General features: G+C 40.7%; 14 protein-coding genes, 1 long non-coding RNA gene, 1 other non-coding gene and 1 pseudogene across 19 annotated transcripts; 8 read left to right on the plus strand and 9 right to left on the minus strand.

Moving 5' to 3' along the window:
- Positions 1-1,164: 1,164 nt before the first annotated feature.
- LOC121772329 (cullin-1-like) lies at positions 1,165-8,688 on the minus strand. 3 transcript variants are annotated; one of them, XM_042169382.1, is made up of 21 exons: positions 8,598-8,666; positions 8,071-8,140; positions 7,535-7,760; positions 7,346-7,445; positions 5,913-6,098; positions 5,680-5,727; positions 5,396-5,599; positions 5,151-5,228; positions 4,902-4,991; positions 4,738-4,818; positions 4,575-4,637; positions 3,943-3,978; positions 3,786-3,872; positions 3,547-3,696; positions 3,403-3,458; positions 3,203-3,323; positions 2,540-2,701; positions 2,291-2,434; positions 1,990-2,208; positions 1,719-1,886; positions 1,165-1,627 (listed from the first exon to the last, which is right to left on the minus strand). In XM_042169382.1, the coding sequence occupies exons 3-21, from the start codon at positions 7,672-7,674 to the stop codon at positions 1,526-1,528; spliced, it is 2,235 nt and encodes a 744-aa protein (XP_042025316.1). In that variant the 5' UTR covers positions 7,675-7,760; positions 8,071-8,140; positions 8,598-8,666; the 3' UTR covers positions 1,165-1,525. The 3 variants fall into 3 exon arrangements, with proteins under 3 accessions (XP_042025316.1, XP_042025317.1, XP_042025319.1); XM_042169383.1 differs by lacking the exon at positions 8,071-8,140 and having other exon boundaries at positions 8,598-8,688; XM_042169385.1 differs by lacking the exons at positions 8,071-8,140; positions 8,598-8,666 and having other exon boundaries at positions 6,536-7,445; positions 7,535-7,583.
- Positions 8,689-18,051: 9,363 nt separating this feature from the next.
- Positions 18,052-22,843, plus strand: LOC121769956. The gene is made up of 4 exons (XM_042166736.1): positions 18,052-18,180; positions 19,148-19,296; positions 19,622-20,414; positions 20,724-22,843. The coding sequence occupies exons 3-4, from the start codon at positions 19,629-19,631 to the stop codon at positions 22,461-22,463; spliced, it is 2,526 nt and encodes an 841-aa protein (XP_042022670.1). The 5' UTR covers positions 18,052-18,180; positions 19,148-19,296; positions 19,622-19,628; the 3' UTR covers positions 22,464-22,843.
- Positions 22,844-23,397: 554 nt separating this feature from the next.
- On the plus strand, positions 23,398-26,245 carry LOC121769937. Its single transcript, XM_042166721.1, has 3 exons — positions 23,398-23,727; positions 24,970-25,094; positions 25,707-26,245. The coding sequence occupies exons 1-3, from the start codon at positions 23,574-23,576 to the stop codon at positions 25,992-25,994; spliced, it is 567 nt and encodes a 188-aa protein (XP_042022655.1). The 5' UTR covers positions 23,398-23,573; the 3' UTR covers positions 25,995-26,245.
- A 4,749-nt stretch (positions 26,246-30,994) lies between these two features.
- On the plus strand, positions 30,995-32,727 carry LOC121772453 (protein SRC2-like). Its single transcript, XM_042169571.1, has one exon. The coding sequence runs from the start codon at positions 31,854-31,856 to the stop codon at positions 32,616-32,618; it is 765 nt and encodes a 254-aa protein (XP_042025505.1). The 5' UTR covers positions 30,995-31,853; the 3' UTR covers positions 32,619-32,727.
- Positions 32,728-34,163: 1,436 nt separating this feature from the next.
- Positions 34,164-36,736, minus strand: LOC121770108 (annotated as a pseudogene).
- Positions 36,737-40,631: 3,895 nt separating this feature from the next.
- Positions 40,632-43,046, plus strand: LOC121770109. Its single transcript, XM_042166905.1, has one exon. The coding sequence runs from the start codon at positions 40,632-40,634 to the stop codon at positions 43,044-43,046; it is 2,415 nt and encodes an 804-aa protein (XP_042022839.1).
- On the minus strand, positions 41,193-41,299 carry LOC121773109. The gene has a single exon (XR_006044682.1). It is a non-coding gene; the product is annotated as a small nucleolar RNA R71 (small nucleolar RNA).
- Positions 43,047-53,715: 10,669 nt separating the features above from the next.
- LOC121769897 (heat shock factor-binding protein-like) lies at positions 53,716-55,913 on the minus strand. Its single transcript, XM_042166675.1, has 6 exons — positions 55,764-55,913; positions 55,308-55,363; positions 54,808-54,861; positions 54,552-54,575; positions 54,428-54,470; positions 53,716-54,166 (listed from the first exon to the last, which is right to left on the minus strand). Exons 1-6 carry the CDS (start codon positions 55,891-55,893, stop codon positions 54,027-54,029), a joined length of 447 nt encoding a protein of 148 aa, XP_042022609.1. The 5' UTR covers positions 55,894-55,913; the 3' UTR covers positions 53,716-54,026.
- Positions 55,914-56,887: 974 nt separating this feature from the next.
- On the plus strand, positions 56,888-60,085 carry LOC121770995 (xyloglucan 6-xylosyltransferase 2-like). The gene is made up of 2 exons (XM_042167791.1): positions 56,888-58,552; positions 58,894-60,085. Exons 1-2 carry the CDS (start codon positions 57,176-57,178, stop codon positions 58,903-58,905), a joined length of 1,389 nt encoding a protein of 462 aa, XP_042023725.1. The 5' UTR covers positions 56,888-57,175; the 3' UTR covers positions 58,906-60,085.
- A 3,118-nt stretch (positions 60,086-63,203) lies between these two features.
- LOC121770110 lies at positions 63,204-63,569 on the minus strand. Its single transcript, XM_042166906.1, has one exon. It carries the CDS (start codon positions 63,567-63,569, stop codon positions 63,204-63,206), a length of 366 nt encoding a protein of 121 aa, XP_042022840.1.
- A 403-nt stretch (positions 63,570-63,972) lies between these two features.
- On the plus strand, positions 63,973-65,410 carry LOC121771185. Its single transcript, XR_006043955.1, has 3 exons — positions 63,973-64,226; positions 64,338-64,418; positions 65,042-65,410. It is a non-coding gene; the product is annotated as an uncharacterized LOC121771185 (long non-coding RNA).
- A 5,256-nt stretch (positions 65,411-70,666) lies between these two features.
- On the minus strand, positions 70,667-71,641 carry LOC121770111. Its single transcript, XM_042166908.1, has one exon. The coding sequence runs from the start codon at positions 71,639-71,641 to the stop codon at positions 70,667-70,669; it is 975 nt and encodes a 324-aa protein (XP_042022842.1).
- Positions 71,642-82,006: 10,365 nt separating this feature from the next.
- On the minus strand, positions 82,007-87,937 carry LOC121771471 (glyoxysomal fatty acid beta-oxidation multifunctional protein MFP-a-like). Its single transcript, XM_042168256.1, has 18 exons — positions 87,715-87,937; positions 85,889-85,960; positions 85,736-85,801; positions 85,601-85,657; positions 85,423-85,490; positions 85,255-85,336; positions 85,019-85,074; positions 84,590-84,892; positions 84,408-84,494; positions 84,094-84,268; positions 83,885-84,006; positions 83,625-83,788; positions 83,281-83,535; positions 83,058-83,179; positions 82,852-82,973; positions 82,614-82,762; positions 82,398-82,536; positions 82,007-82,274 (listed from the first exon to the last, which is right to left on the minus strand). The coding sequence occupies exons 1-18, from the start codon at positions 87,812-87,814 to the stop codon at positions 82,239-82,241; spliced, it is 2,175 nt and encodes a 724-aa protein (XP_042024190.1). The 5' UTR covers positions 87,815-87,937; the 3' UTR covers positions 82,007-82,238.
- Positions 87,938-88,473: 536 nt separating this feature from the next.
- LOC121771473 (dihydroorotate dehydrogenase (quinone), mitochondrial-like) lies at positions 88,474-92,861 on the minus strand. Of its 2 annotated transcripts, XM_042168258.1 has the most exons (12): positions 92,795-92,861; positions 92,450-92,601; positions 91,778-91,860; positions 90,875-91,198; positions 90,523-90,775; positions 90,010-90,090; positions 89,798-89,905; positions 89,694-89,723; positions 89,440-89,577; positions 89,289-89,326; positions 89,112-89,211; positions 88,474-89,001 (listed from the first exon to the last, which is right to left on the minus strand). In XM_042168258.1, exons 2-12 carry the CDS (start codon positions 92,597-92,599, stop codon positions 88,927-88,929), a joined length of 1,380 nt encoding a protein of 459 aa, XP_042024192.1. In that variant the 5' UTR covers positions 92,600-92,601; positions 92,795-92,861; the 3' UTR covers positions 88,474-88,926. The 2 variants fall into 2 exon arrangements, with proteins under 2 accessions (XP_042024192.1, XP_042024191.1); XM_042168257.1 differs by having other exon boundaries at positions 92,450-92,853.
- Positions 92,862-94,023: 1,162 nt separating this feature from the next.
- LOC121772486 (probable acylpyruvase FAHD1, mitochondrial) lies at positions 94,024-96,448 on the plus strand. Its single transcript, XM_042169613.1, has 7 exons — positions 94,024-94,227; positions 94,318-94,483; positions 94,826-94,878; positions 95,078-95,140; positions 95,559-95,609; positions 95,703-95,820; positions 96,116-96,448. The coding sequence occupies exons 1-7, from the start codon at positions 94,114-94,116 to the stop codon at positions 96,226-96,228; spliced, it is 678 nt and encodes a 225-aa protein (XP_042025547.1). The 5' UTR covers positions 94,024-94,113; the 3' UTR covers positions 96,229-96,448.
- Positions 96,449-96,529: 81 nt separating this feature from the next.
- LOC121772485 (condensin-2 complex subunit H2-like) lies at positions 96,530-100,144 on the minus strand. The gene is made up of 11 exons (XM_042169612.1): positions 99,819-100,144; positions 99,643-99,742; positions 99,145-99,251; positions 98,916-99,058; positions 98,377-98,830; positions 98,118-98,293; positions 97,858-98,049; positions 97,722-97,772; positions 97,425-97,526; positions 97,180-97,338; positions 96,530-97,112 (listed from the first exon to the last, which is right to left on the minus strand). The coding sequence occupies exons 1-11, from the start codon at positions 100,006-100,008 to the stop codon at positions 96,765-96,767; spliced, it is 2,022 nt and encodes a 673-aa protein (XP_042025546.1). The 5' UTR covers positions 100,009-100,144; the 3' UTR covers positions 96,530-96,764.
- A 1,546-nt stretch (positions 100,145-101,690) lies between these two features.
- LOC121770112 lies at positions 101,691-102,853 on the plus strand. Its single transcript, XM_042166909.1, has 2 exons — positions 101,691-101,888; positions 101,963-102,853. The coding sequence occupies exons 1-2, from the start codon at positions 101,691-101,693 to the stop codon at positions 102,851-102,853; spliced, it is 1,089 nt and encodes a 362-aa protein (XP_042022843.1).
- Positions 102,854-122,884: the final 20,031 nt, after the last annotated feature.

Genomic DNA, 122,884 nt, shown 5'->3' on the forward strand with positions numbered 1-122,884 from the left:
TTAATTGTCTGTGATCATATTGTGTAATACCCACTCCGTCCCCAAAGAATATGCACTTTGGATCGGTTAATGTAAAATTGGTAAAAAAAGAGAGAGGTAGTGAGAAAAAGTAAATAAAGTATTGTTAGTAGAGAATGAGTCCATATAGAGAAAAGTCTTTCCAAAATTAGAAAGTGCATATTCTTATGAGACGGATTAAAATGGAAATAGTGCATATTCTTGAGGGACGGATGAAGTATGATACATGTATACATGATACATGTGAGCACGTAATTATACCACAAACGCCCCATCCTTTCCACGGTCATGAAGCATGAGTGAAGAACATCGAGTGCTTGTTCAGCGTCCTTTTGTATCAACTTATGTTTTTATTAATACTCCATCCGTCCGCGAATAGGAGTTTCGGTTCACTTTTACCATAAATGGTAATATGGTCCCACTTTCCACTAACTCATTTTACTCACATTTCATTTAGAACTAATATATACAAGTGAGACTCTTATTCCACTAACTTTTTTCCATCTACTTTTTTTAACATTTCTTAAAACTCGTGCCACCAAGAAATAAGACTCCTAATTGCGGACGTAGGAAGTACAGAACTAGCTTTTACTGAGAATGTTATATACAATTGTGTCTTAGATGGATCCGAGATGATAATATCTTCAAAGTTATTGATTGCTTAAATTAACTAAAAGATATTGAAAATCTTGAACACAATTCAAATTAATTAGGACTATAGCTTGCCGTGACCCATTAGAATTTCAAAACGAAATGAGTCGAGAAATAAACCTATAACTGTACACACGTCGCCCACCACAAACAATGCTTGGTTCTCCTCTCTTCTTTTGTGGTTGGTTGGTCTTCTCTACTCTAGTTTATTACTCCCTTCATCCCAGTTAAGATGACCCCTTTCATTTTTTGCATGTGTTTTGAAAAAAGTATAATAAATAGTTAAAGTGAAATATCTTACTTTACTTTCATTCCACTTTAACTATTTATTATGATTTTTCCAAAACAAGTGCGAAAAATGAAAGAGGTCATCTTAAATGAGACAGAGAGAGTAGTATTACACATTTGATGAATTATTGCTCACACATGTAAATAATAGAAGTGGAAATAAGATGGAGATTATAAGGTAGAATCGATCGGGTGAAATTGGTGGAGTGACGAGAATAGCAAGTCTTTGTCTTCGATAATCAATTTAAAGTTACAAAAGTTAAGGAAACGCCAATCACAAAATAAAAGACTGATAATTTTAAGAGTCAAAATGCAAGAGTTTGGGCGCCAAGGGAAATGAAAGGAAGCTCGATTTTGTCTCGCTGCTTGGAAATGTAAACTACATCTTCGCCTCAATGCAGATGGATTTATGTAAATGGTTCTTAACCAGATTTGAAGTTAGAATGTACAAGAATTCTCATATGAGTAACTCAAGGCCCTAGTAGCACTTACAGTGGTTTCGAGTCCTCCACGCCCAGGTCCAAAACCTTTTCGCAGTGTCTTGAATCAGCCAAAAGAGTTGTTGCATTTATGCCAAGTATTTGAACAAGTTAGGGTTATCCTTGTCGCGTTCAAGATAATCTCGAGTGATCAAATCTTCAATCCTCTTCTTGATTGCTTTAACATCAGGCTGCATGATGCAGAGTTGAAACTCGGTGATTATAGTTTTTTGAAGAGATAAATAATGCTGAGGATAATATCCAAACACATTGTAAGCTCACCTTGAACATTCGACCCAGTTGCTCAACGCATTCCATGACCAATTGCTGGTAACCCAAGACTTTCCTGCTCTTCATGATACGGACAATTGAAGCATCAATGGCATACCTTCTGTCCTTATCAACATCCTCTATGACCTTCTTCTTCTCGTCCACAGGAGGAAGAGGTATCTTTGTTCACAAGAATTCATTCACAGCAGAGTTGATATGAGTGTTAGGCATGCCTTATCCTACAACATAGATACACAAGAAACACAGTGGGTGAAATTAGTACCTTAATCCTTCTCATTTTGTCAGTGAACTTTGAATTGAACTCGAAAACGTCGGTTGGAGAGACTGTTTTGGTGCTTGGCTCCTTGTTCAGAATCTTGTACTTGGCACATGAAAGTGAATGAAGCAACCTAACAACATCATCGTCAGACAGGTTCAACTGAGTCATGATTTCCTGATAGCTTAATCTATCCGCGGAATTAAACAGCAAGAGTGCAGCAGCCTGAAAATTGCAGCGGGAGAGCTTTATTCACGTAATATCAATCAGAGGACACATAACGACATGATCTTAGTCTGCACTTCACCTGATAGGTTGTCACAATAAGCTCTATTGTCTTTGGTTCAAATTTACCGTTGATGTTGCAAGTTCCCAATGAATATATCCACGTAAGTTTTCGGTGTTTAGTTTTTGTTTGGTAGAACTCTCTGAATAATTCAACACACTTGACCTAGAGAAAATTTCAGGTAATGCCAGAATATCAGTTAGTATATGGAACCATCCTTGAGGTTCTAAAGGGAAACTTTGTAATTAATCTTATACGTTCAATTATTACCATCTCAGCTGGAAGGTTAAGATCAAAAGATTTGTAACTTGGCCAGAAACCCGTTGTCAGGACAGTCACCGTTAAGTCAATCCCTGGATTTGCATTCGGATTATTACTAAGATATTCCTCAAAGCTGGCTTGGTTTTCCCTGGCTAGTGTCAAGTCTGTGACCTGGAATGGAGAAAAGGGTATAAAAATATAAATTATTTTTTGGTGAATGAGTATTTAACTTTTAAGATCGTGGTCTGCAGACTCGTGAAACCTTTGGCCTCAAGTATTGCACTACCACTAGACCAATGCACGCACACAAATCACATGAGTTTTGTTGATGTTGATTCTGATAGAGTCATCCTTGTCCTGCAGATAGAGATCAACCCTATCACTGCAGAGTTAACTGCATTATCTAACTTTAGCTGCCAATTACTTAATTAGTTGTTTATCAGAATCTACTGAGAGACTCTCAACAGAAATAAACTCCTAACTTGACTCTAACTCTAATAAGCAAAACTATTTCTAACATTACTATTAACAAAACTCCTGACAACATAAACAAGTAATTAATTGGCAGCTAAAGATAGACAAGGCAGGGAACTCTCCAAGGACAGGGATATCTCTAATTGTAGGACATGGACGACTCTATCAGATTCAGCATGTAATAATACGAGAACTGACCATCCCCTCCATTTTTGATGTAAATTGACCACCACATTGCTGCTTCAACTTAGTCAGGATACTTCTCTCATGTTCATCATTGGCACTTTTGTCAAATAGCAAGCGGCGAGCAAGCTTTTTCCTACAACAACGTAAGAAAAGTAGAAATACAATGATTTTTCCACTAGAAGGAAACAACCAGAGTATATCAGGTAACTCACCTATAAAACTCGGCAAATAAATCCTTATCACTGATATAGGCAAGCAATTTTACAACCTGAAGGACATTCCAAACCCCAATTATAGCCTTTAAATGAGTTCATTATTAATATAAAATCAAAGTTGAAATGCTCACAAATCAACACCTTTTCCAGTGTATCTTCAATTGCTTCATCACTCAATTTTTCACTCCCTCCCTTTTTTAGAATGTTATCACAAAAGGTGGCTAGAAGTTCTGCACTAGAGCTACCAGCAACACCTTTGTTGCAAAAGACTTCAAATGCCTCTTTGAGAGCCTATTAATTGGACAGAGAAAAATAGTCATATACTAATGCTAGAGTTAAGGCAGGTAAAATAAATACGATGCTATCCAGATTCTGCTGACCTTGTGAAAGAGCGTGTGATTTAGGAAACAATCATTCACATAAGCCATGAATTTGTCATGGAGCTCAATTACTTTTCTGACGAAGACCTGGATCCCCACACAAGTAATATAAGTAGGTGAAAAAATGATAAAGGTTAAGAAAATTAAAAAAACTTACCTGTTCCTGCAACCCAACAACATCTCTCTTTTCTGCCTGTAGAAGATATGGAATAATTATTAATTACACCAGGGAAAATAATCTAGACATCCACATAGTACATTCCGCTGCCACATTTAGCAGATAATTTTAACCCCTTCATTCAAAATTAATGCGCTACTGGGAAATATTACACCATGTACAATTAGTATTTGGAAAACAGAAAAGAAATCACAGCATTGCTTGTTTCCATACAATTGTCTTTCTCTTCAGAAAACTAAACAAAAGTGTTTTTCATACCACTTATAGAACAGAAAAGGCCTTTGTAGTAAAAGAATACGCTTTACAAATATATGTACAATATCAGTTAATTTTTCCTAAACTGCAATAAGCTAGTTAGTTCAACTATTTTACCAAATTAAATATGAGTATCTTTGCAGACTCAGACAGCAATACACTATCAAAAAGCAATGCAACTAGATCAAGACAAGCATAGAATATCTATTGATCCAACATACCAATCAATAAATGCACAAATCACAACAGAAAAAACTGTAGAGGCAGCTCTTCTTATCCCATGACGTAGATTTATCGTGAATAATTTCCTAAGATCAAAGAATGTCATAAACAATCTTGTTAGGAAATGAACAGACCTTCTTGTTACTTGCAGCATCTTCGGTGTGTTTAACCAACGCACTACCTTCAGCAGTAACATGCTGGGATGGGAATACATCACACATCAGTGACATGCAGCTAAGTAAAAAGGTGCAGCTTAAAATGCGGAAACTGTACTATTTTAACAAGGGCGAAACAAACCTGCTTAAAAATATTAGCCACGGGTTCAAGGCCACGAGGTATTTTAGAGAATAGTCTATACATCCTTGACAAATCCTCTACCTGAAGGACATTGGCTGAGATTCAGCTTCAAAAAGAATTTAACGAATAGTCTAAATACATAATACCGTTTTTAGTATAGGTACCTTGTCATCCCTAAGTAATGCGTGACAGCCTGAGTGCTCCTTTTCAAGGAGTTGGGTGGCATATACTGATAATAGCTCATGTTGTACTTTCTGCCAAATAAAACAGAACAGTTATCAAATTGATTTATAACAAAAGATAACAAGCTAACTGAATCAGAATACTTAAGCCATGAAAAAACCCATGAAGATACTTGTAATGTCAGTTAATAACTTAATATCCCATCTCTAGTATCAAAAGCAAGAGCATACCTCAAGCAACTTTACTTCACTACTCGAATGAAGATAGTGAGCAACTCTGTCTTTTTCTCTTTTCAAACATTCCTCAGCCTAGATATAGAAAAAAATCTCTTATAAAGCACATGAAAAGTAATTGCAGTATAGATATACAGATATTGTAGCCAACATAATCCACATCTTGGCACCGTGGTGCATGTTTTGTTCTCAGTGAACAGAGGTGGTACTCTGAATTTGTCATGCAGATTAAAGACACATACCTTTAACATATAGTCGGGGCACGAGTCATCTAAGATCCAATTAGAAGCCTTTCGGGAATAAAAGGCAGCTGTGTCCGTCAGCAGAGCTGCTTCAAAGTCATTATCATAATAATCCATCTGCCCCATTCCAATTTCAACAAAAATATCCAGCACATTCTTTAACAAAGCTCGATCTATTTGCTCTCCCTCCCGCTCTTGATCGACCTGAGTAAGACGCACGCAAAAGACTCATTAGAGAAGAAAAACATGGTATTATAAAGAAGGAAAATGTAACACAGAAATACCAGAGATATGACAGCATCCCTTGCTTTAACATGCAGTTCCTGGTACACCTGAAATCATAATTTTGGTTCCTAAATGTCCAAACTGAAGATAAATATGTGGAAAGAGAGGATAAAAAGATTTTGGAGGATGGAAGAATAGGAAGAACTCAAGACAATCTCATTTTCTAAGAAAGCAACGACTTTGGCTTTTGAAAGAATTAAGGAAGCTCAACCAGAAATCAGCCAAAAGTTACCTGGTCTCGGAAGCACGTCAAACCAACGTCATGCAGTGGCGGAAGTGATCTTCTAGCTATGAAGTAGCGGTCAAGATAGTAAAAGAATCTTGAAAGCCATCGAACCATGATTTTATGATTCAACCACCTTTTTACCAGCTCCCTTAACATGAACTCGTCATGCTTCTCCCTCAAAGAAGGAAGAACCTACCAGAGACAGGAAAGCCTGAATAAATGGCTTTTGAGAAGAAATAAATTGATTTCGACGAACTTTGTAGCAGACAAGTGGTTGTAAGATGTAGTAGAACTTTGTTGTATTCCTAAATTAACTTTTGAGGTAATTATATTCCAACCAAAATTTTCAGGTCATGCTTTGAGATTGTAGTGCACAATAGAGACAAGCAACTTCAAGACAGGTTTAGCATGCACCTGAAATACAGTCAATTAAGATGCTAATGCAAGAGCAACCTAGTGACATCTGACGAGTGGTAGATCAAACATGTAAATCAACCATCTACGTTAAGTCTTTAACATTGGCAACTCCAAATTCGGGACACCAAAAAATATCGGGTACTTAAGAGCAACATTTATGAACATAATTACACATTTTACATTGTCACACCAGCAAAAGGAGACATCCTCACCGTCTATATAACACCGATACGCCACCCTGTTGCCGTATCGCGTATCGGATACGTATCCGATACCGATACGCGACGGATACACCGTCGATACGTATCCTGGGCGTATCCGCGAGCTGGGCCGTATTGGGCCGGGAAACCTCAGATTCGATACGTATCCTTCGGCGTATCCGCGAGCTGGGCCGTATTGGGCCTTCATCCTCCTCTATCTGCAAAGATCTGAGGTTCTCCTCTTCGAAATCAACGTCCATCTCTGTCGAAGAACTTCGCAACTTTCAATTTACGAACTTCAATCCGATTTGGGAACAAAATCGACAGTTAATCGGATATGAAGAAGAAGAAGAAGAAGAAGAAAGGGGAGGCGCCGCTATTGCCTCAACTAGGGATTGAAGAAAATTGGAAATGGGAGAATGAATTGGGCAAGAAGTAGTCACGATGGAAAAGGAGTATATTTGGGGCTCATTTTTTGGGCCAATTTATTACTCCATTAACTTTGTCTAATTTTGTAACTAGAAATAAATATTTTGATCAATATTATTGGTAATATGGATAAGTATAACCAAAAAATCGATGTGGTGTAATCGACCATAAAAGAAATTGACTTTAGCTTTTAATATTTTGTAATTTTATTATTTTTATTTGTATAATAACATTAGAATATCTATTTTGTAATTTATTATGCACTATTATTATTTATTAAAAAAATAGTTAAAACGTATCCGCGTATCGGGTTGTTTGGGAAAGAGCCGTATCCGCGTATCCGTATCCTTCGGATACTGATACGCGTATCCGTATCCGTGCCGCATAGCTCACCGTCAACGTTATATACTCTTGAAAAGACTCCCGATACTTGTCGTAAAGCTGCTGGGAATAATCATGAGGTGGCTTCTGAGTACACATGTTATATATTGTCCTGTAATTAAGAATAAAGAAAACTCATGAGGTATTGATAACCCACAAAGGAAAAGTATGTGTTTACAATAGGAAGAATTGACATAATACGTGTAGAGCATCATGTAGTCTTCGGAACTGAATTGTGGTTCTGGCAATCCTTCAAGAATATTTTTAAGTTTTGTAATCCCTTTTTGCATAAAGTCCCATCCTTGTTCTAGATCAATCGTATTGCGCTGGTTCATCATCATCTCCTGACCAGCCCAAGATCAACGCAGAGCCAAAATTTGATCACAGTCAAAATGGCATAGTAGGCTTAACAATCGAGAACGGAAATCTGAAGATCATCGAAGGTCACCGATTAGAAGAAATTAAGAAGAATCACAACATGAGATGCAACATATAAAAGCACAATAACAAAGTAAATCAGAAAATACATCTCATGATTGTTAATTGTGCTTATATTCAACTCATGGAGACTATAAAGAGTCCGTCAGAACTTCAACAAAAGCAAAGATGCATTCAATTTTAAGCAAACAAAGTCAACAATTCAACTGGGCACAACATGCTGACCGTGAAAATAATACAGATAACGATTTATCATTTCAAAATCAAGTAAATGATTGAACATAAGCACAAATCAACACCTTAGGTTTCGCACGAACAATGCATGCGAGGCTTTGAAGTAAATACTACAAGCTCCTCAGGATCCTGTCACTATACAATAATAAAGAAAGTTATGACCCATCTATTCAGCCTAACCACACACACAAGCTATAATAGTTCAGTACCAGCCAATATTGCACTACCAAAATACCCCTGGACACCCACAGAGGAAGCAAACGCATCAACCTAAATAACTCGAACCACAACCCCGCATGTGACTGCAAAGTAAAACCCTAAACAATCACTAAATCACAGCAAAACAGCTAAACCTAATCAAACTCCTTCCTAATCAACACTCCTTCAACTGAGTTTGAAGCGAAACTGAAGCTAATATGGCAACAATCGCCTAAATCCGGTCCCATGACTGAAAATCATTGCAGCAATTTCCAATACGGCTGGCGGAAACAAATAATCGGATATAAATACACGTACACAGCCACTAATACACACCAGAAAGCATGAAATACAACATGGATCGAATACAAATTTCGATAGATGGATTAATCACCTGGAATGGAGAGGGAGAGGGAGAGGGAGAGGGAGAGGGAGAGATCTTCAGCAGGATGCAAGATTTTATGTATCACTCTCACAGTCTCTCTAATTTATGTGCTGCTTATTGATATTCAAATCATCCACCAAAGTTTGCGTAATATCTTTTTCGACCACATAAATATTTGTTCTCTTACAGTTTTGCCCTTATAAAATTGAAAGGGAAACCAAAAACAACTTTTGTGGTCGTGTTGGAATTTTGGATTTTATTGACCAAAATTGATTAAATCAATTAGACGAGTTTAGTATTAATTCGATTCATCAATAGGCAAATTAAGTACATCCGGGTGTAAATTCAGATTTAAGGAAAAACTAATCAAATGCTCTCTCGGTAGGTAATATGACCAAACAAATATTTTAAAAAATTGGAAAAATATGAATCGAAAAAGTGATGAAATATGATTTGATTTTTCACATTTATACATTATTTTATAAAGTGAATTAAGTTAATTAGTAATATATGAAATATACTTTCAATTAAAGTGTAATTGGACTCATATCAAAATGACAAAAAATAATTTTTTTCGGATGGATGGAATAAATACATTCATGTTACATATAATTCGAGCGGATGTTTATTTCTTTTCTAGTTTTTCTACAAATCTAAAAGTTGTAGGAGTACTACTATTTGATTATTTATTCGTAGTAAACTGTTTGTAATTTCGTTAATTTTTGTTTTTTTACATCAAATGTCCACGTTTTTTTACATTTTTATAAATATCCTGATAGGGCATATATGAATTTTCTCTTTTTAAATTGAAAGGGTATGGATAAAGTTTTGTAATGCCATATGTCTTCAACTTTTGCAATTTGCATCCTTGACATATTTTAAGCATTTTTTTAACAAAAACTTGACGATGTGATTAAATAACCCAGTGATATTAATATAGACAATAACAAGCTAAAAACAAGCAATAAACAAACAAATTGTGCTAGGTTTAATCCCTAAAATTGTGTAAAATCAGCACATAGCAGCTATCAAACATCAAAATCTACTCATTTGTGTCCTTCTAATGGAGTGTATTTTGGTTCGTTTAACCGATTCTTTCAATTCGACTATAAACAAGCTCTATTGATTCATTTTGTAATTTTAATTGTAAATCTAACATTTATATTAATTTTGGTATAAACTTGTAGGCGAATAATTAGGCGTAATTACTAGAAATCGATTCAAATGTCAATTTATTAATATTTGTTCATGAAAAATATTCACTTATTAATAACGTGACATGTTAATTATTTTATTTAATAATTTAAATATTTTTGCAAATAATGATAAACATATGCCGATAAGAACGAAAGGTATTTAAACGATCAATTCTCTAGGTCGTGGCATACTTACATATGCGACTAGGGATGTCAATCGGGCCGGCCCACCTGGTTTCGGGCTAACCCTACTCGGGTTGCGGGTCAATCGGGTGCGGGCGAATCGGGTTGAGATTTTTTCAGGTTATAAAAGTTCAACCCTAACCCTAAACGCTCGGGTTTCGGGCTGGCCCAGTGGGTTAATCGGGTTGCTACCGATAAAATTAACATGCGATCAATCCAATAAATAATGACGAAAATTAGTTATATTTATAAAATATAAATATTTAATTATGATAAATTTGAGATATATACTTAAACTCAAACACAAACATGATCAAATACTAATATTTGAGATTTGTGTAAAATAAAACATAAATTTAAATATTTTAAAGCATGTTTTAAAACATGTTTTACAAATTTAAATATTTATTAATGAATTAGAAGTTTCTAATTTATTTATTTATTATTATATTAATAAAAATTTAATATATAATTTATATGTTTAATATAAAATTGAATGTTATTTTTTTAGTTATCTATATTATAAAAATAATCAATGAAATTGTCCAATTAGGAGTCAAACAAATAGAACAATAGAAATTTTATCGGGTTTTCGGGTCTGACCCTAACGGGTTGCGGGTTAATCGGGTGCGGGCTAATCGGGTTGTAATTTTATTGAGCTTGAAATTTTCAACCATAACCCTATAAATTTGGCGGGTTATTCGGGTCAGCCCACGGGTTGCATTGACATCCCTATATGCGACCAAACGTTTAAACCATTTTCTTTCAAAATTTAGTACTCCTATTTTATTTTTTGAATTTAACGTTTTTAAAATTTCCAATTAGATATGTACTATGAGAAAGAAACTTAGGCAAAGTCAGTTTATTTTGTTCGAGACTCTATTTTTCCGATGTTCAATAATTATTCAATTTTTTAGAATTTAAAAAAAGGGTATATATATTTTGTTTTTCTTCTGCTCAATTCAAACTTCATTAACAATTAAGAAGACATAGTTATCGGGATAAGTCTAACGTTGGAAAAAAATATATACTATGATTAACAAATTTTTACATACATAGTGTGATATGAGATATTTTACTCCTCCTCAAAAGTAAATGATGTGTTTCTATAATTTCAAAAAGAAAATAAAAGTTGTCATTAATTAGAGAGAAAAATAAAAAATTACTCATATGCAAGAGCGATGGGATTTGAAGTACTATAAATATAAAATACTCCATAAATTACTATATAATATAAGAGCTTAAATCATAGTTCTAGTTAATCTAATAATTTTCGAAATACAAATATAAAAATATAAATTTTTAAAAATTTGCAATTATTTTATATGATTGTCAAAATTGAAACTGAGAGTATTATAAAATCAAATATGACTTGACAATAAAATGATGTTATCTGAGCTATTTAAAACGACGTTATTGGAGGAGTGTTAATTAAACCAAAAACATTTTGTTTCAACAACATGATTTTATTGCTACATCATACTTGATTTTTCCACATCAATTTTAATTTTGATTATCATAGTAAACTGCAAAAAAATTAAAAATTATACTCCAATATCAAAAGTTATGTTATGAGATTGATTATAAGTCAACATAAAATTATGATTTAAATTAAAATAAACTATATTGTTAAATTGATTTTATATTTTATATCTATGTTGATATTGTGCACAATATATAATTATTTGATAATTAAACGACATGTCTGCACCTAGATGCAAATAATTATTTGGTATATCGTGAATATTAGCAAGATACCCTTACCACTACTATGAAATAGTATAGAAAACTATAGTCTTAAACTACGAATTCAAAATTGAGAATATATTAATTTTACCGGAACAAATTTGTTATATTATTTAAAAAACTAAACTTTCAGAAAAAAACAGACACTTTGCAATATGAGACAGAATTACAATAAAGTGAAATTAGACTCAGATAGACGTATCAAAATGACAGAGAAGAATTATATTTTCGGACGCGGATGGTGTAATCCTTTGTGATTATATACTGGGGGTGAATATGAGTGCGTTAAAATGACAACACCTTCTAGGCCTGTTAAAATGGATATCGGGTATTGGATACCTGATACCCAAGCCCGAAAAATCAGGTAATTGGATACCCGATACCCGAAAAATTGGGTTTCGGATCGGGATCGGGTATTGGGTTATTGGGATTTTCGGGTATCGGGTAATCGGGTAATACCCAAAAATCCAAAAAAATATATAATTTCAATAATGATTTATTTAATTTGTCAATTTATTATTTACTTATTGACTTTGACTCAATTAATCAATTTGAATTTAGGGAATTAGAGATCTACACGTTACGCATTTTACACTCCCTCCCGCTCCCAACTCCTTGTCTGACTCTCACTCTGTCTCCCTCTCGGCTGCGGGCTGCCTCTCACCCACGACCCACCGACGAGCACCACAGCCTGCACCGACGAGCTTGTCGTCTTCTCCTCGGCTCCTCCCTCTCCCTCACGCAGACGCAGTCCGCCAAGCCCTCTCCCTCACGCAGACGCAGTCCGCCAAGCCCTCTCCGGCTCTCCCTCTCGGCCCACGCCGCCCAAGCAGTGGCCGCCCCACCACCGCCGCCCTCCGCCGCCGCCATCTGAAGATTGAAGAAGGTATACATACATTATCCTTATTTGTTTACATTATGCTTATTTGTTGAATTATGAATCTTTGATAGTTATTGTGTATGTTATAACTTATATTGTTATAACTTATGAATTGTGATTGGAAAATTATAACTTTGAATGTTGTGTTGTTATTAGGATTAGGAACTTATAGAATTTGGAATTTGTAAGTATTTAACAGGTTGGAACTTGGGAAAAATATGAAAAAAAACAAAGAATATTTTTTTTAAATCGGGATCGGGTACCCGATTTTTCGGGTCTGGATACCCGAATCGGGTATCCGGGTACCCGAAATCAATTTCGGATTGGGTATCAGGTAGCAAATTTTGGGTTTTTCGGGATCGGGTACCCGAAAATTTCGGGTCGGGTACCCGCGGGTACCCGATTTGACAGCCATAACACCTTCTAAAGTGACATTGTGACATCACGTATTCTGCAATAGTATAAACGCTACACTGCAATCTATAGATTGCTGTCTAGCGTATTGGATATTGCAGTCGGACAAAAATTGCAGTCTACCGTATTAGAAATTTGCCCTTGAGCGCTTTTTATAATTGTCACATGGCAGCTGATTATTCATCCACGTGTATAAATGATTGGCTAGAAATGATGGTATGATGTCACTTTAAGATGTGTTGTCATTTTAACATAAACTTAGGTGAATATGCATATCGATTTATAAATACATCCATGTTGCCTATAAATTTGAGCGTATGTTTATTTGTGTTGGGTCCCGGTGGTGCACACCCGAACTCCACATTAGTATGATATTGTCCGCTTTGGGCAAAGCCCTCACGGTTTTGCTCTTGGGGTACTCCCCAAAAGGCCTCATACTAATGGAGTTGGGATAGCCCATTTATATGCTTGCAACTCTTGTCTATTCTCCGATGTGGGATATGGTTTGCTTCACCACAATCCTCCCCTCAAACCAAGACCACCAGACCAAGACCACATGTCTGTGCCCCCATGTTACAGGTCACCAGGTCACCACAAGTCTTGGTCGAGCTCACGGAGAGACATCGGAGAACTTGCAAGCGCAACCCACCGAACCCCGAGCCACACAGGCCCAGCCCCTGAACCAGGGCTCTGATACCACTGTTGGGTCCCGGTGGTGCACACCCGAACTCCACATTAGTATGATATTGTCCGCTTTGGGCAAAGCCCTCACGGTTTTGCTCTTGGGGTACTCCCCAAAAGGCCTCATACTAATGGAGTTGGGATAGCCCATTTATATGCTTGCAACTCTTGTCTATTCTCCGATATGGGATATGGTTTGCTTCACCACAATTTCATTTCTAATTTTTCTGCAAATCAAAAGGTTGTAGTATTTGATTAACCCCAACTTTTTTCTCGCTCAATAAAATGTTTGAAATTTCGTTTTCATCAAATGTCTTCATTTTATACATTTTGGTAACTATCTTGCCATACATAATATTGTGATGAATCAGCCATTCATATAGTAATGGTTTGATGTGGATTTTTTTTCTACCTAAACAAATAGGACGATATTATTCTAGCAAAAACTAAATTTGAAAAATGTTATTGCCATTTAGAGTCTCCAACGTTTAGCGTATTCCATAAAATACTCCTATTTTTTGCGTATTTCATCAAATATTAATTATACTGAATGAATGTTTCAAGCAAATAAATAAATTCAATTAGAATTGCCAATTATATTTTGATGCAATAAGAACGTGCATAGCACGCACCGATAGATGCGAAGGCAGGTGCCATGCGTATAATCGTATTTGTCCCTATATTTTTATCGAGTAAAGTGAATAATCAAATTTATGAGACAATAAATGAAATTCACCATATTTCATTAAATTATCGACTGACAGATTGAATCGATGAGATATACTCTGAAAACTTTTGCTTTTTTAAACGGAATTAGCATGACCAATACTCAATTTTCTTTATATGGACAATAACATTACTTTGCACCAGACAAATACAACGCAATACTTACCATGCATGAAGTTCTGTAACACTATTTTTCACTTATCCTAGTAATTCAACAATACTCTATATGATGATTAACTATATTGAATTACAATTTCTCTCAGTACTTAGTTGGATATAGGAAAATTCTTGTTTTTAAAATTGAAAGAATATGGCCAATATTCACTTTTCTTTATATGAACAGTAGCATTGCTTCACATCAAAAAAATGTAGATAATATTATACATAAACTTTTGTAACACCATAGTTTCCACTTATCTCGATAATTCAACAATATTTGATGATTAGCTTTATTAAATTGCGATTTCTCTTAATAATTGATGGGGGTAGAAAGCATCAGTAACAGTTACTTTGACTTAATAATTTGTGAGTCAATGGATGTTGGTCAATAATAACACTTGGTACCGCATAATCAATATTGATAGTTGTTCAATTAAGGAAACTTAATTTATACGAATGAAGATAGTTATGAATATCATTGAAAGCTAGATTAATGTATGAGTTTCACTGATAAATATTGCATTAAGATATATGGTGGTTAAAATTGTTGGATTCATTATCTATCATGTTGCCATTTTGTCCCCTATAATTTAGAGCTTAATGGCGCTTTGCATTTCACAAATTTGCAATTGCAGATTGTCGAAATGAATTGATTTTCTCCTAAAAATTCCGAAACAAGAAAATGTCGAGATAAGAAGATTGTGGCTCATGATGTTGGAGATAATGAATGCTGTTAAAAATTAAGTAGACCATGTATTAAGCTTTATATGGGCTAGACAAGCCAATTGCTTATACAAATAAATTGTTGAACAAATTAAGATTATTTTAAATTTTAATTATGATTATTCTCGAATAATTTACTAAACGATCTATTAGTGTACTTTTTATTAGCATTAAAATAAGACTATAACTAATAACGCATTTATAGTATTACCAATGGTTAGCACGAGTTCCATATCCACAAAGACAAAAAAATGTAGACTTCAATGCAATCTCAACATACCATTGAGTCAGCGAATGCGAAGTCAACAATATGTTTCTAGTGTTATGGGCTCTTGGCGATGTTCCAGCCTATAGTTAGGCTAGTGCCATGCGAAGTTAAGAGCATCTCCAGTGGGCGGATGTCCCACTCGGACATCCACTAGGACTTCCCAAAAACACCTCCTGCCACGTCACTAGAACTTCCCATCCCACTGCCACGTCACTAGGACATCCTCTTCACAATCCGCTCTTCCCATCGCCCTTCCCACTAGGACTTCCCGCAATAAAAAAAATCACAAATTCACAAATATACGTAACGGAATTATAATTTTGACACGGAATACGGGAAAATTGCAAATGCTTCATTAAAAAAAATACATAAAAAGAGAAAAAAAATTACATACTAAAAAAGAAAAAATTACATAATAAAATTTTTGACTCGGCTCACTCCTCGTCGTCCGTATATATAGAGAGAAACTTGTTAACACAAGTGGTGTGAATGAAATGACGGACAACGAGCCGTATATATAGAGTTTAAAAAAAATAATAATAATACCGGACGTCCGACCCACACCACAATGGCGGACGTCCGCCCGCCCGTCGCCCGCACGTCCGAGGACATCCGACGTCCTTACGGGACGTCCGTATCCTACCTTCCACGCCACAATGGCGGACGTCCCGGTCGCCCGTCGCGGATGTTCGACCGGACGTCCGCCATTGGAGATGCTCTAACTATCCGCTTACGCCCTTCTACTATTCATGATTGTTCTAACCAACCGTTCAATTGACACTGTGTCAAATTCAGCTTATTGCATGTCTCTGCTCGCAGTTCTAACTAACTTTTACTATATGTAGTCTTGACCTCTTTTAAGCATTTTTTTATGAGAACTTAACGATGTGGTTAATAACTAATTGATATGAATAAAGATAATTATATTTTATATTTATTTTAATATTATCTGGAATACTTAATTATTTGATAATTAAACTCACATCCGCACGTAGCCGCAAAAGAATTTTTAGTTTATCATGAATCATTGCAAAAAAAAACCTTAACATTACAATGAAATACAAAAAAATACTATATAGTAATCTCAAACTATAATTCAAAACTGAGAATATATTACTTTTAGCAGAACAAATTTCTTATATTTCATAAAAAACCAACAACTCCTTGCAACAATGTACCATGTTAATATTTATTAGTGACTAACTAATTTCAAAAAAGTTTATACTCCTACAAACAATCCAGTTATAGCTATGTTTGCCCTAAACCATAATAAAGTTCGTCCAATAATTCACCCTAAGAATACAAAATAACAAATGTTTGTACATTTCATTATCTTAATGAGAACTCAAGATAACATATCCTTATATTACATCAAATCGTATCAATAAATCTTGACTACCCTTCAAGATTTCTGTCCTCTTCAATATACATTACCATTTGAAAAAAAAAATTACACAAATTTATTAGAGCATCTCCAATGGCGGCGAGCGGACAGGCTAGCCGATTCCCGACGCTGGCCGGTCCGCTCGCCGGACCATTGGAACCGGCGAGCGCCATTTCGGTGAAAAAATCGGCGACCCGACGCCGATTTTCGGGTGCTGGCCGATCCGCTCGCCGGTCGGCTGGCCGCCATTGCAGGCTCCCCATCGGCGAGCGATCGACCAACTCAATTTTTTTTTAAATTTTTCGAAACACTATATATACGCGATTTGCACGTCATTTTCATTCGCACCACTTGTTGTAACGAGTTTTCTTTCCATCTTAATTTATGTACAAGAGCAACAACGTGAAATGAGTAACGCTGGCGGTACTAGTTGGGCCAATGACGATGCTAATGAAGCCGGCCCAAGCCACGGCGTGGCCGCCCCCAACGTACGAAGGGGGTACCTCACGATGAAGTCGGCCGCCTCAAGGCACATGCCGACATGCGCCAAGTGGATGCTCATATTCGACTCCAAAAGGATTTAATTGAAGAATTGTGGGCGCAGAGGACTGCACGTCGTTAATTTTTTTAATTAATGTAATTTTTTTTAATTAATGTACTTTTTTAAAATTTAAATATTATTATTGAATTTTCCCGTATCTGTGTCGTAAATTTAATTCCGTATTTTGTGTGATTGTTAATTATTTGTTTTTTATAATTTTATTTATTGTGGCTAGCTTGCTTATCTAGTTGCTTGTCCTGATGATGTGACATGAGAAGTTTTAGTCCTGATGATGTGGCAGAAGGAGTTTGTGGCTAGCCTATGGCTGACCTATTACTATTATGGATGCTCTTATTCAACCCCATTTTCATTCAATTCCAAAAAGTGCATTACTATTCAAAAAAATAAAAAAAAATCTATCTATATTACATGAAGGAGGCGAGGCGCGTCCACTCCACGAACAACCACGCGCGTGGGATATTAATCCCTCTTCTTTAAAATGGTCATTTTCTCCTTCATCCTTTAGTTTCTCTCTCTAAAACCATCATACTATAAGAAAGAGAAGGAATTAAGTAATGGCAACAAAGTAATCGCTCTCTCTCTCTAAGCAACAAGCAAAAAACTCTCCTCTCTCTCTCTCGATTTAATTTACCCCCATGAGAAGAGCTCTGCTCACATAGAAGACACCGAGGTTCTTCCCTCTCCTCTCCGCACCTACACATCTCCTATGCATATAGATGTATAAACACTTATTTTTATTATTATTATTATTATTAGTATTATTTTTTTTTATGTTTTTGTTACTTGCTTTTGTATTTCTCATTTTATTGCTCCGCATCTGAACCCAGCCGCTCCACACTCTGCTTCCTCCCCGCGTATACATGCATAACTTGTATGTATTTTATGTATTTCTGTGTTTATCTCCTTGCTGTTCGACGCCGCTTTTTCTGCTCAACGAATGTGATGGGATTCTGGGGATACGTGGCTTCTGAATTCTTGAAAGATTCTAATTTGGTGGGATCACATTGGAATTGTCTCTCGAGTTCTTGCTTCTCTTCTTCTTCTTTCTTCGACTTTGCATGATTTATGGTTTATGCATAAATATATGTTTATATTTACATATGTATGTTATGTTTATGGCTTTCGGGTTTTCGGGGAGTTGCTTGTGTAGATGAAAACTGCTTAGAATAAGACTTCTTGATGAATTTTTCACTTTGATTTGGGATTTGGTTCCATCTGCTGTATCGGTTTGGGATTATTTGGCATCGTTTTTCCTGTTTTTTTTGGTTATACATTTATTTTGATGAATACTTCGTGGCCAAAATGTGGTTGAAATTAGATGGAAAAACTTGATCTGTTGTGTCTGTTATTTGGTGTTCGATGAGTTTTCGTCATGTTTGATTTGTTTTTCCATAGCTTGAGTTGAGAAATTTCATTTATGGCTGTGGATTGACATGTTGTTATATCCTTGTTCCTTTGATTTTATTTCCAAGATTGATTTCACGGCTTTGCCTTTTGGTCGAAATGATATGTCGTTGGGGTGTCGAAATTCTTTAGTATTTCGGCCTTGGAGAATGAAGCATCTTAATTCTTGTGTGGTATGCTTGTATCTTTTCCACTATGATGCATCAATGAGAGTTTCTATTTTTTGTAAGCAGGTGATGGCAGATAGATAGGGAGGAAGCTGCTTCGAGACGCTGTTATGTTTTGGCTGATACAGTGAAAAATCTCATCGGTAGTATCTGGATATTGAGCTTACCGAAATTTCTTGGACTTTCATCGATTGTTTTGTTATAGATATTGAAAGGTAACACCTTTATATTATCCGGAGGCAGTGTGTGTTTCTGTTGGAGGCTCATGTTGTCTATTTCAGTCGGAAATACAGTTAATTTGGTTTCTCGTCTTTCCAGTTGTTCCTACTTGGTTTGATATGCTTATGTCTGTTTGGATTTTGATTTTTCACCCCATTTATGCTAAATTTTGGCTTTATTTGAGTAGAAAAAATGCCTTCTTTTGCATACTTCTTTTCGCCGCAGAGATTTGAGATTATGGTTCATTAAACATGTCTCAGTTAATGGGCTTGTGTTATGAAACTAATGCCTTAAGCCCTAATGAAAGTTCTGTTGATTTAGTTGGCAGATGTCTTCATTTGCTCGACATCAGAATGGAGGTTGCGTTGATGGCATTTCTGTTAAGGAGTATGACGACTCTGCTACAGCCAACACCTTCCCTCAAACTCAATCAGATTGTTATGATGCGGGTAAGGAATTTGGGGAGCCTGATATTCTTCCGCGTATAGGAGATGAGTATCAGGCCGAGCTTCCTCCAGTAATTAGAAAGCCCATTCACATGCCCTACACTGAAACTGGACACCATTCCCTCCAAGATTTCTTCATGGGGTTGCCAATACCACTAATTTGGATTGATCTTGGGAAAAGTGATGACCCTCAAACTGTTCAAGGCTCCAGACATCCATCTCATAAGAATGTGTTTGAAATGGGGACTTTGTGCAACGGTGATAGTGAACCTTCACACAATTCAGTGAAGGGGGAGGTAAAGAGTTTACCAGCTGTAGAGAATATACCAATGTGCATTGATGAAGGTCATCGTCTGGTTCCCGGATTACCCAGTGAAAGATGGAATGATGCTGAAAAAGCTAGTTTCCTCCTCGCGTTATACTTGTTTGAGAAGAACTTTGTTGAAGTGAGGCGGTTCGTTGGAAGTAAAGGGATGGGTGCAATACTCTTGTTCTACTATGGAGAATTTTATGGCTCTGATGCATACCATAGATGGTCAGAAGGTCAGAAGTCGAAGAGCAAGAAATGCGTTTATGGGCAGAGGATATTCTCCGGGTCGAGGCAGCAGGAATTCTTGTCTAGGTTGCTCTCTAGAGTCTCTGAAGAATGCAAAAGTGCTTTACTCGAGGTAATGTCTAGATTTTGTTTTACTAATAGCTGCAAACCATATTTCTCGATTTTTCAGAGTTTTGAATATGCAGAATGCTTCCTTTGGTTTCTTTAGATTTTTGAATAGGCTCTGGTGATTCTATTCTGCTTATGTATGGCGTTTGCTTTGGTTGCTAGATTGGATTTACGATATATAGGAACGTGTATTTGAAGGTGTACATGATCCAAAAATGTATACGTTATTTTTTATCTATCTGATCTATGTCCAAAGTGAATGCTCAACTTTGTTTGAATTCTGCTGAAGTTCGTTCCTTGATTCCGTTCACAGGTCTCTAGGACGTTTGCAGAAGACAAAATATCATTGGTCGAGTATGTCTCTACTCTGAAGGATACAGTAGGGATGGATCTCATCGTAAAAGCTGTTGCCATTGGTTCGGGCAAGCAAGACCTCACAGGGATGGCCTTGGAATCTCTGAGGTCGAACCATGTGACCCGGTCGGAGATACCATCAGGGAAAGCATGCTCTGCGTTGACAACTGCTGAAATCAGTAAATTTTTGAGTGGAGATTACAGATTGAGCAAAGCTCGTTCCAACGACCTGTTCTGGGAGGCCGTTTGGCCACGTTTGCTTGCACGAGGCTGGCATTCGGAGCAGCCCCAGAACCAGGGCTATGCTGCTGGTTCGAAGTGTTTGGTTTTCCTTCTTCCCGGTGTTAAGAAGTTCTCGAGAAGGAAGCTGGTTAAGGGTGATCACTACTTCGACTCAGTCACTGACGTGCTGAGCAAAGTTGCAAAAGATCCCGGCCTGATTGAGCTCGAAAGTGACGAAGCAAATGGCAACCAGGACATGAAGAATGATGAGCCAACTAATGACGCGAAAATGGTAGAAGACGAGAACCATCTGCCTTCAAGGCAGCGGCATTCATATCTTCAGCCTCGGACTCCCAATCGCAGCGCGGATGCCATCAAATTCACTGTAGTGGATACTGGACTCCCAGTTGGCAAGATAAGAGAGCTGAGGACCCTTCCTCAGGAAATCCCGAGCAATATGATCTCTGTCGATGCTGCTGAAGAGAAAAAAATGGCTGAATCTGATCCGATGGATAAATCTGGACCGAAGAAGCATGCTAGCAGAAAAAACCGCTATGATAATGCCCCGAGCCATGACATTCATCCCAATGTTGGCAAACCATCGGCCCCACCAAAGAGGAAGAAGGACTCGAACGGCAACCAGAAACCTCAAAAGGTATCGAAACCCGTCCCAAGCCGGAAGCAGAAACAAGGCGATGTCGATAATGTGGCTCCCATCAGCAAACGTTGCAAGAAATTAAGTAGCAACACTCACGAGGAACCAAGAGATGGAGTGCTTCTCCACCCTCACTCGACCACCACCGTGCCTAGATTTGAAAAAGGAGTGTCCTTCAGCTCCTCAGGCATGCACGAGTCTAATGGGACAACTCAAGTGAGCTCGTTGCAGGATAAGTTGTCGCCTTCCAGATCATCGAGAGGTAGTCAGAAGGAGAGCACTGGATACCCTGAACCCCAGTTGCTGATTGATCTGAACCTGCCTCATGTACCCCCGGAAATCGAGAACAACTACATCGCTCCAAATCTGCCAAACGAGCCTGATATTCAGCCGGTCCAGCTACATATCCTTGGTTTAGCAGCACCTTCACCTGTTGAGGCTAGTTCTGAGCAGCAATCTGTTGCGAACACACGGAGGCTGAGCACAAGGTATCGCCCCCCAACAACACGGGCGCTGGAGGCTGTAGCAGGTGGATATCTGAGTGTAAGCCGGAGGAGGAAGGGCAGGGACACGAGCTCACTCGATGCACAACCACCAAGATCTTCACAGCAACCCCGTTCTTGGCCTAGCCCAAGAGAATCTCCCAGAAGTTCCATGACTTTCCCTTCACAGATCGCTGAAGCTCACAGAGGTGCAAGTACAAGTGGCAGTCCGAACACATACAAGAAAAACTACGATCCACCACAACCTAATCAAGACAAACCAGCTCCCAGACAGCAGCAGCAGCAGCCTGAGCTCATAAATAAAAAAGGCATTGTTTGAAAACAGTTCTACGACGAGGATCTTGGCAGTTGATGTCTCAAACACCCGAAACAGGAAAACGTGGTACAAATTCTTGCTGCTTTCTTTAACAAAGAAGATCATTCTACATGAAATCTCAAGAGCTTCTGGTTCTTGATGCTCAGTAAACTTAGTTAGGTTCGGTTCTTGACGATCAGAGACAGTTCTTGCTGATGATACACAACAGAAACGAGTTCTTCATGAGGCGAATGAGGATCATTCAAGGATAGTTTCAATTTTAATTTCTATTTTTTTCTTCCTTAATATTGATAATACTGCTGTTAGCTAGAAATCTGTTATGAGAGTATTCATCAAAAAACTACATTTTGTTGCATAATAGTAATAAATGATTTTACTGTTAATAAGGAAATCATTCACATGCTTGTCATTATGTGATGCATTTTGTCTGTTTGTGTGTAAAATTTACGTCCACATTCAATGCATTCATGCATGCAATGAAACCAACTTCCTCTTCTTTTTATAATATTGAATTTTTAGGTGTTTTGAATTTTGATGCAAGAATGCATCGTTATAATGCCCTCGAGATTTTATTTCCACATTTACATTTTACTGAGTAGCACCAGAAAATTGACCAAGATCTCGCTTCTCCCCATTAACTTTTTTTAGGTAATTTGCAAGTGGCATAAATCATTCAAATATTTCAGTGTAAATTACACTTGTAATTTTAAAATATTAACCTTATAAAATATTCCCTGTCGTAACTCGTAAGTACTAGTTACAATTTTTTTAGAAGGCATAAATAGTTAAAATTAAATGCACAAATTATCTCGAAAGTAGCAAAAATAAATTAATGGAAGGCGAATAATAGGTAGAGAGCTCATGGGCCTAAAATCATATAAAGCCCAATTTTGGAGGCCCAAAAAGAAAGTATACGTGGAAGCTCTGTTCTCACACCAGCTACCAAACTCGAATATTTTCGAAATTGCTGAAAGAATAGCACCCATTTCTCTGATTTTCAATTCAGTTTTTGATCGAGGTACGTTCAGAAAGAGCATACAATTTCTGGGCTACCCACGAAGTTCAAAGAAAACAAAAAAATAGCATCGATTATTTTGATTTTGGTTTGGTAAAATGGGTCAGGCATTTCGTCGAGCAACTGGAAGGATTGGAAGCTCCGCAGTTGATACGACGTCGCAGCTTCGGAAACCCATTGAGCGACCCCCTGCGCCGCCCCCGAATCCTGCTTCTTCTTCTATTTCCGTTGACAAACACCCAAGTGCTTCTGGTAATTCTTTATTTTATATATTTTGTTACTTTATTTGATTTGTTAAAGTGCAGTTTGAAAATTTCAGCTCATCTTTTTTATTTTTGAAAATTTGATATTTGATCTTAGAGTTTCGAATTCATGGTGGTGTTTGCTGATTTGATTAATTGTGGGTTCAATTATATTCTAATTTATGCTCCTTTTATTAAATGTTGCATCTTCGTCTTCATAGTTTCGGCTTAAGATGAATTAGTGCTATGATTTTCAACATATTTTTTTCGTTAAGAATAAGAGACCTATTTAGCTAAGAAACACTGCATTTGCATTTCAGATGAAATATTAAGCTTAAGTGGTGAAAATGGCTGCTGTATCCACCGTGGTGCTTAGTGTATGATTGGCAAAAATTTCATGGCAATGATATTGTTAGTTGTGGATTCTTGTTGTGAAGTAGAGCTGATACTTCCAATAATCACTTATAGAGATGGTTGGTTTGAGTGAGAAGACACGAGTGATAAATTAATCCACTTAATCAGCTGTTTGGTTTGCAATGGATAACTCTGCCATACTCTAATAATCCATTTGGATGGTCATTTATCACCCCAAGCTTGGGTTGATTATTCAATCATCAAGCAATCCTATCAAACCCATATCAATCTTATATCTCTCATCCACCAATGTGATCCACCAATCCTATATTTATTGTAAAACAAGAGGTTAGAGACTCTTTAACTTGCAAAAGGATAGTTCAAATGGAATGCGACTTCCTGCATTATTAGCATCATTACTTAATATGAGGCATCTTGGGTTGTGAAGTAGAGTTGGTCTTGGTCAATATATATAGTGTTAGATAAAAGGTTGGAGAATCCTCTACTTTCTTCTTCATACATTTGGGGGCGTGTGGTGGGGTGGAAAATGGAAATACGTAAGAAATCCAACTTTATCATTATTATTATCTTAGATAAGAGCATCTTGGGCTGTGAAGTAGAGTTGGTACTACAGATACACGCATGTATATATTGATAGATACTAGTTGAGATGGGAGAGTACAAGTGGCATCCAGCTTCTAACTTCCTCATCATTATGAACGTAGATAACAGTATCTTTTTCGTGAAGTAGAGTTGGTTAGATAAGAAGTTGGAGAGTCTTTTGCGGATGGAAAATAGAAGTGGGATCCAACTTCTGCTTTGTTAGCAATTTTAGCTTAGAGATAGTCATAGGTGTCTTTTAACTAGTTGGCATAACCTTATGTTTTTATTCTTGAAGAGGATACATCAAAAGTAAAAGCAGAAAATGTCCTTGAGGATCGAGACCCGCAATATGATTCCATGCTCAATCAAATGGTGGGTAGAATTCAAGCAAAGCCTGGAGGGAAGCTTGAGATGGGAGAGGTAAGGGATCAGTACTCATTGCACACACTTATTTACTACATTATCATACTTTTATTAAACTCAGATTGCATGCTGTAACGAAAATTTTACAATCTTAAATGTTGTGAGTTTGGAGTGAGCACTTATCTGCTCATATAGTAGAGAGCCTTGATTTGATAAAATCGATGAATCTAGGCATCTAACTAACTAGGTAAGGCTCAAAGACGCATCTTAGTCCTACTACTGATTGTCTAGCCAAGAGCAAGCCGACTTGATGAAAGATTTTTCAGTAACTTGCATATGTAGTCGCCTGATAGATGAGAACGAGACTCTATACTCCTGATTAGGCTTTTATTTTCCGTAATAAAATCTTCATCTTCTCAAAGAATCAAACTATAGCATGTTTTGAGTGATGTTGATTTTGTTAATTAGACGGGTAGAAGCTACCATTCTCTTCTCCAATTTACACACCTCTTCAGCTTTCATCACACAATCTAAATTCTTCTTCAAGGTCTACTGTTTATAACGAATACACCTCTGACTAACTTTCCTACTAGTTTCACAACCCTTCACTACTAACACGACCAATGAGTGATCTGAAATCTGCCTTACAACAACTTGTGTTTTTGACAGGCCTCGGTGGTGGAGAGTTACAAAAGGCCTTTGCCAAAACTACGGAATACAAAACCAGAATCTGGCAGGTACGAGGACTGGTCTGCTCCTCCTGGAACACTGAAGATAGCACAGCTACGCCAAATCATTCTCTTGCACGAGGGCAAGTCAGATGAACATGACGGTCCCATGGATGCTGGCCAAATTGCGGAACGGTTCCGGATCGACGTAGCGCAGGTTCAAAATATCCTCCAGTTTGTATCACTTCCTCCAGAGGATGACAGTAAAAAGAAAAATGATCAAGGATGATCACATCTTATTCTGATAGCTTCATTCATGATGTTTTTGAATAACTTTTTGTACGAGGCATAGATCTTCTAGAGGTGAGAACTGCAAATTGTACCAGGAGAGTGTTGAAGTGTTACACTTGATAGTGATTTTTTTACAAAATGTTGTAATATTAAGCTTCCCTATATATTCTTGCTTGTTGGAAATAATACTGTCAAAATAGGTTGGAAGAAAATGGATTTAAATTGGAATTACGAGATTTGTCTCTCTGATACGTCGACGGTCTTGCTCTGTTTTGTGCTATTGAAGTTATATTTATTCAATATCTTTATTCCATTCTAATGGAACTTATTAGTAGAATTTTCTCGTGCCCAGTGACCCGCGCGACTGTACAAGATTCTGCGAAGAAGGAGACACTAATCAACCTAATGTTAGTTTTCTCAATTTACACGTCACCGCAGTTTCCTATAGTAGCATAATACTCCATATAACACACAAATTTTGAATTATGAATCTTAGTAGTTATAGACAGTTAGACTTCTTCCCTTTTGATATGAAGCGAAAGGGTGACAACCAGGGAAAGCCCTTGATAGTGTATCAAAGGAGGAAGAAGCGTGAGGATCGGGATTGAGTCTACATTCGTGGGCTGTGTAATTAGTATAAATATTGTAAATAGTGTGTATTTTGTAAATAGGAGTGTGTATCTTGTAAATAGAATAAGGGGCGGTTATGATGCGCCTGTTGGGGGGGGGAAGTCGGTTATTATGATTATTTCCCTATTAATAGTTTAGGAGATTATGATTGAAAGGGATATAGATTGTATCAAGGGAAAGCCTGGGGCTTGGGCGGCACTGCCGATTGAATAAAGAATTTCTACAATTGTTTTCCTTTCAATTCTGTTCCTAACAATTGGTCCGACCTGCCGGATCCCGTCCTCACTTGAAAATGACGAGATCGCAAACGGAAAGGATGGAAGCGTTGGAAAAAGAGCAGCAAGGGATTCGAGAAGATCAGAAAGCGATGAAAGAAAGTCTGGAGATAATTACTGCTACCCTCACCGAATTATCGGTCGCCGTCAAAACTAAGTCGGAATCTCACTCCGGCGGAGGAGGGTCCAACGACGACGATGGTAACAAATCAGAGGAAGGTAGCGACACGGGCGAGAAACCCGACCAGGGGAAGAACAAAGGGGGTTTGCAATTGCCGTCGTTCGACGGAATGGACCCCATCGGTTGGCTAGCCCGTGCCAACCAACAGTTCGAGATAACCGGAACTGCGACGGAATCCCGAGTTGCAGCGGCGGTGGTGGCAATGGAGGGACCGGCTTTGTATTGGATGACTTGGCTGCGTTCTCGTAAGCCCTCCCTCACATGGAAGGGATTTTCGGAAGCATTGGTTTCTCGGTTCGATACTCGTTTCCAAGGGAACGCATTTGAGAGATTGGCTGATATTAAACAAATTAAGGGAGTCGAGGATTACGTCAATTTGTTTGTTCAACTCTCAAGTCAAGTACCGGGCTTAACCGACGCTCATTATCTCGGCTATTTCATGAAGGGTCTTAAGGATCCAATACGAGGATTCCTACGCCTATTCAGGCCGACTGAACTGGAATCGGCAATGGAATTAGCACGTGATGTAGAAGATAATTTGGCAATCCAGGGGGGGAGGACGTACAAGTTTGAATTGGAATAATTCGACGCCAAGGAGAAGCGGCTGGAGTCGAAGCGGTTCAATGGCTTGGACTGACTCGATAGGAAGGCCAAATCAGAATTTCACTAGTAGTAACTCACGTCCGGGTGAGAAATCTTCTATGTCAAGGGCCAGTGAAGCGATGCAGCATCCACAACGACCTCGTTTTACGAGGATCTCTTCGCAAGAATTGGCGGAATTAAAGGCTAAAGGGCTGTGCTTCCGGTGTCGAAAACCTTATTCTCCGGGGCATGAGTGTAGCCTCAAACAGTTGCGAGTAATGATCACCGAAGGAGAGAAGATAGACCTGCAGCAGTATGAATTTTATCAGCCAACGGGACTTGAGGAGATGAACGAGGAGCATGAAGAGTCTGGCGAAGGAGACGTTGAGTTGCCATTATATTCAATGGCGGGCATTGATACCGCTCGGACTATGCGCCTGCATGCAAAGTTGGGAGAACACACTATCATAGTTCTTATAGATAGCGGAGCAAGCCACAATTTTATATCAAGGGCACTCGTGGACCGGCTGCAACTACAGCCCGATCGAGAGGAGCGATTCGGCGTTCTCTTGGGAAATGGTTTACGCCAAAAAGCGGAGGGTGCATGCCGGAAAATTGAGGTAACATTGGCGGGATGTCAGTTCCTATTAGATTGTTTTGTGTTTCCGCTAGGTGGTGTAGATATGATCTTGGGTATGACATGGCTTTCGACCTTGGGAGAGGTGAAGCACTACTACGACAAAATGATAATGAAGTTCGAAAAGGAAGGTCGCTGCATCAAGCTGCGGGGCGATCCTCAATTGTGCCGGGGACCTATCGGACTAAAATCATTAATCAACTCTCGCGATGCACAAGTATGGGCGATAGTACTAGAAGAAAAGGGGGACGCTGAAATACACGAGCAAGAAGGGGTACAAGAAGTGCTGCAACAATTTCACGAAGTATTTGGGGATCCGAAATCCTTACCACCTGAGCGAGTGACAGACCATCGCATTACCTTGGAAGATGGTACTCGACCAGTTTCTGTGCGACCGTATCGTTATGGGCATCACCAGAAGGACGAGATTGAACGATTGGTGAAGGACATGTTATTGGCAGGGATTATAAGACCGAGTTCGAGCGCCTTCTCAAGCCCAGTATTGTTGGTTAAAAAGAAAGACGGGAGTTGGCGATTTTGTGTCGATTATCGAGAATTAAATAAGGTGACGGTACCGGATAAATACCCCATTCCGGTGATTCAAGAGATGCTTGACGAGCTGGCTGGGGCGGTCGTTTTCTCCAAAATTGATCTTCGATCCGGATATCACCAAATCCGTGTTGCATCCGAGGACGTACCCAAAACCGCATTCCGAACTCACAGTGGTCACTATGAATTCTTGGTCATGCCCTTCGGCCTCACGAATGCACCGGCGACTTTCCAATCCACTATGAATGACATGTTCAGGCCCTATTTGCGTAAGTTTGTGTTAGTTTTCTTCGACGACATACTCATCTACAGCCGTTCGTGGGAGCAGCATCGAGTGCACTTGGAAACTGTGCTTTGGATTTTACAAGAAAATCAGTTTTTGGCAAATCATAAGAAGTGTACATTTGGTTGTCGGCAAGTCGAATACTTGGGTCACATAATTTCGAAGGATGGAGTAGCAATGGATCCGGATAAAATTAAGGCTGTGCTAGAGTGGCCGAGACCTTCGAGTATACGCGAGGTACGAGGATTCTTGGGTTTGACTGGGTACTACCGCCGTTTTGTCAGGGAGTATGGCTTAATTGCGAGGCCATTAACGATGTTATTAAAGAAAGACGCTCCCAAAGGCTTTGAGTGGACTGTTAAAGCGGAAGAGGGCTTCTGTCGCTTAAAGAGGGCTCTTACGGAGGCACCGGTGTTGGCATTGCCCCAATTTGATCGCCCCTTTGTTATCGAATGCGATGCTTCCGGAACGGGCATAGGGGCGGTACTAATGCAGGAGCGTCGACCGATTGCCTATTTCAGCAAATCTTTGGCTGATCGTACCTTGACAAAATCGGCGTATGAACGGGAAATGATGGGCCTCGCTTTAGCCGTTCAGCATTGGCGACCTTATCTACTGGGAAGGAAGTTTGTGGTGCGAACCGATCACCGGAGCTTGAAGCATTTGCTATATCAGAAGATTGTTACTCCCGCGCAGCAAGTTTGGATTGCTAAGTTGATGGGATATGACTTTGATATTGAGTATAAAACTGGAATTTCTAATGCTGCGGCGGACGCTCTATCACGACGGGACGGTGATGCCGAGTTGTCAGCATTAAGTAAGGCGGAGTGGCTGGGCTTCGAGGGGATCGAGAGCGAGCAACGGAGTGACGAGTATCTCAAGGCCATCATCGAATCAATTCAGCGGCAGCCGGACAGTAGACCGGGTTTTCGGTTGGTGGGAACGAAATTATTCTTTCACGATCGCATCACGCTACCGGCAGCATCGCGATGGATTCCCGAACTTCTTCATGAGTTCCATGATACCCCGTCTGGGGGACACGCAGGAGTATTGCGAACATATCGACGGATCGCAACCAACGTTTATTGGAAAGGTATGTTCCGTACTGTTAAAGAATATGTTGCTAAATGTTTGATTTGTCAAAAGATGAAATACGAGGCAATGTCGCCAGCCGGGTTGCTACAGCCGTTGCCTATTCCGCAACAAATTTGGGAAGATATTTCTATGGATTTCATCACATGCTTGCCTAAGTCGAAAGGATTTTCTGTGATATTGGTGGTGGTTGATAGGTTATCTAAGTATGCTCATTTCTTACCATTAAAGCCTCCGATCACTGCTCGCTCGGTGGCGGAAATCTTCATGAAAGAAGTGGTCCGCTTGCATGGAATTCCCAACTCCATTGTTAGCGATCGTGATTCCATGTTCATAAGTGTTTTTTGGAAAGAATTATTCGCGCAGTCCGGTACTCGCCTCAAGTTCTCTACAGCCTACCATCCTGAAACGGATGGTCAAACGGAGGTGACGAATCGGGTGTTGGAGACATACCTCCGTTGTTTCACTAGCGAGCAGCCCAAGCAATGGGTGAGATGGTTGGCATGGGCAGAATTTTGGTACAATACTTCATACCAAACCGCGGCGCGAATGACTCCCTTCGAGGTGGTATATGGTCGGCCGGCTCCAACTCTTCGCCGTTTTCTGCCCGGGGAGTGTAAAATGCCGGCAGTGGTTGAAACTTTGGCCAGCCGAGATGAAGTTTTGCAGCGACTTCGGGGAAATCTAATGCAAGCACAGCAGGAGATGAGCATTCAGGCCAACAAGCACCGTCGAGACGTAGAGTTTATGATTGGTGATAAGGTGTTCCTGAAGGTCCGACCGTTTCGGCGAGCCTCGTTGCGGGATGGTAAGGATCATAAGCTGTCGGCTAAGTTTTATGGGCCTTTCGAAATTCTTGCTCGGGTTGGGAGCAGAGCATACAAGCTGCGCCTTCCGGAAGGCAGCAAGGTACATCCGGTGTTTCATATCTCTCAACTAAAGAAGGTGGTGGGAAATCATGAAGTTACAACTGAATTTCCGGAATCTATAGAACTGCCGGTCTTGCCAATGCTCGAGCCAGAACAAATCTTGGCATTGCGGGTGATTCCAATGGGGGAACGTGAAGTTGAGCAACTATTGGTGAAATGGAAAGGTGAGGGTGAAGATGGGGCTACGTGGATCGACTTGCAACATTTTATGGGGCAATTTCCAGATTTTGACCTTGAGGACAAGGTCGATTCTAAGGGGGATGGAATTGATATGAAGCGAAAGGGTGACAACCAGGGAAAGCCCTTGATAGTGTATCAAAGGAGGAAGAAGCGTGAGGATCGGGATTGAGTCTACATTCGTGGGCTGTGTAATTAGTATAAATATTGTAAATAGTGTGTATTTTGTAAATAGGAGTGTGTATCTTGTAAATAGAATAAGGGGCGGTTATGATGCGCCTGTTGGGGGGGGGGGAAGTCGGTTATTATGATTATTTCCCTATTAATAGTTTAGGAGATTATGATTGAAAGGGATATAGATTGTATCAAGGGAAAGCCTGGGGCTTGGGCGGCACTGCCGATTGAATAAAGAATTTCTACAATTGTTTTCCTTTCAATTCTGTTCCTAACACCTTTCCACCCACCACCACTAGTTTTATCGTAGGTTTCTTTCTTAACTTGTGTTTGAGTTTTTCAAAGAAAATGGTGCACCCAACTCTAGACATCACGGTTCAATACGCCCAGGATTTGAACAAGGTCAGTTTAATTTCCAAAATGGACGTGTACGTCGTCGTTTCCATCTCTGGCGGAGATGCAAACCCCAAGCAAAAGACTACAACACCCATCAACCACGGCGGCGGCACCAACCCCACCTGGTCTTTTCCGATGAACTTCGCGGTGGAGGAGGCCGCGCTCATGCAAAACCGCCTCATGCTAGACTTCGACATAAAGTGCGACAAGGCCTTAGGCGACAGAGTCATCGGCGGAGTCCACGTCCCCGTTAAGGAGCTTCTTGATATTCCGGCCAAGGGCTGCGCCGCCAAGAATTTCGTCACCTACCAAGTCAAAAAGCCCGATGGAAGGCCCAAAGGGAAACTCACCTTCTCCTACCATTTCCGACCAACCACCGCCTCGCCGCCGCCGCCGGATTCCACGATTGCGTACCCTGTGGTGGAGCCCGTTAAGCCATATGAGCTGATGATGGCGACGGGAGGCTATTCGCCTTCTCCGCCATATTTGCCGGCGGCGTTGGGAGTTTATCCGCAGCCGGAGGTATGCGGAGGACTAAATCCACCACCGCCGCCGCCGCCGTCATCGGACCTGCCAGCTTGTGGTATGATCAAACCGGAAGTCTATCCGTGTTTAACGCCGCAGGGGCATTTTGGTCATTCGCCGCCGATGATGCAGCTAGCTCCGGATTGGTGGATTGCTGATTGTAGATATGAAACGCGATGCACCGGATTTTGATTCAAATTATTTTATTTTTTGTTTTTTACTTTCATCCACATTATTTTACTAGTGTTCAATAAAATTGTGATTGTGCTACTACTTTTTTCATTGTATGGATCGAGCAAGGCAAAACACATACTTAAATCCTCCTTAAATCCTTGTACTTTAATTGTTTATTTCAATAGGTTTTTATACAATTTTTTCTTTTTAGTAAGTCTTTTACTTTTATATTCTAATCCTTATTTGACGGAATCATTAACTTTTTCGTTATAAAAAAACACATCATATGTTAATTATTTAAATATATTCCACCTAATATCCTAGTTGAAAAATATGAACATAACATAAATATAAAAAGAGGATAAAAAAAACAAAAAAACTAAAGAATTTCAAATCATTAAAAGAAATTTGTTGTTTGATTTTTTGAAGTTCGAATATTGTTCCAAATATGAATTAATATTCAAACTTCAAATGATCAAACAACAAATTTCTTTTAACGATTTGGAATTTTGTAATTTTTTTTGTTTTTATATTTGTTTTTGTTTTATTTTTATTTTTTTATATTTATGTTATGTTCATATTTTCCAACTAGGATATTAGGTGGAATTTATTCAAATAATTAATATATGATGTGTTTTTTTATAACGGAAAAGTTAACGGTTCCGTCAAATAAGAATTGGAATATATCAAATATAAAAGTACAAGGACTTACTAAAACAAAAAAATTGTATAAGAACCTATTGAAATAAACAATCAAAGTATAAGGGCTTAAGGATGTGTTTTGCCGCTAAATAATTAATTTATTAGATGTTATGCCAATAAACCAAATATAAATTTGAATTTTATGTGAATACAAATACTCAAAATACTAATATTGAGAGTGTACTTTCGGATCAATAGTACTCCAGTATATTAAAAGATCTTACATATCGAAGTCGTGGGACTGAATATTAGTGATACGATGGGCATATTTTCATCATTAGCATAATTAAAAATATTGCAAAAACTAGGGATAGTACAAAATGTTTAACCTTTGCTACAAGATGTTTCACCTTTGCCGATCTTCATTAATTTTTTAATTATAATAGCTTATTTCTATTAGAATTTAAAATTAAGTCAGAACATATGCATAGTGCATTTGCCTCTTACTAGAAAATTGGGCGTATGACACTATTTATGATGCAAATGAACCTAAATGGTTATTCGAATTTGTGTAGGTACCCTGCCAATTTCTACCATCTTAAACATTGAATCAGTCAAGAAAGAATTGGTGGAATTTAACAACCTTATAAAATAGGCAAGAAACATTTTTAGCGTGATTTAGACGGATGACTAGTTTTATTTTATGTTGGTACAAAAAAACTGTTTTGCTAGGTCTTCCTTTTTCTTGATGACTATTCTTTAGTCTAATGAGCTATCATTTTCGTGTCACTTGTTTCCAAATAAATTATGGTACCATTTCATTTAAAAGCAGTGGACTTGGTCTTACTTAAATTAAGTTCATGGAAATTATGTTTGAGTTTGGCGTCCAAATGTAGGCACATTGCATTTTGTAAGTCGTAGTATCATAAATACATATTTATAAAATATCTAATTCACTATTTAAAAGTATCAGATTCGTTTAATAAATATTTGAGTTTGATTACATCCAAACACACATATGCTTGCCTATTACAAGATTTAAAACTAAGTAAAATAATCCAATATGTTCGATTATTAATGCCTGATTATCCGAATCTGAGTAACCTGAAAGTTATAGAAAATGAAAATGAAAAACAAAAAATGATCAAAGGAAGACAATAACATTTTTTCCATTAAAAAGAAAAGAGCAATAAGCTCATATATCCATTGATTCAAGAGAATAATAGCAAGTAGCATACCGTTAGGCTCGAGATGTCACTGATGTCTCCTACGTGTGTGCCCCCGCACGGGCACCCTAGGGTTTGGCCGAGCTGCACAATCCGGGGCGTGCTGTCCTGAAAAGTACGAGTATCGGATTTGAACAATCATATATATCTAGGGTTGTCAAAATATCCGGCCGGGCCTGTTTAGGTTAACATTCCCCCTGAGTGCAAGTTACATATAGGAGAGAGGAACAGTACGCTGACCTTGGGTATGTACTCAGGGAGTGATCCACCGCAGAGTTCAGAAGCTTTATCGTAGGGTAAAATGGAGACGGTCACCTGGATGAGGCGGGGGACATAGTTATAGTAACGACACAACGTCATTCTCAAGTATATGAAGAGTGAAGGTTTAATTATAATAGTACTACATACTTTCCCTCCTTTTGTGATCAAACTGTTAGCTTCTGCTTGCTTTGCAATTCATTCTGTGGAACTGCGCCTTTGTATTCCACATACGGAGGCCTGCAAACAACACGAACCAGGAAACTCATCCAGACGAAACCAAGGAAAAACAAGGAGGGAGAAGATTATTATCAGGAGACAAACGGTTAGCTATAATAAATCTGTTTCAACTCAGGGTAGAAGATGTGTTATCAAACTAAACTTGGATTCCAGAAAAGCTACACTCAGCTGTCAATCCATTAGATTTTCATATTAACAATCTCATTCTCTGAAAAACGAAGAAGCGGAAAAGTTCATAATGTAAATCGTAAAAGTTTGTACCCATCTGGGAAGTGGTATCCTTTGGAAGGCTCCAAGTGCTCCCATCCAACGTTTCTCACACACAGATCAAGTAAATGCCCAGCTGAGTGTAGCCTGCAGCAACATTGCATTGCTTGTATTATGCTTAGTAATTGGTATAGCAGCATCAAATTTCTTGCCAAAGCTAAAAGCTTAAGATTTTCAAGGAAATCACAGATACGACATGTCAACTGACATTGGTTCTTTCTTCTCAATATAGATGTTTAGGTATCTAAAGATAATATTTTATATACTAATAGAAGCTCAAAGCCAGACATTTCAACACACCAGCGTTAAGAGCATATGACGAGATTTGAACTAACATTGCTTCTACTATAGTATAACACAGATGAACGATGTGTGTTTTGGAGAAAAACTTGCTCATGCTAGTAGAAGGTCAAAGCTAAAAAACTTCAACAACTCAAACAACCTGACATTTGAGAAATCACAAAATGTGAAATAACATTGTCCGGGCTCTATGGCATATTACGATGCTAACCGATGAAAAATATTCCATACGCCAATATTTTCACAAATCATTCTACCAACTCATAAAATGCAAAATTACACAGCTTCTACTCTACATAGTATAGTAATAACGGTGTGTGGAGAAAAGCTTGCATAAACTAGAAGTAGCTCAAAGCCGCAATTCAAACAACCATCAGCGAGAGAACCACAAACTAAATCACATTGAAACTCCATACTATGGCAGTTTCAATATGTGTTACACAAACTAAATGGTTGCTGGCAGTAAATAAAAATCACAACCTATATAATACTAACATTGATCCTACTCTGTGTATGTGGCTAACTGAAGAAAAGATTGCATAAACTAAGGTCTAACATTAAGAAGTATGAGAAAATCACATAAAGTGAACTTCAACAAGGTCTAAATCACATAAAGTGAACTTCAACAAGGTCTAAATCACTTGCATAAATTAAGAACTAAAAATAAGTACTATGAAAAATCACATAAAGTGAACTTCAACAAGGTCTTGAAATTAGGTTAAGATGAATCAATTGATACTCTCACAAATTTCACAAACAGGGCAATTTCACGACTGCAAGATCATATTTTAGATATTAATACCTGGAATTAAGTGCACGCCTTTCTTGATCCACACTCAAGAAAACGTGAGCACCTTTCTCAAAATTCCCATCTTTGGAATTGAACCGGCCATAGTGATACACCTATTAACAGTCCAAAAATGTGAACACAAACAAAAATAACCCCAAAAATATTGTAGCAAATTATGGTCGAAGAGAAAAACAGACGATTTTATCCTTTGATCGGACATCCTCAACAACGAAGGTGAGGTGGGCTGGAAAATAGTGGAATCCAGCACCAAAGTCTGCCGCCCATCATCACTCTTTTCACGATTTCATCAACAAAATTTAGTTAGATAACAATTGCGTAATACTGTGAGAGAGAGAGAGAGAGCTGACCAGGAAGGAGGAGAGAACAGTGGAAGTGGATTGGAGTTTGGACATGTCATCAAAGTAATCTAGATTTGTTGGGCTTAGACCATCCACAACACGTCCCGTCCCGGTCTCGCGTCTCGTCCCGGAGGGACGGGTTCGCCGCGGGACGCGTTGCAGCACCCATCCCGTCCCCAGCCCGAGCCCGTCTCGTCCCGTAGCCCGTACCCGCGAGACGCGGGACGCGCTGTCCCGCCACGCGCCTGGGACACGTGGAGCTCGTCCCTTGCGTGCGTGTCGCCCACTCGCTGCCCCGCGAGTGGGCGAAGTCACTGATGACGCAATAATTCGTTTTTTTTTAAAAAAATTGAATTTTTAATTTTTTTTATACAAACGGTAATATTACCGTTTGATTTATATTTTTGTTTTTTATTTTTTTTATTTTTTTTACTCTATAAATAATCTTATTTCATACTCATTTCAAACACAAACACACATCTATTCTTCTCAAATCCTCTCTATCACTCCAATTTCCATCTTCAATAACCTAAAATAAATGGATCCTTTTGAGCAAATGCGTCAATTAATGGAACAATCACTCGAAGAAGATCGACGACGGGAGGCGGAGGAAGCCGCGCCACCCCACGACGCTCCCGGAAGTACATCAATCGGAACCGGGAAGAAGCCGCCGCACGGTTAGTACGCGACTATTTCTGCGATAACCCAATTTGGGGAGATACCTACTTCCGTCGCCGTTTCCGCATGCGGAAACCGCTATTTCTCCACATAGCGAATACTTTGGCGGCCAGAGAAGAGTTCTTCCGAGAAGGGTTCGACGCGGTCGGCCGTCCCAGCCACACGACGCTGCAGAAATGTACTGCAGCCATCCGGCAGCTTGCGACTGGACAAACGGCCGACATATTCGACGAATACCTGCACATCGGAGACACCACTGGGCGCATGTGCTTGCTCAACTTCTGCAGAGGCGTCCGGGCAGCCTTCAGTGACGAATTTCTCCGGAGGCCAACCACGGAGGATTGTCAGTTCCTCCTCAACCTGCACGAACAAGTGCACGGATCCCCCGGGATGCTTGGCAGTGTCGATTGCATGCACTGGCAATGGAAGAATTGTCCGGTGGCTTGGAGGGGGTCCTACACGAGCGGCCACAAAGGCACCCACCCAACCGTTGTACTCGAGGCCGTTGCCGACTACCGGCTTTGGATCTGGCACGCGTACTTCGGGGTTCCTGGCTCGAACAACGACGTAAACGTGCTCCAACAGCCCGACCTCTTTACCGAAGTTTTGGATGGTAAAGCGCCGGCCATCAACTTCGTCGCCAACAACCGGCGGTATAAAATGGGGTACTATCTCGCCGACGGCATCTACCCGAAGTGGCCGACCTTCGTGAAGACGTGCGGCAGGCCTGCGAACCCAAAGCAGGCTCTTTTTGCGCAGAAGTAGGAGGCTGCGCGCAAGGATGTGGAGAGGGCGTTCGGGGTTCTCCAAGCGCGCTTCAACATCATCAAAGCCCCGGCTCGTTCGTGGTTCATGGAGAGCATGGTCGACATCATGTATACGTGCATAATCTTGCACAACATGATTGTCCGAGACGAAGGACCCGATGCGGGAAATTGGTTCGACCCCGAATCCCCCGGAAGCTCAACCGCAAGTAGTCCGCCGCGAAGTGGAGCGCATCCGTCTATACAAGAACGGTTGGCTATTCGGGCAAAGACACGCGACTCTAGCGCCCACACCCAACTCCAAGAGGATCTAATTGAGAACATTTGGGAAAACCTTGGCGGAGCAAATTAAATTATGTCATTTTTATTTTTTGGGAATTTTAATTATGTCTTCGTTTTTTTTTAATTTTAAGTTGTAATGTTATTTTAATTTTAATAAAGTGTGTTTGTTTAAATTGAATTGGGTTGAAAAAAAAATTATAAATGAAATTGAATGAATAGTAATTAAGGGACGGTATAGAGACGGTTAAGGGACGGAGTGTTGCAAGTTCCGTCCCTTAGTTAAGGGATGGATGAAAAAAGGACAGTGGGGCTCTCAAATAGTGCTCAAATAGTAGTTAAGGGACGGTTTAAGAGACGGTATAGAGACAGCGTAGTGGATGGTCTTAGATTTTCTGCTGGATTTCTCAAGAGCTCTGTAACTCACGGTCTCTGTGTAAACTGTTTAAAATTGTCTTCTCCCACTTTGGCGTTAAAATAGTACGAAAAATATCTCATTCTGTCATTTTGCAATTTAAAGTGTTACTTGATGTGAATCAAATTTACATTGTTATTCCCATAACTTTACATGATTTATATAGTTTGATGCTTGCAAAAGTGTGTTTTATGGTGTAGGAAGAGGAGTAAATGGTGAAACAAAGAAGGAAGCTCGGAGGGTGAAAAGCTGTGCAGAAAGCTCTCAAAAGTGTCCACCCGGCCGGGTTAATTTCATGCCCAAAAATACCACCCGGCCGGGTGATTTTCGCGAGGCTGGTGAGTCCAGAATGCTCTCAAAATTGGCCACCCGGCCGGGTTAATTTTATGCCCATTAATGTACCCGGCCGGGTAGATAAATTGCAACTGCAATTTGGCAGTTTCGTGAGCTGTTGACGGCAGTTTCCAGAGGATGCAGAAAAGAAAAGGCTGGAAAAGAGGAGAAAGAGGGGACGGATGGGACATTAGGGAGTGGTCAACAAAAAGTGAAGGGATTAAAAAATTGGGAGGAAGTGACGTGAGGATTGGGAATTAAAAACAAAAAAAGAAATTGAGGAAAGAGGGGCGGCGAATTGGGAGTTTCTGCCATCATTCCAACGCTCCATTTCGGAATCCCAATTCCACTCAACGAGAGCAAGCTTCCTACGGTTTTTATTGCATATTTCACAATGTTTTTAGGCTAAGCTCTCTATGTTGCTCCAAGTTGTAATCTAGGCTTGTATGGATGTTTTCACACCATCGAATCATGTGTTTTGATACCAACAATGTTTGCTATGATTAAACTCTACGTTTTCTTGCTAAAGATGTAGTGTTGTTAATTCCTTAACTATTGTCTCTTTAACATAGTTTAGGATTGATTGATTGTTGGTGTGCTATCGAATCAGAACTGTTCAGGGGATAAATTGATAGTGGATTAGGTAAGTAATTATAGTAGACGACGTTTGTTCCCGCGCATCCGCAGGAACTAAATGTCGTTGAAAGTTGGTTCATGGAACAAGTGTTCAGCTGACTGTGAACTATACGTCGTAGACATGTTCAGTGCACGCGATTAGGTTGATAATTATAATCCCGTCGTATGTTTCGTTGTAAATGGTGTAAAACAACGCAAGCTTAGAGAGCAAATTGGAGTGACTTCTTTTTCTCGTGTTAAAAATCTCATTTTAGTAGCTTAAATTAGTTAACCATCTCAAAATCAAAACAAAATCTTTATATGCTTTGTGTAGTCATATTAAGTGTAAGCAATCTTGCCTCCCTGTGGATCGACACTTGAAATACTACTACGATACTGTATTCTTGCAGTAGTGTAGTATTATTAGAGTTAAAATAATTGAACTTGATAATCTTTATACATTGATTAAGAACTCTAAAATATCACATCAAGTTTTGGCGCCGTTGCCGGGGAGGCAATAGCTTGTTTATGCTTAAGTGTTTTAGTTTTTATTTCGTTTTGTTTGATTTTTCTTTTTGAGTTTTTTAGGTACATTGTTCGTGTTCTACGGTGTGATAGCCATCTACCACATCCGGACTTGAAGACGAAGGAGTGTATTATTTTAGGTAATTTTTAGCTAACTCTTAGTTTAGTTTTAGGTAGTTTTGTTTGCACACTAGCACACACGTTTTATAGGACTTACCCCGAAGTTGTCGAGAGGTCTCGCTTTCGGTAATTAGGAAATATATTGTGCTTGTGCTTGGTGTATTTTCTGTTGTGTAGGTAAAATACAAAAAAAAAAAGAAAAAAAAAGAGAAAGTCGTGAATGCACACGAGATCTCAGGGTACACCGCCTTTCGGATTACTCTGTTATCAAAGAAGGAAAGGGTCAGGAAGTTCAGTCGGGTTTGAAATTCAACAGGATTCGCCGAGTCCAATCAGAGATAACCCATTGTTTGAGAGTAGTGACAGTGATCTAGAAGCTGAGTTGATGGCCGACAATAATAACAACAACGCTGTCCCACCACCCGTTGTGAGGTTTGGCGACACTCTTAGATCGGGAATTGAGTACCCCGGAGAGTTTGCTTATGCGAACAACAACATCAACATTCCACCTCACTACATTAGTTTGGTGAATGGGGGGAATCTTTTCCATGGACGGGATGATGAGGACCCGGTGAGCCACCTCAATGCCTTCTACGAGTTGACGAACTCTCACAGACCCCCGAATGTGGAACACAATCTGATCAAGAGGGTCTTATTCCCATTCTCTCTGAGGGAGAAAGCAAGAGCTTGGTATGACTCTATCCCGGGCTACAACATAGCAACGTTCCAAGAGTTGAAGACGTTGTTCCTCTTGGAATACAATTCTCCTATGAAGATTGAGAAGTTGAGAGAGGAGATCACCTCTTTCCGACAAAAGTATGATGAGTCCTTTGCAGAAGCTTGGAAGAGATTCACAGACTTGATAAGGAAATGCCCGAGCCATGGTCTAGCTCCGGGGCATGACCTTTTGAAATTCTACAAGGGACTCAACAATGAAGGCACGGGACTAGTTACTGCAGGCTCTAATGGAAACCTGGATGACTTAACGCATGAGGAGGTGAGAGCCTTATTCCAAAGGTTGGCTAACAATCAACGGAACTGGCACAACCCAAGGAGAGCAGCGGAGAAAGGAGGAGACACATTCGGTGCTACAAAGGATGCAGAGAGAGTATCTGCAATTGAAGCTCAATTGGCAGATATAAGCACCCAGATGTCGTCGATGACAAAGGCAGTGAAATCGCTGCAACTGACTCCTAAACCCCAAGCAGTGGCAGTGATGAGATGTGGATTGTGTCAAGGAGGGCATCATACTGATCAATGCTCTAGTCTTCAAGGACCACCAATCGAGGATGTGAACTACATTGGCAACAATGGCCAAGGGTTTAACCAAGGCAACCAATACAACAATCAGCAGAATTGGAGGCCTCAGCAATCGAACTGGAATCAAAGTGGTCCTAGCAACAACTCGGGGAACCAATGGAGGACAAACACTCAACCCCCGGGTTATGAGAAGAAGCCATCGGTAGAAGATCAATTGGGACAGATACTCTCCTTCATGACCAAGAGTCAAAAGGAGAATGAGAGCTTCAAAGAAAGGACGGTAGAGAAGTTTGGTCAGATGGAGGCTACATTGAGGAATCTCGAGACTCAAATTGGGCAGATTGCTACAGCATCTCACACAAGAATTCCTAATGCTATCCCGAGTGATACGGTGCCCAATCCTAAAGGTTTTGAACAGTGCAAGGCAGTTAAGTTAAGAAGTGGAAAGGATCTTGAGTCTCCAATCATGCTAGATGCACAAAACGGCTCGAACATCTTGCACGCAGGGGCGGACAAGTTGTTTGGCTCACAAACCTCGCACGCAGGGGCGGACGAGGGGATTGAGTGGGCTACTACCGAAGCTAGGGAAGGTCAACAAGAAAAAGAAGAGTCAACCATGAGTGATATCCACAAGAAGAATCCACTAAGTCCGGCAATGGACCCGAAGTGTCCATTTAATTTTCCAGATTTTATCCCGCCACCACCTTTCCCAGTCGAGAATAAGAAGAAGGGTAGGAAAATAATTCAAGAGAAAGGACTCGATTGGATGATGAACATTATCAGGAAAGTTAATGTAGATGTGTCCCTGGTGGATTTGTTCCTACACTTTCCTAAATTCTCCAAGTTTTTTAAGGATCTTGTTGCGAAAAAGGAGAAGATACAAGACGATGGTGTGGTGATATTGAGCGCATTTTGCTCACAATTTGTGAAGGGAAAGATGCCGGCAAAGAGAAGAGACCCTGGAAGCTGTGTGATCCCATGTGAGATGGGAGATAAGAAGTTCCCAAAATGCCTACTTGATCAAGGCTCGGGAATATCATTGATGGCTCTGAAAACCGCACGGTCAATCGGTCTAGAAGCGAGGATTGAACCAATCGACATTGACCTACAATTGGCGGATCATTCAATTGTGAAACCAAAAGGTATCATCGAGGATGTCTTGGTGAAGGTTGATAGATTTGTACTCCCGGTTGACTTCATTGTCCTAGAGATGGAAGAGGACAAGGATATGCCTATCCTATTTGGTAGGCCATTTTTAGCAACCGGTGATGTTGTGATAGAGACCAAGACAAATACGGTCATGTTTCGAGTAGATGGAGAGAATGTGGTGATCAAGCAAGAGAAGGCGGGGAAGCGCCTATTGGAGCCTGGATAGAGGTAGACAAGGATGAAGAAGGTCGAGCCAACGACTATAAACAAATGCGCTGATTGGGAGGCAACCCAAGTTTTTTTTTTGTTTTTATTTTTGATTTCATATGTTGGAGGTTTTGTTTGCTCAATTCTTTCCTCTAACATTTATTTTGAATTGAGTGTTCTTTTTGTGTGTTTTGTTTTTGTTGGTTGTTGGTGTAGGAGCAACATGGAGAAAGGGCTTACATTGGAGCTTATGAGAGAGTACACCTACAATTGGAGATACACCCGCCCTCCCACCCGAATGCACTATGGACATCATGCCAAGTTTGGGGGAGTATTTTATCCCTTTACTTTTAATGTTCTTCTTTGCATGCATTGAGGACAATGATGCATTCAAGTTTGGGGGGGTTGATTTATGCATGATGCATGTTTTTGGGTGTATTCTTTGCTAAAGTGTGTGAATCAAGTAATTGACGGGTGCATGCTAGATCTTTGGCTTTCTGGTTGGGAATTTTGCTTGATTTTACTTGATCTTTGAAGCCTAGGATGAATGGAATTCGTGCATGAATTTATTTGAAAGAGCATGTTGTGATTACAATCGATTTCTTGAGTTGAGGAGAGTATGAAAATCGCTTGTCTTGTGGAAATTATTTTGGATTGATTTGTTTTATCGAGTTGCGTGCTTGTATTCATTTGTGTCAACGATTTGGGAGGATAAGGCACTAGGATGAACTCCATGGCCAAATGATCACATGCCTAGTCCTACACATGATCCCCTAGAAGCCACTTTGAGCTTAATTTCCTATTATTTGTGTAAACACTTAGCCTATCACTTAGCCAATTAAATAAGCCTCATTTTAGTCTCATCGAAAGACCTTGCTACTATTTGGGTGCTAAATACTAGTTTGAGCTTGGTGGTTGAATGTTGAGTGTTGGGTGGTGTATTGGAAAAGTGTAGACATTTTTAGACTTGATGTAATGTATAAGTGAAAAGAATGAAGTTCTTAGAGAAGGAAAAAAAAAAAAACAAAAAGAAAGAAAAAGACGACCTCCAAATTTGCAAGAGTCGGGGTCTTGTTTAGAAAAAAAAAAGAGAGAGAGAGAGAAGTGAAATAAAGTAGAGCTTCTATTTGTGTAATATGTAATCTTGTCTAGATTTGATCTTAAGTTTGGGGGAGTGAGAATATGGTTGTAATATTTTGTTGTTTGATATTTGGAAGGAAGTTGTAGGAGGGAAGAATTTGGCACTCAAATGTGTAGCCTTTGAGCTCACTATCCATATTTAACCTACCTCATCCCTAGCCCCATTACAACCTTGAATTAAGACCTTGGACCTTATTGTTGATGCTTGTGGATGCTTTGTAAATAACTTGGTAGAGTGAATGAAGTTTGATTTGAAATCCGCGAGTCTATGTGGTAAGTAATGCTCGACGAGTCAATGATGACGGTTTGAGTTGTATGATCACATGTTTGGACTTACTTTGAAATGCACATTGACTTGAAGTTCTAAGTTGATAAGTGATGGTTCATGAGAGTGGGAGATCTTGATTGAAATTGTTGGGGGTTTAGACTTTGTCATTCATGTCTCTACGTGTTTCATTCTTTTGAAAACTTTTGAAAAAAAACTTTTGTGAGTTGAGCTTCAAAGTGTTGTGTTTTATATGATCTTGCTCGAGGACGAGCAAGTAAATAAGTTTGGGGGTTGATGGGGTACGAACTAAACAAGCCCAAGGAAGAGTATGAGTTCGGCATTACCAAAGAGTTCGGAGGAGTTCGGCATTACCAAAGAGTTCGGCCTCAGCCTACAGCTCGGTAAAAGCCAACCAATCAAGCTCTGCTCTCAGGTCGGCATCAAGCTCTACTCTCAGATCGGCAACCAAAGCAGTTCGGTCTCAGTATTCGACCGAACAAGGAGTTAGTGGACCCATGCAGGATTTCCACAACTTCCAACACACCCACTACCACGTGGCGTCAACTCAGGCCACGATCTTAGGCCATGACCTACACGACCTCCACGACCTAGAGTGATGATGTAAGCCACGATCTTAGTTCAATGTATAAATAGAACTTAGATCTGATAGAAGGGGTTAGAATCTCTCTAGAGAAATAATCATATAGCAAGTCTGTGTTGTAAGCTGTAATTCGCAGATCAAGCAATACAAACCTGCCCCCATTTCTCCCCGTGGACGTAGATTTACCTCAGTAAATCGAACCACGTAAAATTCTCTGTGTCGTAATTTATTTTTACGAGCATTTATCATCATCAAAAATTCGCGGAATCATCACTGGCGCCGTCTGTGGGAGGGATAAATCCACCACCAGTTCTCATGGCGGAGGAACAAGCCGCTCCAAAAGCCGTCACACCGAGTCTTCCCAGCAGCCCGATTTGAACGAGGCTGTCAAGCTGTTTTTGGCTGAAAAGCAGGAGGAATTCTTAACCTTCCTGCAGAGAAGCCAAAAGCAGCCGGAGGCGAAAACGGCGGATTCTCCCTCTCCCTCCATACGAGACAGTCACTACCACAGTAGTATCATGTCTTCCAGAAGAAAGAATCCTCGGTACCGGAATCACAGGAGAACTCCATCTCCTCCATACCGAAGAAATGTCGGGTTCGCCATGTACGGAGCATTGAGGACTCCGTTCTCGGACGATATTACCCGAACTTCCCTACCACAGAACTACCGAACTCCGTCGATAACCTATGACGGACTCGTGGATCCTCATGATTTCTTGGGACGCTATCAATATAACATGGCGAACCAGGGTCTCAACGAGGTCCACATGTGCAAGCTGTTTCCCGAACTGCTTATCGGGAACGCAAGAAGGTGGTTCGATAGCCTCCCCAAAGGCAGCATTAGATCCTACCGAGATCTAATGGATGCTTTCCACAGGAGGTTCTTTCAGAAAGCGGAAGCCGGAAGCACTTCGGCTCAGCTGCTTTCCATACGTCAAGGTCGCGACGAAAAGATCAGCGACTTCCTGACGAGATTCCATAAGGAATGCCTACAGGTAGATAATCTCAATGATCTACTTGTCATTTCGGCATTCCAAAATGGAATCCTGCCCGGAGCTCTCTACAGAAAGCTCGTGGAGTGCGGTCCGCAAACAGCTCAAGAGATGTGGGACATTGCGGACGAGTTTTCTCGTGCCGATGAGGCAGACCGTCGAAAACGGTCTTTAGACAGCTCATTTAGAGAAGACAAAAAGAAGCCCGGTCATAGCGATCAGAGGCATCCTCGCCGAACACCTTCTCCACTAAAGGAGAGATAGCGGTCATCCGAGGTGATCGAAAAAGAGCAAGTGTGTTCGCAGATTGCGCTTAAAAGTGCCGAGCAATCAGTTCGGCACCATCGAGCATAGCAATCACAGCAGCCGGAATCAGAGGCCGGCGAAATGACCGAAGTCACACCGGAGCCGAACTCGATGGTGTACGGCGCTGAAGCCGTGATTCGGTTGAGATCGGCATATCCAGTCCCCGAACTCAATTTCTCCTCAGAAATGAATGGTGACGGACTGAGAGCCGAACTAGATCTTGCCGAAGAAAGAAGAGAATTGGCCTGCCTAAAAGCAGCCAAGTACAAGGAGCAAGTAGCCCGGTATTACAACCAAAGGGTGAAGAAGCTGCAATTTCAAGTGGGAGATCTCGTCTTGAGAAACAACGAAGTAAGCCGAGCAGAAAAGCTGGGCGAACTCGAGCCCACATAGGAAGGTCCATATCGGGTGTCAGAAGTCCTCGGCAAAGGGTCTTAAAAATTGACTCACGCGTCAGGAGCACAAGTACCCCGAACATGGTACGTTTCCAACCTCAAGAAGTTCCATTTGTAAGAGACAGTCCGGTCAGTCAGTCTTATGTGTTTTCTTTGTTTTTTACTTGTTCTTGTCTCTACGTGCGTTGTGTCTGTCTATGTGAGTGTCGTCTCTTACAAATAAAACTGAGGTATCTCGTTCTTCAAAGGCTGATCCCCTTTTTAGAACATACAAGCCAACGATTGTGCGTCAAAGCTTCTAAAGAGGATACAAGACCACAATTCAGCTTAAACAAGCAGTTCGTCTGAAACGAGCTGCAACAAGCCCACGATTGTGTGTCAAAGCTTCTAAAGAGGATACAAGACCACAATTCAGCTTAAACAAGCAGTTCGTCTGAAACGAGCTGCAACAAGCCCACGATTGTGTGTCAAAGCTTCTAAAGAGGATACAAGACCACAATTCTGCTTAAGAATCAAGCACTTCGTCTGAAACGAACTGCAACAAAAGTCCGATTCTCGCGATAAAACTTGCCTGAATTAGGACAAGGGAAAGTCCAATCCACGCGATAAAACTCGCCGAATTAGGACGACCAAGTTCGGTCAAAGCAGTTTACCTCATAAGACCGAGGACGACCATGTCTAGTCAAAGAGGTTTACTGCATAAGACCACTTCGGTTAACTGGGAAAGTCCGATCCACGCGATAAAACTCGCCGAATTAGGACAAGGGAAAGTTCGATCCCGGCGACGAAAATCGCCAAATTAGAACACAAAGACGAGTCCGGTCAAAGATGTTTATTTCATCAGACCAAAGACGAGTCCGGTCAAAGATGTTTATTTCATCAGACCAAAGACGAGTCCGGTCAAAGATGTTTATTTCATCAGACCAAAGACGAGTCCGGTCAAAGATGTTTATTTCATCAGACCAAAGACGAGTCCGGTCAAAGATGTTTATTTCATCAGACCAAAGACGAGTCCGGTCAAAGATGTTTATTTCATCAGACCAAAGACGAGTCCGGTCAAAGATGTTTATTTCATCAGACCAAAGACGAGTCCGGTCAAAGATGTTTATTTCATCAGACCAAAGACGAGTCCGGTCAAAGATGTTTATTTCATCAGACCAAAGACGAGTCCGGTCAAAGATATTTATTTCATCAGACCAAAGACAAGTCCGGTCAAAGAAGTTTACTTCATAAGACCGAGGACAAGTACGATGAAATTTTTTCGCTAAGCTGTAAATACACAGTGTTAGAAGCGAAAACAAAAACAAAATTTCATTTTCAAATCTTGTTCGGCACACAACTCCGCTACCCTACAAAATGGCGTTACGCTATTACAAAGGACTATTCTAATGTCCAGGGTTGCTGAAGTTAAGCCACCTATCTGCAAAATCCTCTGGAAGCCGATTTCGGTTGTTCCGAGCCGATGAAGAATAAGCAGGTCGACGAGATGCTATCCTCGACCCAACGCCTCTTCCCCGAGCTCGAGAAGTCCTAACACCTCGGCGATGAAGAGTCTCTGCAATAAGCATCTGCTGATCTTGCTCGCTCATAGTCACAACTCCTCGGCGAATTTCAGTCCGTCCCTGTCTTGACGATTCCGGTTGCTCCTGAGCCCGTTCTCGTCTTGACGTTTCCGGCTGTTCCGGAGTTCGTTGTTGGCTGGGAGTAGGATTTTGAACAAGGGAACCAGAGGTTTGATCTGGAGTGCGAGCATCTGTTGGCGCGATATGCCGAAGGAATCTTTCTATGGAGGGGCGCCGAGAAAGAACAATGTTGTACCGAGAAGCCCAGCGCCGCAATGATGTCACGACTTGTTGGCAAGCCGAGCTCTCCAGCGCATTGTTCCTCCGGAGTACATTATATTCCTCCCACAGTTCGTCAACTCGACTCTGAGCATCTGATATGGTCATTCCCCCGCGCACACGGATGTAATCCTCGTACGCAGCCCTCTCAGCAATGGTCGTATTCAGCTCGGCCTCCAGATCATTCTTATCGGACTCTAAGTCCTTATTATCGGCCTCCAGCTTCACTAAACGAGCCAGAAGCTCGTCATTCTTCGTCTGATCGGCTATAGCTCTTTTCTCAGCTTCGTCTAAAGCCGAAGAGTACAGCCGTTTCCAGTGAAGTATCTCCAGCTCCTTCAGAGTTAAGAATACAAAGCAGCTACGTCAGTTCGGCATTTCAGCTTACCGAGCAGGTAGAAAACCACAACAGGAGTAAGAGAGTACGAAAGGCTAAACGAAGACACAAGAGCAGAAAGAAGAATTTTTTCATTCATAAGAAAAAAAATTTTTTCTATACAAGGAGGGCTTCAAGGCCATTTTACATAAAGGAAGAAACTAAACTAAGAGAAGGGAGACGAAATCATACTTCGCTAGCTTCGTCTCCGCCTTCTCGGTGAGGTTCAGCTTCCTTCTCCTTATCTGCTTCAGCTTCAGCCTCTGCCTCCTTGCTCTCCCCAGCCTGCTCGGCGCCACCGTAGCCGATCTGCTGCGCCTCCTGATCGGCTTCCTTCTCCGGATGCCCGGCTCGCTCGACTTCGGCCTCCCGCTCCAGCGGCTCGGCCTCACCCTCTCCGTTGTAAGTCGAAGCGGGTGAAACGGGTCCCACGGAGGCAAAGATAGCCTCCAGGTTCTCGTCCCGATCAGCTCGACAACTCCGGACTCGGTCTGCAGAAAGCAGGACCGAGGATGAAGCGAGCTCCTCAAGGAGCGGCAGATTCTGAAGCCGAGCTGCTATCTCTCGGCTGTACAGAGGCAGCACGACATCGGCCCCCTGCTCGCCCTTATCGGCAATTAGCCTTACCAGGCTACCGACAAAGGCCGAGAACTGGCTGCTCAAAAAGAGTTTCTCCGTGTAAACACGGAGAGCCTCCCCTTGGGCAACCACGGCAGCAGCATCGCTCCGCTTCGCCTGCTCTCGCTGGATGACGAGCTGGTTTTTGGCAAACTGAGCTTCATCCTGGGCCGAAATCCTAGCAGCTCTGGCCTTCTCAAATTTAGCCTCAGCCTGTTCGGCCCGATGACAAGCAGCCGCCAACTTCCTCTGCATCTCGGCATAGTCATTGGACGCTTTGGAGAGTTCGACGGCGACGAGCTTGGAGAGCATATCGTTCCTCTGAAAATGGACAAGGAAAAAAGTCAACAGAGGGCACCAAAAATACAGGACAGAAGCCAAGCCAAAGAATCAAGAAGACAATTCACCTCGGCGAAGTCCGTGGGCCATAAAAATGGCTCACAGATATGCTCCGAAGGAGGCGCCAAGACCACATCTTTCTCTGGCGCTCTCGGGGGCTTCTGGGTCCTCCCCTTCCTACTTGCCGAAGTCGACTCCGGCTTCTTTGGACCCGAAGAGGTCTTTTGCCTCTTCGGATTCTTCTCGGCATCAGGCGCCGAGCTGGTAGCCTTCTCTTTCTCCGGCTCCTCAAGCTCGGAGGACTTTCGGATAGCCTTATTCAGCATGAACACTGCCAAAAAGCAAGAAAACAAGGTTAGTTTTCTTCGTTAAAGCAGTAGAGCATGAAGATAAAGAGAAATCCTCACCCTCGGCCTCTTCGTCCGAAGACGAGATATTGAACACGAGGTCGCCCTTAACGAGCTCAGTTTCCGAATACTGTTTCCTAATCATAGGAATCTTATTGAGCTCGCCCTCGAGCTCGGCCAACGGTTCTAACCGAGGATGGGGAATCACGGACTTCGGCCTTCTCCAAGGAAAGCCCGGAGCCGAAGTCCTATTATAAAAAAAGAAACGGTTTTGCCATTTCGGCCACTTGGTTCGGCAGAAGGCCCTAAAAGGCTGTAAGGGGATCAAGTAGAACCAAGATCCCTTCCTTTTAAACTGGAAAAAATTAAGGATTGCCCTCAGAGACAGATCCTTATCTAGCCTACGCAGTTCGGCAGCAAAAGCCGATAAGTGCCTCCAAGAGTTCGGAGTCACCTGACCTAAAGGGAGTTGAAAAAAATCAAGAAGCTCTACAAAAGGTGGGGGAAGAGGAAAACGAAGCCCGCATTCTAAGCAGGCTTCGTAAACGGTGGCATAACCCTCCGGCGGGTCGTTAGCCCTATGATCATCGTCGGGAACCACCGCCTTCCCCCCAGGTAAAAAATATTTCTCGTGAAGGGATATCACAGTATCCTTACTCAAGATACTGTGAAAATACTCTACGGTCTTCTCCCCGGATTCTTTCCGGCTAGAAGACCCCTTATCCCCTTTCCTACCGCTACCCGACACCGAAGAAGAAGAAGAAGACATTTTTCTTACTTTTTGAAAGTGAAGAAAGTCTGAAGAAGCTCTTGAAAGCGGAAGAAAATTTCTCGAGAAAGAGAGAGTATAGAAGACGCAACAGCAAAGGTGTTCAAATGAGGAAGAAAGAGCATATTTATCAGATTCGGCGAAGATTTCAAAATCGTCGCACCGTTTCGAATCCCACCTTTTCAGGATTCAACGGCCGGATTTTACTGTCGCATTTAATGCAGTCACATGCAAGGCACGTCCCCTGACGTCAGCCTCCCCCGTACCTTTATCCAGAATGCCGAAGTGACTCGCTTCGCCGAAGTGATTCACTTCGTCTTTCGGGGGGGGTAGTGATGGGGTACGAACTAAACAAGCCCAAGGAAGAGTATGAGTTCGGCATTACCAAAGAGTTCGGAGGAGTTCGGCATTACCAAAGAGTTCGGCCTCAGCCTACAGCTCGGTAAAAGCCAACCAATCAAGCTCTGCTCTCAGGTCGGCATCAAGCTCTACTCTCAGATCGGCAACCAAAGCAGTTCGGTCTCAGTATTCGACCGAACAAGGAGTTAGTGGACCCATGCAGGATTTCCACAACTTCCAACACACCCACTACCACGTGGCGTCAACTCAGGCCACGATCTTAGGCCATGACCTACACGACCTCCACGACCTAGAGTGATGATGTAAGCCACGATCTTAGTTCAATGTATAAATAGAACTTAGATCTGATAGAAGGGGTTAGAATCTCTCTAGAGAAATAATCATATAGCAAGTCTGTGTTGTAAGCTGTAATTCGCAGATCAAGCAATACAAACCTGCCCCCATTTCTCCCCGTGGACGTAGATTTACCTCAGTAAATCGAACCACGTAAAATTCTCTGTGTCGTAATTTATTTTTACGAGCATTTATCATCATCAAAAATTCGCGGAATCATCAGGGGTATTTGATGTGAATCAAATTTACATTGTTATTCCCATAACTTTACATGATTTATATAGTTTGATGCTTGCAAAAGTGTGTTTTATGGTGTAGGAAGAGGAGTAAATGGTGAAACAAAGAAGGAAGCTCGGAGGGTGAAAAGCTGTGCAGAAAGCTCTCAAAAGTGTCCACCCGGCCGGGTTAATTTCATGCCCAAAAATACCACCCGGCCGGGTGATTTTCGCGAGGCTGGTGAGTCCAGAATGCTCTCAAAATTGGCCACCCGGCCGGGTTAATTTTATGCCCATTAATGTACCCGGCCGGGTAGATAAATTGCAACTGCAATTTGGCAGTTTCGTGAGCTGTTGACGGCAGTTTCCAGAGGATGCAGAAAAGAAAAGGCTGGAAAAGAGGAGAAAGAGGGGACGGATGGGGACATTAGGGAGTGGTCAACAAAAAGTGAAGGGATTAAAAAATTGGGAGGAAGTGACGTGAGGATTGGGAATTAAAAACAAAAAAAGAAATTGAGGAAAGAGGGGCGGCGAATTGGGAGTTTCTGCCATCATTCCAACGCTCCATTTCGGAATCCCAATTCCACTCAACGAGAGCAAGCTTCCTACGGTTTTTATTGCATATTTCACAATGTTTTTAGGCTAAGCTCTCTATGTTGCTCCAAGTTGTAATCTAGGCTTGTATGGATGTTTTCACACCATCGAATCATGTGTTTTGATACCAACAATGTTTGCTATGATTAAACTCTACGTTTTCTTGCTAAAGATGTAGTATTGTTAATTCCTTAACTATTGTCTCTTTAACATAGTTTAGGATTGATTGATTGTTGGTGTGCTATCGAATCAGAACTGTTCAGGGGATAAATTGATAGTGGATTAGGTAAGTAATTATAGTAGACGACGTTTGTTCCCGCGCATCCGCAGGAACTAAATGTCGTTGAAAGTTGGTTCATGGAACAAGTGTTCAGCTGACTGTGAACTATACGTCGTAGACATGTTCAGTGCACGCGATTAGGTTGATAATTATAATCCCGTCGTATGTTTCGTTGTAAATGGTGTAAAACAACGCAAGCTTAGAGAGCAAATTGGAGTGACTTCTTTTTCTCGTGTTAAAAATCTCATTTTAGTAGCTTAAATTAGTTAACCATCTCAAAATCAAAACAAAATCTTTATATGCTTTGTGTAGTCATATTAAGTGTAAGCAATCTTGCCTCCCTGTGGATCGACACTTGAAATACTACTACGATACTGTATTCTTGCAGTAGTGTAGTATTATTAGAGTTAAAATAATTGAACTTGATAATCTTTATACATTGATTAAGAACTCTAAAATATCACATCATTACTCCATTGACCTTTTTACAATTTCATTATTATATAATTTGCGAATTATTCGATTTGAAACCTTCTAGATTTGACATATGACTAGAATACTTTGTCAGGATCATAACATGTAGATTAGTTTATATTAAGAAAGAGATATTGGTCTCTAAAATTATAACTATGATTAAAATTTGGTATTTCCCATGAACTTTAAAATTGGTCTATAATATCACAAACTTTGCATTTTATTTGGTATTTCGCAAACTCACTCAAATAAGATATATTCATCAAAATCTTATTTTACATAGACAACTGTAATACGTTTTATGATATTTTAAATCACTTTTAAGTTCATAACATTTATGATACAAAGTCACGTTGAAAACTAAGTTGATTTAATTGTGTAAGTATGATAAAAAAACCTCATAAGTTAGTCAAATATAGTAATAGACATTCTGTGAGAAATACCAAACAAAGTGTAAAGTTTGTAATAAAATTTTAGGCAAAGTTTATGGTTTTAGGGACCAATTTCCCATCAAGATAATATAGGACTAGGAAAAAACTCGAATAAAAACTTGCAGTTACACAATAACACCATAGTTTGCTCGTAATGCTCTGTCTTCAGCGAGCAAATTACACATCCACACACCCAAATGACACACCAAACATCAAGCACACTAATTTCCTCCCAAGAAATACGGTCACAGAATAGACCATGGGAAAATTACGAGACGAGAAAAATAACAAACTGTGCTTTTGTAGAAGCACTCGTTTGATTAACTATCTTCACCTGACTTTGGATCTTCTCCAGACTTCGATGGAGCTGAAGGCGACGGAGCACCATCTTGACCCATCTCGGTTCTTAGGTCGTTGATGCTCTGCTCTAACTCATCAATGCGGTTTCCCATCTCATCAAGTAGAATGCGGTTAAGGAATTCAAAGACAACATATCACTACTTATGAATGGTAAAACCAAACTAGCTATCCTATTTGGCTATTCCTATGTGGAGGGACTATGCAAATTCTTGCATTTATCAAATGGAATAAGAGCATACCTAGATATGTTGAGTGATGTATATTCCAGAAATAAAGATGCATACACAATATCATTGTCGAAAGAAATCTATTTGATGGTGTTAAACATAGAATGAGACAAGGGAATATATTAGAAGGATATTTTTAGTAATGATGGACTCCGACATTACTTGGAACCTAGATTGCTGCCGAGAGAAAAATAGATTAGTAAAAAGATGCCAAGTGCAAAATATACACAGAATCAATTGCGAAATACTATCAGTTACCATTTGCTGGAGAAGGTTTTGGACCTGCACGATAACACCAAGGATTAGTGCGAAACGATGAGCATTAGTGGTAATCCAACCAACCCTCCACCCAAAAACAAAGGCTTGCAAAAGTATGATTTCAAATAGACCTAAACTTGCAAATGTACAGATTGTAATCAGAAAAATATCAGCTATACTTCTATCATTTGAGATGAAAAGAGAATATACAGCACAATAGACAGTCGTAAACAAAAATTAATAGAATTTGACTTACGAATGCAGTCATATCACCCGTACTTTGTTTAGAACTGTCTGCATCATGACCGTCCTGCAATCAATGGCACATGTCCATTACATACTATTAGTACTAAGGAGCAATGTAGCGTGCAACATAACCATGAAAAACAAGCATTTATTAACTTCTGCAACAAAGAAAGAACACCAAAGAGAAGGAAAAAAGCAGTAAATGCCCTCATTGCTCGCCTGATATGAAAGCTATTGTAGAAGGTAAACATCCTAGTATCAATACATATCGTTAACAAATCCAATGGCAGCATGCTAGCATTTTGTCGACTAAAAACAAATTGTTGTAACCATTTACACAGTTTGGGAAAGCCAAAGGCAAATAGTAAGTCACTCAATAAGCTCACTGAAGTGAACAATGATCAAAATTTCATAATTAACTGAAGCAACATAAATACAAGCCAGCAAAAATAGAAAAATGCATAAAATTTCCAATATATTATGATATGATGAAATTTTACTAAACCACACCTTGATTACGAAAAAGTAATCCAGCATCACTTTGAAGTTTGAACTGTCATTAGAACCTATTCTTGAGCAAATCCACTATTCAGAAAATGACCCAATGATACATGAAACCAAGCTATTCTTCAATATTCACCGCCTCCAGATAATCATAGCAATTTTACAAATTTATATAGATTTAAATACATTTAATGTCTCTTCAGCACTAACTCAATTCAATAATAGATTGCAAATTGCCAGCAGGGAAAAAGTAAAATAAGGAAAACCCTGTAAAAAATTATCAGTTACCCAAACATTCAAACAAACAAAGGGAAAAGAACTGAAAATGAAGCGGACAACGAACGAATAGTTAGAGAGCAAAGGTGAAACAAGGCAAATCTATAGATCGAAACTTGAATACACTCACGATCCAAAGAAATTCGCGAAAACATAAGCAAAATCATTCGAAAAATGGCAAGTTACCATGCTTTTTGGGAGAGTTCGTATGAGCTGTGGAGAGAAATTGGACTGAAATATTTTTGAGATTGTGACGAATGATAAACTTCGTTTGTTGAATTTCAAATTTAAAATACAAGACAGCTAAAAAGCCCATTAAAATTGCACCTTTTTGCAAATCGGGCTGTCAAAGACTCAAAATGGCCCGACCCGACTTTTCTAAGGGGCAAATACGTGTCTTTATTCATATCATTACTTAAAAGATTCATTATGCAGAAGCAATTAATTGTGTATACTCCTTCCATAAAAAAGTCTCATTTTACCATTACAAATATAAAATTTAGAAGTTACATATTCTATTTATAATAAATGTATCACACGTTCTAATAAATTAATACATTCACATTCTATTATTTTCTCTCCTGTAATTTGATTTCTTTTGAACTTAAATTTAAAATAATGGTATTTATTGAGTTAATTGGAGAGAATAAATTATACTACCTCCGCCCCGCATTAGGAGTCACATTTACTTTTCTGCACTCGTTTTATAAAAATGATAATAAATAGTTAAAGTGTGGAAATAGTAAAGTAAGAGAGGAAATAATGTAGGGAAGTCATTGGATAAAGTTTGTCAATTATTTTTATTTTTTATCGTTCTACAAAATTTGTCATATTTCATTGTTACTGTTTTTGACAGTGAACTCTCACATTCTACTGTGACATTAACTCATTCTCATTCACATTTTATTACTAGTGCGCAGTATATAGTAAGACCTATGTTCCATTAATTTTTTCAATCCACTTTTAATTACATTTTTTAAAAAATAAGGTTAAAATATGTCAAATTTTGTGGAGAAAACGGAGTAAAATGAACTAAGTATAGTCCATCAATCCCATTAAAAAAATACTTTAGAAACGACATAAATTTAATGCAGAATTGATACAGGATGAACGAAATAAAAATTAATTTAAATACTGTATTATTGATGGTAAATGAGTTCACCAATAAAAACTTACCAAATCTCATATAGAGACTAATTTATGCGACTGACTTAAAACTAATGAGTATATAATTTAATTATACATTAAAACCGTATAAAAACATAGAAAGTATTCCATATCATAATCTTTAGAAAGTTTTTAAGACAAACATTCCAATAGAACAATAAAGTATTTATCTGTGTCAATTCAGAACTAATTCTCCGTTTGTCCTCTCAATTCAACTCCGCCGCTTTCAACCACCAACACAAAATTATTCCTCCGTTTCGTAAAACCCATCTCAAATTTCATCCAAGATCCCATTTTTAATCAATATTTCTTCACGAATCACGCTCCCAGATGAAGCAAAAGCATCAATTCCAACCCCTTTTCCACACCCTCACTACAATTTCTTGAATTCGGCCTTTCCCTGTTCCAGCTCAGGCCGTCCAGAATTCTCCATGGTAGGCCGCCTTCTCGGCCCGCGCCGGGCCCGCCAGCTGCAGCGGTTCGTACGCAACGGTAAGCTGACAATCTTCTGCCTTTTCCTCACCGTCATAATGTTTCGCGGATACCTTGGCGCCGGAAAGTTCGGGACGCCGGAGAAGGACCTCGACGACATCCGCGAAACCCTCTCCTTCATCCGCAATCGGGCCGAGCCGCGGAGGGTTCTCGAAGAGGCTTTAATCTCGGGTCAGGGGGGGCTGAAATCTGCCGAGAATGCGGGAGCTGGGAGCAATAATTATGCTGCTTTTGACATTACTAAGATTTTTAGGGATGAGGATGATGGCGCTGAGGAATTCAATCGTGATCCTTCGCAGCCGTATAGCCTCGGCCCGAAAATATCGGATTGGGACGAGCAGCGGGCCGAGTGGCTGCAGAGGCACCCTAAATTCCCCAATTTTTTACGTGAGCATAAGCCTAGGGTTCTGCTGGTGACGGGGTCGTCTCCGAAGCCGTGTGAGAATCCTGTGGGGGATCATTACCTGTTGAAGTCGTTCAAGAACAAGATTGATTACTGCAGGCTTCATGCGATTGAGATTTTCTACAATATGGCATTGCTGGATGCTGAAATGTCTGGATTTTGGGCTAAGCTGCCATTGATTAGGAAGCTCCTGCTGTCTTACCCTGAGGTAGAGTTTCTGTGGTGGATGGATAGCGACGCCATGTTTACGGATATGGCGTTTGAGCTTCCGTGGGAGAGGTACAAGGACGTGAATTTCGTGCTGCATGGTTGGGATCATATGATCTATGATGAGAAGAACTGGATTGGGTTGAACACGGGTAGCTTCTTGCTGAGGAATTGCCAGTGGTCTTTGGACCTTCTTGACACGTGGGCGCCCATGGGGCCGAAGGGGAAGGTCAGGGAGGAGGCCGGGAAGGTCTTGACGAGGGAACTCAAGGGTAGGCCGGTGTTTGAGGCAGATGATCAGTCTGCAATGGTGTATATTCTGGCCACGCAGAAGGAGAAGTGGGCTGACAAGGTTTATCTTGAGAGTGCATATTATTTGCACGGTTATTGGGGGATTTTGGTGGATAAGTACGAGGACATGATCGAGAGTTACCAGCCCGGTTATGGTGATCACAGGTGGCCTTTAGTCACGCATTTTGTGGGCTGCAAGCCTTGTGGGAAGTTTGGGGATTATCCCGTTGAGCGTTGCTTGAAACAGATGGACCGAGCATTCAACTTTGGAGATAACCAGATTCTGCAGATGTATGGATTCACTCATAACTCTCTTGGTAGTAGGAGAGTGAGGAGGATACGGAATGAGACAAGCAATCCTATTGCAATGAGGGATGAGCTCGGATTGCTTCACCCTGCATTCAAAGCTGTGAAGGTGTGATCTTTTTGACTTCTCAAGTGGAAAGATAGGATGGATCAGAATCATTAGTTGTGATGATGACAATTTTAGCTCATGAGATTTTCATTGGTTTGGTAATTAGTAGATGTTGATTTGTATTCTATAATTGTTCATTGTCCTGCCTGCTCATTCCTTTATTTATGGAATTTCTACTGTGAATATAACTCCATTTGAGCAATTGTCAATTGGCATAGTTTGTTCAGGTTCCATGAATTTCAATGTAAATAGATAGAGGATCATTTACTGTTGTCTGATACTATAAATGTTAAATCTCTGTTTTGACTTGCCATTATGTTGTACGGATTTCATGTCTGTAGTTTTGGTGGTGATGAGCATTTGATCTGCAACATGTGGCTGCATCTTTGCTGAATGCACGGGTAAGTGGTCGTTTTGAGTCGCTTGAATATGGGAGAGAATACGAGATTTTATGATTTCTAGGTTCGCGAGCGTTTTTAGTACTCCATGGGAGAGAATACGAGATCTTATCACATCCCAGTCTTCTTAAATTTGTATTCTTGGAGGTGTTTGCAGACTTATAAGAAGATGTGAGTTTTCTCTGGGTTCTTGAAGCTGGAAGTTTAGCCCCATGTGTTCTTCTCAGTCTTCTTGTATTTTGAGTTACCACTCCTTCAATGTGTATATATTAGGAGTTGTCTGAATCTTTGTTGTTATAGAGTTACTATTCTTTATTGCTGTTGGGGCCAGAGGATCATGTTGTTGGCAATGTTGTCCGGAATCCGTACAGCAGCAAAGAAATGATGGCGGTGTACAATGCCTGGATCCGTGTTTCATACGATCCCATCGTCGGGAATCAACAAAGCCGGAAGTGTTTCTGGGAAAAGGTCTCCGAGGCCTACCACGTGATTAAGCCGAGGGGGTCCCGCCGCCGCACATATAAGATGCTTCGCACTCACTTTGATCGAGTCGACAGAGAGGTCAAAAGATTCTGCGGCATCTACACGAACGAAACGGCTAAGTACCAAAGCGGATCCACGGGCGCCGACATTCTGAGGTCGGCTTTGCACATCTACCACGACGACACCGGCAAACAATTCAAATTTGTTGATGTTTGACAGGTCGTCAAGGACAAGGAAAGGTGGGCCGGCGGTGTCCGCTCCAGCTCGGGCTCAACCTCCACGGCGAGTGGCCAATACTCGTCTGGTGACCGGTGAGGGTAGCGGCGCACAAGAGGGTACCTCGCAGGAGGTTGAGGGCACGGCCGGCGATGCCGGGGGATCCTCCCATGGGCGCCGTCGGCCGCAAGGGACCAAGGCGGCGAAGGAGGCTAGAGCGAGGAAGGGCCGAGGCGAATCAAGCTAGGCTGGCTCGGGGGAGGGGGAGGCTCGAACTCCCTTATGGCCATGTACATGACCGCCACAATGGCGGACACTTCTCGCTTTACGCCATTCAGTACCAAGCCTGGTGGAACAGAATTGTCTTTATGGCAGCACAACTTGGCCTTCCGCCTCCTACCGGCTTTAGTGCACTTCCACCGCCTTCGGGGGATGATTCGCCGGCGGAGTAGTTTTTTATTTTCTATAAAATTGTATTTTAAATTATGCAATGTTTATTTTTAGGATTTTAATTGTGTATTTTTTTTTAATTTTTTAACTTTTAAGTTGTATTTTTATTTTATGTTGTAATTTAATTTTATTGTTAATGAAGTGTGTTTTTTATTAATTGAATTTGTTGGAAAAAAATGAAATTGAATGAATAGTAATTCAAGGGACGGAATGTTGCAGGTTCCGTCCCTTAGTTAAGGGATGGAGTAAAAAAGTACAGTGAGGCCCGTAAATAGTGCTTTAAGGGACGGTATAGTGTGGATGTCCTTATGTTCTTGGTTTAAGTCAAATCGTTGGTAATTGCATGTTGTATGAATTAATTTTGCATTTCTTGGTTAGAATATGATAATACTATAACTTGTGAAAGTGAAACACTACACCAATCTATATTGAAAGTAGTTCAACCGTACGTATTTAATAAACGCTATTAAATGCGATGTTCTCACTTTTTCGCTTATTAATATAGAGTACTACTACATATTAGTTCTGATTGAAAAGTTAAAAACTAAGCATATCTAACTTTAAAATGTTTTTTTTTCTTCTCTCAAAAGATATGAGTTCTGCAGTAATCAATGTAGAGTATAAAATAAGGGCAACCCATATGTGCAACATGCATGTACCCTCCAAATATATAAAATTTTGATAACAGTAGTAGGAGTATAATAAAAGTGACAATTTTCGATTTAATTTCGAATAAATATGCCCTAAAAAATTGGTGGATGTACAGATTGGTGCTAATTTTCTAAATTTTATCATGTCACAATCAAACAACGTGCACAACATCGACATGTGACAAGATCCATAAACTAGCTCAGGCTTATTAATTGCATGTATTATTTACTTGGAACAATTTAAAGAAACCGCACCATTCATTCAATCAAGAAATTAAAACAAAAAATAATAAAAGATAATCTCCTTGAAATTGTAGAACTCTCAATAACGAATATAAGATCATCCGCAACGCAGATTCTTATCCGTCTCATCTCTTAACTATTCATGGGTCCTACTGTATTTTTCACTCCGTCTCTTAACTAAGAGACAAAACCTGTAACCGTCCATCTCTTATCCGTCTCTTAACCATCTCATCCATTAACTATTTATTCAATTTCATTTTTTATTTTTATTTCCAACAAATTCAATTAATAAAAACACACTTCATTAAATAAATAAAAATTACAACTTAAAATCCTAAAAAAAATACATAATTAAATTCGTGGTAAAATAAATAAAAAGTAATAATTTAAAATACAATTTTATAGAAATTATAAAAACTACTCCGCCGGCGAATCATCCCCCGGAGGCGGTGGAGGCGGAATACCAAGTTGTCCGCCAGATACACAATGTCGGCATGATGGGCTTGAAATTGGGTAGGCGTCATGCGGGAAGTGTCCGCCATCGTGGCGGTGAAGTACATGGACATTAAGGAAGAGGGCGGCCTTTGGGAGCCCGCCTGACTTGATTCGCCACGGCCCTTCCTCCCTCTAGCCGCCTTCGCCGCCTTGGTCCCTTGCGGCCGACGGCGCCCACGGGAGGACCCCCTGCATCGTCCGCCGTATCCTCAACCTCATACGAGGTAACCTCTTGTGCGGCGCTACCTGAACCGCCCCCACTAGACCAGTATTGGCCACCAGCCATGTGCTTCGTGCGCTTCGAGGTCGAGCCCGTGCTGGACTGGACACCATCGGCCCACCTTACCTCGTATTTGACGACCTCCCAAACATCGACATGTTTGAATTCTTTGCCGGTGTCGTCGAAATAGACTCGCAAAGCCGATCTCAGAATATCGGCTCCCGTGGCTCCGCTTTGGTAATGAGTTGCTTCAGTCTTGTAGATGCCGCAGAATTTTTTGACCTCTCTGTCGACTCGATCAAAGTGAGCGCGGAGCATCTTCAATGTGCGGCGGCGGGACCCCTTCAGCTTAATCTCGTTGTAGGCCTCGATGATCTTTTCCCAGAAGCACTTCCGGGTTTGTTGATTGCCGACGATGGGATCGTACGAGACGCTGATCCAGGCGTTGTACACAGTCATCGTGTCCTTGCGGTTGTACGGATGCTGGCCTACATCCTCCTCCTCCTCGGCCGCTTCCGCCTCTTCCTCCACGGCATCGAATGCCCTGGAGCTTCCACCGCCTCGTCCTCCTTCCGGAGTGGGTTCATCCGAATAATCCTCCCTAATTTGGGATAATCCCTGCGAATACCTCGGGGCGGAGGGACGAGCGTATGCATCCACATCAAAATGGGGTAGTTGGTACCCCGCCGGCGTCGACGAACCGGAACCCGAACCACCCAATACATTGTACATGCCCCCCAGTCGCCAAACGCGTTGATGTCAAACCCGCCGGAGCCGCCACCGCTAGAGTTTCCGTCGTCGGACATTTTGTGATGAAAATTGGAGAGGTTAGATGAAAATTGGAGATGAAATGGAGATGATTTGAGAGGAATAGATGTGTGTTTGTATGTGTAATGAGGATGAAATATGCGTATTTATAGAGTAAAAAAAATAAAAACTAAAAAAAGGTCGAAAATGGTAATATTACCTTTTAATTTTTAATTTTTTTATTAGATTTGATTTTTTTTAAAAATAATTTATTGCGTCAGCTTGACAAAACCCACTCGCTGGCCGGCGAGTGGGCTTCGTCACCCGTGGCGCCAGCGCGGGCCACGTCGCGCGAGCGCGTGGCGAGACGGCTCGCCATCCGTCTCGGTGGGACGGGCGTCTCGGCGGGACGCTACAACCCGTTCCGCGTCCATCTAGTCTCGGAGGGATGAGATAAGAGACACCCGCGAGATGTGTTGCGGGTGCTCTAAGAGCCATTGCAGTGACCGACTTCACTACTTCATTTATATATTTTTGAATTAATTTTGTACTATCAAAGTTCTATGAAATTTGGACTCACTTAGTCGCTCTTAAAAATACAAAGTCAAAATATTGGAGTAACTCTTTATTAATTCAAATCTCACGGATACAACATATAATAGGCGCAATTTAGTACTAGAAAGGATAAATACACAAAATAATTATTGTGAGTAAGTTATCTATCCTACTAAACTGGCCTACTAGTAGTATTAATCATCATCGTTGCCGCCGCCGCTAAAGATGGACACTCTAGTGCACAGAAGCAACAGCACAAGCAGAAGGAACACAACGATGCCGGTGGTGGAGCCGACGCCACCGCCACCGCCAGCCGTGGCGGTGTGTATGGAGCTGGGATTGGCGGTGGAGAATATTCCGGCATCGGAGGAGAGGAAATGGATGGCGAGGATAAGACCTATGGGGAGGAGGAGGAGGCCGAGGGGGTTGAGCAGCTCGGCTACGGTGGAAAGCAGGGCGTCGCATTGATCTCCGATGAGTGTCGGCAGGAGCATCACCGCCAGCACCACGGCTGCGAGGACGGCGGCGTGGGGAGGGCCACCGCGGCGCTCTTCTATCATTGTCGATCGGTGTGAATGCGAAGTGGGTTGAGCGGTTGGCTGACGTGAAAGCTATAATAATCAATTGCTGTCTACGAAAGCTATTTTGCTCATATGCTTTCTTATAAATCATTTGCATATTTATAGGCAAAGACAAAATATAGTATACAATTGTATGAATGGATTGGTCTTAATAATTGATCAGAATGGAATTTGTGGCATTACTTGACTAGTAAATTAGTGGTGGACTTGGAAAAAAAGTGAAAATTCCACTAAAAACTTACAAATCAAGTTATAGAGCAAATGGGCCGAATGACAAGAAGGCCCATATATACTTGTTATATTTAGGCCCAACAACAAACTTGTTTTTGCTTGTTAAACAACTTTGAACGTGGACACTCACACCACAGCGACGGAGTATCTCTCTGTCTTGGAGTTGTTGATGAAATTGTAGTTGAAAATGGGAGAAGAGAAGGGAATCGATCATTGAGCACAAGCTCCGCACGGTTGGTAACTTTGTATTGTCGCACACAAATAGTATTTTGGTTAATAATATTTGTGAGATTTAATTTTGGAGGAGTACATGCTTGTTTGAAGGGAAAGTGGGATTGTGGGTTCAATGGCGTACAATTGGTCTCAGCCGAATATGAAAACCAGCGTTAAGATCATTCATTCAAGGTCCATTTCATCTCCCACTTTTACTCCTTTGTCTTTTTTAATCTACCCAAATTGGGACTCTGTTTCTGTTGCACAAGTAGTTTTAAGTTCTGATTCTATTATTTATTTCAGACCAATATATTGCCAATCCGTGGTCTGAATTCGGAGAACTGCTACTGTCAAATTGATGATTCTACATTGTCATCTTTTGAGGTGACTGGAGCTATAATATAACGGCTGCTATTCCTTTCCTGTGCTTGTGTTTTTTGAAACAAGAGGTGTTCTTTGTTGATCAACATCAACATGAGAGTTTAAAAAATAAAATCTTGATGCATAAATTAGGAACAAGATTTAGAATTGTAGAGATAAATAGGTGTATATCAAATACAGCTCTATCACTATCATGTTGGTTTTGTTCATCTACTACTAGTTCACAAGTAGTTTAGTATTGCAGGATCGATATTTCATTATGAATTTAGTTTGGTGCTTTTTGCAATCGCATCTTTCCATTTTTTATGATAGAATTAGAAATGTAGTATATATCTTGAATCGATCATTGAAACATGACATTTCTGAGGGGGTTGGTGACATGTTTTGATTGTTGTTTACTTGATATAATCTTCATTACATTACAGAAGCTCGTTTATTTGATCATATCATTCTTTGTAATCTTTGCACAAGTGCAGTATAATAAACCAAATCACGACATTCTGAATCGTGGACGAGAACCTTCACTCTTTGTTCCACATAATTTTTTTGACTAGCATCACGATTTTCTGCTGCTGGCAATGTTGTGCATGATTAATGAGCGTGTGAAATGTTGCTCGGATTTTCAGATTGCACGCGCAAGCACTAACTCTTGCTGCACTATCCGGTGCTGCCATTGTCGAATACTACGATCACAAATCAGGAGCCAGAGCAAAGCGTGTGGCCAAGTTCTTGGACATCAAGGAAAACCAACACAGGGATTGATGTTCTGAAGGAAAGAACAAACTCGCCCTCGGTTTTTTGCTACGAAGCTTTCGAATTATTGAGGCTTCTTCAGATTTGAATTTTGATCATGGCTGTGTGTGCAAACTCCAAATATTTTTGTACTATCAAATCCTTCCCTTTACAATGCAATTGGGCCTTCATCTTAGGCCTAAACCTAAATTAAAATTAAGACCAAGGCCATCTGTTATTAAAATCTGTACATATTAATTCAATAGTAGTAGTAGTAGTGTATATTTCTATAGAGATATGAATAAATTAAATAGGATACAATATCTGAATTGAAGTGACAGGATACAATAATATATTGAAATGACAGGAGATGAAGATCATCTACCCCTACCACGTGACCCTTTTGCATAAATGCTTTCATTTACTATCACTTATATCAGTTATGCTTCTTGCTTTCTTTGATTTTTTTTGCTTGAATTGAATTTTTAGCAAGTTTTTATGAATGATATGTACGATAAAAAGTAGTAGTACTATATTTTTAATGTTGGCCATTTACATGTTACGGCAGTGAATTAATAATTAAATGCGAAGAAAGTAAATATGTGTATGTTGGCATGCATTAGTCCAAGAAAATTGTGTGTGGAAAAATTGAGCTCAACTAAAGAAATGGAGTATTGATTTAATTAACAAAAAAATAATTATATTTTCTGTCATCCTAGTTTTTGAAGTACAACTCACACACATCCTATGTGATCCTCCATAAACCAATTGTCTTGATCTATTATTTAATGTTTTACTATTCACCTTATCCTACACGTCATGCTTAAGATCCAATATACTAATACAATTATGCGAGCAAATTAAATTGTGTCACAATAAAAAATTACCCAAAAATTCAAGGACCTCCCAAAACTTTGAAATATCTCACAAGTTCCCCATATCCAACTATTGTGGGTTCAATATGTCCCTTTTGAATCTCATGTTACGTTATAATCTTATGCTCCACCATAGTCAATTTTCCCCAACACAATATTTTTTTGGGTGGTTAGCATTTGTAATCTTCCCACAAAATATTAGGGGGTTCATGAATATGTAATTTTTTAGTTTAATGAATGGCGTGATGATGATTATTTGACTATTTGAGGACTGTACATATATCTTATCAATGTTGTGGCAATTAGAGGTAGCACTAACCATGTTTCTTGTCTTGATAAAATGGTTAATAATTGGATAGGATGGATGGGATATATAGGATAAGAAGAGTGATTCGAAATCCCAAGCAACAAATATGTTTTCTTGTCAATTTGAGCTTAATTGCATTGTTGAAATTATTGCCAATTATTTGATGAGAATAGTGATATGATTATCAGCTAAGAGCATCCTTAACCCTAGCCCGTAGCCCGAATTCAGGCCCCAAGTCCCTTCTACATCATCATTCCCCTAAATTTGAGTCCCAAGCCACAACTCCTCTAACCCCGCAGGCCTCATCCCGGGCCACAACTATTAAATTGCACTATTCACAACTTCACCTATTTTACTCGTAAAAATGAAAAACATTGAACAATTATAACACGAGAAATTCATTTTTAATTCAAAAATAATAAATTATAAACTAAAATATTAAATTAAAACATAAAAAAATGTAAAAAAAATTCCACTTCTTCCTCTTCCTCTCGCCCCTCTTCATCCTTCTTCAAAATGCAAAAAAAGCTCACCCTCTTCCTCTTCCTCTTCCTCTCGCCCCTCTTCATCCCTCTTCTTCCTCTTCCTCCCTCTCCTTCCTCTCCCCCTCCCCCCCTCCTTCCTCTTCCAAATATAAAAGAAACCCTAAAATTGGGGCTCGGGATCGGAAAAAGCTCACCTCCAACGCTGGCTAGGCCGGACCCCGGGCGCATCTCCAGACCGCAACTGCGGTCCCGGGACCGGCCTGGGCCGCAACTTCCTCTCCTCCATCGCGCGGGGCCGCAGGCCGAGACCCAGGTGCAGTCCGGCCCTTTGCGTTAAGGATGCTCTAAGACCAATAATAAGATATGGTTTATAGATATAGCTTTGAATGTAAGAAAAGTTCTCTCAAAAGTTCCATATAATTCAAACCTCTCTTAATATTTTTCTTTTAGTAATTATTTGTTGAAAAAAGCATGTTCCCTTGAAGAAGTGCAATATAGATATCGTCTACAAATTGAGCTTGTTAGATATGAAAACTCAACCTGACTAGTTAACCGATAATCGAATCAAAAGTGAAATAAGTTACTCCCTCCGTCTCAACTATTGTCCCAACTAAGTTGAGCCATTTCTCTTTTTGACAAAAAACAATACATTCAATCACTCTTACTTTATCTCATCACCTACTTTACTCTCTCTTTATCTTTCTTACTTTATTCTTCTCTCCTACTTTTCAACACAATTTCTTAATCTCCGTGCCCAAAAGCTTTTACTCAACTTAGTTGGGATGGATGAAGTACTACTCTTTCATGGAATAGATGACAAATATTTTTGTATTAATATGCATAAATATATAGTCTAACCAGATGAAGGTGCTACTCAGGAGTTTAGATTTCATTGGATCTAACTAAGAGTGTCCACTATAATGAGGCGCGGCTATAGCCGCGTTTGGGGAAAAAGCGGGGAAAAAGCGGGGCGGGTTATAGTGGGAAGGGTGTCCGCCGCGGGGGTGGACGCGGCGAGTGGGGCGAGATGCGGTGGACGCGCGATAGCCGTGTGCGCGGCGAGGACGCGGCGGGGGTGCTATAGCCGCGCCTATAGGCGCGGCGCCTATAGTGGAGACATTAGCCGCGGCGGTTGCATGCGATTTTTTTTTTTCACTTCAATTCACCTATAAATACACCCCACTTCATTCATTATTTTCACACCATTCAAACACAACATCTATACAAATTTCTCTCACTACAATTTGGGGTCGGAAATGAACAATTTGTGGAGAGACAACTGGAATGCTCTGATTCAACAGGTGCAACACCAGGCCGCCCAGGAGGTAGCGGCCCGTTTGGCGGAGGAGGCGGAGGATGCGGAGGATCCGATCCCTCGCACCATTACTCATCGGCGGACAATCCCACGAGACCACGTCGGTGCTCACCAATGTTTAATGGATGATTACTTCGTGGATAACCCCCGTTATCCACCCGAGATATTCCGCCGAAGATTCAGGATGTCGCAGCGGCTGTTCAATTATATAGCGACGAATTTGGCGGAGCGTTACCGGTGCTTCACCCTCCGGCGTGATGCGGCTGGCCGGATCGGGCTGTCCACACAACAGAAGTGCACCGCTGCAATCCGACAGCTTGCCTACGCCGGACCAGCGGACATGTTCGATGAATACCTACAGATGGGTTAGACTACTGGCCTCACGGTGCTTAGGCAGTTCTGTAAGGGGATCCGGGAAATTTTTGGTGGGGAGTTTCTACGGAAGCCCAACCCGGATGAGTGTCAGCGCCTACTTGATATGCACGGGTCGGTGCACGGCTTCCCAGGAATGTTAGGAAGCATCGATTGCATGCATTGGGAGTGGAGGAACTGCCCCGTGGCATGGAAAGGCCAGTTCACTACTGGATTCAAAAGCAAACATCCAACGATGATACTGGAAGCCGTTGCGGACTACCGACTGAAGATCTGGCATGCGTATTTCGGCGTGGCAGGTTCGAACAACGACATCAATGTTCTTCAGTCGTCGCCTCTCTTCAACGAGGAGTGCCGGGGGGAGGGGCCAGAAATCAGCTTCGTAGCCAACGGTACGCAGTACAGTAGGGGCTACTATTTGGCAGATGGAATATATCCGCGGTGGCCCGTATTCGTGAAGACTGTCCGCCAACCGGTAGGACCGAAGAAACAATATTTTGCGCACAAACAAGAGAGTGCTAGGAAGGACGTTGAGCGGGCTTTTGGTGTCCTCCAATCGCGGTGGGCTATTATACGGTGTCCGGCACGTGTTTGGCACGAAGATGATGTCGCGAATATTATGTTAGCCTGCATCATATTGCATAATATGATAATAGAAGATGAAGGATTTGCGGCAGAGCGATGGGCGCCGGAAGAGGGTGCAAGTACAAGTCACGGTGTCGCCTCCGCGCCGATCCAGATGGGCTACCACGGAGCAATGAATATTTGATCCAACGCTTCGCTGATATGCGCAGGACCACATCACATAACACAATGCAGGCCGATTTGATTGAAGAAGTGTGGGCACGTAGGGGAGGTGGTGGCGTTGTGTAAACTTGATAGTGATTTGTACTAGATTCAATGTAGTGTGTGATTTTAATTTTAAATATAATTTAGTGTGTAATCCTAATTTTAATTTTAATTTGTATTTTAATTTGTATTTTATTTTTATTTTTATTTTTATTTTTATTTTTATTTTTATTTTTATTTTTATTTTTATTTTTATTTTTATTTTTAATTCGTATAGTCGGCTTCTTCTAATTACGTATAGCCCGATAAAGTTGTTCATAATTACTTAAAATATTATAAAATAAAAGTTGATTATAAAATTTTGGGGCTATTGGAGGTGTCCACCATAGTGGCGGACACAAAATTTTGGGGCTATGGACAACAAAATTGAGGCTATTGACAAAAACTGGGGCGGGGCTATTGGGCGTGTCCGCCTTATAGTGGACACTCTAAGGCCTTTGAAATGTGTCTTTTTCTACCAAAATCTTGTGACCTAAATTTTGTATTCCATCTTATTTCTCCTCTCTTCTCACAATCATTCATTGCACACAACCAATAGTGGGTCCTCAAATAATCTTGTGACATATGTTCTCAAAATTGAGATTTTGTTTTTATTTTTTATTTTTAAAATAAATCTACAAATAAACTAGACAGACTCCTTCATGGAGACATAAAGTGGGGATCAAGCACCAAATCCCATAAAAGCTTCTTTTGCATGAAAAGTAACTATAAAACCAGGCAATAAAGTGAGTCATTCATCAGCCAAAAGAAATTGCACCTTTTCAAGTATTTTGCTTTCAACTTTTGAACTCTCCGATAAAATAAACAACTGATAAAAGCGATGGAAAAAGAAAACAAAAACAAAAAGACAAATTCAAATGCAATATCCAAAACTTAGATTCTATGTCAAATCACAAGAAAAGCATAGTAAAATGATGTGTGTGTATTTCTTTTACCATTTTGGACTGAGAACCAGGTTTTGGAGAGGTGAAATAATTAAACCATACAAAAAGAAAAATAAAAAAGGTAAATATAGGAGTATTTATTTATTTCCCAATATTTGACCACCACATTACACTTACCAAGTTACCATCATACAAAGATGACCAAAATGATAAACTACACAACACTAGAGTAATCAAACCAACAATCATCCAAACATCTCAAAACCATGGATGATATGAAAACATAGCAATAACCAAGCATTCAACAATCATCCAAACATCTCAAAACCATGGATGAAAAACAGAGCAATAACTAAACATCAACCAAGAATGTAGCAGTAATAATTTAAGGTATACTATCTTCTAACATTAACCATCTCTCCCTCTCTCTCCTCAGCCACCCACAGCCAAGAGAGAGGGAATAGCAGCCAAGTTGGGGGCTGAATTCTTGGCTGAAACATCACCCTTTTTCACAGCAGAACTCTTCCCAAATGCCCTCATTGGACTTGCCAAAGCCCAACCCCAACTCTTGCTCCTCCCATGAGAGAGATGTCCCAATCCCACCATTGATTTCCCACCTCTGTCTGAAGCTGCAATCAGATGTGAAGAGGAAGAAGATGAAGTCAACCCAAATCCCCCAAATATCCCACCACATCTGACCCTCTGCCTAGTGCAGTCAGATTGCTTCATCTTCGGCTTCCCTTCCCTCTGTGACTCAACTCTTCGCAAGGTACAATCACCAAAGCCTGTCGAAATCCTCTCAAAGAAATCACCTGAGAAGCTCCTACTCCCACACCCCACAGATCTGGATCTCGAAACTTTTCTATCAAATGTGGCCTCATTGTCGTCTACAGCTACGAATTCATCTCTTTTTCTCTCTCCCCCCTCAGTGGTGGGAGATGAAAAGTTTAGGTTTTTAACATGTTTGTCGCCTTTTCTTGAAGTGGGATATTTGGAATAGTGGAGAAACTTCCAGAACCTTCTCTTGGTGGGAGTCTTGTAGTCTTGGTCGAAGAAATGGAGGCCTCCTCCACCTCCTCCTCTCCTGGGAGTGGCGGTGGACTTGCTCCGCTTGAACACCATCTCCGAGGGCCTCTGCTCCTTGCTCTTCTTATTCGAGGCGAAGGGCAGCTTCCGAGGGTGGTGGTGGCTGCTGCCGGAGGAGGCGGCGGCGGCAGATCTGGAGGAAGGGGAGGAGGCGGCGGAGGAGGAGGGGAAGACGGCGACGGCGTAGGAGGAGGAGACGAGTTTTCCGAGCTTTTCTTGGAGGCAGGAGGCGCAGATGCCGCCCGAGGGGCTGCTGTTGCGGAATGGATGGCGGGCGCACTGCATGCCGCCTTCTCCGCCGTCTTCATGCACGGCTTCCATCCGTAATCTGATTCAGAAGGAAAGATTGCGTTTTTGGATCGGGAATTTGAGGCCAGGATGGTAAAAATTGAATCTTGATTTGTGGGATCTTTGATTTTTTCTGTTGTTTCTGGTGCTGCTACTGCTGCCGTGCAAGAAAATGGAGGAAGAGAGAGAGGTGGCAATGGCAAAGGGATATGATATGTCATTTAGAGCATCCATATCCGTGCTCTGGCCAACGAGCACGGACATGGGCCTGGTCCCACTAGTACTTCCTGCTTTTAGGCAAGAGCACAACACCCACATCCATACTCTTCCGCAAGAGCAAGCTCCCACCATTATATTATTCAATTTAAATAAAAATATTTCCACAAAATTAAAATATATTAAAAATACTCGAAATAATATTACAAATTACAAAAAAATTAAAAATTACATAATTAAAATACTAAAAATTAAAAATTACATAAATAAAATCCTAAAAATTAAAAATTACATAATTAAACACCTAAAAGTGAAAGAGAGATTGAGAATTGAGAATGAAAATAAGAGAATTTAAATGAGAATTGTGTAGTGTGGTGTGAATTTTTGGATGTGGAAGTGAGAGTATTTATAGATGAAAAATTGTATTTTTGGAGGAAAAAATTGAAAAATAAATTAAAAGTGGGTAGAAAACGGATATAATTTTTTGGAAAGTGGGAAAAAATATATATATTTTTTATTTTTTTATCGAAATTTTTAATTAAAATCTGATTTTTTTTGAAAAATTTTAAATTGCCAATGGGAGGCTGCCACGTACGCTGCTCGCTGGCACGGACGTGCTCGATACATCAAGCAGCGTCACGCCAGCGGCAAGACCGCAGCGGCGGACAGCGGTGCCATGCCGCTGACATGGACGTCGTCCTGCTCATCGCTGCGGATGCTCTTAATGCGAAGAATGGAGTTGAAGCAAAGTGGTTAATGGCGAATGGGCATATGTGAGTCCCGATGAGGCCACCCGCAACACGTCTCGCGGGTGGCTCGTATCTAGTCCCGCCGAGACGAGACGGCGGCGAGACGCGTTGCAGCGCCCCGTCTCGTCCCCGTCTCGTCGAGACGCCCGTCCCACCGAGACACCTATTGAGCTGTCTCGCCACGCGCTTGCGCGACGCCCACACGCTGGCCCGCAAGTGGGCTTCGTCAAGCTGACACAATAAATATTTTTTTTTAAAAAAATCGAATTTAATTACATAATAATAAATAAATAAATAATCGAAAAACGATAATGTTACCGTTTTTCGACCATTTTCCTTTTTTTTTACTCTATAAATACTCCTATTTCATCCTTATTTCACAAACAAATACACATCAAATCCTCCAAATCATCTTCATTTCCTCTCCAATTTTCATCTAACCTCTCATCACAAAATATCCGGCGACGGAAACTCTGGCGGTGGCGGCTCCGGCGGGTTTGACATCAACGCGTTTGGCGACTGGGGGGCATGTACAACGACGTGTTGGGTGGTTCCGGTTCCGGTTCCGGTTCCAGTTAGTCTACGCCGGGGGTACCAACCACCCCATTTTGATGTGGATGCATACGCTCGTCCCTCCACACCGAGGTTTTCGCAGGGATTATCCTAAATTCGGGAGGATTATCTGGATGAACCCCATCCGGAAGGAGGACGAGGCGGTGGAAGCTCCAGGGCATTCGACGCCGTGGAGGAAGAGGCGGAGGCGACCGAGGAGGATGAGGATGTAGGCCGGCATCCGTACAGCCGCAAGGACACGATGGCGGTGTACAACGCCTGGATCAGCGTCTCGTACGATCCCATAGTCGGGAATCAACAATCCCGGAAGTGCTTCTGGGAAAAGGTCATCGAGGCCTACAACGAGATCAAGCCAAGAAGGTCCCGCCGCCGCACATTGAAGATGCTCCGCGCTCACTTTGACCGAGTCGACAGGGAGGTCAAAAAATTCTGCGGCATCTGCAAGAACGAAGCGGCTCATTACCAAAGCGGAGCCACGGGAGCCGACATTCTGAGATCGGCTTTGCGAGTCTACTTCGACCACACCGGCAAAGAATTCAGACATGTCGATGTCTGGGAGGCCGTCAAAGACGAGGAAAGGTGGGCTGGCGGTGTGCGGTCCAGCTCGGGCTCGACCTCGAAGCGCACGAAACACACAGCTGGTGGCCAATACTCGTCTAGTGGGCGCGGTTCGGGCAGCGCTGCACAAGAGGCTGCCTCGCAGGAGGTTGAGGCACGACAAACGATACCGGGGGGTCCTCCCGTGTGCGCCGTCAGCCGCAAGGGACCAAGGCGGTGAAGGCGGCTAGAGGGAGGAGAGGCCGAGGCGAATCAAGCCAGGCTGGCTCGGGCTCGAACACCCTATTGTCCATGTACTTGACCGCCACGATGACGGACACTTCCTGCATGACGCCTCCACAATACCAAGCCCATCTTGCCAGAATTGAGTATATGGGAAGACAAATTGGTATTCCTCCTCCAGGTAGCTTGAGTGCACCGCCACCGCCTTCGGGAGATGATTTGCCCGCGGAGTAGTTTTTTTAATTTCTATAAAATTATATTTTAAATTATGTTTTTTATTTATTTTACCACGAATTTAATTATGTATTTTTTTAAGGATTTTAAGTTGTATTTTTATTTTATTTTAATGAAGTGTGTTTTTTATTAATTGAATTTGTTGGGAAAAAAAATAAAAAATGAAATTGAATGAATAGTAAGTTTAGAGATGGTTAAGAGACGAATAATGGATGGAGGGTTGCAGGTTCTTGTGTCTTAGTTAAGAGATTGAGTGAAAAGTACAGTGGAGACCATGAATACTTAAGGGATGAGACGGTTAAGAGATAAATAACAGACAGCATTGCGGACGGCCTGAGCACGTGCAAACCAGACTACACCACCATTTAATATTTACTACCTCTACTATTTAATCAGTAAATATTAATAATGGTAAATTGTCTATCTTGCAATTTTTTATATTTACTAATTTATTTAATGATGAAGAATTGTCTAATTGTTAATGTGATGATACATAGTGCAAAAACTAAAAATTAAAATTAAAAATATGATTGTTTAGTTGTATTACTTACATGACTTGGCTTACTGTAGCTCAATATTTTGTTCATATAATATTTTCTATTCCTTTTATCCGTGAATAAAAGTCACATTTTTCAATTTTTGTCATCTGCATAGGAGTCTCGACCATTTTTACTATAAATTGTGATAAGATCTCATAATCCACTAACTCATTTAACTCACATTTCATTTAAAATTAATACTTACAAGTGGTATACATATTCTAGTATTCTAGTACTATCTTTTTCCATCTTATTTTCTTAACATTTCTTAAAACTTGTGTTATAAAGAAATGAAATTCCTAATAACGAATATAAGGAGTATCAGTTATACAATTTTCATCAAATCTAAAATTATGAAAAAATTAATATATATATATATAGGTATTTGATCAAAACAAAAATGGTCTTAAACCAAGAATTGCAGACGGGTTTTTGTCCATTGGATTAGACAATCTAATCTTTAGATTACATTAATTAACGGCTAGATTTATTAGGAAGATATTATTATTTTAATTACTTATAATCTAAAAAGGTTAATTAAGTAAATTGCATATTGTCGTTAGTTATAGTATTTCCTATGATTGTGCTCCTTCATCTCTCCACTAACTTCTCTCCACTAACTGCTCTTTAGCGTAGGTTATCAGTCCATAATTTCTTCTCCTTTAATCTTTCGTCGAATTTTCATACCCTATTCCATTTACTGTAGTTCTGCTAAGTCTTATCATTTGAAGATATGCAAAAATTCTCTGTCGATGTAGTTATTGTGGTGTAGTATACGATGCTATGACCCAAATATTCATTTATTATGACACAAATTAAGCATATGATGCTATGACCCAAATATTCATTTATTATGACCCAATGTATGAATTCTCATATACTATTAGTTTTTTTGCCTAATTATGCTTATTATGACTCGTACATGCATATATTATGACATGAACTGCTAATTTACATAATCAATTTTTTCTCACAAGTTAGCTTGGTTATTGTACAAAATTCCCACAACAAATTAATGATTTTATTTTTATCTTTTTTGCTCAAAATGACTCTAACATGTACGAAGTATGACATAGAGTCATCTTATACTTTGTTTTTACTTTTCAGAAGAGATCAAACAACCATTATATTTTTACCTTGGTCATAGAGTCAGAAAAATAATTCATATTAAAGTCTAATTTGCAGAAACAATAAAATCCAAAGCCATTTTAAAGTATCACCCATTGATGATATAAAATATTTGAAAACCCATATGTTAAATACACACATAATTATATCAATAAAACATACTTTAAATCCAAAATTTATGACATGGCCACTACAGAAGCTCTGTAGCTTGCTATCATCTTTTCAACGTCGATCATCATTTTCTTGTTGTCCGTTGCATAATGTTTGGATGTCGATGTTTTATTGGAAAGGGAGCTGTGATTATTTTCGGCCAACTTCAACACAATACTTTTTAGCTCTTAAATACTTAAGCGCACCCTTATATCTAGTCGATAGTCCACAATTCCAATGGCCTTCTCTCACCCATGTTGATTTCCATCTGAGAAAATAAACATTGCAGTCACTTATGACATAAAAGTGATACAAACATGACCTAATTCATATATTTCACTTATGACATAGAAGTGATACAAACATGACCTAATTCATATATTGCTACTACATAACCCATAAAACTATTCCAATGCTAATCAATGACCATACATTTATTTTAGGTGATTCCAAATTGAATGCAACCTATAGAAACAATAACAGTTTGTAAACATGACACAAAGCTGTTACATATATGACCTAATACACTCATATTCTGATATGACATATATAATTATTTAGTATGACCCAAAAGCATATCTATTTTTTTAATAATTGTTTTTGCATGATTCAATTGTATTACCTCTCGGAGCCTTTGGGATCTTTTGTAGCTTTGTCTTCGCGGATGTTCTCTCATACACTACGTGAACAACAGATTTAAATTACAAATCGGCCTGATTTTGTCAACTTTAAGTCATGGGTTACAACATCGTACTAACCTTTTCCGTCACGAGGTGCGGATCCAGAGGCTCTAGTGTTGACCATGGTTGTAGTAGCTTTTTTGTTATCCTTCTTCGTCAAGTTTTGAATTCTGCCAAGGTTTTGTGGTAGAGGAATCAGTTTTTATGGAAAACTCGATTTTTGGTGCAGACGAGGTTGAGATAGTGGAGGAGACGACTAATGTTTACAGATTTGTATGGTTTGGGCGATTGGGTAGAGATTTTGGTGATGGGGTTGAGATTTGGGTGTTTTGTCGTGTAGATTCTAGGGTTTGTTGGGATGGGTTGAGATTTTGGTGAGAGAGATGCATTGAATGGCGAGGGAACCGAAGAATCAACTTAGAAAACGTGTGGAGTAATGATCCCAATTAATCTGGTCTTAATTAACGGAAGGGCGGTTGTTTATATTTTCTATACCTAAATTGCCCTTTCATGACATAGATCAATCCTATTATGACCCACAGAAATTGTTGACAAATCCACATCGTGGCCATTCATTTCCATATCTTACGGTCCATAATTGGTCTGTATTTCTATACTTAAGGGCTTCCTTTGATAGATTAAGACCCTATATATATATATATATATATATATATAGGGGAGCGTTATTCTCCTTTTCACATCTTAGATCATTTTTCCTTTTTAATATTACGCGTTAGATCTAAGGCATCAACAGATCAGATTGATTCTATAAAACTGGTTCCGTGTTGCATTATAGAAGGTGGTTGTATGCATTACAGGGTTATTATTGACATTTGACGGAAAAGTAACTGCCACATTTTGGTATCTGCGAATAATGCACCACATGGTCACGAGTAATGCATATAATTGACTATATAATGCACAATATGTGAACTGCAATGCATACGAATAAGATGTACCATGTTATGATGTTTGGACACACGTTTCTTGTTTCCCCTAAGGGTTTAATAAGCTTAGGGGCTAGGGTATAGTACGTAGACACGTATGTAATCTTCACATGGTAACGAGTAATGGATATAATTGACTATATAATGCACAATTTGTGAACTGCAATGCATACGAACAAGATGTGCTGTGTTATGATGTTTGACACACGTTTCTTGTTTCCCCTAAGGGTTTAATAAGCTTAGGGGCTAGGGTATAGTACGTACGCATTAATAACAAATTATAAAACGATACGAATAATTCACCAAATTGTCACGAGTAATGGATGTTATTAACTATATAATGCACAATATGTGAACTGCAATGCATACGAATAAGATGTACCATGTTATGATGTTTGACACACGTTTCTTGTTTCCCCTAAGGGTTTAATAAGCTTAGGGGCTAGGGTATAGTACGTAGACATTACTAACAAATTGTTGTTATTGGAATATACGTATGTGCATTATTTGGTTTAGGTAGTGCATTATGTAGCTGTTAATTGTCATTATCTCAGTATATTATGCATTATTAGAGGTATTGTGTATATGGGTTAATCAACGGATTGAAGATTACATACGTGCATTTAGTAATGTCGACGTACTATACCCTAGCCCCTAAGCTTATTAAACCCTTAGGGGAAACAAGAAACGTGTGTCAAACATCATAACATGGTACATCTTATTCGTATGCATTGCAGTTCACATATTGTGCATTATATAGTTAATAACATCCATTACTCGTGATAATTTGGTGAATTATTCGTATCGTTTTATAATTTGTTATTAATGCGTACGTACTATACCCTAGCCCCTAAGCTTATTAAACCCTTAGGGGAAACAAGAAACGTGTGTCAAACATCATAACACAGCACATCTTGTTCGTATGCATTGCAGTTCACAAATTGTGCATTATATAGTCAATTATATCCATTACTCGTTACCATGTGAAGATTACATACATGTCTACGTACTATACCCTAGCCCCTAAGCTTATTAAACCCTTAGGGGAAACAAGAAACGTGTGTCAAACATCATAACACAACACATCTTGTTCGTATGCATTGTAGTTCACATATTGTGCATTATATAGGCAATTATATGCATTACTCGTGACCATGTGGTGCATTATTCGTAGCGGTTTCCAGCCATTATTAGATTACTATTGTACCCTCATAATACACAAAATAGGACAAATAATGCAACACGGGATTAATTACCCAATGTCGATCTTGACCGTCCATTTCTCTAATCTAATGGCTGATATTAAGAAGGAAAAAGGAGGAAATATAGGAAAAGGAAATGAATACATCCATATATATATATATATAGGGTTGCGTTAAAGATAGAACCATTCTTAAGTGTAGAACCTAGAACTCTACATATTTTATTCATTGGATGAGGAAAAAATGACGGTCAAGATTAAAAATCATACATATTAGACTATGTTTTCACGACATTCCGGACTCAACATGTGAAAAAACTCACATGTTGATGGAAGAATGAATGAAACGAAGAAGAGTCCATGCATGCTTTATTTTTTCACTTATCTGCATTCATCCATTAATAATAGTTTTGGTTGTAATGGGAAGTTGTTGTGCAAATCAACACCATTGGATTAAAAGATCTAACGACCTCCGTTTGTCATTTGTTCTACGTTTAAGAATGGTTCTATCTTGACTTCTATACGATTTTTCCTCAATTTAGGCTATAACAAAATACTAGGAGGACTTATTGCATCTCATGTTATTTGAATCATTTACATTTATAACAAAAATAACACATTCGATTTTACTTACTCTGTTGCTCTTCTATTTTATTCTTTGTTCTTCCTCCTACTTTATTTCCTTTTATAATTTATTTAAATGAGAATTCTTAAATTAAATAATTAAAAAATAACTCAAGTATCATGAGAAGACCGAGACAAATATAATTACTATTCCAAACAATATACTTCAAGTATCATGAGAAGACTGAGACAAATACAATTACTATTCCAAACAATATACTAGTATAGTAAAACCATTACGAAGGAATATGAATATGACAACCAAACTCCAGTTGTTTTATTTAGGGTATTTGCTATTTGGTTTATCCTTTTCTTTATTAAAGCATCTCCATCCACAAGAATACCTCTCATACTAGAATTGGAACACTATTGATTGTGATTTTCTAGAGAAGAAAATAGGGAAATTGAGATGTAGACTTTGTGATATGTAATTGGTGATTAATTTGTATCACAAATTTATGGTCAACATATAGTTTGTTTAGAAATTAGACTGTATATAGTACTTTTTTCAAACTGAGCATTAAACAGTAATCAATCGTGATTTTACTCGCTATTTTTATTAAAAACATTTGTCATACTAGTACATATAGAGAGTTTTCGAATTTGGTTTAAAAAAAGTTGTGATCTTCTAATTTGTAAATTGCTATATTGTTGTAATAATAGTAGTATATGTATGTGAGACAGAGTCACAGAGGGCATCCAATTCACAGTCTCAGCAATCTAAATCAACTGATTATTTGAAGGTGAAGAAAGTTGGTCTCTTTCTGCTGCAGATATAATTAATGTTATCCTATTTCAGCCCCTTTTGCTTCAAAAGAATCAAAACTGTCTTAATTGTAAAAGGGGACCATCTAAATAAATAAAACTCAGTCGTTCTTTCTAACTAGTGCTCTTCTGTCCCACTAGAGATGATCGACTTTCATTTTCTGTTTATCCCAATTAAGAATATCCTTAACTCCCTCTCATTTCAGGCCTCAAGTCTCATTCACATCATCATTCTCCTAAATTTAAGTCTCAGGCCACAACTGTTCTAACCCTGCAGGCTCTATCTCAGGCCACAACTATTAAATTACACTATTCACAATTTACAATCTATTTTACGCGTAAAATAAAAAATGCCGAAAATTTAAAACACGGAAAAGTTGTTCTTCATTCGGAAATTGAAAATTACAACATAGGAATTTAAAAATACAAAAAAAACTTAAAACATAACGTCAATGCTGGAAAACGTTGGTGCGTGTCCAAATCTCTTCAATTAGATCGGCTTGGAGGCGAGTGTGTAGTTCGTCTTGGTGCATCGCAACTGAACAAGGATGTGTGCCCTTGTGCTCGCTAGTGTATTGTCCTCTCCAAGCCGTTGGACAATTTTTCCACTGCCAGTGCATACAGTCGATGCTGCCAAGCATCCCCGGGAAGCCGTGGGTCCACTCGTGCATGTTCACCAACTTCCTAACGCCGTCGGTCGTTGGCTTTCTCAAGTATGTATCCTTGAATGCTTCGATGACTGCCCGACATAATTTAGCTAGGCAATCCCGTCCAGTATGCTCGCTTACATGGAGATACTCATCGAACATATCTGCTGTAGTTCCGTAAGCGAGTTGACATATGGCAGATGTGCATTTATGCAAAGTCGATACACTTTGCTTGCCCTCAACATCGGTGGTTTGGCAGAAATACGAATCACGAGCTACAACTGCGTTGACAATGCGCAAGAACAAAGGCCTCCGCATCCGGAACCGGCGACGGAACATCTGATCACTCCGTCGCGGATCTCTAGAGAAATAATATGTGAAAAGCCGCAAACCAGCTTGTTCACGGTCTCAGTGAATATACATCCGAGTACATGGTACCCAGACTTGTTGTTCGTTCCAAGCTTGATAGCAGTTTGGTAGCGTTCCACTTCGTTGTTGATTTCTTCTTGGATTGCCAGTATCGCCGCCTCTAACATTCGGGCCATTTGAGCGTCGATTGGTCTTTGACGAGGAGACATTTTTTTGAATTTTAGGGAGAGAAATGAAGTTGAATAGATCTGAAAATGGATGGAGCGATATTTTATAGATAAATTTTCGATTTTATAATTTTTTTTTTTTGAAATTGCGGCGTAGGCCGGCCCGAACACCAATTAATGCTGGGCCGGACCCTGTCGCGGCACGTCCCGATGCACATAACCCTGAGCCGGGCAGGACCCCGGGCGCGTCCTCGGGACCAGCCCAGGCCGGAAAATCCTCCCCTCCATCGCTGCGTGACGCGGGTCGGGACCCAACTGCGGCCCGACCCCATGCGTTAACGATGCTCTAAGATGACCCATTACTAAAAATGAAAACACCTTTATCTCTACTTTATTCTCTCTCTTACTTTACTCTCTCCACTTTACACACAAAACAAACTTGCATAAATCTCCGTGCCGCCCAAGGAAGGGGTCATCTTCCTTGGGACGGAGGGAGTATGTACGAATAATATATTACTTTTGCAATCCCTGATTTATTACTCTTTTTTTAAAAAAAAATAATTGGAAAAAATTAAGTGGAATATGAGTGAGTGTTAGTTTTATCACATAAGATCGAAGCCAAGAAAGAATATTCAACTGCTCAAACCTTTGCATAACTAAGTGCGAAAATATGAAGTACGATTTCACCAAACAAGTTCACTTGTAATAAAAGTTTTATACTTCATCTTCTTTCAATTCTTGCAATTACACTCTCTTATTCTACTTCACATCTCCATTATTTTACACCCTTCGTGCAACCAAAAAACGAACATCGAACAACGAACCTGGGGATGCAAATAGCCAGCAAACCGCACAGCAACCTCACAAGCGTGACTTTGCAGGACTCGTCATTTGACTCTACATAACAGAAAAAGAGCGTGTCACCACAGGCGACGCCAATAGCCAGTTTCGTAACAAGAAACCATATATAAATTTATCACAAGTCGACAACATAGAGAAAATCGAGTTCCTGGTTCTCACCAGAGGAGCGCCCTTTGCAGCTCGTTCGGCTAAGTAAGAGCAGGGCTTGAAAAATTCTCCGTATGAGTTCGACCATTCCTCCAACCGAGAGCAGATATATTTGGATCCGAGAGAATCAGCCCAGAATATGAGACCTCCCCTGTTCAATACACGAAATTATTATGTAAAGTTTAATGTACAAGTGGGTTCTTCCCATCATCGACTGCTTAAGCATACCTGTATGGGGGGAATCCCATGCCCATGACAGCAGATACGTCAAGGTCAGCTGCTTTGACAGCTATACCTTCATCCAGGACACGACATGCCTCGTTTACCACGGGGAAGAATATCATTTCCACAATATCCTTATCTGACAATATTGTTAACTGGCCATGATTTCAACACCACAAGTTAATATAAGGGATGTATTACGAGATTTATGACCAAGAGTTGTAGTTTAAGATGAGACCGTAACCTTAGGGTCGATGGCAGCACCAGACATCTCCCTGGCTTTCTCAATGTACTTCTTGATTTCAGGGTCGGGGTTGGCCCTGCGCTTGTCGTCATAAACATAGAAACCTCGACGAGTAGTTTCACCTAGAGTAGGTACATTGCCAAGTTATAGGTATTTTATGTTTTAAGAATTGCCAAGTATCTTTTTAGGTTGAATCAAAGATTTACCTGCTCGCTTATCCTCTTGCATGAGTGGTATCAGCATAGACTTGTAAGTTCTTTCTGGGAAGTTCAAGACAAATTGTCCCCCGGTGGCGACAGCCACTCCAAAACCAACAAGATCACACAGTCTACAACCATGTAACATAACCAATGATGTCAAAATCTTAACAGTGTTATCATATATCAAAAGGCGGATAAAGTGCTCAGGTGAAAAGGAGCAACAAACTACCTGAATGGGCCCATTGGCATGCCAAATTTGGTGATTGCCTTATCAATCTTATAGATATCTGTACCATGTTCAACAAGTAGAAGAGCGCCTTGAGTGTAAGGGAAGAACATTCGGTTGACAGCAAAGCCCGTGCAATTTCCAACCACAACAGGCGTCTTCCTAATCTTCTTCCCAACATCGAGCAAGTCCACAATAACTTGAGGAGACGTCTTTGAAGTGCGTACGATTTCTAAAAGTGGCATGACATGGGCAGGACTGCAGTAAATACAAAACCGGGTGGTTTTTATGTGTCGTACTATCGTTACATGCAGACGGGTGTAATTCAGCAACTGCATCATTTTTACCTGAAGAAATGAGCTCCGATAATGCGATCATGAGACCTAGTCTTCTCCCCAATTAAATTCAGGTCGATGGTAGAAGTGTTGCTAGCAAGAATGCAGTGTGGAGGGCAGAATTTCTCAAGGTCGGAGAAAATTTGCTGCTTCAAGGATACATTCTCAATGACAGCCTGTTACATGTTAGGGAAACAAATAAATTCAAAAAAGTTGGCCAAAGACAGCATGAGTCAAAACAAACACAAGTTGATAAAAAAATTTTACAATACCTCAATCACCATGTCTACGTCTCTAAAGCTTTCATAATCGAGGGAGCCTTTGAGCAAAGCAAGAGTTTTTTCAATCTTCTCTGGACTCATTTGCCCTTTCTTCACACGACTTTTCAAGTTTGCTGATAGAAATAGATATGAGTTAAAATAGATGTACGTTCATCTCCATATAGTTGGTAATGGAACGCGAGAGACCGGGTATGTCTCACCTTTCACTCGATCAATTCCAGCTTGTAAGAACTTATCATTGATTTCTTTCAGGATAACTTGGTAATTAGCCAGAATCAGAGCCGTCGCTATTCCGGAGCCCATTAGCCCTCCACCGAGTATAGCGACCTTCTTTACACTCCTTGGTTTCAACCCCCGATCCGAGACTCCAGGTACCTGTTAGCATCAAGAAAAGAAAAGTAAACGTCTGTATTAACATGAAAAATTATTAAAACTTCACTTTTTCAAGTTGATATGTTACTGTTTGATTACTTAATGAAATCGCAATTGATTTTAAAAAGAATCAAATTTTAACCTTTGTGGTACCCCGCTGGGCGAAGAAAAAATGCACTAAGCTCTTGCAAGTATCCGACTCCAGGAGAGACTGGAATGCCTCAGCTTCCTGGATTAATAAAAAAAATAGAAAAGCATTTCTTATGTGTAAAGAGATTTTGGTAATTAATATTTAAGGAATTTACAATCGGATTAGAAATGGACCTTCCAAAGTCCAGTACGAGCACCAGAAACTACACCCTCCTCGATAACATCAATGCAAACCAATGGATGCATGAGGTTTGGAGCCCGTTTACGAGTCTGAGCTCGTGCAAACTTCAGTATTTCCCTTGCTTCACCTAGAGGTTCCAACTTATCAGTCTTGTAGTAACTGATAACCCATGGTTTTTTAAGCTCCAAAATATCAAGAGCCCAGCGACGAGCGGTATTCAGCAATTCATTCGGTGGAACAATAGCATCCACCAGTCCCACATTTAAGGCCTCCTCCCCTTTTACAGGCTTTGAAGTCTACGGTAGAGAAAAAAACAGATAAACTGCTGAAAATAGACTTGAAGCCAAAAAACTCAACCAACGTTAACAAATTGGAAATACTAATAATTAATAACACATATATTAGCAAGGTTTAAAGCCTACCAGCATCATTTCAAGAGCCTTGGCTATGCCTACAAGGCGTGGAAGGGCCTGAGTGCCTGAAATACATAACACTTTGTAAATATCTTTTTGATACTGAACAGACTCACACAGCACTTTTTATTGCCACTGGAACGTTATAAAATGACAGACATCAGTTAAAAGCAGCTTGATGAGAAAGCCAAATGCCGAAATCAACAAGTATGCTATTTTCCGGACAAAAGAACTACTTCCCTTACCTCCGAATCCAGGAATTATTCCAAGCTGCAGCTCGGGCAATCCTAACTGAGCAGTAGGGGTAGATATGCGTGCATGACAGGCCTATTGTAAAGCAACAACGGATCATATAACAATTTTGCATATTTCCATATGGACCTGAAAACACTGAATTTAGGTGGAGAACTTACCATTGCAACTTCCAATCCCCCACCCAATGCAAGACCATCAACAGCAGCCACGAACGGTTTCCTTGCAGCTGATGCAAAATTGTTAAACCAATGATAATTTGACCGCATAAACAGAAGAACAGTTGTTCCTATATGTTGAAAGAGTATTCAAGACATTAAAGGAGGATTCTTAATATACCTGCAACAACATCACTGAGAATCTCCAGTGATACGAAACCAGGTTTTGGAGGTTGAACTGTGATTAGAAAGCAAACAAGCACAGATGAGATACTTAATCAACTGACCAAATGAGAATACAAACAACCACGCTTACTGCTTTTGTTCTGAATTTTCGTAAATGCGCTGATATCAAAACCACCCGAAAACTTCCCTTTTGCACCTGCTCAGAACATGAAAAGAACCACTTGATATATCAGCTATCCTTGGTGTTCAATATGAAGAGTAGGAATAAATGACATTTACATACCGGTGATAACAACTGCCTTCACATCCTGTCTGCTCAGCGCCTGCTCGCAGCTGTCTTTTAAACTGTACAACACTGCATGCAGAATAGAGAGGAGAAGGAGCATTAATCAATGCGCTGAAAAGAATTTCATTCAGCCCTATGGCTCTAAGCAAAGATTTCGAATGAATCAACTCTGGTCCTAGTCTACTCTATCAAGTATGATGAATCGGGACACAAGATGTCAGGGTAAGAACCGAACAATCATCATCAGGTTCTATCAATACTAAACTGAGCACATTTTCACTATCCCTAAAGTTACATGAATGTATTGTTATTCTACACAGCTACTTTTTCGTGTTCAGTCCACGATTTACTTAAAAAACTTCCCAAACAAAACAAACTTATGCTGTGACATACTCTTGGTGCTTGAAAGATAAAATATCAAAACTCTTATCAATTGATCCATGGCATTGAAGAATAAATCAGAGGAAAATACGTGTATAGAGATAATTGTAGTTTATGATATTTATTAAGTATGTAATGCTCATGTTCATCTCTAGCTCAAAATATCCACCAGGAGACGAAGCTCCAAACATAGATGCATTTCCCTTTCCTGCAGATCCTCACTCGAAATAGAAAGCTAAGTCAATATATTACCCAATATTTACTCTCACATAGGCCCTTACTTAAGAAACTGGTAGAACCAGCCCAGCACTTAATCCCTCTCTCAAATTTATCCAAAAAAGAAGATACATATATATATCATCAACAACTGATAATGGCAATACTAAAAACTAAAAAGAAAGCCATATCAACCAGACCAAGAAAAAGAAGCTAAAACAATCAAATCTCCTAGAATTTCAGCCAACATATACATATAGGCAGTGTTGTCAAAATGTCGTTCGGGTCGCCTGGGTCGATACCATCACCGCCCCAACATGGGTGGGTTGATCGAGATACAGGGTCGCCGTTGGGTCGCCTGGGTCGCCCTAAACACATGCTATCTCTGATTTTCTCAAATCTCTCACATGTTTTCTGACTATCTCAATCATGATTCTCTATATATATGCATGCACCACATCAAACTTTTCAAACCTACTTTCTACACTTTAGAATTCGGCCTCTTCACTCCTAAACAAATAAACAATTCAAAGATCTTTTGCTGCCACCCTTCATATATTCCTTTGTTTTGATATTTTCAGACAATGGTTTCAATTATTTATTGTGTTATGACTTTTGAACTGTTTTGATATTTTGATCATTTCTATTTTCCACTTTATCTCTATTCACATGAATTGCGTCTACATTTATATTATTTGATATATTATAAACATTAGAGCAATATATTTATTTTATTTAATATTAAAAGGCAAAAAAATTAGCCTAGATTTGTGGGTCTCTCAACCCCGTCGACCCGCGACCCAAATTTTCACCTCATCGACCCGGTGCGCCCCGCGACCCTAACAACACTGCATATAGGGGAACCACTATATCTGAAACCCTCCTAAGTAGCCAATTCATAAATTATCAGAATTTTGGGTGAAAGCTAAAATTTGCTACATAAAACAAACCTCCTAAGTAGCAAACAAAATATTTGTTCATAAATTATCAGAATTTTAGGTAAAAGCTAAAATTTGGCACATGAATCAAACTCCCATAACTAGAGATCAATCAAAGTCAATTACAGAAAAACTAAACCCTCACCCACACACATCAAAAACCAATAATCAGCCAAATTAATAGCACTATCGACTAGAAATAGGTAAGAAAATATCATCAAAGTAAAATGAAATCATGAATAAAACATAAATTGTCGATGATCGGCGAAATTTTCAAAGCGATCATACCATCAAATGAAAGAGAATTGACGGGCGGGTTGATGATGGTGATGATGGCAACCCCATCAGCTCCGACATCAAGAGTCGTTCTTCCAGTAGAGCTGCTCATTTTTTGGAAGTCGTGAGTGTTTCTTCAGAAAGAGAGAAAAATAGGATCTGTGTGAGGTACCAAGAAAGAGGAGAGGAGAGATGGGGGTGTCGTGTCCGGAAGTGTGAACAGTGACGCTACAGATAAGCTTTGATATATGTGTATAGTGTACGTATATACGCACAGTGTGTGTATTTCTGTGTGTAAATGCTTCATTCGGTGAGTCGTGAAACTTATGTAGGATTATTTTAGTTAATGAATAAAATCATACGCTTTATAATAGGATTAGATAGTAATACACCTTTTTTTCATTAAGCCAATCGATTTCATGTACCTAAAATTATAGAGTATGTGAAGGTGGGATAGAGACTCTTCATAAATATTATTGTAAAACTATATTAATTGGTCTTCGATCTAAAAGGAGTTTCACCATATACGATTAACATTTTTTATTTTGTTGTCTAAAAGGATACTAAGATGACAAAACAAAATGATAAGGGGGGATGATAAATAATACAACTAAATAATTGAAGAATATTTATTGATCACTAAATGTAGTAGGTGATCTCTACTATTTTCACACCGGTAAGAGGGATGAGAATAAGCAGATATTTAAATTTTATTTTTTAAAATACATATATATTTAAATTTTAAAAAAATACAGAGTTCACAAAAAAAAATCATCCCAAACTAAAAACCGATTCAAACAAAGTTACATGTTATGTCTTGAATCTAGAGTTTACAACGAGCCATATATATAGAGTTTTTTTTTAAATAAAATAAAAAATAAAAAATCGGGACGTCTGTCGTGGCACCGCAATGACGGACGTCGTCGGAAAGCCGCGGATCTGCGGTGTCCGCAAGTGCCGTCAGCGTCCGCCTCTCGCACGCCTAATGGCGGACGTCCGGGACGTTCGCCATTGCTGATGCTCTTATAGCGGGAATATATCATTGAGAAAAGGTGGGAAAAACTTCCACTCTCTAAGCGTACATGACAAAAGGTTCCTCCGACGAATGTAAAATCACAAAAACACAAGGAAAAAAGTAAATAATAAATAAAAATTTGGCAAAATTTTGTATGAGGAATAATAGTGAAGTGGTTTAAAAACGAGCAGATTCTCTCAGCTCTGATGCTATCTGCAGTCGGCTCCAACAGCCTCATATATAGACTTGAAACCATCCTTCTCTAAGCATTCAGCAAGCTCAGCCTACAAATTAGCATACAAATTCATCTTTGTTATTTTTCCTCTAAATGAAAGCGCTCAGCAAGCTTATTTTCCAAGGTTAGGTTGGCCTAATAAAGAAGCAATCTTTGTACCTTTATGGTAGGTATGAGGGCAGGGCCACCATATGCAAATCCAGTATACAGCTGAACGAGAGTTGCTCCAGCTCGAATTTTCTTGTATGCATCCTCTCCACTGTAAAATATACTATAGGGTCAAGTTCATGGACGACTTGGATTTAAAAGATGCCAATAAGGTTTAACGTTCTCTACCTGCTAATACCGCCACAGCCAATTAAAGGAATCTTTCCCTGTAATAAGATCAGACGTGTTGCATCAATCAAGGAGTAGAATAGGAGCAATACCAAATAGCCCGTAGAGATCTCTTTAGTAAGCAGATAGAAAGCATTTTCAAGCTCAATACCTTTGTAAGAATATACATGTCCTTGAGTATGTCAGTCGATAAACTCAAGAGCGGCTTCCCACTCAAGCCGCCTGTTTCTTCAGCAACAGGATTACCTTTAACAGCTTCTGGCCTTTGAATGGTTGTATTTGATATGATCTTTACAAACAAAAGAATGATTATAGATTTCAAGAGTATAATTTAGTCAACAAGATCTCCATAAGAATGATCTAAAGCAAGCTATAGAGTGAGATGAAGATATTGATTTAACGTACCAATCCGTCTACTCGGAGAGCAAGAGCAACCTATACACAAGAGAACAAATCTTCAAAAGCCCGTTGGAAGAAAAACACTAGTGACAAGATAGATGTGTGCATACCGCTGCAATATCTTCAAGGTCCTGTTTAGACAAGTCAGGTGCAATTTTCACAATCAACGGAGGTGGCCCATCCTCCGCCCATTGCATTTCATCACGAGCTGCTTGAACCTGGCCCAATTTAAATATTATTAGTATTAAGTATATATGAGCTTGATCGGTGTGTATGGCTACGATCAAGATCAGGTGACCACATTAAGAAAGGGGACTATTACCTTCTTGACAAGGTCTTTCAACTGTTTTCTCCCCTGAAGTTGTCGCAGTCCGGGAGTATTAGGAGATGAAATGTTGATAACCTACACGGAAACAACTCTGTATTATATTGTCAGAAAATAGTTATTCAACAAGTATATTGAAGGATCTGATATTTTTAAGGTGAGATTTTCACAATCATTACACAGAACAGAGAGAAAAGCAAACAAAGATTTTCCAACACCCCCCCCCTCCCTCCCCAAACCTCGCCATCCTTCATAGAAGGTCACAACTAGATTCTGCCTTAAATTGGCCTCTACATAATTATTCTTCTATGCCACTAAGACGACTCACCTTTGAATTCTATATCCAACAATATACATCCAAGAAGAAAGAAATTATGCTTACGCAGGTTTCATTTTTAAGTTGCATAATGTCAGCGTGGATATTTATAAAGCAGAAACATTACATGCTCAATAAAATGTGATGCCAATATTATATAAGTACCACTGGGAGGAATAAAATAAAGCATATACCAAGTAATCAGCATACTGAGATAATGTATGAACTCCTTGTACGTAATCAGATGCAGCATCTTCACTGGACTTATTCTTTCCAAGGTTAACTCCAAGAATCCCAGGCCCGGCTTTCCCTCCTTGTACAACACCGTCTCCTGACAGAGACGTACTGCTGGATGTTTCCAACTTCCTTTTACCATGTTGGGCGCCCAGCCGCTTTGCTACGGCAACAATTCCTTCACTGTTGAAGCCACATCTATTGATGATAGCACTGCAACAAATACTCAAATAGTTGAATAGGAGGACAAAAACCAATGGATGATAGTATAAGCATTTGGTAGTGGATTTCAGTTGGAACGGACAATCTTACCCTTCATTTGATAATCTAAATATACGAGGCTTTGGATTACCCTCCTGTGGAACTGGAGTGACTGATCCAACCTCTACAAAACCAAATCCTAACCCAAGTAATCCCTCAACAGCCTCAGCATTTTTGTCAAAACCAGCAGCAAGGCCAACTGGATTGGAGAACCTCCTTCCCCACACTTCAATTTCCAAAATGGCTGGATCTGGCCTCTTCTCCACAGGGACCCACCCTCGTGCTGCAGCAGTAACTGCCAGCCGGTGGGCAGCCTCTGGATCCAGGAGTGCAAAGAAAGGATTGACTAGCTTGGTTGCAGAGAATAGCCAGCCACTGCATGTTCAAGATGTGTCAAAGTAGATATTTACCTCAGGTGAAGTATATCGAAGTGGCTCATAATACTCGGATTTGTTTAAGCTATAGAATTCAAAACAGAACATCGAAAAAAGTTCTTCATATCTCAAAGACAAGCTCAATCATCTATATTCCAACCATGACCCTGTTTTCCTAGTGAAGTTAGTAAACGCATTTCCACTCTAGTGTTTAATATAGGTTCAAGACTGTTCCAATTTGATACTCATCTCACAAGATTAATACTACTACCAAACTTTTCACAGTAACTGAATATTCAGCCTCACATGTTTCCATGTACTTCAATCGTTCCAGTTTGGTGTTCGTACTATTCTTTGTCCAGATTCTTTTCAACATTTAAAACAATTTAAAAAACTTAGGAGGCAGTAGTTCTCTGCAGAAAGCAAGAGCATTCATATGAGCATCTACAGAAGTATACAAGTACTAGTACATCTTATGAAATGAACATAACTCACAATCAGAAACCTTATCCAATCTTTGCAAACCTAAGTTCAACCGAAAGTAGTGCATTTTAAAGAAGAAAAACGATCGTTCATTTACCAGAAAGTTGCTTCATCTACAGTACTTGCATATGCACCTCCACCTATAAGTAGACCTATACCAGCTGCTGTAAATAACCTACCCTGCAGTTCAAATACACACTAAGAATTTTGAAACAAATAGGGCAATACAACTAAAACAAACTAAAAAAGTTCATAATTGCAATTTCAAATATATCAAGCTGAATAACTTCATTTGGAAGAAAAAATGGCACTAGATCCAGTGCACATTCCGCCTCGACTAGCATTGTAGCTCCAGTAATCACGTATATCAATTAATTACTCAAAAAGATGAACTCACAGATAGAGCAGACATGATTGATTAAAAAAGTACTACTAAGATTTTACATTTTTCCATTCTTGGAAAGAAAACTGAAAAGCAAGCCCTTTACTTACTTCTTAACAAAACAACTTTAAATAAGGTCAAGATATCAAAAGCAGAAAAACAGCAGATCTAACTCCATTAATTGTAATTTCCTTTTTTTAAAATTTTGTTCCAGAAGATTGCATTAGCCTGTTTAAAAACAACCCCAAGTAAAAAAAAAAATTAAAAAATATCCCAACTACGTTTTACTACTATTTATGCAGCTGAATATCATAAAAACCAGATATTTCTATTTACAAGCTGAAAAGCAAAATACACCGAAAATTGCAAAACATAAAGAATTGGTACCTTCTTAGGAAAGTGGGGAACTTTGTGGCGAGTTGGAGGCGGTGCAGCTGAAGCTTCGCTACAGAAACAATTCCTCGAAACATTGGTGGGTCTAACATTCCGATTGAAAGAGCAATTTCTTGCGAATTTCAGAGCCAACCTCGTCGCCATTACTAATTCCAAGAAAAAACAGGGAAAAGGAAAAGGTTGAGAACGCCCAGCCCTGCGTATATACGTGTGTGTATATGTATATTATGTATGTATATGCGCAATTGTGGGTTCAGTTGCGAAATTGTAACGATTGTGCGTGGGAGAATCTGTGTTTTTGAGGTTAGCAGAAATTTGAAGAGGGAAGGAGCGGCGTACCATAATCCAGGGTTCACTTTTCCCTTTTTTGTATTTTTTTAATGGCTGGATTTTTATTGAGTTTATGCTCGATGTATATGAATATATTATATTCATTCCCCTCTTATCAAACAATTATATTATAGGGTGTTCGGTTGACTGGATTAAATGTCATAATTAAATATGTATCATGTTTGGTTCATAAGATTGAACCCTTTAACTTAATCCTATATGGATAGTCTCATGATAATTAGTCATAGCCTCCCTCTTCAACTAAAATAATCTCACAACTTAATCCTAGATGAATAGTCTCATTATATTAGTCATGGAAACCGAACCACCTAGCTGTACTATGTTAGTATTGCATTGTTCAAGTCGTCGTGACTCATGTACAAATGGAATTATTTAATAATATAGACGGATATGCTTGATTTGATGCACTAATAATTCTATTTATGCAGTGTTAACATGTAATCGTTTCTTTCACTCTTATCTATTTCAGGGCATATTTGAAAAATAATAATTATTAAAAAAAACTTTTTCAAGTAAATATAACTTATTTTTCACCAATAATACTATCATTGCAATTCATATCTCTTTTCTAACTCCTAATTATGCATTATTTAATAAATTTAATCAAAACAGATAAAGTAAAAACACAAAGATAATAGTATATAATATTCACTTTGTATATTAATAAATTTTCCATTTTGCCATTTTTATTCATGAATCAATAAACTGTACAATTGTTTTTTTGCTACTTTTGTTAATAAACCACGATTACACTAATTTTATCTTACTCACAATTTAATAGGACTCGCTCCACTTCTTCCTAGATTGCCCAAATGAATGTGCTAATAGACAGAGGAAATAAAATAAGAGCATAATTTTTTAAAAAAAATATAAAATGTTTCAGTTTAAATGAGGCTGGAAGTGGAAAGGAATATTAACTCACTAATGGGATGTAAGAGATAATCAATACTAGTTCATAAAAACATAAATTCTTTTCCATTTGATCTGATTCCTAAAAATTATTTAAAAAAAAAACTGAGGCAGTGTTGGCACAATAATTTTAAACCGACAAATTAAATAAAAATTGGAATGAAGGACCATTTCGCCACAATTACGATTATTAATTAAATATATAATCAACTTTTAATTGGAAAATTTCCTTAAAAAAATAAAATTATTTTTAGTAGCTATTTTAATGGAACGTACAAGTAATGAAGCGATTAGTACAAGCTCCTTTCACCTAAACATCGAGTAATAGATCAGATTATCGCCGCCGTGGAGGTGGAGTAGCACTCTCTTCCTGCGTAGTAACACCAATTCATCAGAATATGGCCACTTCAGCTTCCGCGATTCAGAAGCTTCTGACCGTCGGAACCAAAATAATCGGTGTAGGTCGCAACTACGCCGCGCACGCCAAGGAACTCGGAAATGCTGTGCCTAAGGTTGTTTTTTTTTCTTTCCCTTTTTTCACATTTATCTGCATTTTTGTACTTCAAATTGTGCGTGATCTTTCCTTTTATGCTTGTTTAAAGGAGCCGGTGCTGTTTCTGAAGCCGACGACGTCGTATTTGGAGAACGGCGGGAAAATTGAGGTGCCGGAGCCGCTGGAGGGGCTGGATCATGAGGTCGAGCTGGCGGTGGTTATCGGTCAACGCGCCCGTGACGTGCCGGAGGCCACTGCGATGGACTACGTTGGAGGTATTTCTTGTGATCAAAATTGAATCTTATTGTTAATCGGATGGTATGATTCCTCTATTAGAAAACGTTTTTTTATACCTGTTGTTCTGAAATGATGAATGTGCACACGTATGTTGGTGATGTCAATTTAACTTCTTCGGGCGGACTTTGGTGGTCCATATGTATGGCTTGCCGATCTTGTTTGCTCATTCTTGCTAGAACAAAAGGGAAGGCTAGGGATAATAAATAGCTTATTTATTCATGATTTTGCAGGATCTTAAACATATGTGTATCTTGCTTGATCATGATGTTCAGTAATTATCTTAGGATTATGTTCTTAGTGCTGACACTCTTGTGTTTCAGGTTATGCTCTTGCTTTGGATATGACTGCAAGGGAGATCCAATCTGTTGCTAAGGTATGTGTGCTGTTACGTTTAATAAAGTGTGCTCAACACAAAACTGTCATTTGAAGTGTGTTTTTGTCTTCCTTGTAAATTAAAACATCTGCTCTAGGTTCTTTTTGTGCACAAGTTATTAGCATTTGGAGTTTTACTCGTGTTTGTGTCCCTTTTTAAGTGCATTTATATTTTTCACAGATTTTATTTTGTGCCAAAGTCTGCAGGTCTTCCGTGGTCTGCAGCTAAGGGGCAAGATACCTTCACCCCGATCAGCTCTGTTGTAAGGACTCATCATTATACTTTTGTCTCCCATTTCTGATTTAAAACTTCTACGTGCTTCCTAGTTAATTGTTTCTTGTATTTATATATTATTTGGATAGGAGCATATTGAATCGATGTAGTATAATATTTCATAAGATTGACTCTTTTCTGATCCTTGTGACCATCTGTGTTATTTCTTTTATTTTCCCATTTCCTTTGGGTGGTTGTTTTATGGATTTTGTTTCTAAAGTGAACCAAATGTTGTGGTTTCCCTGCAAAGACTGGTGGCAGAAGACCGTGGTTGAAGAATGAATTGGCTTTATGTTCATGTATAGCAATTTTTTGTAATATACTTAGACTTATGGGGTCCTTTATTTATAAGCACTAATTTGTTGTGAGATGCTTTACACCTAAGTTTTTCGATTGTATCTGCACAGTTGCCAAAATCCATGTTGCCAGACCCTCACAACATAGAACTCTGGTTGAAGGTACTAGATGTTGTTAAGTACTGCTTTATTCTTTAGTCTACTCTTAACCCACTTCCTTTATATTGCTTTCACCAATAAAACCTCTCTCTGTAGGTTGATGGACAAATTCGGCAAAAAGGATCGACGAGTGATATGATATTTAAGATCCCATTCTTGATTAGCCACATCAGCTCTCTCTTTACGCTTCTTGAAGGCGATGTCATTTTGACAGGTATGCGTCATAACAAGAAACAGCAGTTGCTGTTTTACTACATAAATGTACATATGAAAGTTGTCCCAATGAAACCATTGGATTCAAAATGTACTTGAGAGTTAAGAGTCGGAGTACTTCTCTACTAGTGCTAAAAATAGGCATATTAGAGAGACACTTAAAACACAACTTTCTCTATCTTTCATTAATTAGATCAAACAATATCAATTTATCTTTCTCTCTCTCACACACACAACAGAGTATTGTGATTCCTGTAAACTCAATTCGTCCGTAATATTACTATTTCCCTCTGCAGGGACTCCTAAAGGTGTTGGCCCAGTTAAGATAGGTCAAAGAATTGAAGCTGGAATTACTGACATTTTGGACATTCATTTCGATGTTGCAAGACGCAATAGAGTGATTCATTGATGAACCAAATACATTCACGCCTGCAGCAGTTAAAGACCCGCCCTTCTTGCATTTGCTTGTCATCCTTTCCAAGTCTCAAAATCTAACAATTAACAAAGCATGTGTAATGGCTTTGGAAAGACTGGGAATTTATCCCACCATGAAATGATAACTGCTCCTTTTGAGACCTACAGACTAAGGTTTTTATTTGAAATTTATAGAATAAAGTGAATTTTGTTGATCTTCGTGAATGGTATTTGGCTGGTGATTATTGTTAAGACCTGTACAATCCTAAAAACAAGCAATTGTTGAAATCCCAAAATAGTCGTGAAATAATGCAATGTACCACTACTCTTCCAGTTAAAATGATACAAAGTCAAATGTTATTACATACAAATTAGCTTTCACTTGGTTAAGTCAATATTCAATATCCTAAAACTGCCATGCAACATCTTCATCCCTCTTCCACCTCCACTTCCTGCATGTATATGAATGCATTGTCCGCTTGGATTTCTGGTATAGGATGCATAGCTGCATCTGTCTACAAGGTAGAATCATTATCCCATAAAGTTAATGTCTAACGGTGCAACTATGGGCGATTTTCGTCTCTTCTTGCCTTCAGGGGTGCATCGAGCTTTGCTGGATTTTCCTATGCTTATGGAGAATCTGCAGCTTGAGGGATACCCCTGAGGTGATGATGCGACGCAGTTTTCCTTGCCCTTGTTCTTGACTTTGGCTTGTCTTCTCACTAAAGGAGACTTAGCTCTCTTTTTAGATGACTGAAGAAGAATTCCCTTTTTCCTCTCATTCTTGAGCAATTGGAGATGGAATGGATTCTTGTCCGAGTGGCAAGTCGACGTGCTGGCTTGGATGCTTCTCACCAGATCAATGTCTCCATTGTTCACCTGAAAAGTTGAGGCTGCAGTCAAGACTCATCTCCTTACTATGAATGCAGGAAAGTTAATTTTTTACCAATTGCAGAAGAGCTGAAAAGGTTCTAGCAACATCATGCTTCTCTTGGCCTTTGACTACATCACCAAATGACAAGGCCTTCCCAGCATCCCCTTCCGTGGATAGCTTATCAAGAACTCTATCACCATATTTGTGAATGTCGAATGGTGGGCGTGCTTCCTGAAGATGACATAAATTGATACTGTTCTCTTATACATGACACACACACACACACACACACACACAATTTTAGTAAATTTACTCACTTGCTCTTCCAGACTGTGGTCAATTCTCTGTTTCCAAGAAGAAACTCGAGCAGCCAATTCTGTCTGCTTCTCGTTTTCAGCAAGTGTTTCAAGAAGCGTATCCTACAATGACAGATCGACAGGGGTGAACAACACCAAAAGGAATTTAACGTTGCTCCAGTAATTTGAATATTATATGATAATTAAGTCTTAGCTAATCCCTAAAAAAATCAAACTATTCAAATCCAACAGAAAAGTTTCCCTAAAATAGCATTATGTATCATTTCAATGGACGGAGGCTGCATAAGATGTCCTCACCAAGTGAGAACGACACAGATCTTCAAGGTTTGCATGAGCGTCTGCATTTTCCTGCATAGGTACAAGAGGCTTAAAAGGTAGCCCACAAGATTCTGTTACTAGTGCATTGAGCTAAGAAAAATAAAATCAACCAAACCTTTTCTTGACAAGGAGGTTCATTTTCATGGTTGAATGTTTTATCCGGCATGTCAAAATACGATGGCCCAATATCTGGATCTTCACTCTCATATCCGTTGTCTTCATATCCATTGTCGTCAGTATTGCTTTCAGGATTGGAAGAGGTGGTGTCCTTTGTTCTTTTCTCCCCAATAACTAGTGATTGCCGAAGCTGCAGAGAGCAGTTAGTTCATGAATCAAAGAAAGTTAACTGGCAAACATAATCATCAAAGCAGCAACCTTCTCATATAGGGAAACAGAATCTGATCTTCCAAGTTTTTCAGAGGCATGTAATTTTACTTCCCAAACTTCATTTAGTTCGGGGCTAACAAGACTACCATGTTTCGCAAGTGGGAATTCCGCAGTCAAAGATTGATGCTTCCTTGAACCAACATTTAGCCTCATTTTACCTTTCACTGCATGACAGAAGTATGAGATTAGAAATGCATTTTACATATCAATTTCAGTGTGCATCAGATTAAAGTAGAAAATCAAGAACCTTTTTTGTAAGGTTTAACTTTAAAGTTTCCTGGTTCGTGGGGATTTAAAGGTTTCCATGGATCATCATCATCACCATCGTCATCATCGGAGTCATTGAAGTCTCCGGGTTCTGAATATGCATCTCCCATTCCAAATCCATCATCATGGTCTGCAAAACCACAAGCAGGAGGTGTATTCCCGATATTGCATTCCTTAGATTCAAATCTTTGATCAACACGAGGTGACTGGAACATATTTGCATCATTTTGCTTTTTAGCAGACTGCTTTTGAGCAGTTCCCCCAGTTTGTCTTGAAGGAGACAGAAAGCTCTTACGGCCCTTAGAAGTTATGGAGCTCACCCTATGAGCATTTATTCGCTCTTTACCAGCTTTAGAATCAAGAAAAATGTCAACAGCAACGGCATCACAAGAGTCCAGCAGAATGAAATCCCGGTAAAGATCACATGTTGCTAACTGTAACAATAAAAATCATCCATTATTTTTGGATTCGGATGTGAAGAATTAGTGGACAAATACCAAACAAGTAACATTACTCTACCAGATATGACTCCAGTTCCCCAGCATCACCACCAGCATCCAAGCATTCACCTTCTAGCACAACTATATTTGCAGGGGGGCGCACAAAATGACTGGGCGGGGCATCTCTACAGGTTGCATCATCCAGCAAGTTCTTTGTATCAACTGCAATATGAATAGACCACATGTCTTCAATTAGCATGTCACAAGATACTTTCACAACTGCAAGGCAGAACGTGTAAACAACCTACCAGGTATATCATCTAAACCCCAGAAAGGATCATCCCCCTCTTCTTTTGCACTACGTGCACCAGTTGAATCTGGCTGAGTAGATGGACTTGCTTCTTGATTTTCTTGACTGTAAGAACAAACATAATCATGTTACTTTCCAACATGAAAGTTATTTGTTACTCTTCAGCATATGTTAAGCTTTTTAGCAATCAAACCTCCAACTGAAATTCAATTTAATATCTACGGAAGCCCTATCAAGAAATCATTGTTTTATAATGATAAACAGCCTGAATTTTTTTGTGAACCAAGTCAATAGAAATGAATCACCCCCAGCCATGAGCTCTATGAACCAAACTTTTCTGAAGTACTACAAACATTGCAAGCAAACATTTACTAGATGCAGAAATCCCTCCACACCTCTCCTTGAACTGCATATTGAACAAACAAGAGCTACATGTATATAATTATAAACCCTAAAATGATATCCCAATCAAGCAAAACAATGTAAAAAGTCTAACCTTTTCTTTGAGATGAAATCCAATGCATGGATAACCAATGAATACAAATACTCCACTTTCCTACTATACACTTGCACCGACCCCTGAAGCAGCAAAGCAGCTGCAAAAAATCCACCCAACGAAAAATAATTCAATAAACAAAAAACCTCATGATAAAATCACATGTTTTGCCCTACCTTCCGCGAAATTCACAGATAAATCGGCATCGTCCTCGCTTGAGATATGTCCCGAGCAAATCTGGAGCAAGTATTCCTCCAAATTCTTCGCCAAATCGACGGTCCAGTTCGACTCTAGGTCGCGGAGAGGCCGCACCGTCTGCAGAAATCTCCCGGAGGAAGATTCGAGGCTGTCAAAATCGGCGTTCATCTTCTGCAGATAAAGTAGAATCCTTCCATTAGTTCTAGTATTCAGCAAGGTGCTCCCATTGCAAGAAATCTAGGGTCCTCAAGATTGGGAATTTTGATGTGGTGTGCTTCTCTGTTTCTGTATGTGTGGCTGTGTGTGTGAGAGAGAAACAGTGGGTGTGAAATTTGAAATTTTATACGACATATTTTTCCCGCTGCTACTTTCACCTAATTGGTCACATTTCAAATTAAATCAAATCAATATTAGTTTATTTTATTACGAATTTTGTCCGTTATATTCATTTTCAGGTTTTTGGGTCAATAACATACGAAAATCGCTCTCGATTAGGTCTTTGTTGGACGGCCCCATTAAAATACGCAAGTCAACCGTTACTTAGCAAAAGTTTGACTAAATTAAATAAAAAACTAGATTATTAGTGACTAAATAATATGCTAATTATTTTCTTCAAAAATACCAATTATCTGTTTTCTTTAAAAAATACCAAATATTTTATTTTCATTAGGGTTGACTATTATAGCGACTCTTCAACTCTCATTTTCAAAATAAGAAGGCAAAGCGTCGTTCCGACGATTCAGGGCGATAAATTCCAACTCTTAGGCGATCTTCCGGCGATTCGAGGCGATATACCAGTGTTCCAGCCATGAGTTGGGAATCGACGTCGCGAAACCCACCTGAACCTGAGAATGAAGGCGAGAAGGGTCATGGTTCGTCTGTAGCTAACCCTAGTCCCGAAGGTGGGTTGGCCTCGTCGAACCTTAGCCCCGTCGCGGAAGTCGAAGTGGAGCTACATTCCGGTAACGACGGGTCAAAGTCAAACCCTAGTTCTTCGAAGGCTGACCGACGACCTCCGACTGACGCCGATGACCCCGAAGTAGAGAGGAGGACGAAGATGAGACTCGACCGCTCGGTTTCTCATAAGCCGCCACTTCCTCCGAAGGAGAAGGCTGCTGCTTCTTCTTCGAAATCCAATTTGAGTTCGCCAGTTGAAATCCTCAGAGATAAGCCGCCATTTGAAATTCCAGTTCCACGCCCTCGAAATCCATTTCGAGAAGGTTAGTTTCGAACTGAGCATATGAGTTATTCGTTTCATGTAAAAAACTAGGGTTTGCAATAATTGGTTATGTATGAATTTGTCTGGAATAGATTGAATTTTGGTCCCATAGAATATGTATGTAAGTGTGGTCCCACCGAATATAGATTGAATTGGTGGTGGGGAAAACAAGTGGATGGTCTGGTTGTAGGGAAACCAGACGACAGGGATAAATTTTTTGTCTTGATATGTATTGGACTAATAGGGTTTGTTCCGTATAAATGTTGGACCACTTTGTTATGTTTTTATTGTTTACTTATGGTTGACACCTTTGCTTACATATGATACATTCACTACAAGGATCCACTACAATGGTGTTATGGAGACGTTGGAAGGGGGTGAAAATCGTTATGTAAATGGTGAGTGTGATTATATTCATAAATGCGATATGGACAAGTGGTCAAAACTGGAGGTTGATGATGTTCTTGAGAAACGGGGGTAGATGTCATGGTTTGGAGTACTTCTACCTGTGGCCAAGGATGACCTTGGAGAATGGATGACCTTGGTAGAAGTTCGCTGGCATTTATGTTTGCTATGAAGCGTGCAAAACGTTATTCAAGCAACACTGTAGACGTATTGTGGGTCTGGATGGATGCCACCTGAGGGGGCAAGGGAATGGCATACTGTTGACAGCCATTGGATTAGACCCGAAGGATCAGATATTTCCCATTGCATTTGCCGTTGTAGTCGTCGAGAGTACAGAGACATGGAGCTGTTCCTGGAGTTTTTAGTCAAAGATTTGGAAATCACTAACTCAAGCAAGTGGACATTTCTATCGGATAGACAAAAGGTATATATACTCTGAAAGTTATCATAATCACAGTTGCTAATTATGGACTTATGCATAATTTACTATGTTGGCAGGGGTTGATCAATGCGGTACGAAGTTGCTGCCATATGGCCGAGCACCGCTTCTGTGTTTGGCATATGCATAATAACTTCCAGAAGGTGTTCACCTCGACAACGTTGAAGGACAAGATTTGGGAAGCCGCTCGTGCGATGACTGAATATGCCTTCGACAGGGCCATGGATGAAAACAAGCAACTAAACTCTGGAGCACACAATTGGCTGACCACACATACTTCGAAAGAGCACTGGAGCCGAGCCTTCTTCGGTTTTGAGGCCAAATGTGATATACTCGTGAATAATATTTCGGAGTGCTATAACCGGGTTTTACTTTTTGCACGTGATAAGTCATTATATGGTATGCTGGAATGCATCCGTATGTATCTGATGGACAAATTCACAACCCGGGGAAAGATGGCTCAAAGGCTCGAGGACTGTGTCGGCCTCAAGATACATAAGAAGATCGAGAAGTTGAAGAGCAAAGTTGGAGACTGTATGGTGAGGGAGACAGGTGAATGGCTGTATCAAGTGAATACAAAATTCAATGAACAATTCGTGGTCGATCTAAGGGACCGGACTTGCAGCTGTAGGCGTTGGATGCTGACGGGGCTGCCATGCCCACACGCATGTGCTGCCATCCAGTTATCATCAAAGACCGTAGAGTCTTTCATACCTACTTGCTACTCAACGGAGACGTTCCGACAGGTCTATGCAGGTGTGATCTACCCGGTACATGGACCGGATATGTGGCCGAAGACTCCACACCCAGATATTGTTCCACCAGACCTTAGAAGACTACCAGGACAACCTAAGGGATCAAGGATGAAGTCGGTTCAAGAGCAGGCCGAGATACTCAAAGCCAAAGCAAAGACAACACGATTAGCCTGTCTCCTTGTTGAATTCCGATAGGAGGTTGATGGAGGGAAGAAAATGTCTAAGAAGGGCCTGATGGCAGATTATAGTTGCCGTCTTTGTAGTGAAAAAGGACACAACAAGAGGAGATGTCCTCAAGCCACTGATGCTGCCGAACCGCCTAATGGTATTTCACTAACATTGACTCTTCTTGAATTCTGAGTTTTTTTATTTGTTGTGCTATAATCTGCTCATAAAATTAGTTTGATTCATTGATTATTGTTTTGTAGAGCCAACTGTGAGAAAGAAGCTGAATCATGCCGAGGAACAACCAAAGTGCAGTTTGTGCCGCCAGCCGGGACACAATAGGGCACGTTGTCAAAGTACGATCGCGAACATGTTTGCAGAAGGCGGTGCCTCGTCCTCTAACCCTCTCAACAAGAAATGTGGTTCATCCTCACTCACTCGGAAGAAGAAAGAAGGGTTGTCCTCAGTCTCTTCAAAGAAGAAAACACATTGATTTAGTGTGATCGGTTTTTTGTCATGTAACATATACAATGAATACTTGCTGGTTTTCTTGACTGTTGCTGGATTGTTGGTTTTTGGATTTGAGTGTTGTTTTGTTTTGGTATGTGAAGATGCAACCAGCTGCAAGTAACGTAACGTTTGTTTATGACCAAACCCAATTGGTGTTGTTTTTGGATTTAGTGTTGTTTTTTGCATATTTATGCCCCAAATTCCAAACCCAATTTCGAACAAGAACAGGTTCGAATGCCAAAGAAGAAGAAGCAAGCAAGTTAGCTCGCAAATGCATCGAACTAAAAATACAAAATTCAGACAAAACTAGGATTTTCACAAATTAATTCAACATACAAAATAACCCAACAATAACTACAAAACATAGAGCATATACAACAACATACACTAATTTCTCCAATTTTGCCTTCATTTCTGCTTTAATTTCGTCCAACATCAACTGTACAGCCTCAATGTTTTCATTAATTTCTGCTAAAACCAACCCTAAATTAGAAGCAACAACCGAGGTTGACGAAGAAGAGGCTTCGCCTTGATTAATTGGCTCACACCACTTGAAGAAATTGCATTCGTTCTTCTCACAAGTAAAGTAAAGCTTCCCTTTTGACGATTCAGAGTGTCGCTACTGACGATTCGGAGTGTCGCTACCTTCTTACAAAAGCATAGCAGGGTCCTAAATCGAAGGTCGCACCAACCGCCGTTGTCGCCGGAATTGCTGCTGGAAGTCGACCGATGCATTTCAAACGGTTTCTCGGTGTGTTGCAGGGATGAGGGAAACCAAACGAAGAATTAGGGTTCTTCGCTGATTGTGTGGGGAAGAAAGAGAGTAAGAGTAATAAAAAACGATGAAGTGTATTAGTGATAAAGAGAGGAAAATGAAATAATTTGGGGAAAATAAATAAATTTTACTTTTTAATAAAATAAACAAATGGTAGTGTTTTTTTAAGAAAAAAGATAATTGGTATTTTTTGTTTAATTTAGTCAAACTTTTGCTAAGTAACGGTTGACTTGCGTATTTTAACGGAGCCGTCCAAAAAGGACCTAACCGAGAGCGATTTTCGTATGTTATGGACTAAAAAATCTGAAAATGAATGTAACGGACAAAATTTGTAATTTGACCATATGTTTTCGACCAAAAAGGAGTTGTACTCCACTTTATTTTTATGATGGATTAGTTATTGTATTTTTAGATATTTAATATTCAAACAATAGTTTTTAAATCGTATTGTAAACTAAGGAATTCTATAAAAATAAATGTTAATTGGAAACGTAGATAAAAAAATACTATGAAAAATGCTTAGTTTTAGGTGATAACTAATAAGATGTCACATCAATAATGGTTGGCTGATGGAGAGGCCTTTCCGATCGGCCCCATCAGCCAATCATTGCAAGAAGAAGGCCTATCAAAGGCTCTTCCCATATGGCCGTTGGAACGGCCTAGGCCGATCCCAATTTCTTTTTTTCCATATTTTCTAATATAAATATCCCATCTCATTCATACCATTTCCCACACCATCATCTCTTTCTTCTATCATTTTTTTAATAATTTTTCTCTCCCTAGTTTTATTGTAATTTGAATCTCGTTGTATTTTTCTTTTCAAATATTGTAATACAACGAAGATTTTTGCGTATTAATATTTTTTTATTTAAATTTATAACATATTAAATATAGAAGTACAAAATAATTAAAACGAAATAGTGATGATGTGGAAATGAAATGAAAGTGGGATAGACCCTTTAATAAAATGCTGACATGGAATGCAAGGGCTCACCTGAAAGGTCCTTCCATTCGGAATGCTCTCTAATAGAAATGTTGAATCAAAACTATGAGGGGTACTGTTAGAATTTGAAGTACGAGTACTATTTTAATGTGGAAATTGGAGTTGTGGCGGAAAATTTAGGCTTTGGGCTGTGGAAAATTGACTCAAGATTCTGGTTGGGCTTGTGTGCACAACAGCAGAAGACCTTCGTAAATGAGAAGTAGATCATTTTGGAAATTCTAAGTATATTACTCCATTCGTACCTGAAAATCTATCACTTATTTTTATTTTGAGTAATGGCCAAAGCTAGTCCTGATCATATGCCAAATATTTCAACTCGGATCACAATCTCGGATCACAATCGGTCCAAAGTTAACTATTCCATTAAAATCGAGATTAAAAACGTTGATCGTTAAAATTTGACTGAATAGTTAACTTTGGACCGATTGTGATCTGAGTTGAAATGTTTGGGCCTCAAAAAATTCAAAAGATAATGTCTAGGACCAAAATCATAAAATGAGCATATGTTCGGGACCAGTTTTGTCCTTTACTCTTTTATTTTTGTTCGTCCCTAAAAATTTATCACTTATTTCTATTTTTGTCGTTCTTATAAATTTATTACCTTTCATTTCTACTATATTTAGTAGTGGATCTCACATTTTATTAATAAAACTAGGAGTACTCCAATAAACCTTTTAACTCACTTTCTATTATAAGAGAGTAATATTTTTAAAAATTGATGCATGGCCAAATGATGACAAATTATTAGGGGCGGGGGAGTATCAAAGAATTGGTGGGCATTGATGGTTTGCGGTGCGATTGTGATTAGCCACGACGGAGGTGTTTGAGTTTTTTACCTTATTCATTTTACATAAATCAAAATAATGTCGTTTAGTATATCTAATATGGTGCCGTGAATTTTTAGATATGTAACATGCCAAGTCAATAATTTAAGACACGTAGGCTATCGAAATGTCTTACCATGGGACAATTGCGTAAATTAAATATCGAAATCATGAAACTACCGATTGATTTTCAAACTTATGAATTTATTCAAATTTAATGATTTTTCAGATAAATTGCATGAATTTCTACCTATTTTCCTTATTTAGGCGCAAATTGGGTTGTGACGTTGTTGTCACTGTGTGGATGACTAGCTATGGAGGGACTTCGTGTGTTTTTGGACTTGACATGAATACTAGTATATTTTACAAGTGAACTACATAAATTTGTTTTGCATATTCACGATCTTCGAAAAATTATATTTTGGAAAATCTATTTACTTTGATGTATTCACACTTGAGATGTTTTTCTACATTTTTAGCCAAAATAACTTTTTCCACATTTTTTTTACTTCATTAAGACTACAATACCTTTAAACCATAGAGGACATTTTAGTACATGTTCACACTTCAAACACATAATAATAACATGTACTCGTAATGCACAATGAAGTGTATCTATATATACTCTTATGTTTTTATCATAATGTAATGCATAATCTAATGATTTAATTAATATAGCAATAAAATCAGATTTGATAAATAATAAACCGATTTAATTAATATTAGTAATGAAATAATATTAGCAATAAAATCAGATTTGATAAATGATGAACCGATTTAACTAATATTAGTAATGAAATCAAATGTGGTAAATGAAAATTCGTATGTGATAAATCTGTAATGAACATATTTATGTATAGTGTATACCAAATAATGTAAGTATATGGCATTTTTTTACTATTAGTAGTATTAATAATTAAAATATGTTAGATTATGTATAATATCTGCATAATATTAGTTTTATTTTGCAAATACATGTTAAGATACTTATATTTTTTTCTCAAAATCTTTACCAATATTAAATAATTACTAGTATATCTCTAGGTGTAATTTTTCGAAATCCTAACAAATATTGAAAGAGAAAAGGGGAAATGATTAGCATACTTTCTATAGCTAATCCTAATTTTTAATACTGTTATTGAGATCTTGCAAGGAGACCTTCTGCAAGAGACAACTTTTTAATTCCTAAATGTTAGTGTTTTTTCCAACTAATATTCTAAGTGTGAAAACTGCAATAAAATCAAAAGTTAATAAATAATTGCATTTTCAATTTAATTGAAATGCGTTTAAGAATAAATGTTTCTTCTATAAGATTTAATAGTACAGTATTAGTTTTGTATTGCACCGGATTGAGTACTGAACTTCAAAAAAATTTTGTACTCACATTATATAATTAGTTGATTAATTATGAAAAAAGTAATTGTAGTATCTGAGATACTGACTTTCTATGCGGAAAAAACATGAACAGTTTATAAAAACAACTTAATCTTATCTAAAACCAATTCATACTACATATGGTTCACATAAAAGTTATAGAAAGTATAGAGAGATTGTCCTCATTTACTATATAATAAAGTAAAATGGAGAGCATATAGAAACAATGCATGATCTATAATAAGTTACGTAATCCAATTATAAATGACTTGGCCACAAATTTGCATTCACTGGCAACCCCTTCTTTTCTAATTTACACCATCCTAATTTTTGGATCACAGCCAATTACCAACCTCAATTCTATTTTTAGCAAATTCTCATAAATCTATAAATATGATGGGGTACGAACTTAACCCTAATGGCAAGCCCAATAACAGTGACGGCCCATCAGCCCAGAGCCCAAGAAAGAGTATCTGTTCGGCACCAAAGAGTTCGGCACGACCAAAGAGTTCGGACTCAGCCTACAGCTCGGTAAAAGCCGACCAGTCAAGCTCTCCTCTCAGATCGGCAAGAGTTGATCGGTAAAGTCCAGCAGTTCGGTCTCAGCATTCGACCGAACTAGGAGTTAGTGGACTCATGAAAGGCCTCCACGACCTCCACTATACCCACGATCTATTTAGTGGTATGAAGCAGTTATTGAGCAGTTATTGCTCACCCACGATCTTGTTAGTGGGGCTGCAAACCACGATCTTAGTTCAATGTATAAATAGAACTTAGATCAGATAGAAAAGGGTTAAGCTCTCTAGAGATAAAATACCATATAGCAAGTCTGTGTTGTAAGCTGTAATCCCAGATCAAGCAATACAATCTTGCCCTCCCTTCTTCCCGTGGACGTAGATTTACCTCAGTAAATCGAACCACGTAAATTCTTTGTGTCGTAATTTTCATTCTCTACCAGCATTTACTAACATCAGAAATTCGCGGATCCATCACTGGCGCCGTCTGTGGGAAACAGAGAACAAAATTTGTGATAAAGCGAATTTTTGATCCATTTTTTCCACCCAAAAAATGCATACCAGATCGCAGAGTACCCGTATTCCTGCCCGTGAGAACCAGGAGGAAGCCAATCCATCCCACAGGTCTGGAAAACAGCCTAGGGATAAATCCACCACCAGTTCTCATGGCGAAGGAACAAGCCGCTCCAAAAATCGTCCCACTGAGTCTTCCCAGCAGCCCGATTTGAATGAGGCTGTCAAGCAGTTTTTGGAGGCGAAGCAGGAGGAATTCTTAACCTTCCTGCGAAAAAGCCAAAAACAGCCGGAGACGAAAACGGCGGATTCTCCTTCTCCCTCCGCACAAGAAAGTCACTACCGCAGTAGTGCCGTGGCTTCCAGGAAGAAGAGTCCTCAGCCCCGACATATTCCAGTTCCTCCTCGGTACCGGAATCACAGGAGAACTCAATCTCCTCCATACCGACGAGATATCGGATTCGCCGTGTACGGAGCACTGAAGACTCCGTTCTCGGACGACATCACCCGAACTCCCCTACCACAGAACTACCGAACTCCGTCGATGACTTACGACGGGCTCGTGGACCCTCACGATTTCTTGGGGCGCTATCAATATAACATGGCGAACCAGGGTCTCAACGAGGTCCACATGTGCAAGCTGTTTCCCGAGCTGCTCATCGGGAACGCGAGAAGGTGGTTCGATAGCCTCCCCCAGGGCAGCATCAGATCTTACCGAGATCTAATGGATGCCTTCCACAGGAGGTTCTTTCAGAAAGCGGAAGCCCGAATCACTTCGGCTCAGCTGCTTTCCATTCGTCAAGGTCGCGACGAAAAAATTAGCGACTTTATGACAAGATTCCACAAGGAATGCCTGCAAGTAGACGATCTCAACGATCTGCTTGTCATCTCGGCATTCCAAAATGGAATCCTGCCCGGAGCTCTCTACAGGAAGCTCGTTGAGTGCGGTCCGCAGACAGCTCAGGAAATGTGGGACATTGCGGACCAGTACTCCCGGGCCGATGAGGCAGACCGTCGCAAACGGTCGTTAGACAGCTCATCGTCCCGAGGAGACAGAAGGAAGCCCGATCATAGCGATCAGGGGCATCCTCGCCGGACTCCATTTGAAAGAATTCAAAGGGCTCCGGTGCAAGACAGATTGGGACCTCGTCTCAATCCCGAGAAGCCGCCCGCTCAGTTCGTACCGCTGAACAAGCCGAGAGCGGAAATTTTCGAACTGCACTCTGACCTGTTCGAAAAGCCAAAGCGGATGACGAAATCAGCCGCGCGCCGACCCCAGGATAACTACTGCTCCTACCATCAAGACCACGGTCACGATACCGAGGAGTGCAGAAACTTGGCTGCAGGTATCGATGTTCTTGTGAGGGCAGGGACATTGAAAAAATACCAAAGCAAGCAGTCAAAGAAGAATAAAAAGCAGAGTGGTGCGAACTGCGCTCCTCAGGATCCGAAAAGGCAGCCGGATCCCGAAGACGATGACGAGCCGCAATATGATGGAGTAATCCAGACTATTGATGCGCTTCCTGCCGGGAAGACCAAGTCGTCCCTAAAGTCAGAACGCAGAGGCTCCAATCGAGAGGAGCCAACGCATAAAAGGCTGAAGCAGGACGAAGTGATTACGTTCTCGGCTGCTGATCCCGTCCCGGCCATCTCTCCTCACCAAGACGCCATTGTCATCCAAGCCGGAGTGGCAAACAAACTGATCCACAGGGTGTTTGTGGATACAGGAGCGTCGGTTAGCATTCTTTTTAAAGAGTGCTTCGACAAACTAGAAGTGGACCCAGCTCGGCTCAGTCCGGCTCCGCTTCCCCTGAAGAGCTTCACCCAGGAGGACACCCGCCCTGAAGGTATTATCAGCCTTCCGATCACGGTGGGGAAAGCGCCTACTAGCTCCAGTACGATGATTGAGTTCTTCGTGGTGAAAGCTCGGTCCCCGTACAACGTCATCCTGGGAAGAGACTGGCTCAACACAGTTCGGGCCGTTTGCTCCACCTATCACCTCACCATCAAGATCCCTACTAAAGGAGGGATAGCGGTCATCCGAGGTGACCAAAAGAGAGCAAAGGAATGTCTGCAAATTGCGCTTAGAAGTGCCGAGCAGTCAGATCGGCACCACCAAGCATAGCAATCACAGCAGCCGGAGTCAGAGGCGATGACCGAAGTCATACCGGAGCCGAACTCGATGACAGTTCAGCTGTACGAAGACGATCCATCCAGAACGGTTAAGATCGGCTTCGCGGGAACGCCCCTACTTCGGGAAAAAACCATCCAGCTCCTCAAGGAGTATAAAGACGTCTTTGCATGGTCTCCGTTGGACATGACCGGAGTGCCCCCCGAGGTAATCACTCATCGGTTAAATATTGATCCTTCAGTCCGGCCGATAAAACAGAAGCAAAGACTCTTTGCGGCAGAACGAAGTCAAGTCATCCATGACGAAGTCCGTCAATTATTGAAGGCGGATGTGTTATTCGAAGTGAAGTATCCTTCGTGGGTGGCCAATCCTGTCATGATCAAGAAAAAGGAAGGAGGATGGCGGATGTGCATAGATTTCACCGATCTAAATAAGCACTGTCCCAAAGATTGCTATCCCCTTCCGAACATAGATAAAAAAGTAGAAGCTTTGATAGGCTTTGAAATTTTTTGTTTTCTTGATCTGTACAAAGGATACCATCAAGTTTTAATGGATGAGATTGACGCTTCAAAAACGGCCTTCATTACTGATTTCGGCATTTTCGCTTATAAAAAGATGCCATTCGGTTTAAAGAATGCCGGAGCCACTTATCAAAGGATGGTAGACAAGCTTTTTCGGCACCTGATTGGAAAGGAGGTCGAAGTGTATGTTGACGATATAGTCGTCAAAAGCAAAAGCACTTCGGAGTACGAGCACAACCTCAAGTCCACTCTCAACGTGCTCAAGAAAGCCAACCTCAAACTTAATCCCCAAAAGTGTACCTTTTTGGTAGATTCGGGAAAGTTTTTGGGTTGTTGGGTTTCAAAGGACGGACTCAAGGCAAACCCCTCAAAAGTTCAAGTCGTTCAGAACATGGCAATGCCGAAGTCCATACATGACGTGCAAAGGCTAACCGGATGTCTAGCCGCACTGAATCGATTCCTTTCCCAAGCAGCCGAAAAGCAACTGCCGTTCTTCAAGGTGTTGAAAAAGGCACCAAAGTTCGAGTGGGGAGCCGAGCAGAAAAAGGCCTTTGACGAGCTCAAAAGTTATCTAGCCGAGCTTCCTATTCTCTCTGCTCCAACCGAAGCCGAAGTAATATTCTTATACTTAGCGGCATCGGATCAAACCATCAGCGCGGTGCTTGTACGAGAAGAAGGCCTAAAGCAGCTTCCCATCTACTTTACAAGCCGAGCATTAAGAGGTCCAGAAACAAGGTATCAACCTCTGGAAAAAATTGCTCTGGCATTAGTAAATGCAGCAAGGAGACTGCGGCCATACTTCTATGCTCATAAGGTATGCGTCTTAACTGATCTGCCACTTCGGCAAGTGTTGACCAAACCAGAAGCATCAGGCAGAATCGCCAAGTGGGCTATAGAGTTGGGAGAGCACACAATTGAATATCTACCTCGGAAAGCCATCAAGGGACAAGCCTTGGCAGATTTTCTTGCAGAAGCAAAGTTCGATCAAGCAATTCCTGTTATTGCCGAACAGAAGAATTCTGCCAATGCCGAACTAGCACAGCCCTTGGAATCCGAAGTAGAGCCGCCGGACTGCTGGAGCGGATTCGTAGATGGAGCTTCAAACAAGATGGGAAGTGGAGCTGGTATTTTACTTGTCGCTCCCGACGGACACGAGGTAACCTACTCACTTCGGTTCCTATTCCCCACTACTAATAATGAAGCCGAGTACGAAGCCCTCCTGGCCGGACTCCAGTTAGCGCAAAGTCTGCTCGTCAAATCTCTCAAAGTCCATTGTGATTCACAAGTCATAGTAAATCACATGTTGGGTACAAGTGAAGCTCGTGACGAGAGAATGAAGAAGTACTTGGACAAAGCGCAAAACATCAGCCGAAGTTTCTCCTATTTTCGGATAATCCGCATTCCCAGAGCGGAAAATAGCCGAGCAGATACCTTAAGTAAGTTGGCCTCAGATCCGAACTCAAAGGCGGAAGAATTAATGCATCGAAGCATTGATGAAGCCGAGGTACATTCAGTATCCAGCTCGCCGAACTGGATGACGCCGATCTTGCAGTATCTGGATCAAGGACAATTGCCCGAGGATAAGAGAGAAGCTCGGAAGATCACATGCCGAGCACTTCGGTACGAACTTCATGAAGGAGTCCTCTTTAGAAAGTCTTACCTCCAGCCGTTATTGCGGTGCGTAGGACCAGAAGAGACGGACTACATCCTCAGAGAAGTTCATGAAGGATCGTGCGGTAGCCACATCGGAGCCAGAGCTTTAGCTAAAAAAGTTCTGAGATGGGGATATTATTGGCCAACCATGGTACAAGAGGCAGTGCAGCTCGTCAAGAAGTGTACGAAGTGCCAAATTCATGCAAATGTCCCAAGGATGCCGCAGACCGATCTATACACTATGCAAAGCCCTTGGCCTTTCATGCAATGGGGCATAGACATAGTGGGACCACTTCCTCAAGCTCCTCGGCAAATGAAATTCCTTATCGTTGCCGTGGACTACTTCACGAAGTGGGTGGAGGCTGAACCATTAGCTACGATAACGAGCTCAAAGGCATTGGACTTCGTCTGGAAGAACATAGTGTGCCGATTTGGCATACCCCACATCCTCATCTCGGATAATGGGACTCAGTTCACCGACAAGACGTTCAAGAATTGGTGCCAAGAGCTGAACATTCAACAGCGGTTCACTTCGGTCTCCCATCCCCAAGCAAACGGACAAACGGAAGTAACGAACCGGATTCTGGTGAAAGGGTTAAAAGCTCGGTTAGAACAAGCCAAAGGACAATGGGTAGAAAATCTCCCTCAAGTCCTATGGTCCTATCGAACTACACCCAAAACCTCCAACGGTGAAACTCCGTATAGTCTGGTGTACGGCACTGAGGCCGTAATTCCGGTGGAGATCGGCGTACCCAGTCCCCGAACTCTAAATTTCTCCTCAGAAATGAATGACGACGGACTGAGAGCAGAACTAGATCTCGCCGAAGAAAGAAGAGAATTGGCGTGCATAAAAGCAGCCAAGTATAAGGAGCAAGTAGCCCGGTATTATAACCCAAGGGTGAAAAAGCTTCAATTTCAAGTGGGAGATCTCGTCTTGAGAAACAACGAAGTAAGCCGAGCAGAAAAGCTGGGCAAACTCGAGCCCACATGGGAGGGTCCGTATCGGGTGTCAGAAGTCCTCGGCAAAGGGTCTTATAAATTGACTCACATGTCAGGAGAACAAGTACCCCGAACATGGCACGTCTCCAACCTCAAGAAGTTCCACTTGTAAGAGACAAAGTCCGGTCAGTCTGTCTTCTGTCTAGTTCGGTCATAGGGGTACATGTTTTTATTTGTTTGTTTTTACTTGTACCTTTTACTTGTCGTTTTATAAAAAGTTTAAAGTTTTTTTCTTTCGTCTTTTTCATTTTTTCCCTATGTGTTTTGTCTCTATGTGCTTGTCGTCTCTTACAAATGGTACCAAGGTATATCGTTCTTTAAAGACTGATCCCCTTTTTAGATCGATTATTAAAGACTATTGTGAGTCCAAGCTTCTAAGGAGGATATAAGACCACAATTCAGCTTAACAAGCAGTCCGTCTGAAACGAACTGCAATAAGCCAACGATTGTGAGTCCAAGCTTCCAAGGAGGATACAAGACCGCAATTCAGCTTAACAAGCACTTCGTCTGAAACGAACTGCAGTAAGCCAACGATTGTGAGTCCAAGCTTCTCAGGAAGATACGAGACCACAATTCGGCTTAAGAAATAAGCACTTCGTCTGAAACGAACTGCAATAAGGGAAAGTCCGATCCACGCGATAAACCTCGCCGAATTAGGACGACCAAGTTCGGTCAAAGAAGTTTACCTCATAAGACCGGGGACGACCATGTCTGGTCAAAGAGGTTTACTGCATAAGACCACTTCGGTTAACGGGGAAAGTCCGATCCACGCGATAAAACTCGCCGAATTAGGACAAGGGAAAGTTCGATCCCGGCGACAAAAATCGCCAAATTAGAACACAAACCAAGTCTGGTCAAAGATGTTTATTTCATCAGACCAAAGACAAGTCCGGTCAAAGATGTTTATTTCATCAGACCAAAGACGAGTCCGGTCAAAGATGTTTATTTCATCAGACCAAAGAAGAGTCCGGTCAAAGATGTTTATTTCATCAGACCAAAGACGAGTCCGGTCAAACAAGTTTACTTCATAAGACCAAGGACCAAGTTCGGTCAAAGAAGTTTACTTCATAAGACCGAGGACAAGTACGATGAAATTTTTTCGCTAAGCTGTAAATACAGTGTTAGAAGCGAAAACAAAATTTCATTTTTCAAATCTTGTTCGGCATACAACTCAGCTACCCTACAAAATGGCGTTACGCTATTACAAAGGACTATTCTACTGTCCAGGGTTGCTGAAGTTAAGCCACCTATCTGCAAAATCCTCTGGAAGCCGAGTTCGGTTGTTCCGAGCAGATGAAGAATAAGCAGGTCGACGAGATGCTATCCTCGACCCAACGCCTCTTCCCCGAGCCCGAGAAGTCCTAACACCTCGGCGATGAAGAGTCTCTGCAATAATCATCTGCTGATCTTGCTCGCTCATAGTCACAACTCCTCGGCGAATTTCAGTCCGTCCCTGTCTTGACGATTCCGGTTGCTCCTGAGCCCGTTCTCGTCTTGACGTTTCCGGCTGTTCCGGAGTTCGTTGTTGACTGGAAGTAGGATTTTGAACAAGGGAACCAGAGGCTTGATCTGGAGTGCGAGCATCTGTTGGCACGACATGCCGAAGGAATCTTTCTATGGAGGGGCGCCGAGAAAGAACAATGTCGTACCGAGAAGCCCAGCGCCGTAATGATTTCACAACTTGTTGGCAAGCCGAGCTCTCCAGCGCATTGTTCCTCCGGAGTACATGATATTCCTCCCACAGTTCGTCAACTCGACTCTGAACATCTGATATGGTCAATCCCCCGCGCACACGGATGTAATCCTCGTACGCAGTCCTCTCAGCAACGGTCGTATTCAGCTCGGCCTCCAGATCCTTCTTATCGGACTCTAAGTCCTTATTATCGGCCTCCAGCTTCACTAAACGAGCCAGAAGCTCGTCATTCTTCGTCTGATCGGCTATAGCTCTTTGCTCAGCTTCGTCTAAAGCCGAAGAGTACAGCCGTTTCCAGTGAAGTATCTCCATCTCCTTGAGTACAAAGCAGCTATATTAGTTCGGCAGCTGTACCGAGCAGATAGTAAAATACAACAGGAATAAAGGCGAGTACGAAAAGCTATACGAAGACAAGTGTAGAGAATTTTTCATTCACAGAGAAAATTTTTACACTAGGAGGGCTTCAAGGCCATTTTACAAGGAAGAAACTAGACTAAGAGAAGGGAGACGAAATCATACTCCACCAGCTTCGTCTCCGGCTCCTTGGTCTGGTTCAGCTTCTTTCTCCTGAGCTACTTCAGCCTCGGCCTCGCCTCCTGCCGGCCTCGCCTCCGCCTCCTGATCGGCTTCCTTCTCCGGATGCCCGGCCCGCTCGACTTCGGCCTCCAGCTCCAGCGGCTCGGCCTCACCCTCTCCGTTGTAAGTCGAAGCGGGTGAAACGGGTCCCACGGAGGCAAAGATAGCCTCCAGGTTCTCGTCCCGATCAGCTCGACAACTCCGGACTCGGTCTGCAGAAAGCAGGACCGAGGATGAAGCGAGCTCCTCAAGGAGCGGCAGATTCTGAAGCCGAGCTGCTATCTCTCGGCTGTACAGAGGCAGCACGACGTCGGCCCCCTGCTCGCCCTTATCGGCAATTAGCCTTACCAGGCTACCGACAAAGGCCGAGAACTGGCTGCTCAAAAAGAGTTTCTCCGTGTAAACACGGAGAGCCTCCCCTTGGGCAACCACGGCAGCAGCATCGCTCCGCTTCGTCTGCTCTCGCTGGATGACGAGCTGGTTTTTGGCAAACTGAGCTTCATCCTGGGCCGAAATCCTAGCAGCTCTGGCCTTCTCAAAGTTAGCCTCAGCCTGTTCGGCCCGATGACAAGCAGCCGCCAACTTCCTCTGCATCTCGGCATAGTCATTGGACGCTTTGGAGAGTTCGACGGCGACGAGCTTGGAGAGCATATCGTTCCTCTGAAAATGAATAAAGAAAAAAGTCAACAAAGGGGCCACAAAAAATACAGGAAAAAAGCAAGGCCAGAAAATCAAGAAGAGAATTCACCTCGGCGAAGTCCGTGGGCCATAAAACGGCTCACAGATATGTTCCGAAGGAGGCGCCAAGACCACGTCTTTCTCTGGCGCTCTCGGGGGCTTCTGGGCCTTCCCCCTCCCCTTTGCCGAAGTCGACTCCGGCTTCTTCGGATCCGAAGAGGTTTTTTGCCTTTTCGGAGTCCTCTCGGCATCAGACGCCGAGCTGGTGGTTTTCGGCCTCTCCGGCTCCTTGGACTCCGAAGATTTGCGGCTAGCCTTACTCAGCATGTACACTGCCAAAAAGCAAGAAAGCAAAGTCAGATTTTCTTCGTTAAAGCAGTAGAGCATAAAGATAAAGAGAAATCCTCACCCTCGGCCTCTTCGTCCGAAGACGAGATGTCGAACACGACGTCGCCCTTGACGAGCTCAGACTCCGTGTATTGTTTCCTAACTATGGGAATCTTGTTGAGCTCGCCATCGAGCTCGTCCAACGGTTCAGGCCGAGGGTGACGGATAACGGACTCCGGCCCTCTCCAGGGAAAACTAGGAGCCGCGGTCCTATCATAGTAGAAGAAGCGATTTTGCCACTTCGGCCACTTCGTTTTACAAAAGGCTCTAAAGGGCTGTAAAGGGATCAAGTAAACCAAGACCCCTTCCTCTTAAATTGAAAGAATTTAAGGATCGCCTTCAAAGACAAATCCCTTCCTAACCTACGGAGTTCGGCAGCGAAGGCCGACAAGTGCCTCCAAGAGTTCGGAGTCACTTGGCCTAAAGGAAGCTGAAAAAATCTAGTAAATCTATAAAGGCAGAAGGGAGGGGGAAACGAAGCCCGCATTCTAAGCAGGCCTCGTACACGGTGGCGTACCCCTCCGGCGGGGAGTCAGCCCTATGATCACCGTCAGGTACCACCGCCTTCCCCCCAGGAAAAAAGTATTTTTCGGGTAGGGATATCACAGTATCCTTACTCAAAATACTAGGGAAATACTCTACGGTCTTCTCCCCGGACTCTTTCCGGCCAGAAGACCCCTTATCCCCTTTCCTACCGCTACCCGACTCCGAAGAAGAAGAAGACATTTTTCTTACTTTTTGAAGGTGAAGAAAGTCTGAAGAAGCTCTTGAAAGCGGAAGAAAATTTCTCGAGAAAGAGAGAGTATAGAAGACGCAACAGCAAAGGTGTTCAAATGAGGAAAAAGGAGCATATTTATCAGATTCGGGAAAGATTTCGAGATCGTTGCGCCGTTTCGATTCCCACCTTTTCAGGATTCAACGGCCGGATTTTACTGTCGCATTTAATGCAGGCACGCGCAAGGCACGTCCCCTGACGTCAGCCTCCCCCTTACATTATCCAGAATGCCGAAGTGACTCACCTCGCCGAAGTGATTCACTCCGCTTTTCGGGGGGGGTAGTGATGGGGTACGAACTTAATTCCTAAATGTTAGTGTTTTTTCCAACTAATATTCTAAGTGTGAAAACTGCAATAAAATCAAAAGTTAATAAATAATTGCATTTTCAATTTAATTGAAATGCGTTTAAGAATAAATGTTTCTTCTATAAGATTTAATAGTACAGTATTAGTTTTGTATTGCACCGGATTGAGTACTGAACTTCAAAAAAATTTTGTACTCACATTATATAATTAGTTGATTAATTATGAAAAAAGTAATTGTAGTATCTGAGATACTGACTTTCTATGCGGAAAAAACATGAACAGTTTATAAAAACAACTTAATCTTATCTAAAACCAATTCATACTACATATGGTTCACATAAAAGTTATAGAAAGTATAGAGAGATTGTCCTCATTTACTATATAATAAAGTAAAATGGAGAGCATATAGAAACAATGCATGATCTATAATAAGTTACGTAATCCAATTATAAATGACTTGGCCACAAATTTGCATTCACTGGCAACCCCTTCTTTTCTAATTTACACCATCCTAATTTTTGGATCACAGCCAATTACCAACCTCAATTCTATTTTTAGCAAATTCTCATAAATCTATAAATACATTCACATTTTCATTTCACCATAACATCTATTCAGAGCTCGGATAAAAAAGGCTTACCGAGCTCTGGAGGAAAAAAAAAGAAACATAGAAAATAAATAGTTTATTAAACTATTTATTTATGGGACTCTCCAAGAGAGTCGTCGTCGTCACCGGCCTCGTCGCCTTGCTCCTAGTGGCGGCTGCGATCGCCGCGATCGTTTTCACCAAACACCACGACCAAAAAGATCATGACACCAGCAAGCAGAACAGCAGCCGAGGCGGAAGCGGAAACGAACCTGTCGTCACTGATGATTCCGCGAATTATTGATGATGATAAATGCTCGTAAAAATAAATCACGACACAGAGAATTTAACGTGGTTCGATTTACTGAGGTAAATCTACGTCCACGGGGAGAAATGGGGGCAGGTTTGTATTGCTTGATCTGCCAAATACAGCTTACAACACAGACTTGCTATATGATTGTTTCTCTAGAGAGATTCTAACCTCTTCTATCAGATCTAAGTTCTATTTATATAATGAACTCAGATCATGGCTTGCGTCACCACCCTAAGTCGTGGATGTCGTGTAGGTTATGGCCTAAGATCGTGGGTGAAGCGTAGGTCATGGCCTACGATCGTGGCCTGAACTGACATCACGTGGTAGTGGGTGTGTTGGACATCCGGTATGGTCCATAAACTCCTTGTTCGGTCGAATACCGAGACGCTGCTTGGTTGCCGATCTGAGAGAGAGCTTGAATGCCGACCTGAGAGCAGAGCTTGATTGGTTGGCTTTTACGAGCTGTAGGCTGAGCCAACTCTTGGTAATGCCGAACTGAACTCTTGGGCTTTGGGCTGGCCGAGCTGTCACTGCTATTGGGCTTGTTTAGTACGTACCCCATCACTACCCCCCCCGAAAAGCGAAGTGATCATTTCGGCGAAGCGAGTCACTTCGGCATTCTGGAAAAGGGTACGGGGGAGGCTGAAGTCAGGGGACGTGCCCTGCGCGTGACTGCATTAAATGCGGCATTAAATGCGACAGTAAATCCGGCCGTTGAATCCTGAAAAGGTGGGATATGAACGGTGCGATGATTTGAAATCTTTTCCAAATCTGATAATACCGTCCTTTCTTCATCATTTGAACACCTTGCTATTGGCTTCTTCTGCACTCTCTATCTTCTGCGTGAAAATTTCCTTCCGCTTTCAAAAATTTCCTCAGACTTACCTTCAAACTTCAAAGAGTAAGAAAAATGTCTGCTTCTTCTTCGTCGGAGTCTGGTAGCGGTTAGAAAGGGGGTAAGGGGTCTTCTAGCCGGAAAGAATCCGGGGAGAAGACCGTAGAGTATTTTCACAGTATCTTGAGTAAGGATACTGTGATATCCCTTTACGAAAATACTCTTTTCCTGGGGGGAAGGCGGTGGTTACCTGACGATGATCATAGGGCTAACGACCCGCCGGAGGGTTATGCCACCGTTTACGAAGCCTGCTTAGAATGCGGGCTTCGTTTCCCTCTTCCCCCACCTTTTGTAGAGCTTCTTGATTTTTTTCAACTCCCTTTAGGTCAGGTGACTCCGAATTCTTGGAGGCACTTGTCGGCTTTTGCTGCCGAACTCCGTAGGTTAGATAAGGATCTGTCTCTGCGGGCAATCCTTAATTTTTTCCAATTTAAAAGGAAGGGATCTTGGTTTTACTTGATCCCCTTACAGCCTTTTAGGGCATTCTGCAAAACCAAGTGGCCGAAATGGCAAAAACCGCTTCTTTTTTTATAATAGGACAGCGGCTCCGGGCTTCCCCTGGAGAGGGCCGAAGTCCGTGATTCCTCATCCTCGGTTAGAACCATTGGCCGAGCTCGATGGCGAGCTCAACAAGATTCCCATAGTTAGGAAACAATACACGGAGTCTGAGCTCGTCAAGGGCGACGTCGTGTTCGACATCTCGTCTTCGGACGAAGAGGCCGAGGGTGAGGATTTCTCTTTATGTTCTACTGCTTTAACGAAGAAAACTAACCTTGCTTTCTTGCTTTTTGGCAGTGTACATGCTGAACAAGGCTACCCGAAAATCTTCGGAGTCCAAGGAGCCGGAGAGGCCGAAAACCACCAGCTCGGCGTCTGATGCCGAGAGGACTCCGAAAAGGCAAAAAACCTCTTCGGATCCGAAGAAGCCGGAGTCAACTTCGGCAAAGGGGAGGGGGAAGGCCCAGAAGCCCCCGAGAGCGCCAGAGAAAGACGTGGTCTTGGCGCCTCCTTCGGAACATATCTGTGAGCCGTTTTTATGGCCCACGGACTTCGCCGAGGTGAATTCTCTTCTTGATTTCTGGCCTTGCTTTTTTCCTGTATTTTTTGTGGTCCCTTTGTTGACTTTTTTCTTTATTCATTTTCAGAGGAACGATATGCTCTCCAAGCTCGTCGCCGTCGAACTCTCCAAAGCGTCCAATGACTATGCTGAGATGCAGAGGAAGTTGGCGGCTGCTTGTCATCGGGCCGAACAGGCTGAGGCTAACTTTGAGAAGGCCAGAGCTGCTAGGATTTCGGCCCAGGATGAAGCTCAGTTTGCCAAAAACCAGCTCGTCATCCAGCGGGAGCAGACGAAACGGAGGGATGCTGCTGCCGTGGTTGCCCAAGGGGAGGCTCTCCGTGTTTACACGGAGAGAACTCTTTTTGAGCAGCCAGTTCTCGGCCTTTGTCGGTAGTCTGGTAAGGCTAATTGCCGATAAGGGCGAGCAGGGGGCCGACGTCGTGCTGCCTCTGTACAGCCGAGAGATAGCGGCTCGGCTTCAGAATCTGCCGCTCCTTGAGGAGCTCGCTTCATCTTCGGTCCTGCTTTCTGCAGACCGAGTCCGGAGTTGTCGAGCTGATCGGGACGAGAACCTGGAGGCTATCTTTGTCCTCCGTGGGACCCGTTTCACCCGCTTCGACTTACCACGGAGAGGGTGAGGCCGAGCCGCTGGAGCTGGAGGCCGAAGTCGAGCGGGCCGGGCATCCGGAGAAGGAGGCCGATCAGGAGGCGGAGGCGAGGCCGGCAGGAGGCGAGGCTGAGGCTGAGGTAGCCCAGGAGAAAGAAGCTGTACCAGACCGAGGAGCCGGAGACGAAGCTGGCGGAGTATGATTTCGTCTCCCTTCTCTTAGTCTAGTTTCTTCCTTGTAAAATGGCCTTGAAGCCCTAGTGTAAAAAATTTTCCTTGTGAATGAAAAATTCTCTACACTTGTCTTCGTATAGCTTTTCGTGCTCGCCTTTATTCCTGTTGTATTTTACTATCTGCTCGGTACAGCTGCCGAACTAATATAGCTGCTTTGTACCCAAGGAGATGGAGATACTTCACTGGAAACGGCTGTACTCTTCGGCTTTGGACGAAGCTGAGAGAAGAGCTATAGCCGATCAGACGAAGAATGACGAGCTTCTGGCTCGTTTAGTGAAGCTGGAGGTCGATATCAAGGACTTAGAGTCCGATAAGAAAGATCTGGAGGCCGAGCTGAATACGGCCATTGCTGAGAGGACTGCGTATGAGGATTACATCCGTGTGCGCGGGGGGAATGACCATATCAGATGTTCAGAGTCGAGTTGACGAACTGTGGGAGGAATATCATGTACTCCGTATGAACAATGTGCTGGAGAGCCCGGCTTGCCAACAAGTTGTGACATCACTGCGGCGTTGGGCTTCTCGGTACAACATTGTTCTTTCTCGGCGCCCCTCCATAGAAAGATTCCTTCGGCATATCGCGCCAACAGATGCTCGCACTCCAGATCAAACCTCTGGTTCCCTTGTTCAAAATCCTACTCCCAGCCAACAACGAACTCCGGAACAGCCGGAAACGTCAAGACGAGAACGGGCTCAGGAGCAACCGGAATCGTCAAGACAGGGACGGACTGAAATTCGCCGAGGAGTTGTGACTATGAGCGAGCAAGATCAGCAGATGCTTATTGCAGAGACTCTTCATCGCCGAGGTGTTAGGACTTCTCGGGCTCGGGGAAGAGGCGTTGGGTCGAGGATAGCATCTCGTCGACCTGCTTATTCTTCATCTGCTCGGAACAACCGAACTCGGCTTCCAGAGGATTTTGCAGATAGGTGGCTTAACTTCAGCAACCCTGGACAGTAGAATAGTCCTTTGTAATAGCGTAACGCCATTTTGTAGGGTAGCTAAGTTGTATGCCGAACAAGATTTGAAAAATGAAATTTTGTTTTCGCTTCTAACACTGTATTTACAGCTTAGCGAAAAAATTTCATCGTACTCGTCCTCGGTCTTATGAAGTAAACTTCTTTGACCGGACTTG

Source organism: Salvia splendens, chromosome 16 (assembly GCF_004379255.2).
Source record: "Salvia splendens isolate huo1 chromosome 16, SspV2, whole genome shotgun sequence".
Taxonomy (NCBI): domain Eukaryota; kingdom Viridiplantae; phylum Streptophyta; class Magnoliopsida; order Lamiales; family Lamiaceae; genus Salvia; species Salvia splendens.

Coding starts and splice junctions, on each gene's coding strand:
- LOC121770112 (XM_042166909.1), top strand. CDS start 101,691: ATGCCACCTGAGGGGGCAAGGGAATGGCATACTGTTGACAGCCATTGG. Junction 101,889..101,962: donor TTCTATCGGATAGACAAAAG/GTATATATACTC, acceptor CTATGTTGGCAG/GGGTTGATCAATGCGGTACG.
- LOC121769956 (XM_042166736.1), top strand. CDS start 19,629: ATGTCTTCATTTGCTCGACATCAGAATGGAGGTTGCGTTGATGGCATT. Junction 20,415..20,723: donor GCAAAAGTGCTTTACTCGAG/GTAATGTCTAGA, acceptor TTCCGTTCACAG/GTCTCTAGGACGTTTGCAGA.
- LOC121772329 (XM_042169383.1), bottom strand. CDS start 7,674: ATGATGATGAACCAGCGCAATACGATTGATCTAGAACAAGGATGGGAC. Junction 5,229..5,395: donor GCCCCGACTATATGTTAAAG/GTATGTGTCTTT, acceptor TTCTATATCTAG/GCTGAGGAATGTTTGAAAAG. Junction 3,697..3,785: donor ATCACACGCTCTTTCACAAG/GTCAGCAGAATC, acceptor TCCAATTAATAG/GCTCTCAAAGAGGCATTTGA.
- LOC121772453 (XM_042169571.1), top strand. CDS start 31,854: ATGGTGCACCCAACTCTAGACATCACGGTTCAATACGCCCAGGATTTG.
- LOC121769897 (XM_042166675.1), bottom strand. CDS start 55,893: ATGGGCTTTTTAGCTGTCTTGTATTTTAAATTTGAAATTCAACAAACG. Junction 54,576..54,807: donor CGGGTGATATGACTGCATTC/GTAAGTCAAATT, acceptor GTTATCGTGCAG/GTCCAAAACCTTCTCCAGCA. Junction 54,471..54,551: donor AAAACCTTCTCCAGCAAATG/GTAACTGATAGT, acceptor TTCTCTCGGCAG/CAATCTAGGTTCCAAGTAAT.
- LOC121771473 (XM_042168258.1), bottom strand. CDS start 92,599: ATGGCGACGAGGTTGGCTCTGAAATTCGCAAGAAATTGCTCTTTCAAT. Junction 89,578..89,693: donor CTCTCCGAGTAGACGGATTG/GTACGTTAAATC, acceptor TTGTTTGTAAAG/ATCATATCAAATACAACCAT. Junction 89,212..89,288: donor GGCTGTGGCGGTATTAGCAG/GTAGAGAACGTT, acceptor TATATTTTACAG/TGGAGAGGATGCATACAAGA.
- LOC121771471 (XM_042168256.1), bottom strand. CDS start 87,814: ATGAGCAGCTCTACTGGAAGAACGACTCTTGATGTCGGAGCTGATGGG. Junction 85,337..85,422: donor GGGGATTGGAAGTTGCAATG/GTAAGTTCTCCA, acceptor GCTTTACAATAG/GCCTGTCATGCACGCATATC. Junction 84,269..84,407: donor CCCAGCGGGGTACCACAAAG/GTTAAAATTTGA, acceptor TGATGCTAACAG/GTACCTGGAGTCTCGGATCG.
- LOC121770111 (XM_042166908.1), bottom strand. CDS start 71,641: ATGGAAGCCGTGCATGAAGACGGCGGAGAAGGCGGCATGCAGTGCGCC.
- LOC121770995 (XM_042167791.1), top strand. CDS start 57,176: ATGGTAGGCCGCCTTCTCGGCCCGCGCCGGGCCCGCCAGCTGCAGCGG.
- LOC121770110 (XM_042166906.1), bottom strand. CDS start 63,569: ATGATAGAAGAGCGCCGCGGTGGCCCTCCCCACGCCGCCGTCCTCGCA.
- LOC121772485 (XM_042169612.1), bottom strand. CDS start 100,008: ATGAACGCCGATTTTGACAGCCTCGAATCTTCCTCCGGGAGATTTCTG. Junction 98,294..98,376: donor AGTTAAACCTTACAAAAAAG/GTTCTTGATTTT, acceptor TCTGTCATGCAG/TGAAAGGTAAAATGAGGCTA. Junction 97,527..97,721: donor ATCTGTGTCGTTCTCACTTG/GTGAGGACATCT, acceptor CTGTCATTGTAG/GATACGCTTCTTGAAACACT.
- LOC121772486 (XM_042169613.1), top strand. CDS start 94,114: ATGGCCACTTCAGCTTCCGCGATTCAGAAGCTTCTGACCGTCGGAACC. Junction 94,879..95,077: donor AGATCCAATCTGTTGCTAAG/GTATGTGTGCTG, acceptor TTTGTGCCAAAG/TCTGCAGGTCTTCCGTGGTC. Junction 95,610..95,702: donor ACATAGAACTCTGGTTGAAG/GTACTAGATGTT, acceptor CTCTCTCTGTAG/GTTGATGGACAAATTCGGCA.
- LOC121769937 (XM_042166721.1), top strand. CDS start 23,574: ATGGGTCAGGCATTTCGTCGAGCAACTGGAAGGATTGGAAGCTCCGCA. Junction 23,728..24,969: donor CAAACACCCAAGTGCTTCTG/GTAATTCTTTAT, acceptor TTATTCTTGAAG/AGGATACATCAAAAGTAAAA. Junction 25,095..25,706: donor GGAAGCTTGAGATGGGAGAG/GTAAGGGATCAG, acceptor TGTTTTTGACAG/GCCTCGGTGGTGGAGAGTTA.
- LOC121770109 (XM_042166905.1), top strand. CDS start 40,632: ATGCACACGAGATCTCAGGGTACACCGCCTTTCGGATTACTCTGTTAT.